The sequence below is a fragment of the Protopterus annectens genome, chromosome 1.part1, assembly GCF_019279795.1.
Source record: "Protopterus annectens isolate FY-2018-M chromosome 1.part1, PAN1.0, whole genome shotgun sequence".
Classification (NCBI taxonomy): Eukaryota; Metazoa; Chordata; order Ceratodontiformes; family Protopteridae; genus Protopterus; species Protopterus annectens.
Window position 1 is genome coordinate 867,976,132 of NC_056726.1, and position 144,179 is coordinate 868,120,310.

A 144,179-nucleotide genomic window follows, 5' to 3' on the forward strand; every position below is an offset into this window, starting at 1 on the left:
AAATGAATCATATATTAAGGGATGAATCAAAATATTCTAGTGTGTCGAAAAATTTGGTTAATATAGCCTACAAAAGGATAGATGGTGCCTTAGATGATATGGTTTATAAAGGGCTTATTGATGAAAAAACCTTAAGATATTTAAAGGTGGACAAACCGAGAGTACCCACAATTTTTGGAATTTTGAAGACCCATAAGAATGAGAATGACCCACTGTTGAGGCCGATAGTCTCAGCTGATGGGTCTAAGACACTACCCCTTGCTAAATATGTGGACAACAAACTTAAATATTTATGGGTTAAAAGGAAAGCTATTCTCTAAGATTCTTGGGATCTCTTGAGGGAAATAAATAAATTATACTAGGAAGACCTTTTATTTATTACTATAGATATTGTTGATTTATTTTCTAGTATCCCTTATTCTGAAGGGATGGAAATGTTTGAGGAAATTATTTTTGAGGATCATGAAATAAGTCATAATGAAAAATTATTATGTGTGGGTTTAATGGACATGGTTTTAAAGTGCAACTATATATATTTTTAAGGGTGAGTTTTACCAACAAACCCAGGGTGTAGCAATGGGGGCAGCATGTGCTCCCACTTATGCTAACCCTGTGTTAGCAAAATGGGAAGAAAAATATATACTAAACTCTGGGTTTGCAATACATTGGAGCCTCTACAGGAGGTTCTTGGATGACATAGATTTGTTTTGGACAGGAAGTAAGGAGAAGTTCGAAGAATTTATGATTTATATGAAAAACACTGCTAACTTCCTGGATTTTGCCTACACCCTTTCTAGTGAACATCTGCAGTACCTAGATGTTAAGGTATGTAAGGTTAATAAGTTTGAAACCAAGATATTCAGGAAACCTACCTTTTGTAATTTGTTCATTCATTATAAGAGTGCTCACCCCCCACACTGCAAAAAGAATATAGTTAAGGGTCAATTTCTTTGAAGTAGCCGGATGACAAGTTTGGATACTGACTACCAAAAAGAGTGTGTTACTAGAAAAAAATGTTTTTGGAAAGAAGTTATCCTTTGGAATTTATAAACAAAATTAAGGTTGAAGTAACAGTGGGTAGACAGACTAAATTTAAACTGATACAAGGATCTAAAGAATACTTCTATGGTGGAGAATCACAGAAAGAAAAATCAAATTTTAGGGAAGCTATAATATTAGAATATAATGCCCTTAATGAAATTACTAAAAAAAACTTTAATAGGGAATGGGATAGGTTTGCCTTACTTTCAGATTTGGATAAATTACCTTCTGACCCATTGAAGGTGGTTTATAAAAACTCTCAAAGTCTCAAGAATATTTTTGAAAATAGTGGCAACAATATCGTAAATAATAGAAAGAGATTAGGCACATATAAGTGTGGGCATTGTTCCCAATGTGGGAACATTATGAACAATAATAAAGTTTATATTGAGAGTAGGAATAGATGGGTCAATAGTATAGGTTATTATAACTGTGAAGCCAAAGGTATAGTGTATTTAGCTGTGTGCTTAGAGTTTAGATCCTTCTATGTCGGTAAGACTGAACGTATGTTAAAGAGAAGGATCTACCAGCATAAATATGATATAACAACTAAAAAGGAAACTAATGCTTTATACAACCACACAAAGATGTGTTTGAAAGCAGAATTTTCTTTTTTTGTGCTGGAACAGGTAAAGAATGAAATAAGGAGAGGCCTATGGGAGGAGAAAATTGAATTCAGAGAATTGTGGTCTCAAGTTACCCTGGAAGCAGGAAACCCTCCTGGGCTAAATGATTATGTTTCTATTTTAGATTTATTAAAACTACAATCTGCCAAGCTCGAAGTGTTTTGAGGCATAATATTACTTTCAGCCAGTAGATTTTTATTACAACATTTAATGTTAAGACATATTTTTTTAAAGTGGGGGAAAAATATGTATTAATAGGTTTTAAATTATTTATTTTTTCATGAGATGTAATGTATTACAATATATTTATTAACACTGAGTTATTAATTTGGGAAAATGTGCAATATTTTTAAACAAGTTTTTTTTTTAAGATGTGTTTTTTTTTAAAGGTATCAGCTAGACATTGAATTAATTTCATTGGGTAGTTTAAGAATTACGTTTTATTCCTATCGGTCTGTAATTAATTAATGGAGGTATATATTTTTCAATTTATGTTACACTGGTCATCTGATGAGGTCTCACAGTGGAGAGATGAAAATGCTTGTATTGTGAATTGCTTTAATGATATTTATTGTTTGTGGTTTCATACGTATTTGTGTGTACTGAATAAACTGGCTTAATTCAGCACCTCGTATTATCTTTGGCTCAGAGGTACCTTCTATGTGTGGATATTAGAAAAGTTGTTATACAACAGAATTTCTATTTAATAAAGTTTGTATACGTAACAAAATCTACACCATCAATGGGAAATTTAACTGTGAAACAGCAGGAGGAGTATATACTGCTTTATGCCAATGTTGCCAAAGCTACTACATTGGTAAAACTGAAAGAATGTTTAAGCAGAGAATTTATGAACACCAATACCAAATTAGTAGGGGTAATACCACAAATGATTTGGCTAGACACATTCTAGAATACCCCACACATAAATTCCAGTTTACAATATTACAACAAATACTTAGGAACATTAGAGGTGGACCCTGGGAATTAAAGCTTGAAGAACAGGAACTTGTTTGTCAAATTAAAACATATGCACATTTTCCACCAGGACTTAATGAATACTGCTCGATAAAATGTATTTTGAAATTAAAAGCCCTACAAAGGTGAAATTTGGTTGTATAACAACTTTTCTAATACTTGAATGAATTTATAAATATTTATTTATACATATCTATCCGTATATATTTATACAAATTTTATATTTCCATTTGTTTCAGTTGTTCAAGTTGTTATCCAGCATTTAACAGTATTTAGATTAATATATATACACAAGAAAATTAAGTAATAAGACTGATGTGTTGTGATTTTAAAATTGTTGCTGATTAAAAAAAAAGCATTTATATTTATTTACGTATACATTTTACCTTGTATAATACTGGCTCTTTAAATTTCTCAAGTTATGTTAATTGGTTTTATAATTAATTATCTCATCTTAATTGACAGTTTTATTTTAACTGAGGACTCATGGGGTTTCTTTGTCTGAAGAAGTTCATGTATTTCCTGAACGAAAGTGTTAACAATAAACTGGATTAAATTCCACAGCTTGCTGCCTATCTTTGTTTTTATTTTTGGTTACAAGTTTATTTTTTATTTTGTGTTTATACCATGGAACACATTGAAGACAGTCATCAAAAAGTGGAGAAAATACGGGACAACAGTACCGTTGCAAAGAACTGGACGTCCCTTCAAAATTGATGAAAAGACTAGACAAAAACTGGTCAGGGAGGCTGCCAAGAGACCTACAGAAACACTTAAGGAGCTGCAGGGATTTCTGGCAAGTACTTGTTGTGTACTACATGTGACAACAATCTCCCGTATCCTCCATATGTCTAGACAATGGGGTAGAGTTGCAAGACGGAAGCCTTTTCTTACACAGAAGATTATCCAGGTCCAGCTAAAATTTGCAAAACAATCAATCAAGTCTCCCAAAAAGATGTGGAAAATGTGTTATGGTCTGATGAGACCAACGTTGAACTTTTTGGCCACAATTCCAAAAGGTACGTTTGGGGAAAAAACAACACTTTGCAACACCAAAAGGACACAGTCCCCACTGTGAAGCATAGTGTTGGTGATATCATGCTTTGGGGTTGCATTTCTTTAGCTGGAACTGGGGCTTTAGTTAAGGTGGAGGGAATTATGAACAGTTCCAAATGCCAGTCACATTTGGCCTTAAACCTTCAGGTGTCTGCTAGAAAGCTGAAGATGAAGAGGAATTTCACCTTTCAACATGACAATGACCCAACCATACATCCAAATCAACAAAATAATGGCTTCACCTGAAGAAAATTACAGTTTTGGAATGGCCCAGCCAGAGCCCAGACCTAAATCCAGTAGGAAATCTATGGGGTGACGTGACTAGGGCTGTGCACAAGAGATGCCCTCACAATCTGACAGATTTGAAGTGCTTTTGCAAAGAAGAGTGGGCAAATATTGCCAAGTCAAGATGTGCCATGCTGGTAGACTCCTACCTAAGAAGACTGAATGCTGTTATTAAATCAAAAGGTGCTTCAACAAAGTATTAGTTTAAGGGTGTGGCTACACAACAAAATATTAGTTTAATGATGTGCACACTCAATAAATTATTAGTTTAAGGGTGTGCACACTTATGCAACAAGCGTATTGTATGTTTTTTTTTTTTTTTTACATTTTACCCTAACAGATTTGTTTGTTTTTCAATTGAATTGTACAGGTTATAGTTCACATTAAAGGTGGGAGAAGTTTTGAAATGATTTATTGTGGTCTCATTTTTTATATCACAAAAACCTTGCATTTTCACAGTGGTGTTTTAACTTTTTATATCCACTGTATGTTCCTGACCACTTCAAAAACACAAAATACACCTTTCACTAATTTCCACTCCTCTACCTGTCCAGCCATCTCTTTTTCTGCTAGAATCCAGTCAGTTTTACTTTACTATTGGAGATTTTACTTTACTATTGTTTTTTATCTCCAATAAAAGAAACTTGTTTCCCTTGTCCCATTCCTTATCATTCAGGTGTCATACTATGGTGACTTCCTTTCACTGTATGTTTGGAATTCCTTCTTATCAATCAGTGGTGTGAAAATCATTCCCAATGATCATCTTTCACTCCCAATTCCATAATGTGCTTAGCTCAGTGAAAAGTTTTAAGTCTATTCTATTTCAATAGTGTTCGGTATATAAAAAAATGCTAATACCATCCCCTTGCTTCTCTTTAGTGGAAAACATGTGGAATAATTTTATTTTCCCCCACATACCTCATTGCAACTGATCATCAGCTGCCATCAGCTCTTCTTATTCATTTGTTTTACTATAACTGCCTTCAGCTTCCCAACCTACCTTCATCCTGGGCCTGCATCTAGATTGAGCACACTGATGCAGCATTGTACACTTCTGGGGAATGTAACTCCAAACATAGCACAGCAGCTTTCTAAGCTCTGCAACAGCTGCCTTTGGGAGGCATATGAGAGCTTCTATACATGAGAAACCTCCAAGAGTAGAGCTTACCAGGTTCTTATTACTGCTATTGAAGCAAGCCTAGGCAACCTATCTCACCAAAGGATTGGTGTGCCAGCATCAACCACTCATTCCAATCCTTCCTTACTCTGTCCCTTTAGGGCCTGTGCCACTTGACGGACATGAGTCTTGTGAGGTGCAGTCATAACTTTATCCTTTTGCACCATAGGACCATATAGAAGTACACATCCTTTCTTTAATCATGGTCATTTCTTACTGCAGTTCCACTGGCAGCTTGAGTGTGTAAAGTCTGAAAAAAAGTAGATAAGGGATGAAACAGCAAAAAAAAAAAAAAAAAAAAAAAAAAACAACAACTTTCAAATTCACAGTGCTTTTCTTCATTCTAAAAAATGTTTTTATTGGTTGTAGAGGCAATACATCACAATTAATTATTAAATGTAGATAATATGTAATAAAATATTGATTGTATAAGAAAATGAAACACACAAAAGTTTATGGTTTATACATACTCACAAACTTTACTTATCTAACTACTTATACTATTTACAAAACATTCTTAGAATTATACAGGGGATTCAATAAAGCCTACATGGTTGTTTCTTACATTGTGTGAGTTGCAGTGCAATGTCCACATGGCTGTGGAAAGTTTCAGATTTAGTAAGCTCCGTGTGGAACCGCGCACCCCAAGCAAACCAGATAAACACTGAGTTCTGTTAATTATAGCATAAGAAGCTGAATCACATGCTAATCAACCAATTCAACATGGTGGAACTATTCAATAAGCTATAAAGCATCTTTGTAGACTCTGGTTTGTCCTACATATTCCAAAACAGCACAGAGTCTACATGGATGCTTTATAGACTCTATGCTGGTTTGTCCTGCATATTCCAAAACTTTTGGAATACAGCCATGGAAAGAAGTCTACATGGAGAGAACCATGTCAATTGCTACATTTACAAGGTAAGTGTTGAACCTGGAGTGTATTGTGTAATAAAAGGAATGAGTGGCATATCCTTGTATCACACTAATAGCACAACATATTCTTTTTTGTGCCATAAAAATTCACCTTTTCTCCCCCTACAAAAGAACAGTCTATCCCCGTTTGTCCCATAAAAGTGACTCACTTATGCCACCCCCCCCACAAAAGAGCAGGAAAATGACATAATTTGCTAACAAACTCTCTTTGAAATGCTAAAAGGAAAATTACACAATTTTCTAACAAACCCTTTTGAAATGCTAGAAGTTCTATCAAAGAAAATGTCCCTGAAGCATTTGTACATATTTATCACACAGCATTACATTTTCATGTATTGACAGTCATATATACAAACATGTTCATGCCATCAGTACACTTCTAACTAATACAGATGATAAAAGTATAAAAGCCTGTGCTTCAGATATTTCTTAAATACATTCCAGCATATGCAATATGTAGCTGGCCAAATGGAAGCATACCTTTTGAAGTACAGCACTTCACTTTACAGATATATCTTGAAGAAATAGCATTACATGCAGTCTTTCCAACATAAACATGTGTCCTCTCCATCATTTTGCATAGCTACATAGTTGCCTTTCTATGGTGTAGATTTTTGGCTGTCAGCACCATGAGGATGAAAATGGGATATGAACTCATTAGAATTGCTGAATCCCAAAAATATGGATCCATGTAGGGATGTAAACAAAGTGAAGCAACTCTCTAAGTGTTTGGTTTTAATTGATTGCAACTGTGGCTTATTAGTGTTTGGGAGAAGGAAAACACAAAAGCACTGCAGGCTGCCTTACTTCCAGTGGATGTGTCAGGTCACATCTACAAAGTGTTAGATGTAAGGCTGGAAATGTAAGTAAGGAGAACACAGGTCACAGGTTATGCTGCTTCACATCCAACCTGCCTTTAATTCTTGGCAACTGCATGTGATATTATTTCCACTTAATATCCTCACACATTTTAAGACCAATGATATAGAATGGCTTGCACACTGCATGCCTCAGATTACTGCTCAGATAAATGAAGAATGATCAATAAACACAGAAATATAAGGTATAGCTATATATTTGTAAGCTATAATTATTACAGGTTGCGTGATCACTAGGTGCATTACATCCAAAACTAATACATGTACAAATAACACTTGTATGGTTTGATAGTGTAGATGCTGTTGCAATTTGTTGTGTGCATATTTCTTTGCTACAAAGCTGTTTGGGTGGCAATGAGAGATAAGTCAACATAGGCATGTCCTGCACTGGAGTGAGAGTTCTAATCCAAACCTATGTATAAATATCCCATGTGTACTAACATTTTCTGGTGTATATGTCATAGATTGCTTTTCCTCATTTCAACTATTTCTCCCTTTTTTTAGGGGGGGGCACTGTTTGTGTGATGCACTGCTTAATGCAAATACAGCAACCAGCGAAAAAAAGAATGTAAGGTTTGGCTGTTCTTATCTTGTTTGCCTGAAGTGTGACAGTGCACAAACTGGACAACTGGCCAGATAAGACCCAGACAGTCAAAAACAGATATCAGATGCATTCAATTAATGGTATTATGATTCAATGTAACCCACTAAGTGATGTTGCATGGTTGTTAACAGCAAGACCTTAACAATGACTAGTAAAATAGAGAACACCATGTAACTAGTCCTGTGGCAGCAGGTGCAAATGTAGGGCTGGAGCACAGATGGTTCTAGGTTCTAGTACAGTGTATGCAGCTTTTGTATTACTCTTGTGACATTGCAGTTTTTAACAATGAACTGCAGCAAAGACAAGTGTTTTCTCAACCTTCTTGTGGCAACAGGTGTAAATCATACCTCTCAACTGTCCAGATTTTTGCAGAATGTCCTTATTTTTCTCTCATATTTTTGGTCTGTTCCTCAGAAAATTTGTGGTTTTCTGGCAAATCAGTAGGACAATCTGAGGACTGAAGTCACAAAATAACGACATACATTTGATTTTCAGCCTTCAAATAATTCAGAAAATGCATGTTAAAACAGACATTGTTACTCTAGCAACTTTCTAAGTTTGTAAGAGTAATATTTAAAATATGGCCCTATTTTTGGGCCTTTGTCCTCCCATTTTGTCGGGCTTTGTCCATATTTCTTGCACTAAGAGGTTGAATGGTATGGTGTAAGTACAGGACTGCCATACACATGGTCCTGGGTTTCAATACAATTTATTCTATACACTTTTACTGTTGTTATATTTCCCATTATAAATAAAATCCAATCCAAAAGCCACAGGACCCGGAGCTGATGTTAATATAGTATCTGATTTATTAATCCACGTACAAAAATAAAATAAATAAATAAACCAAGCGCTTTCACCCGGCTCCTGCCAGGCTTTATCAAGGAACATACATTTGCCAGCTGCATTTGAAAATCCTTATATAGTCATCACAATTGCAGAGTTAAACAGTTAATTAGTGGCAATCATTCAATTACTTAACCCCTAGTGCTCCTTTACATTTTTACTCAGCTTGTAAAAAATCCATCATCTTTGCATGAAACAATGTATGTTCCTTGATAAAGCCTGGCAGGAGCCGGGTGAAAGCGCTTGGCTTATTTATTTATTTTACTTTTGTACGTGGATTAATAAATCAGATACTATATTAACATTTCCCATTATAGTCAGTCTCACTTATAACAGTTAACATAGTGGAGATGATTTTAATTGTATGTATGAGGGCTGAGACAGGGCTATTGTATCAGTTTTTATGTATATATCTAAGTATTATCACTTTTATTACCATATGTATGACTGTGGGTATATGGTGCACTATATTCTTGAAAGTATATTTCTGCTGTCTGGACTGGCATGGCCTTCACATTTGCCTAACATACATACACAACTGCCTGTACATCCAATAACCTTGAAATTGCAACTGCAATTCTGTAATGCCTCACTGCTTGCCTCTGTTGTGCTTTGCCTACCATTGCAGAAATGTGATGATTGGAGGTATGCACTGCCAAGCACTTTGTTTGACCTATGGTAAGCAGAGCTCAAAAATTTCAAACAGTGTGTACACTCCCAGTAAATGCATTGAGTGGAATTTGTGGAAAAGCATCATTCTCCATTGCTCTAGATCCATGGCAGGCATGTCAGGCATTTGTGGGGAAGGTGTCAGGTTTAAGGCGCAGAGATGGGGTGTCAAGGACTCCAAGATTTCTATTGGACTCCTAGTTAATAACCACAGTGCCAGGCATCTGCAGGGGGACATTTCTTGTTCCCAGTATAAGTTGGAAGCTTGGGATAGTTTACCCCAGACTGTAACCAGTGCCACCGGTATCCCCTGCACTGTTGAACAATGTAGACATCACTAGAATGACCTCCAGAGGAGGAAGACAGATACCCTTGACCATTGGATTGGGGAATTTAGGTCTGTGGACATTCCACACCAGTGTAAGTATCAACTACAGAGAGTACTTGCATGACTTAAAAGCTGAATATAGGCCAAACTGTTAATCATAATGGTATTCTGTTCTGTTCTTTTTTTCTACAGCTGCACATGATCATGAGGTAAATGTGTAAACCCATGGGACTAGACTGGCGAGGATGAGGGTGGCATGTGGTAGGTATGCAGCAAGATAGTAGTGCTATTCTAGCATTAAAAGTTAAAGATAGATTTTTTGGTATTTTGTAGAGTTGTATCAAATTGAGCATGCTTATGTCAACTATAAGGCAAGAATGCATGCATTAGTCTGTAGCACAAATCAAGAGCACAATATTACACTTTAGTCAGAGGTCATGGGTTCAAGTACCAACCTTCTCAATTATACAATACCATTACTTCTGTAAATTATATTTAAATTAAATTAAAACCTCTATACCAGTGACATAAATGCCCTACTGTAAAGTGTAATTTGTACAATTGGAGCATGCATATGTGCAATATATGCACATGTCAAGTTGTACTTGCTACAGTCTGTAATATTGTGTGCATCTGTTAGGAGCTGATAGTCTTAAAATTAAGCGTTATCTGTTAGCAGTCAGTAGTCTTGAAAGTAAAAGATAAGTTAATATAATCAATCAATTCTATCAATGCATTGTATGTCATATATGAAGGTACTAAACTTGTCTCTTTTTGTTTTCTCTTGTCCCAACCCTTATCTTCTATTTTTTACTTTGTTTATATATCAGAATCTATATCTACATCTATATCTATATCTATATCTATATCTATAGCTATAGCTATAGCTATCTCTCTCTCTTTCTCTCTCTCTCTCTCTCTATATATATATATATATATATAGAGAAAGAGAGAGAGAGAGATATTGTGATAAACTGAGGGGCTGCCAGCCCAGCTAGATAGAATATTGTAAATAATTCTGTCACTGTAAATATTAATATGATTCACAGGCTTGTTTGACAAATGTAAGAAAACTGTGTTATGTGCTGAACTTCAAAAATGTAACCACAGTGTGCCCTGCTGCAGGAAAGCTGATAAGTATAGAATTTTACAATTGTGTGTGATCTCAAGCTTGGAGACATGATATCTGCAGCTAGAAGCTCCTTCTATTGTCCTAAGACAAAGATAATTACTAAGTTGCACATATAAAGTATCTTTTATTGCTGTAGCTTCCTGGCAGGTGCAAATTACAAAGAAATGTTAAATGTTAAGTTCTTTGAGCATGGGAAACTATAAGTGTCAAGAATGATGTAACATGAAATGACTCACCAGTAGTGTGTATTATCAATTTAAGAGCTAGCTCAGAAAGTAAGAATAGCATTTTGTAGTTTGTTCTGAAGCTGACAACAACTCACCAGCACTTGCTTTGCTCTGTAAGTAAGACCCATATCTTAGTATTTTTCTTAAAGATAGATAGGAATATAGCCAGATTAGTCTAGCTGTTTTCTATATTTATATCAGACTGTCCTACAATGTTGTTTTAAAGAATTTCCTGTGATCTCTGAGCACTCTAGTGTCACTGTGTTGAATTAATGAGTATTGTCATGTGATTTTATTATTTATTATTAAATATGTTTAAACCTTTCAACTGTGGCTGTTTTGTGTAGAGATATATAAGCTCTTACGGTTCTTGCATATATTTGGTGATATTCTATAAGCTACTCCAATAGCCTTGCTGTTAATCACACTTACTATTTGGATAATAAAATTGTACAGTAGAATTGGACACTCTTTGGTAAGGGCCTTTTATAGTAGCTTATAAGAGTAGTTGGTGGCAGTGATTACTACTTTATAGCCTGGGAAGAAGGGGTCATAGCTAGTGAACCTATGCCAGCTTTTCTCAGATGTGTCTGTGTGTTTGTAAATAAATCAAATCTCAAAGTGTATGTGTGTGTGTGTGTGTGTGTGTGTGTGTGTGTGTGTGTGTGTGTGTGTGTGTGTGTGTGTGTGTGTGTGTGTCTGTGTGTGTGTGAACTACTTGGGCAGGGAAATGAAGCACTGGTTGGACAGGGTACTGGAGGCTTTGGCTTGACTAGTCAGCTGAGATCTGTACCCTATAGCTGTGCCAGTGGGGAGTCTTATTGGGGATCTGGACAGAAAGGGAGACACCATCTCCAGACTAACTGTGATCTCTGTGTGCTCGTAAAGGAAATTGTACTTTACTGTGTGGGTACTTGTTATCCTCCCAATGTGGACACCCATCACTGGTACTAGTGGTGAAGATTGAGGCTCCTTGATTACTGGGCCAATGCACGGGCTTCACATACACACACACACATACACACACACACACACACACACACACACATATATATATATATATATATATTTTTTTTATGTGTCATCAAAATGTGTCCATGTCATCCATGTGTACCAGTTTACTAAATGCTCCACAACACAGCAAGCTAGGCCTGTCCTACAGGATCCACCTAGCTCCCTTCCACTGGCTCCAGCATTATTGCCCAGCATGTCTGAAGGCTAGCCTGGCAGCACAGTATCTGCTGCCCCTGATCTACCTGCACCCTCAGGTAGTCCTGCCCCAAAGGCTGTTTTAGTGGTTCTGTATTACACGATCGAAGAGACTTTTCTTTGAACGTGGAATATTCTAACCCAAAACATCGAAAACACTAAACAGTGAATGGCCACGTCTGCAAATTTTTTCCTAGGGAAAAAATTCAGTTGGCCATTCTCGCGATTGGCCCTTTTCCCCAATGTTGAATGATCTCGGAGTTGGAATATTTAGTTAGGGGGATGGGGGGCACAGCCCTCCACATCGGGGGTTGTAGGGGCGAAGTCCCCCACTTGATTAAGATTGTGAAGTTTGTGTTGTTTGTTTGCAACCTCATGAATTTTTTCCCTAGGAAAAAATTTGCGGATGTGGCCATTCGCGGTTTAGTGTTTTTGATGCTTTGGGTTTGAATATTACGCGTTCAAAGAAAAGTCTCCTCGATTGCGTAATATAGACCCGATTTAGTGGTACCCTTTGGGAGCTGTGGCAGAGGTGGTATTTTATCACCACAGATGAATAGCCAGGAATGGTGCATAAGGTTGTGCATCGCACTATGGGTACACTCCTATGCTGGCTGGAGAGGCTGCTGTCCCTCATTTTACATAATACTAGAAGGAGGAGACACATACATCGAGCATCCAGCCAGTGGTGGAGTGAGGTGACAATGAAGACAGGCCAGTGGGTGAGAACTCGATCCTCAGCATTACCAAACTTGATGATCATGGGTTTGGGATGTCTCCACCCTCAACCCAGTCATGATATCCCCCAACATTTTGTGTCCACCACTGTTCCTGTCTCTTGTCTTGCTTGTCTGGTCTGTCTGCAAATGTTTCCACACCAACCCAGCTTACCTTACCCCGACATTCCTACATCCCTTCCCCAACATCCCTCCCTCTCTTAAAAAAAATGTCACATACATTGCTCTCCATTTCGCACATGTGTCTTCTTGACACACTTGATTCAGTGCAATTGGCTATACAACATGAAGGTTCTCTCTGGAGGTGACAGTCCAAATTTAGTTAATTTTCACAGATATGTTCACTTTACACTGTTAATTAAATGGATAGCTATAGTTCTTTCCTACATCCCTCCTGTACATTCCTGCCCTGGTTTCCCTTTGATCTTCCCCCTGCTTGCTCCCCATTTCACCACTGTCCCATCTTCCCCATTTCTTTTTTCATTGCAGTATTGTGTGAAGGTGCACATTGTGTGCCAACACAAAGCAACAGCAATGCAACGGTAATGTGAAAGCAGTTAAAAGTATTACATAGAACTGTATTTGAATGCAGCACCATCTCGCCCCAAAAAGGAATGTATCATGTACTACCTAAAGTACTACCTAAAGTGCCTGCCCTATGCTTACTTAATTTCTTGCCTTATTTATCTCCAGGTACTTGGTCTCTGATCAGCCCTGGTACTGAAAGCCTTGCAGGGAAAAGAATAGCCCTAGCAGCACCCTACCTGAACTATCTCCACCCTGTCCCACGGACTTGAATAACAGACAAGGTTCACATAACATAATCTTTATTTGAATATATTAGTGTTCTGTGAGCCTAAATGGGTCTATAGCACTGTGCGATACCCTATTAGACTGATCCTAATTCTACGCCCGCTTCTACTAAACCTATTAAACTGTGTAAGAGAGGCAAACATTACAGGGTATTAAAATGGGCTAAAGTTAAAGAAACTAGATAGCAAATATATTACCTAAAATAATATTATTACAGAAATGTGGCTACCTCTGCATACCTACCTAAGGTAATATACTCAACCAGTGGTACCTCGTGGTTGGAATAAGCCCCGCTTTGCTCGCCCTCACTATGCTCGGGCTCGTTTCGCGCCCCACCCTGCCCCCAAATCTCACCCGTCCCTACTATTGCTAGATTTATACTCATCTAACCATATCTCTCTCTCTCATCCCTGACCTATCACTGTCAACCCTCAAGTCTAATCTCCTCCCCTCTCCCTAACCCCTCCTCTGGATCCCCAACTCACACTCTTGAAGCAATCCCAATTCCAACTTTCAGAATGAGATCCAAAATATCTCTTTCAGTGCCACTGATTGCCCTCTACCTCCTCAATATCTACGAATGTCAACCACATCTTGGCTTCCACCACCCTCGAAATCAAACCATCTCGGCTCTTACCCTAAACACAACGGCTCCACCCTTAAATTACCACAAACCTGTCCCTTTCACCAGTATCACGTCCCAACTAAATAGATCATGGTCTATCTCCCCTAAAACCAGATACTATTACAAAATACTTAATAAAGCCTTGAAAATATCTATAACTGTCCAACTTGGTCTAATGACGGATGGTGACATTCACCTTAATCCAGGACCCACCTCTCCAACAAACCCTCCACCCAACACTACCAACAACTTCTGTCCAAAGACTAGATCTAAAAACTCTCTCCTGATATGTCACCTAAATATCAGGAGTATTAACAACAAGGTCCATAACCTACATGCCCTCTTGGCAGTTTACTCACCTGAGGTACTGTGTCTCTCAGAAACCTGGGTGAAACCAAGTACGAAAAACAGTGAAATCATTCCACCAGGGTATAATATACTTCATCTAGACCATGCCACTAAGAAAGCAGGAGGTGTAGCTATCTTGTTTAAAAACTCGCTAGATTTCATCCTTGCTCCACAACAGCCCCCCCCCCAATTCAACAATGCTGAAGTGCTTCTCTGCAAATTTCAGCTTAACTCAATTAAATCCCTATACATTGCCTGCATATACATCCCACCAGGTGACAACACTAGTACCTTAGAAGACTTTCTACAATGGCAGTCATCTAACTATCCCCATGAAACTATGGTATTAGGAGATGTTAACATAGACTGTAACAACTGTTCCACTGAATCTCCTACCACCCATATGAATCTTTACGGTTATACCCAACTCATCTCTTCACCCACTAGGTTAAACAAGACTTACAACAAGAGCAGCATCCTAGACTGGATACTTGTCAAAAACCACCAAGACCAATATAATGTAGGCACCCTCCCAGATGACCTAAGCGACCACCTACTCTCCTTCATCATCAAACAAAAAGTAAATAATAACCACCAAATCCTCTATAAAACTATTAGGTCCCACAAAAATTTAACCTTACCGCCTTCCAGAATGAACTCAAAGCATGTAATTGAGCCATCCTAAAAAATCTTCCACTAGATGATGCTGTAGCATATTTTAACTCCAGATTCCTAGCTGTCCTAGACTCCCATGCTCCTAATCGCACCCTCCGAGTCAAAGCTAAGACAGCCTCCTGGCTCTCAAGGGCCACCAGAACTAAAATCTTGATAAGGAATAAAGCATGGGATAATTGGCGTACCACCAAAGACCCGCTCGACCATATTAAATTTAAACAGTTAAGGAATGATGCCAAGAAAGCCATACTGTTGGACAAAAAAAACCTATTACCAACACCTCCAGGACAAACATCCGAAGAAACCCCAAAAATTCTGAGCAGGCATTAACAAATTGCTCCACCCTGGCCAAATTACCACCCCCACCCCATCAGTATCCTATCTAAAAACTCCAGTGGAAACTGCTAACAGCTTCAATAACTTCTTTACCAAGATCATCCAGTCACTAGCTAGCCAACTACCCCCCAGCAACCCCTCTCAGTATTCATCCTCTACTACTACCCAACTACCCTTTAACTTTCAGCCGGTATCCACTTCAACCATCAAATCTCTACTCACTAAACTAAAGCCCACTACCTTAGCAGCAGATCTCCTTCCAGCAGAATACCTACAGAAAAGTGCAGTGGCCATTGTATACCCCATTTCGATAATCATAAACCGCTCTCTATCTGAAACCTATTGCCCCTCTCTCTGGAAGGTCTCTCATGTCATACCTCTTCATAAAGGAGGGAACTCAGTAGACCTCTCTAACTACAGGCCAATAGCCATTCTATCACCACTGGCCAAAATACTCGAGAAATGCGTCCATAAACAATTTTCCCACTACCTTACCCAAAACCAACTCCCAGCATGGCTTTAGATCTCACCATAGCACTACTTCTGCCCTCCTATCCTTCGCAAACACTATCAATACAAACAGAAACAATAACAAACTATCCTCTGCTCTCTTCCCAGATCTTTCTAAGGCCTTTGACATGGTCAATCATCAGCTACTCATCCTAGCTCTGAAACGCTTGTCACTTAACAATGACCCCATCAAATGGTTTCAGTCATATCTGACTGAGAGAAAACAAGCAGTATCATGGCAAAATACCCTATCCACACAACTACCTATTACTCTGGGAGTCCCACAAGTGTCCATACTAGGTCCCCTCCTCTTCTCTATCTTCATCAACGACCTACCCACTACCACCCCAAAGGCCACTTGTATTCAATATGCAGATGACTCCACTATAATCTGCACAGCTTCCACCTTAGGTGAACTTATCACACTAACCCAGAATACTTTCTCTGAGGTAGAAAAATGTTTTTTGGATTGTCAGCTTCTCTTAAACCCTCCAAAAACCAAACTCCTAATATTCTCCCCTAATAGTAAAACCACCTCACCATTTTTTTACTCTAACATCCAACAACGGCATAACTATCTCCCCAGATTTGCACACAAAACTTCTAGGGTTCACAGTAGATAATACACTAAAATATGACTACCATGTTAATCAAACTATCAAATCTGTTAACAAAAAATCGGGCTCCCTCTATAGGATCAAATCCTTTCTCACCCCATTAGCAAGAACTACCATTGCCTGATCCCACTTACTTTCCACCCTACTTTATGCTTCCCCTCTTTACACTAAACTAAACAATGCCTCTCTGTCCAAACTTGCTAGATGCTATCACCAAGTGGCCAGGTTTGCTACAGGAACACCCTATAGGACCCACCATTGTCTGAACCTATCTCAACTAGGATGGCTAGAATGGCCTAACCTGGTCCAATATAATCAACTCCTTATAGCCCATAAGGTTCTATACCATCCTGAATACGCCCCTGCCTTAAACAATATCATTAAGCCATATAGCAACCTAAGGTCCCTACGCTCTGGCAAAAAACTGCAGGTAAAAACGTCCAAGAGCAATAATGTGGCAGGGGACTCTCTATTTGCCAACTCAGTAGGTAAAATCTGGAACTCGCTACCTCCCATACTCACCCACCAACCCTCCCTCACCAAGTTCAAAACAATCCTCAAACTCCACCTCCAAAAACATTGGCTATGTCCCTGTTTCAATCCTGATTAGCTAATTATCTGAATTTGTGGTTTTCTCTTGCTAACTGTGCTTGATCTATTATAAAACATATGCCTAATATGTAAGTTTAGACAAACCTCTTGTCTGGAGCTTTGTACCATATTTATGAATGCATTTACTCTAATGTATGCTTGTATCTTACTGACTTGTGTATTATTACTTGTACTTACAACTTTCTCTACTCTGTCTTTATGTAACTGTACTTTCTGAAGCTTTTCTCCCCAGGCCTCTGCTGAAAATGGACTTATATCCAGTCAGACTATCCCGGTAAACAAATGTAAAATAAATAAATAAATAAATAAATCACTGTATTAACTGTATTAACACATGCTGCTCAAGAGTCAGCTAAGTAGCAAATGTAAAAGAGGACACTGCAGTTCCATCAAATATACTTCTACTTTAAGATTGTGTTATAGGGAGTAGTGGAGGAAAAGGGTAGTACTTGCAAATAAAAGAAAAACAAAAATATCATTTTAACTGAGGCTTCTCTATGATTCTGGCTCTCATGTCTAGAATCAAGGGTAGTAATATGCGAAAATTGCAAACTACTCTGTAGTGTATCCACCAGAACTTAGTCTAAAGTTCTTTTTTGATAAATAAAACACTATTATTCTCGCTATATTTTGTGCTGTTTAATATTTTGTCTGTTCTTCAATTTTCTTTTTATCCCACAATTCCACTGGAGTGGACCGGGTTACAAAAGTACATACGCAAATTTTATGTTAATCAGCTTCCATATTTTCGGTCAGTTGTCCCTAACAGGACAATAACTTACTTTTGTCCCTACTTTTCATGGGCCTTCATCCAGATTTTTGATGTTGCTAGGTTGAGAAGTATAACTTCAGTTGTAGTGCTTGCGGATGTACTTAGGTGAGGGTTCTATTCTCACTGCAGTCAACTGGGTGTATATGTGTTTGTGCACTTGCTTGACAGTAGAGAGAGCATTTTACAACAGCATGTGGGACATTGCATTTGCCATCTTCCTCTCAACAAATTCTGCTGATTAGCGGATGTTCAGTATACACATCAGGGCAGGGTCAGAGATGTCCTGTAGTCCAGGCACAAGTTACCTCATCCTTTCCGATTCAGATTTCAGTTACAGGGCTTTCAGTACATCCATGTACATCATAGCATGGTTTGTAGGACCTGCATGTTCTTAGTGTAAAACCCCCGTGGTCTGTCCAGCTGCTGCTGTAGGTGTCTAGTGAGGTACATGCAAAATGAAACATTATACTGTATTAGTGTTCAGATGAGGTTTGAGTACAGTGGTATTATATCCTCCTTAGATCTGGATACAATGGCCTGACTTCTGAGGTACATGATGTAGCCTTTCCATACCACTGTGGACACTTGGCCGAAGTTCAGATTGCAATCTACATGCTTTCCCAAACCTTGCACCACTGGTTTCAGCATAGGGGGGAGTGTTGTCAGTGGTGTATTTACCAAGAAATTCCACTTTGCATAAGGCACACATCCTGACACATTCTGTATTTATTAGTAAAATAGGTGGCTTTGGCACCAATCATTTGTGTTTGTTAGCCCCTTTTGTACTATAGTCACATCATTGGTGGACTCAGTCATTCCAACCAATATGCATGAATCAATAAACTTGGTAAGATACATGTATTCTGTACGCTGGACTGGTGCGAAATAGATTAAGGCCCAGCACAGATCCTTCGGGTGCACCAGTGGTAACAGCTGCAATGTTAGAGGTTAATTCACCAACTTTCACAGTATGTGGTCTGTCAATGAGGACATTGGTTAACCATCTAGTGATGTAAGTGTTAATTCCCAGCTGCTAGAGTTTGCCAATGATACCTGAGTAGGGGGAGTGTGTTCAAACCCTAGGATAGATCAAGATAGGCAGTATGCACTGTGTTACCTTCATTCAGGCCTATCACACAGAAACAATGGGATGTGACAACATCACAGATTACCTAGAGCATGAATTAGAACATACACCTACCTGGCATAGTGTGATACAAACTTCAACACACCCTCCAGATCGACTATGTTCCCATAGAAGAGTGTACATTGACATGTATCCATCTAAGTGGGCTGGGTACAGCACCTGATGCATGCATGTAGAGACACATTGTGACTCTCCTGATTTGTGAGGTAGGCCAACATGTCAGCATGGAACTTCTCTAAATGGACACTAGTAATATCCAGGCTGTGTGCAAAACATATGTTTGAGTTTTTGATGATATATGTATCCCTGTAACATCTGTCAGATGTCCTCAGATAGCATCATCCTATGGAATTTGAAAATGCCAAGGCGGTTGACATGAAGTCCACACTGAGGTATTCACTCCACAGTGACAGATGTGGCGATCAACATCTATTTCACCAAGTGGGTAGAACAGTGGATCACAAACTTGGCATATAAATATGCAGAAATATGTGAAGTGACCTATATCTTGTGTCCAGTGATCAAGTGTGCACATCAGGGCTGTCTGCTAGGCCCATTCCTGTCCATGACTGAAATTACAGGCATCAAGATTGCGATACAAATCCTGTGTCCCAACAGTTTTCTGGAGAATTACAGATTGTGGACAATCATTGACTCCAACTGTGATATTGGTATAAAAAAGACAGTATGAACACACATCAAATATTGCTGTCACAGTCATGACGGCACATGAGATGAAAAAGAAAGAAAGAAAAAAAACATGTGGGGATTTGTTTCATTATGCAAACAAATGCACAAACCAAAGACCATGTAGACATCACACCCTATCAGCAGACCAGTTGTTATGTGGCCTGTTCCCTGGGATATATGGTATGTGGAATGTCGACCAGCATGTGTCCAGTGTGGTGAGTACTCCCTTGTATGTAACACAACTACTGAGTATGTGCATGTCATCCACATGACAGCCAATAATACATTCATAGTTCACAACCTTCATCACACCAATACCTGAGTATAATCTGTCCTTCCTTATGTCCCTTCATGCACATCTTCCACCGATTTGTAACTGAAGTCTACCACCATTGTCTCTGTGAGCTGTCATACATCTGTTTGTGCATACCTAGGTATTAGCTTTGTTGCATAAACATTACTGTCTGATGGCATGGAACCCCTATCAAGGTGTAATACCACATGCATGTGTGATACCTGTTTCTGTGATGCACTCATGACATACATAGCTGTTTAATGACATTGATGGCATGGTTTTTATTTGTGACAGTGAGGATTGTGCCATATATATCTCTGCCATTCACACCAGTCAACTGACCTGTAGTGATCATAATGTCAAGTGTGTATTCTCACACTTGCACATGTTAGTGTCAGGAGAGTGTGCTTGATTACACTCATAAATTGCTGATATGTCCTAATACTTGTACAAGTCTGTTGGTACAGAACCGTCTATGCTGACTCAGAAATACATATGTTGTGTCAGAAATATGGGTATTACTGGTTGTATTATTCTGATATTGTCCATGATTGTGCTTGATGGTTTTACTGTTAGCCATGAGCCTGTATCTGTGCCCTACTTGTTGGAAGCCTCTGCTGACAATTCGGGCATATTCAGGCAAATCAGTTTGCACAGATTCACAATATGCATCCAACCCCAATTGTATTTAACATCAGTGATACATGACCTCTTCATTGTTCATGCCTGGATGCTTATATCACACAGGCATACTCAACTGTTAAGTCACCTTGTGTGATAGTCACATCACATACATTTGTCACTGTGCAGTCCCAACTGTGCCATGTGCAGATGTAATTATTGTTACTGCTGCAACTGTCTTACTTTTACATTTTATCATGTGTGGTACATTAGAATGTTTCACCTGTCCTCTTTCCTGGTGTTCATCCTAAACTTCAAATCTGTGTGTCCCTATTCAATAAACACACTTCCCATGACTGTTTCTTATAAATGGCAGTCCATGTACCCTTACAGATTATTGACACAACTTGTACACACTGCGTGGAATGGGATTCCACAATACCCTGTCCTGTCCTAAGCCTGCAGCATGTACATTAATGTATGAAATACTCTGGTGGTCCATGTGGCATTACTTGCCATCCCACTAGCATAGTATGCTGGAGTATACACACACACTGTCCTGTCCTTGCAAAATAATACATTAGTATATGAAAAACCATGGTGGTCCGTGTGGCATTCCACTGAATCCTTCTACCCCAGTATGCTGGAGAGCACACATACACTCTCCTGTCCTGTCCCTGCAACTTAATACATTAATATATGAAAACCCTGGTGGTCCATGTTTAATTCTGCACAATCCCACTCACCCAGGTTGCTATGCTGTAACTAAGTTTGATATCCTATTTTAATTTACACAGTTTGCTAGCTGCCATGAAACCCTGCTTGTTTACAATTGAAGGTGAGACGCGGTATGAATAATGAAGCACTGCTGCTCACCACGCAAATACGTAAACTCTGTGTAGGCTTTTAGCAAAGTCTAAATGGATTTTATTGAATCCCAGGGATAGACTTCTACAAGAATTGTATATATTTGCTGCAGAACATTTTATGATTAATAGCATTCAAATTACTCAGGTGGTTGCTCTGCGGGCATGCATGGATAAAGCCCTCACTCTGTCCCAGGTTGCCCAGCTTCGATTAGTGTCTTGGTTGACTGACAGAGTGGGAGGGCATGCCCATCCAGGGGGTGGTGGTAGTAAATGGCATCTCCAGATGACAATTCCACAACAATTCCTGGTAGAGGGAAGGAATGTCACCAGAGGAAGCATGCACAGTGGGGGACAGTGCGGCTTAGCAAAGTTGTGTTGGAGGTGGGGCGATAAGCTGCACCTGGCACATTGCATGCCTCCATGACTTATAGCACACTGGCACAGACAGGAGAGGGGAGTAACAGTATAGGCCAAAGTAAGATTCCCCTCAGATGAAATTTCAGACGTGGCAAGTTCCATTGCCCGTGATCTGTGATCAGCCCCAGGCATTATCAGAATAACTATGAGTAGAGCAAAATGGAGAGCAACTAACATTACCAAAAGCATAACTTCAAAAGGCTTTAATGATTAAAAATCACACTGGCATAAAACAATAAAACAGGATAAAATGGCATAAGCACTTTCACGTTGATATACAATATTACTTCATATCCATACATTAAGAAAAACACTTCTTCATTTAAACTATAAGACTCTAACTGGAAACTGGGAAGTAGTCCACACCTTCATTAGGCACCAAATAAGAGGCTCAAGTGTTCATCCAATGGGAGAAGTTAAAATAGGATAGTCCTTGCACTTATTCCTATAAAACAAAGGCATATACAAAAAGGAAAGACATAATTAACTCATAGCCAATAGCTTCAGCACATAAGAACAACAACCCAGACATACAACCTATCTGAGTAATGGATAATCACGTTTCAGCCAATAGTGATAGCCCATCAAGTCCTTGCCTGCAATTAAATAGGGTACTATTGGAGGTTGAAAATAAACACAACCAACCACAAAACATTTAGTCACAAGGACTTATCAGGTTGAAACATAGCAATCCAATTAGTCTAAGTAAAATCCATCTTGCATCTCTACCAATTGCAAAATGTCAAATGGTCCACTCCTTCTTCAGCCACAGAGTGAGTAGCTTGAATGCACATGCATTAAATTAAATTAGGAATGTAAAAGTACAATTGTCATTCAGTTCCATAAAAACAGATATATTCTTCAAGACAGTTATTGAAGCAAAACACTCACATCTAAGACTTGAAAACTTCAACCAGAAAATAGAGAGGGATAAGAATACCCGATGAAAAATTAAATTAATCTTTCACTTCCTAAATAATCTACGACTCTTCAAAGCTGGTTTAAGCAGAATGCTCACATTTAGTCCTGGGGGGCTTAACTGACTGCAACATGGCAATCCAATGAGTTTCAACTGATTCTGTCTTTTTGACAAGATTGTCCCCTCTAATGACTACTTTAATGAGTTGTAAAACCATTAATGTGAAAGTATGTCCTGTGTGCTGTGAAACAAGTGTTGTAAAATTCTTTCTTTCAGTTACCTGTTAGTCCTTCCAACAAAGAAGCTATGGCAGGTTCCAGATGATGCTAAATAGATAGTCCCCAGGATTCATGAAGCCTCCGTGTAAGAGTTATAGCTCTTACACGGAGGCTGCAGTTAAACGAAGTGATGTCAGCATGCTTTGCATATTCATGAGAGCATGCTGAATCACACCTAAGTCTAACACGGTCCGTGTAAGACAGTAGGGGGCGTGTCCGTAGGCCGAGCCCTGCAAGCGGACACGCCCCAGAAGTGTAAAAGTGCCCAAAGTAAACACCCACAACAGAGTCCACGGAAATGTGAATAAACACAACACAACACATGCCCCCACAGACTATAAACATAAAAGATATATAAATGAACATGTTATATATTTTTTTTAAATTGTAAAGATGTTTAACCGTGAGTGCGCTCGTTTGCGCGGGCGTGCCCGTAGTGCAGCTACAGTTAGCAGTCAGTGGGAAAGCATATAAGAACTAAATATGCAAAATAAGCCAGGAAGCAATAGCGTAGCGGTAGAGATGTTGGCTGAAAAGCAGGCATTCATGGCTCGAGCCCCCACAACACCAATTTTTCTTTTTTCAAAATAAGCAGGAAACAAGACCCTGACAAATATGTACACATAAAAGCCCAATATATGTAAAATGTAATGAAATTGCCCATTTATATTGAAGAAATGTGAGGTAACAAAAGAATAAAAAATGCCAGATGTGCCCATAGATGAGCTACAGTTTAACAGGGTGAGTGCATCTGCCCGTAGATGAGCAGTGGTTTAACTGGTGCAAAATGAGTGCCCGTAGCTGAGCAGTGGTTTAACATGCTAAATCTATGTGCCCCTAACTGAGCTGAGCGTAATATGCGTGCCGATAGCCAAATGAGGCATAAACCAGCGTACCCCGTTTGCGCGGAGCTGCGCACTGCGCAAACAAGCTAACCGATGGGCAACGTTGAGCAAGCTGTATCAAAACTGCCTTTACACAGACACACCCCTCAGCATGTCTAGACAGTCATGAAAAATAAAAAGCAGTGGCCAGGATACTATACACCATAGTCAAGGTACAGAACCACTAAGCCACGACAGCAGTACCTGTAAATGCAATAATAGCTACTATATAGGAATGAATACAAACTAGAGCATGACAATGCAGGTTTACTGAAGTTGATACAATTCCAAAATGGCCAATCACAGATATGTGCGGGAAAAACGGACTATATAAGCCCCATAGGCGGGAATACACAGCATAAACGATTGTAGAACAGACCTGCAGGCAGAATGTCAGGAGTAGGAGAGGGTAGTCGCTTTCGAGCACAGAGGTGGGGTGTTGAGGAGTCCAGGTACATGGCCTGGCTCCTAGTCCACAATCATGAGGCCCAACTCATGCATGGCCAGGTCCTCTGGGGAGCATACAGGGCTGAGGCGTGGGACCGGTTGGCTCATGATCTCACCAGTGCCACAGGGATTCCAAGGACTGGTGAGCAGGTCCGTCACCACCATGCGGACCTGAAGAGACGCAAGCAGGACCAACTGAACCTTTGGATCCAGGAGGCCCGGCAAACACCCAACGCCCCACTACTGAGTAAGTTACATTTAATTATGTATGTAAAAAATTAAACTAGCTGATATTATGGAGATGTGTATTCCAATATTACTTCATTTATATTACAGCTGCAGGTGTCCGTTCTGCAAACCGCAGAGCCTATGGCGATAGGCTGGTGCGGTTGCGCCACCAGGCAGGTCAGTAATCCACTACCAGTAACTGTAAAGAAATATAAAAGTATGACAGTCAGCAAAAGAGTGCAGTGTAGTCAGTAAGGAATAAAATCTGCAAGTAACAGTGTGAAAGTGTATGCAAGTATTGCTTGATTACAAGAGTTTTCAGCCTGTGAGTTTAACCTAAACATGAAACTGTCCAACATATATTCTGAAATAAAAATGCCCTGCCTGTAGAAAATAGTACACAACCTGCAGCAGGCTGAAAAGTATAGCTGCAGTAGATGATGAAATCACATGTGTGAAATATATCCCTGTGGAAATACTGAAACATGACAGAAGTGAGACTGCTGGAAAGGATTGTAATAACTACTGTTAAAACATGTCAATAAAGCCTAGAAGTACCATCCTGAATAGTAAAATGAAAGCAAGTGAGAGAGTGTGAGAAAGTGCCATGAATCCAGCAATACAGTAGTAATAACCCCTGAATAAAGTATACTGCAGTCAAGACAGAATGAAATGCATGTGAGATTCAAAACCTAACAGCAACATCTGTTCAAAGTGTTGCTGCATCTGGAATGTGTATCCCAAAATCAGGATATGTTGCTCTCAGTCTGCAATATGCAGATAGGATGTTTGTCTGATATACCAAACATCCACACTTGTCTACAGCTATATAAAGCAAATGTAGCCCTGATGTAGCTGAACAAAGCTAGATATGAATGTGTATGAAGAACCATAAAATGTATATTGATGTTGCATTAACAGTCCTATCACGAAGTTGAAATAGTTATCATATAGGAAACTGTAATTAGAACAGTAGTGTGTATATAACTGTAGCTATTAGAAATGTACAGCATATGTATTGCTATTCAAAGGTGTTAATATTACTTTCTTCACCCCACCCTATAACCACATATAACCCATTCCACGTGAAAATGGTATGTGCAATCACAATTAACACCCCTGGACGTTTGTCCTGTTGGGTCATATATATCTGCATGTCTGTTGATGCATCTGCCCTGTTCATACATCCACACCTGATGGCCTGTTGCCATCAATTAACCCTGCATGTTGTTGGACTGTGTATTTCTGTTCAAATTATGCATGTGTTATGCACGCTGTTCAATGGTGTGAATATCTGGGTGTTTGGTTAATGGGAATACTAATGCATGCTGTTACAACTAATTGTGAATGGTATTATATGTCACTAACCCAAACTGTCATGACATAATGCAAAACATAGTACGACAGGGAAGGCAGGTACCAGCGGACCCACCTCTCCCACCTCAGCTGGCGAGTGCACCTGGCACTAGTGCTGAGTCCAGACCCTCCTCCGGTGGCCCTGTGCCACCTGCGAGTGGAAGCGCTGCAGGGGATGGGGCTCGCCCCCCCTCTGCAAGTGTGGCCGGAGGAGATCCACCACTCACCCTCCATAGCGTCCGGACTGTGGTGCGTAGGGAGATTCGGGACTCTGTTCTCGAGCCCCTACGCCAGCTCGAGGCATGGGTGGTGCAACTAACGGGCATGCCTGTTGCCCTGCCTACACAGCCCCCAGCACAGCCCCATCCTGGGCAGTGAAGGAACAGTGGCAACTGCCTATGGGTGGGGATATCAGTTCCACTGTTGCCATCTGTGGGCTCATGGGCTCTGGATATCCAAACCTCTGTTCCCGTCAATTGTGTAACCCCCCCACACGTGTCATACACCGCCCCTGTATGCGTCTTGTTTGTCTTGTCTGTTTACCTACCCAATCTACCTCCCCAGCTGTACCGACTACCTTCACCTGACATACCACTCTCACCTGAAAAAAAAAAAAAAAAAAAAGGGCACTCTGTACCCACAAAAAAATTACGCCCCATACATTGCTGCCCATTCCGCACACATGTCTACTGGACATGGAACCTATCAATTCCAATTGGCTGTACAACAAGTATTATTGTTGTCCTGACACCTCTCTCAGTGGTGGAAGGTTTCAAATGTCACACCAAATTACATACATATGCACAGCTGTTGCTGATGAAGAAATGGGCAGCTATGGGCCTTACCTACATCCCTCCTGCACACCCCAAGCTTGTTTCCCTACTGTCCTACCCTCTTTGTGACCCCTTTTTCACCACTTTCCTGTCTCCCCATTTTTCTTTTCTTTCAAAGAAAATAGTGCGGGTGTGCGCAAGAGTAAGCACGTTTAAGCAGTTGTAAGCGGGTGTGCGCGAAGCTAACCGCCAGTGCGTATGCTTGAGCTCCACGCAAACCAGCGCTAGCCCGGTTACAACTGCTTAAAAGTGCCTTAGTCACTTTGATTGACAGGTCCTGTACTCAGTTCAAAAGCAAAATAAAATCCCACTGTGAGTCCCGAACCCAGGACCTTGGCAACTGTAGTCTGCATGACTTACCACGAAGCCATGACTCTTATACCAGAACATTGTGCTAAAGTAAATATATCATGTAATAGTAGGAATGAATGTAAAGGGAATATAGATGTGCAGTACACAAAGCATGACATTTAGAATTACTATCAAAACTAGTGGATTTCCATAATAGTAGTGTGTGAACAGAAACAGCCATGCTAGTTGGAAGCTAGTAGGTAATAATGTCACTATAGCACCTTGCAAGACACACACATACTAACAGCAGGATAAGCACTGCCTATACCCCACAACCTCTTACAGGAACACATCTGGACCAAGTAATAAAATATGTGGAGCAAAGGCCCAGAACCAGGGACACATTACAAATAATGTTACAACAAACGCAGACAGTTCAGAAAGTAACAGGGTCTGCACTTTGTGGGATGTTTGGAAGGGTATGCAGTCTGGAACTTGAATGTTTGTCACCATATTCTGACTTGAGCCCAGAGTGACTTGCCAGAAAAAGGTCTGCATGAGATATTGACCAAAATATGAGGCAGAAATGTGGACAACCTGCAAATATCTGTACGCATGACGGGTCTGACACCACCATATTTGAATAGTTAAGAGCCTAGACATAGCAACAGTGAATGACTTACAGGGATGCCCCACAGACCCCATGTGAAATGTACAAACAGTAGGCAGAAAGGTGTAACACATGCAATGGTAACTATGGAGTCCTGAAAGTATTCACCACTTGCATGGCAGAAAAAGTGTAGTAATACATATGCTCATGCTAACCCACAGTCACAACTGCAGCATACCAGACATTTTAATGGGTGTACCCCACTGATAGGTACCATTCCATGAGGCACATAACAGATGAACCTGAAAGTCTCTGGGGCCTGCTCAGCAGCATACTCAAATACCCTAATAGATGTCAAGGCCCACACCATGGCCAGACCACACTGCATGCTGTAACACCCTAGCAGATATAGCAAGCATTCCAAGGTGTGAATGTACATGGAAAATAGGAAAGCTACAGCAGCACACTACAGTCAAGACACCTAGCAGGCATACAAGTAGTGACTGTAAAGGGCAACTATTGAAGCCTTAGCAACAAAGTGCAAGCAAAAGTGAAAGGAAAGCACACACACACATTAATAGTAGTAGTAGTTGTAGGTGTCAGTGTACATACACAGTTAGTACAGGAAACTGGAGAAATGAATGGAGGAATGTTAATCTAAAGCACACCTGGAAATATGAGAGAGATACCAACCTTTACACTCACAGAACATTGTCCACAGCATAACAGCATGGTCCCTGCCCTTAAAATCTGAAAGGGCTACGCCTATCTCACATACCTTTTTATAGCACTGTTCTGAAATCACAGTGAGAACTGCAATCAGTACACAACTGGCTGCATGCAATTAGCAAATGCTGTCTAACAATTGGTGCAGAGGCCATCACATGGGCATATGCAGATACCTACAAAAGTATGCTGTACTCCATGTCCACACATGCAATACTTTCATTGCACCCTGAGAAGGACGTGAGAGACAGACAGAGAGAGAGAGAGAAAGAGAGAGAGACAGAGACTGAGAGAGAGACAGAGACAGAGAAAACTGCAATTAAGCAGACAGAAACAAATTGTTCAGCAACAGCTACCTGAAAGCTGACAACTGGGAAGTGGAGCAGCAGGACAGAGAACCAGACAGCAACACAAGCAGCTGTGACAAACACAGGTAATGTAAAGTAATACTATAAAGGTCTACATACTGTGAACCCTCCATATGTGTCATTGGTCTGTATCCATATGTATATGAAGATGTGTAAAGGGCAGGGGACATACAGCAACTATCAGTGAAGGCTGTACATACATTTGTATGTGAGAGCATCTATGTGCACATATCAGTGTTGTTTGATTGTAGGTTGTAGTGCCATGTACAAAGTAGGTTTCACAGTTATGTATGTTTAGCAGTATGTTAGTGTGTGTATACAGTATGGTAGACAAATATGTTGATATGCCTGTCTAACATATGGATACGTATGTATGTCAACATATGCATGTGTGTGTATATATATATATATATATATATATATATATATATATATATATATATATATATATGATATGCATATATGTATACATACATAGAGAGAGAGATGTAGGAATACATAGACAGATGTAGATAGAATATTGTACAAACATATATATGTAATGCACACATACAGATATAGATATATGTAGATACATATACACAGACAGACTGATCTGACTACCTACAGGTATGACAGTATATGACGACCTGCAACACAGCCTGTCCCACCCCTCTGTCACTCACACCCCTCTGTGCCCCCACATCTATAGCAATATATGTTCATCAATATATATATGTGTATATGTATACTGACATATATATATATATATATATATATATATATATATAGATATATCTATATACATATATATATATATATATATATACATATATATATATATATATATATATATATATATATATATATATATATATATATATATATATATATATATCTAGAGAGAGAGAGAGAGATGTATATAACTTCTGAGTGAGGCACATGTGTACAGATGTATTGCAACAGGTGCCTGGTGACAAAGGCATGGAGTGAACACCAGTGTCAAAACCGGAGTACCATACCACATTCCAGATCATCTACACCAGTAACCACCAGATATGTGATTGGCTGCCCACCACTGCATGTGTCAGGGGTGAACAGGGTCATAAATGTGTACAATAGTGGCCCCAATGATATTCACAGTGGCACACTATCCCTGGAATACCTGCACATGGTATGTGTCAGCGGACATGGTGAGTCAGCTATGGACATGTAGGTCGGTGTACCCCTCCACACCACATAATGGATGCCATGGTATGGACCTCACATGACAGCTACAGATATGGAGAAGGACACAGTGACATGTACAACACTGTGACAATGCACTCAAACACATTACCAATGCACAGTGACTGACAACACCACAGAGTACACATATGCTACCCACATAAAGGTTACCACTCCCGGATTTACATATGTAAGTCACACCCATGACAGATGTCCAACAACCATAGTAACACCTCACACCATCCACAACCTAAATGTCTGCTGTGTCGTCCGTGCCACTGCAATAGAGTGCACATGTGGAGGTAAGAGTTCCTACCCACAGATAAGACATACCCTGCAATAAACCACACAGTGTTAGGAAGCAAGACTCCCCATGAGTACATGTCACACATACCCCTGCTGAATGTTAGTCAGATAGGTAATATGCCATATGAGTCACCCTGTGTAACTGTGTGACAGCAGCAGGTACCATCACACCACATGTGTCACAATGGTGAGGGTAGCAGAACAGTACGCTGCTGTAGTCCCAGGGGCAATAGCATATTGTATAGTATTGTATTGTAATGTAATGTATTGTGTTGTATTGTATTGGTATGTTGAGGTGCCTCCTTCGTGGAGTGGAACCACTGCTGCTGTGCGCCAGTGTACAGGTACATATCCTGTAGTCAGGCTAGTGTTACATAGCACTTCTATATGTGTGTTTAGCTCCTGTCAGAGTTTATGTAGCATGCAACTGGGGATACCATCAGGTCCCATCCATGTTGTGTATTCTGCTGTCCTGCGGGTGTCTCTCACCTGGACATCTGTGATGACAGGGAGGTTACAGTCAGCTGGGATAACTATGCCTTATTTCGGGGGAGAGGGCGGGGTGACACCTGCACTGAACCTGTCTGCCACAATGTTGTCGATATCTGTGGTGTCAGTGAAATATTTGTTGTTGTGTACTACCTATGGGCATAGAGGATGGCTCCTGACCAGGTTGCTAACATAACTGAAGAAGGCCTTCTGGTTATCTGTAGTGTCACTCTTGATTTCCCTCTCAAAGTTGCCCATGTATTTTGTATGATGGAAAATAGATCCTTACTAGTGCTGCTCAGACATGCCCTCCCTTTATGGAATTATGCTCTGTCTTGCAGTAGCTTCCATCTTCTGTAATACAATCTGCCTATGGCTGGGGTCCACCAGGCAGGATGCTGTCCCTTTGTGGAGAGTGTCTTGGTCATATATGGGATTGCATGATCCATGCATTCTCGGAGATGTCTGTAGAAAGCAATTGTGTAGGGGTCAGCATTGTGGGTTGTATCTGCCACTGGCCCAGTGGGCTGAAAGGATACCATATCACTGTTACAAAGTGTAAAGTTTGTATCTGTAATGTTATGCACTATAGTCGTTTGTGCTGGTGGTGGAGGTGGGATATGTATATCCAGGGCAATCAGTGTGTGGTCAGCTCACAGTAGTTGACGATGTAGGCCATACAGTACCTAGATACAAACCCCAGAGTGAGGAGGTGCTCTTGACCTGAATCAGTGTTCTGACTGCTGGGGTTTGGTAGTATGTCGTATGGAGTCTGCCAGGTACTGTTGCACAGTTGCTGGCTGAGCACTGATACCTGGCCATCTACATGTGTATCCACCAATAGACAGACAGATGCTACATATGTGAGATATGTTGTATCATAACAGTCGAGTAGCATGTGTGCCAAATTCTGCTGACATATATTGCTGATACCAGGTTATTTTCTTTCTCAGGTACATGGCCCACCCGCGGAATCCCACCTACTCCACAGCTGAGGATGAGGAGATACACCAGGCCTGGTGTGGGATTATGCAATACTCTTTTCCCGCACCAGCAAGAATCAGCAGGAGAGGGCTGCACTGTGGCAAGACCTTGTCCGTCGGGTAAATGACATAGGCACGCATAATAGGACATATGAGCAGGTACGACATCACTGCAGTGATTTAATCAGACATGTCCGTCAGCGTGCGTCGGATATCCACAGGCAACAGGTCGCCACAGGTGGTGGGGTGGCTACACATCCCCCACTCACCAGACTGGAGGGACTACTCATGAGTGTAGTGGCTCCAGTCCGCCAGCAACAACAACAGCAGCAGACATGCATTATGATGGAGGCTGGAGCCACACAGCAGCAAGACAGTGAGCGTGCAGGTAATATGCCATATGTATAGTTGACTGTTGTGTACACTGGTAGTTAATGCATGTGTGAGGTGTGTCCTTGGTTTGTAGCTGTCACCATAGTATTTAATGTGCAAGTGTGATATCCTCAATATTAGCTGCTGACCTGTGAAAGGCGACTGTTGTACTCCTGACCTGTATCATACTCAGTAACAATGGCACAGTTGTGCCCACTGACATTAGTTTTTCACATCTGCAGGACCCTCTGGTATAACAGCAATGCAGCCTATTCATGCTGGTGAGTGTGTATTAACAATTCCTGTAATAGTGTTGATAGTAATAGTACTATTTGGCTCACTTAGTAGTGCTCTTTGTATGCATGTAGGTGTGTCTGTGTCTGTGTGTTGATATCACGCATACTGAGTACTGTACAATTGTGTGAAACTGTGTGCATGTGTGCACCTGTGCATGTATGCATGTGTGCATGTGTGCATGTGTGCACCTGTGCACCTTTGCATGTGTGCATGTGTGCATGAGTGCATGTGTGCATGTGTGCATGTGTGCATGTGTACACCTGTGCATGTGTGCATGTGTGCACCTGTGCATGTGTGCATGTGTGCATGTGTGCACCTGTGCATGTGTGCATGTGTGCATGTGTGCACCTGTGCATGTGTGCATCTGTGCATGTGTGCATCGCTGGTAATGTGTAGACATTGTAAACTGTGTTTCCTGTTTCCCTCCCACAGGTTCTGTTGCTGCTCTGGTGTCATGTAGCAGGGAACCTGAGTCAGGTGCCGTGGGTACTGATAATGATGACATCTGTGTAATGGCACAGGAAGGTATGCCAGGGTCCGCCATTGGTCAGCCGATTGACAGTACACAGCTGTCGACCCCATCAATGCGCACAGTTATCCTGCCAATACACCCTTTGTCACCAATGTCCCTAGGTGATGGACAGCATACAGTGGGCATTGACCAGGGTAATGTGGTATCTGTGGCACATGCCTCCCCACACAGCAGCCATGGGCATGGCCCAGAGATGGTACCACACAGACAGATGTCCAGGGGTTCTCGTGGGAGCATCCATGGGCGTACTGCCCCTGTCAGACGTGCCCACAGAGGTCTTACAACCTCAGCTATGTTTCAGACTGTCATGCAGGCACAGTCACGTATGGAATGGTACATCAGACAGGGTCTGAGGGAGCTGACAGCATATCGCACAGCCATGACTGACAGTATGCGTGACATTGCGGCTGCCAACCGTGATTTCACCGATGTCATAGACAGACGTTGTGGGGACATATTAGACTGGTTCCACAACTACATGTCCATGAGCCAGGGCGATGGTGGGCGGTTGAGGCATCGACGTGGCCGTATGCCAGCAACAGCAGCAGCTGGCAGTCATCACGGATGACAACAGGGCCGCGGCCGCCCCCGTAGTGCCAGCAGCAGCCCCAGCAATGCTGGGTCTGTGCTGTCATCAGACCGCCCCAGGAGACCATGTGCACGTGGCTCTGGCCAGGCCCGACAGGGATCTGTGTCCAGTCAACGAACACCTGCTTCTGATGACAGTACCCAGTCTGGGTTGGTACTGGATATGGTCCGTAGCACCCCTGCAAGGCACAGGTACCGTGTCCGTGGCCAGAGACACTGATCTGTATGACCTGGCAGGTACAGTCTGTGGCTGTCCACAAACACCAGTATATGGCAGCCATGAGGTGGAACTGTGTGCATCCATACACACATGCAAATTGACAAGACCTAGGACTACCGCATACACGCACACACTGCATCAACATTGCCCCACCTTCTACTGCTGTCCCTCACCAACACACATACACATACATGTCAATTGGTGGTATCGGTGGCTGACTCAGGCATACCAAGTTCACACCCTGTGCATATGATGAAACTGTGCCACCTCCTGCAATCTGTAACAACTGTGCAGGTACAGGTTAACATGTTGCTGATGCACAGGGTGACCACATAGATGTGTAGTAATAGTATCATGTTGTTAACAGTACTGTGTGCTGAATTAATTGTGGGTATATCACAGCATGCCTGATGCAGTAAGTCTGTGATTATCATGTCCTGTTGTCTACACCCATGGTAAGTGCCATAGTGTATCATCTGCACATGTTGGCATACTGGTGGTAATGATGCCAACAGAAGGCTACATACATAGGTAGCACAGGGGATAGGGTAATGAATGTAGTAATACACAATGATGGACATGTAAATTGCAAGTGGCATGTTGCCCACACTAGACTCTGCAATGCAGATGTTTGAGAATGTTGATATGTGTGCAGTACTACACGACTGGTACAGGATACACAGGAGCACCCTAGCACTGCATGCTCACATCTCATACCATGCTAGACAGCCCCAACACACATAACTAACTGTCACAGGAGGGAGAGTCCCCATATATGTCAGGGATACTGTGGTGGCAGGCCAGGGAGCATACATCCTACTAAGTATGGAACCACTGAGTGAAGGCTCAGTGTCTGTTATTTGACATGTGTATTACTGCAGGTATGAGCACATGGGTTTGTATACAGTTATTGTACATCCTGACAGTACATGGTCTGTACACTTGTATGCAATGAGACTGGACCCTAGCCATCTGACCAGTGTATTTCCATGTACATGTGCATAGTGCCTGCATATTTGCAGTGTTACCTACTGGAACTGGTACAGCTTGTTTGTTGTACAATGGACTACATGCAGCCCTGTTTACTGTAGCTTTGTTTGCATGCATGTTTGCTTGCAATTACCCTGGAATACTGATCACACCTGCAATGCATAGTTATAGAGCTTCTGTGGACTCCTAGTGCCATCTGCATAGCCTACTATATGTATGTCCATGTCCCACTTGACAGGATGTCACTGTTTGTCCTGTTCACATGTACATTGCCTGTGACACAGTGCATATGACTTACCTGGCATGTGTCCACGTGAGCAGTCATATATGCTACTGCTAACTAATCACAGGCACTACACCTTCACACATTCATCTTCTGTTGAACTACCTGCTTTGCTAGGGATGGCCTGCACCTGTCACCCCTGGGCTTTCAGATATTGGCAAAGGCTCTTGCTACCCCCATAGTGCCTATGTTAGGCAGGGCTCAAATGACAAACCCACCTTCATAGGTATCACAAGGGATAAGAAACTAAGAGCAATGCTACCCAACGCCAGAAGTCTAAACCTCCAGATGCATGCACCCAAAACACTCCTTGGCATGGAAAACATCGATATCTGTGCAGTAACAGATGCCTGGTTCAGGGCTACTGAGAGCACACCAGCACTACCAGGTTTAACCCGGTTGATTTCTTTGAAACAGTCACCAAGGCCATTGACGAGGGGAAGGTGGTTTACACAGCCTACCTGGACCTTGTAAAAGCCTTCACAACAATACCCCACTTTGGCATTCTAGGGAAGCTCACCAGCTTAAATATAAGCCCCTATGTCACTAGATGGATTGCACAGTGGCTCAAGGACAGAACCCACATGGTTAGCATTGCTGGAGCCATGCCAGACCCCACACCAGTTATGAGTTGTGTCCCACAAGGCTCAGTCCTGGGACCTCTCTTGTTTGGTATATATTTATTGGAGGTACAGGCCAACACGGACGGACTGTGGCTGTCCAAATATGCAGATGACTGCAAACTGGCCACCATAATCGATTCTCCAGCTGACACAAGCATCTTCCAAAGGGGCATCATAGCAACAGACAACTTGTGCCAGAGCCATGGCCTTCCGCTGAACAGTGTTTAGAAAGGGGAATGTGCATCCTGTAGTCTGTTCACCTAGTTGCCAAAAGGAACATTGTCCTCACACACTAACCCCCCTCAGCCAGAAACACACACTTGCCAATTGCAGGATTCAAACCCCTATCTGACTATATTATGACACTTGAGACAGATGCATTAGCAGAGCACGCTATTTGCATTACTAGAAGTTTTCCCTTCTCCTGCTATACTTATAGAGTGCTGACATCATCAGTGTTTAGAAAGGGGAATGTGCATCCTGTAGTCTGTTCACCTAGTTGCCAAAAGGGACATTTCCCTCACACGCACTAACCCCCTTCAGACAAACACACACACTTGCAAGTTTCAAACCCCTACCTAACTATGTTATGACACTTAAGACGGACGCATTAGCAGAGTGCGCTATTCGCCTTACTGGGAGTTTTCCCTTCTCCTGCTATACTTATAGAGTGCTGACATCATCAGTGTTTAGAAAGGGGAATGTGCATCCTGTAGTCTGTTCACCTAGTTGCCAAAAGGGACATTTCCCTCACACACACTACCCCCTCAGACAAACACTTGTCATTCGCAGGATTCAAACACCTACCTAACTATGTTATGACGCTTGAAACGGACACATTAGCAGAGCACGCTATTCGCATTATTGGGAGTTTTTGCTTCTCCTGCTATACTTATAGAGTGCTGACATCATCAGTGTTTAGAAAGGGGAATGTGCATCCTGTAGTCTGTTCACCTAGTTGCCAAAAGGGACATTTCCGTCACACAGACTACCCCCCTCAGACAAACACACACACTTGCCATTCGCCAGATTCCAACCCCTATCTAACTATGTTATGACACTTGAGAGGGATGCATTAGCAGAGCGCACTATTCGCATTACTGGGAGTTTTCTCTTCTCCTGCTGTACTTATAGAGTGCTGACATCATCAGTGTTTAGAAAGGGGAATGTGCATCCTGTAGTCTGTTCACCTAGTTGCCAAAAGGGACATTTCCCTCACACACACTAACCCCACTCAGACAAACACACACACTTGCCATTCGCAAGATTCAAACCCCTACCTAACTATGTTATGACACTTGAGACGGACGCATTAACAGAGCGCGCTATTCACATTACTGGGAGGTTGCTTTTTCTTCTGTTGTACTTATAGGGTGCTGACATCATCGGTGTTTAGAAAGGGAATGTGCATCCTGTAGTGTGTTTTCCTAGTTGCCAAAAGGGACATTTCTCTCCCACAGACTTACACACACACCAACCCCACTCACACACTGAGCATTTGAAACCCCTATCTAACTATGTTATGATACTTGAGACGGACGCATTAGCGGAGCGCGCTATTCGCATTACTGGGAAGTTTCTTTTCTCCTGCTGTACTTATAGGGTGCTGACATCATCTGTGTTTAGAAAGGGGAATGTGCATCCTGTGGGGAGGCAGACACCAAGCACACTCTGGCTAAGCTGTCATTCCCTAGGGCAAACAGCCTAGTGTTGACCTCTACACCCATATGTTTAATTGTCAAATGCACATTATTTGTTGCTGATAGACTGTTTGCACATCTTTATTGCCATAGCATTCCCTGCTTGTATGAACAACTTGTGCACCTGTGTAAGATGTTTGCATATGGGAGGGATCCACTATATCACGTATGTCTCTGTAGTCATTTAACTGTATGCACTGGGCAGACTGCTGTAATGTGGTTGGTTCCTGGAATAACACATAAAAATACCAGATATGTGTGTCCAACTGCTAAACTGAGATTTGGCCTAAGTGTGTGAGCATGACAGTTCAGCCTTCCCATGACATGTTGTCTGACATATGTCTCATTTATCAAAGTGTGTGAGCATGCCCAGTGTGAGCATTCCATATGTTGGACTCTGCAGCCCACCACATTTGTGGATGAGTGTGAACTTCAACAAATATCACCCGTTTATGGTTGTGTGTTGTGTGTCATGTTGTGTAGTTACTGTACAACTGCTTTGTGTGTGAACACAACAGGATTATACTGTGCCTGCAGTGTTTGCATGGGATACTTTGCATACAGTTGTCAACATCCTTTCACACTGACCTAACACTGTAGTACTGTATAGTGTACTGGTAGTACTTTGACTGTGGTGGACAGTATCCTGTGCTTTACTGCTATCACTGCTTTACATTTCGATAGTGGGCACAACAGCCTGGTTAGGGGCCAGTTGTGTACATCTGACCATGTTGCATTCTGTTCAGATATGAACTACTTAAACCAGGCTTGTCCAACATTGGTAGTGTATTCCACAACATAGGTGTACATTTGCAAACACTAGCAATGTGCCCTAGTCCATGTCTAATGCTAGTTGGAGAGTGTGTTTGTCCTTCAACACACATTGTAAGAGGAGTTTGCCATGACATATGTCATGGTTAGTATACTGTGCCTCTGTCTACCTGTGACATGACAGTGATACCCAGGATAAATCTACCATCTCCCATCCACTCATCAAGATTCCTATTGAGGAAGATTGATAAGTGACTCTATGGGTAGCCTGTACTGGGGGTTCACTCATGGGTGGGGGTGGCTTCTGTGTTATGGATCACGCAGTACAGCTTGTCCTATGTAAGTCAGTGCTGGGGTTCAGGTCTCTCATGTGCATAGCTCACTGCCATTCAGATTGTACAAGGTGCAGCATGTTTATTGATGCCAGCAACACAGGCAACACATGGCATCTGTGCAAGCTCTTTGATACTCCTGATGAGGTACTGTTGGGGACTTTACAGTTGATGGAGGTGTCTGCTGAGGTACATCCCACAGTGGCTATGGTAGTCAATTGTACCGCTGATGAAGGATGACTGCAGAGCCACAATGACCTCCCCTTATCTAGATCTGACAGCCTTCATGATTAGGTGGGTATGTGGTATGTTTCTGTAAACACTACAGCACATGTTTGTCCAATGCAGGATATCTATCACCTTGTGTCCCCAGGTCTCTCATTACATGTTAACTACATAATGGGTTAACACCTATGTGGTAATTGGTGGGCACTTACTGTATATCCACGGGGGTTGACTATACACGTTTCTGCAATTAGCTTGCTGACATGGCTTTGGCACCAGTTGTCTGTTTCTATGTGGCCCTTTTGTGGGATGCTTGTGTCAGCTGGTGGATCATATGTGGTGAGCAGTTTGTAGTCCTCTGCAAACATGTTCGGACACAGTCCTTCCATGTTTGCCTGTACCTATGGGACATACATACCAGACGAGGGAGATCCCAGGACAAAGCCTTGTGGGATGCCAGTTATATCTGGTTTGTAGTCTGACATGGCTGCAGCATGTCTGACCATGTCTGTTCTGTCCTTGGTCTGGTTTGCAACCCCCCTACTGACATGTGGGTTTATATTTAAGCTGGTGAGCTTATCTATAATGAACACGTAGGGTATTGTATAGAAGCCTTTGCAAGGTCCAGCTACACTGTGTGGACCACATTGCCCTCATCAATGACCTTAATGACTGTTTCAGTTGAGTCAAACATGTTTAGGGGCAGGATCTGCACTTGAGAAAGCCACACTGGGTTGGGTCCGGTGTCAGTAGGTCCCCAATATCTTTATGTCTGTGGTACATGCTGATCCTTTCCATAGCTGTGCAAACCGAGCTTCTCAGGATTCTGGGGTAGTAGTTTTCAGTATCCATTCAGGCAACACCTTTGTTGAGAAGGACCACTGTTGTTGTACACTGCTCTTTGGGTACATATTCTGTGGTAAGGCTGACATTGAGCAGTAGTGTGGTTTGGCATTCCATTCATCTTGGAGTCCATGTTGCACTAAGCCCAGGACACCATCTCATACCATTGCTGCTGTGTGTTTTGCTTTGTAGATGTTGGCTGTTACCTCAGCATCTGCAATATCAGGAGGCCAGCAGTCTGCTGGGATAGATATTCTGCATTCGGGGGGGGGGGGGGGTTTGCACTGCACCTGTCAGGATGTATGTTGGCAATATGTGTGTGTGTTTGTGATATTTGTGTGATTCAGGGCATATCTGTGAATTCCCAACATGGTTCCTACCATCAGTTGTGAAAGCCTTGGGATTATCCTTAGTGTCCTGTACAATTTGTATCTTCATAGGTTCATAAGTCCATACTAAGCTATCCACCCTAGGGCATTTGTTAGCCTAGCCAGAGTGTGTGTGGCTTTTGCCACCCCTTGCTATGTGAATATTATGGCCATTTATGATTTGCTTTGCTGTGCCTCTGTCTGGACATGACACAGTGAAGACCCCCAGTGTAACTCTACAATCATCCATCCACTTGGCAAGATTCCTGTTGAAGAGTGTCAGTGAGGGGCTCTGCCTAACATGGAGTGGGATTCTGGTCCAGGGTGTGGGGAGCCTCTGGATTATGTATCTGTCCCACCAGCACATCCTATTTCATTATTTGTTGAGGTTGACATCTCTCACTCTCACAGCTCCGATGGATTTGAGTTTTCTGGGGTGGAGCATGTCCATTACTCCTGTGTTGGGCATGGCCTCCTACAACAGGCATGCAATGCCTCTGTGTAGGCAGTATGTGACTGCATTCAGCTGGGCTGTCTACAGCCAGGCAGCATATGACATATATTTGAGACCCTTTATCCTCTTGATGAGGTACCTTTGAGGTCTTTCTAACTGGTGCAGGTGTCAGGTAAGGTACATCCCATATGAGGCATTGTACTAGATTATGGGTGTGATTAGAGAAAAGTATAGGGGCACAATGACCTCCATTTACGTAGATGTGAATCCTTTCCTGATACGGTGTCAAATGTAGACAGTCTTCCTAGCCACATTGGCAATGTGGGTGTCACATAACAGGTTACTGTCCACTTGTGTCCCTAGGTCCCTGGTTACTCCTTCCATACATAATGGTTTACCACCTATGTGGTAATTTGTGGTACCTTGTTTGGTATTTGGTGGGACATTCATACTGTCTAGTGTCTTCAGGACGGCTGGGTGGGGTTACTGTGTGTGAGAGTGCAGTCTGTAGCATGCTACAGACTGTACAGCAGTCTTGCCTACAGTTAGTTGCACATGGGTGGACTCCAATGCCTTGTGCATTGTCAGTTACCTGGACATATGGGTGTCTGTGCTGACTATGGATACTCACCCTCCTTTTATGTTTTGTTCCAGGTTTTGGGGCCATGACACATGATACGTGGTATAACCTGGTAGCGCTGGTGTGCTGTCAGGAGGCTTGCAGCAGGTTTCTGTCACTGCACAGACATCGATGTTCTCCATACTGGGGATGGCCTTGGGAGCATGCATATTGGGGTGTACACATCTGGCATTGGTGAGCATTTACCTTATGTTTCTTCCCACTTATGTTTTCTAGGGTGGTGGGTCAGTCTTTTCAGCCTTGCCTACAAAAGGCTCTATGGAGGTGGCAAAGGCCTTATCCAATATTCCAATATTCATACGCCCAGGGGTAACAGGTGCAGGCCATCCCAAGAACAGCTGCGTGGCTTGTCAAGCATGACATCCCAAGCAGACAGACATTGGATCCCCTTGGAATGACACCAGTAAGTGTGCCACTTGCTATGACTGATCATTCCGTGTTTGTACTGTGGCATTATTCTTGGTAAGGGTAGGATGCTGCAAACAGTGAGTGTCATATCGGCCTGGACTACATAATCAGATAGCTCATCTATGTCTCTTTTCATGTAGTCTAGGGCGGTGCATCTCAGGTCATTCACACCAGCATGGACTATGACTGCATCATATTTCTACTTGCTTTGGAGTGACCTGCATACTTCTGTTATGTGGCATATTGTGGCAGCCTACAGGCAGCTTACTGTACCCTTTCCCTTGTTCAGTCTGGTGTGCAGGACAGCAGTGTGTCTGACTATGGGATCACATATTACAACTGTATCAGGCATGTTGTTTCTCCTTCTGGCCCGTGACTGCTTGGCACACCAGCTTTGTGTACTATGTGTTGCATGTGCTATGTTTGGAGGTTGTTTGATTGGGTGTCTGCTTTAGAGGCCTCTGTTGGTGTGCTGTGTTTGTAGTTTGTGCCTCCGGGAATGTTTTTCTGTGTTTATGTGTTTGGTTTGCAGTTGTGATAGGTCTATGTGGGACTGTGTTTGTGGTGTGTGTGGTTACCTTCTCCTCCTGACTTGTTTTGGGAGTACTGAGTTGAGGGAGCTCAGCCTCCAGTTTGGATAGATGGTTGCATCTCTCACATATATTTGTATTTCTTGGGTGGAGTTGGGGGTTGTCTGTGTACTTGGGGCAGGTGTAACATTGCCTCAGGATTCACAGATTCCACTTGTTGTGGCTGGCCTTAGTGGATTGTATGTGTGGACAGATTTTATTGCCATACTACTGATCAGTGATTACTTCATTGTTTATGTTTGCTCTATCATGTAGTAGCTTCCTCATTCTCTTGCATGGTTTGGTTATGGCTGGTGTCCACCATGTCAGATTTGTGCGTGCATGGCATTGTGTCTTGTTTTAATTTAGGACTGCATAATCCAAGCATTCCTGGCAGTGTTCATGGAATGGCTGTATTACAGGTTCTGAGGTGTGGCCCATATTTTGCACCTGCACGGGACCTTTAATGGATTCCACATCAGTTTGGAGGAGTGCAAATATTGCTTAACACATGTTTTCCACTGTGGTTTTCTGGCCAGGGACTGTGGTCAGGATTTGTATATCCAGTCTGATTACTCTATGGTCTGGTTTTACCAGTGAGCAATACACTTCTGATCTTGCCATCCAGTACGCATGTTGCTGATTATCACATCCAGTATGCTTACCCCTCTTGTGGGAGTGGTACGTTGTTCCTGGGCCTTTTGGTTTATGGATTCTATGAACTTTTGTCCTACACTGTTGGAGCTAGTATAATGCTCCCAGTCTATGTCTGGGTATTTGCAGTCACCCAATATAATGTGGTTTGGAGGACTTGATATATTCATGTATTCCAGCATAGGCCGGGTGCAGTTCCTGGTGTTGGGACAGTAGTCTGTAGCAGGCTATAAACTGGGGGGCAGTTTTAGCCACTGTTACTTGAGCATGGCTAGTCCATGGTGCTTTTTGTTGTGGTACCAACATGGGGGTGTGGTTATCCTTGACAATTCTTGCTAGTCACCCTCCTTTTGTAGCTTGTTCCAAGTTTTGAGGCTGTACAGCACAGTATGAGGTGTAACCTGGTAGTGTTAGGGTGCTGTTGTGAGCCTTGGCTCAGTTTTCTGTTACAGTGCAGATATCAACATTCTCCATACTGGGTGAGTTTAGACTGCATGCATCTTGCTGTTTCAACTTATCCCTTATCTTATTCTTATCTCTTCTGATACCTATGGAGATAGGTTTGTGTTTTGAGCCTTACCTATTCAGGGCACACTGTGGGTGACAACAGCCTTTGCCAGTATCCATATGGCCTGCACTGATAGGTGCACGCCAGTCCTAGCAGGTGGTGCATCATGTCATGCTCAGCATGTCATCCCAGACTGGCACACATTGGATCCCCTTTGACTAACTGTGATACTTCAGTCAATTGTTGCACTTGATCATCTCATTGTCATGCTGTGGCATGATGCTTGGTAAGGGTAGGATGTTAGTCAGGGTCCTCAGGTGTGCATATAGTACATGGTGTTACATTACTTAACACATAGCATTCATGCCTCAGGTGGTGCTGCAGGGCTGTCTCTGTCGGATGCGCATATTACACTTCCCTGTACATGTTTGAGAGCAGGTTGTGTCATGTTAGGCATCCCTGTTACTATATGAGTGAGTCAGAGAGGGGTATCATTCCCAGGGTTCCTACTGAGCCAGTGTATGTGCTATGCATTGCCTCTTTGCCAAGGCCAGGGCATACTGGGCACGCCTCCTTCTGCCTACTGGGGCAGGCTCAGGTTGTTCCTCCTCCGAGTCACGCCTGCCTGTGATGGCCTTGGCAATGGTGGGGCTGTTTGGCCCAGCCCTATGCTGGTCCTGCTGCAGCTGTTTTCGCAAGATCATATTATGTAGCATAGCACATACCATGACAATTTGGGTACATGTAGTTGGTGTGTACTGCAAGGCTCCACCAGATGTGTCCAGACACTGGAACCGTGACTTGAGCAGCCCAAACACACGCTCTATTACATTACGTGTTTGTGCGTGTGCCTCATTATGGCATTCCTGTTCAGGTGTGTGTGCGTTTCTGATGGGTGTCATCAGCCACGGCTCCAGTGCATAACCTGCATCCCCCACTAGGTGTCCATGCGGGATGTCCCCATTGGCAAATGTCTGGTAGAGCTGCGTCAAATGCCAGATGTGGGAATCGTGGTAGCTCCCAGGACAGCCAGCACACACATTCATTATTATGCCCTGGGCATCACACATGACCTGGCAGTTGATAGAGGGGAAGCCCTTGCAGTTGATGCATGCCCTACCCCGCTCACCGGCTGGTGCTTTGATGCGTATGTGCGTGCAGTCTATTGCACCCAGTACCTCAGGGTATTCCGCTATTTGCTGGAAGAGACGCATATTGCTGGCCAATACCTCACGGGCATTGGGGAAATATACATGATCACCGACATGTGCTGACATGGCATCCTGGAACTGGTGCAGTACCCTGGAGGCTGATGCCTGTGATATCCCCATCATATCACCAGTTGGTCTCTGGAAGGCACCTGTTGCTAGTATTCTTAGGCCAACACATACCTTGGTTTCCACTTGGATGGGTTCCTCTGTTGGTTCTGTGTGTGAGGCGTGGCCTGCACAGCTCCACTATTTGCTGCAGGAGGTCTCTGTCCACTCTATAGCGCTCTACTATCTCCAGCTCATGTAAGCCGTGGTAGGTGACCCTGGGCCTGTACACTCTTCTCCGTCTCCTCACTGTGGGTTGTCTGGCACCATCTGCATTGTCACCCCCTCAGCAAGTCGCCTATGTCTCATTATGACAGCTATGGCAGCCCCTAACATTTCTGCTCTGAGTTCAGCTTTTTCAGTTTTCACTTCTGATAACTTAACTCCTGTCCTGCAGTGTCTCTTGAGAGAAACATTCTGCACTGCTGTTTGCAGAGTTTTAAGTGCTGGGCTGGGCTACTATTCTGCCTGTGTAATTGCCTGCATCTAATTGTTTTCACCTGCTAGCTCCAGCAGTATTCCCTGCTAGCTTCCTACTAAATCTGTTGCTTCCTTTTTCCTTTCTGTTTCCTCAGGGAGGAGCCGTGTGCAAACCAGCAGAAACACACTCACAGTGGCTTACACGTGCGCACACATACTTACACAGTTCAGAATCTGCTTATTCGGTTTAAAACACGTGCACGCCTGTGCAAACAGTGTTAAACATCTCCCAACACGCTCCCACATGCTCAGTCTGCCTTACACGCATGCACACTGCCTTACTCAGGCTGGCGCACACGCAAGATACACATCCAGCAAGAAACTTTGGTGTAGGCAACAGTGTACACCTTCCATTTCTTGACTTTCTCATGCTTACTTAGTGGCACACCTCTTTCCATGATATCTGTCTGACATCTGTCATGTAACTCTAACCTCCAATGAACTGCATTTCTTTCTACCATTCCCCCCTGTGATGTCACCTATCTCCTACTCTGTTCCTCCCCTTATGTAACTCTTACACTACTCAGAATGTGCTCATTTGCTATGTGACAGTGGAATTCAGTATCCTTACATTCATTTGCATCAGATTGCCTACTAATGCTTAGTTACATCTCTTAGACTCAGCTTCCCCCCTTAGCAACCACTACACGGTGGCCATGTTGGTTTTGGTCTGCTGGTCCCTGCATTGACATTCCATGTATTGCATAAAACCCACATTTGTGGGTTTAAAACCTTCGTTTTTATGTTCTATGCAGTGCAGCCTGTTTGCGCGGGGCTGCGCTGGGTTTAAACATCGCCGAAAAAATATATATATTTTTAATATATTTGCATCAGGTTACCTTGCCAATGGCCACATATTTGGCCATTGGCATGCTGCCTGACACATATGCACCCTTTATTTGGAGCTGACATGGCTCCATTGTTTTTGTAGAAACGCACTCAGTTGTCAACTGAGTACATTTCTGCAGCTAAAACGGCTCTTACACGGGCTGTTCTGGGCTTCCTGGATCGCTAATCACCCTCATTTGCATACTATTCGGCTGCAAGTGAGGTGATTAGCTTATCCACGCCCACTCAGTGTAAGAGCTGTTTTAGCTTGGCTCTTACACGGACTTTGGGCTGTTCCTGGATCGCGAAGGCTGCATGGAGTCTTACACTACTCTTAGACTCCGTGCAAGCCTTCGTGAATCCGGCCCAGTGTTTTTTGTTCTACAATCTGTGTAAAATTTAGGAGTGAAAACCTGTTTAGATATGGGATGAACAAATGAAGCATTCCTGGATATATATCTGCCAGCTTTACAAGAATAACAAGGGAAGGTGCCAACCTTGCCTCCTGTATTATTTTCTTTTTTCTTCCCTTAACGTAACTCCTTTTTCAAATTATTGCTGTTCTTAAAGCAAAAATGATTCTTACCCACTATCTCCTTGGTCTCCTGATCTGACGTTAAGATCTTCCAATTCTTTTTAATCACATTACAAATCTGATTAATGAACCTGACATATGTTAAGGTCACTTTCAAACCTAGTGGATTATTAATGTTATGGTTCATTTGCTGGGAATCATCCTTCTTATAGAAATTAGGTTTACCTTTGGTCTTTCTCAAGGTATTTACTTCCATCACTGCATTGCTTAATTCTCTTTCAGCATAACCCCTTGGCTTAAAGTTTCTCCTTAGAAGTTCAAATGCCTGTGTGTTACTCAAATCTAGATTATGCAATCTAGAGGTATGTAAAAACTGTCCTTTCAGTACATTCTTATATATGAAACCTGGATGCATGCTTGTACGATGTAAGATATTTTTCCATCAGTTCTTTTAAAATATACCCATGCTAATGGTGCTATCCACTTCTTTAGTAAGAGGCACATCCAGGAAATCAATCATAGTAGATGAATGGTTCATTGTGAATCAAAGAAAAGTGGTGGTATTTTCCAGGTACATCTTGAACTATATCACTTGCTCTATACCACCATCCCATAACATAAGAATATCATCCAAAAACTGCTTGTAGGATTGTACGTTATTGGAGTTCATGGTTATTCCGTTCAAACTCTTCTTCCCATTTTGCTAAAACAATATTGGCATAGCTGTTGGCAAATGGTGTGCCCATGGTAACATCCATTCTCTGCCAATAAATTTGATCTTGAAACACAAAAACATTGTTCAGTATTATGTCCAACAGCATACAAATGGTGTTGATGGTATTATTGTCAAAATCACTTCTAGTATGTAAAAATATGTTAATGCAGTCTATATCAACATTGTTTTTTATAACAGTAAAGAGAATCTGCATGTCTAGGGTCACCATCAAATACTCCATTGGTCTATTCTCAATGCATTGATAAAGGTATGTTAAGAAATGTTCTGTATCCCTTAGTACAGATGGTATATTCTTAAGAATAGGATTTGCATCAAGCACAATTTCCCCCAAGAACACACAGGGAACAGACCTGGGACTGGACTATCTGTCTCTACAGATTCAAAACAACACTAACTTTGGAACACTGTGTCCCAGTTCCAAGCAGCTGACACACCCATGGGCAGCTGATTCTCTCTCTCTCTCTCTCTCTCTCACTCACACACACACACACACACACACACACACACACACACACACACACACTCTCTCTCCTGGGAAAAACTGATACAGATTTACTAGCTGTACCCCTTCTGCTCAGACTATAAGGTAACCACTCTGCCACCAGTCAACTATTCTCAGGCTCTTACAAGGGTATCCAATTATACTGAGCAAAATTAATACTAACATAAATGTTAGAGTGTAACCAAAGATGCCTGACTTTTCAGAGTGGCCAAGGTTTCACTAAAATAAGCACAAGTACTCTAAAGATATTAAATGTATGCTCTAAAAGACCAGCCACAATGAAAAAATATAAAACATTTAATAATATAGTATAAATATAATAATAAATAATAGACTAGAAAACATGAGAATACTAAATATCCAAGTACAAAAAACATCAGTGTTTCAACCACAGGAAAAGTAAAAATAACACCATTGGACAGATTCAAACAGATGCAGAAAAACACTGCTTAACTAATCTTACTGTATTTCCTGACTGTCTAAAGAATAACTGTTCCCTAGCTGACTTTATTAATACAATTCAAGATTAGATGCTGAGATGCTTACTTCCACAAGACAAGGTGATGAGCCTCAAACTAACTGAACTGAACAACTAACTCAACTAACTGACTGTGATAGATTTTTATATCAGCTAACAAAGAAAACAAAACAAACTGCTGAGGAAGTTCCATACTCTCAGTGCTGGTTATGGAATGATATCACATTTGATCACCTGATTCTGGTACAATACACATTCAGAGCTTTGCTAAGATCTGTTGCAATATTTGAAAATTGTAGAACACTTTCAAAAATGCCTACTCCTCCCTTCCAGAATTCTTTAACAATACACATTTAATCAGTTATAACACTGTTGATACATGTTTAACACAAACATCTGTACTAGTCATTGTGATAGTCAAATGACACAAAACTATTTACACAACTCCAGCTAACTATGCTGGCATATGTTACACATGCACTGCCCCATTTCTCTGGCACAAATGGCAATACATCACATTGTCACAACTACCAAGAAAACCTTTCCTCTGAAATGTCCTTACTTCCTCCTCCTTAAACTTAAACTGCTGTAGCATTGCTACTTCCTCCCTCACCCGATGTTTGAGTCAACATCCTTTCTCAGTATATCAGATTATTTAACTCCCTCCCCTCTCACATTCCAGAAAAAACATTTAAACTGCTTCATCCCTCTACATTTAATTGTTTCATCTACCTCTTATTTTTAACCTGAAACTGCACCCTCAAAACTGGGCTATGAGAAATGTTAGAGGCTGCAGTTGACCTAATATGTTGTCATCAGGATGTCTGCAATCCCTTAGTCCTGCTTTAAGTTAAATACACCCATCAATGTTTTCTTCACATCCATGCTATCTATCACCAAATGCTATCTATCACCAGATGCTATCAATCACCAAACATCTGTATAGTCTGCCCTTCTGCCACCTTATTGATGTTCCATTCACATTCTCTTTACCGTCCAGGGTGCATCTTCCATACCTTCCACATAGCTTCCAAGTCTCTACTCTTTCCTCCTCTACAGTCATGTTTCTGTAATCCTAAGCTCCAACAGTCTATCACCCCACAATAATCATGCTGGAAAAACTATACATTCTTAATATAAGATTATATCGCGGTTCTCTCTTATACAGAGAATCATTCATGCCATCAAGTTATTACTTCAATTAGCATGCACATTAGATGCCTTTGAAAGTAGAAGGATGTGCTTATTATTCCATCTTTTTAATATATTTGTGAAAACCTCATGTTTCCCATACTAGTGAGCACATAACACCTTCCCTAGCAATAATATTGCCATGCTTCTCTCAAAGGTTTATACATTTTCATTCATTAGCAATACATACAGTAGCTCAGTATTACGCACATGCCCATTTCCTATCCCCGGTCACATCCACTGTTGAGCAATTACAATATGTTGGACAGTTTCCCAGTTTTTATGACCTCACTTTTGGATAAATACAAAACCAGTGTCCAAGTCTAGAATAATCCTTGGACCTCTAGCCAAACAGCAGTATTTTTGTCCCCACCATGAGTACAGGAAAGAAACTTCAGGTAATACTTGCTTTGGGCATATGCCTGTTCTTTATAAATTCCTCATATCACAAGCCAATTTTTGTCACTTGGGCTTTTCATAGCTAACTTAGAGAAATTATTAAGAGGTATGTATTCTTGATGATAACTTCTTCACTTAGTTCCTACTGCATCACATTTAGAATGCATAGCTTTTAAGCAGTTTGTTTCCTCAAATCATCTCTTAACAATGGTGCAAATCATGTCAGAATTTTTGTATCCACCAGTACCTCCACTTCCACCCTTCCACTCTTATCTTTAGTTAAAATGATGCCCCCCACCACAGGTTTCTTCAGCATCTTTTGGCATATTTCTCACTCAATGTCTTGAGCATCCTTTCCTCTCACCCAGTCTGGCCAATCCTTTCTATTACCCCAGGTCATACTTTGTCATCTTCTTTCTGTCTCTCCCAATGAAATCATCATGAAGGCTGCCCAGAGGACAGATATTGGTCCCTGTGTTTGCTTTTCCTCCTTGTTTTCTATGGTGAAATATCCCATATAATTTCCAGTTCTCCCCTCCCCTGTCACATTAGGCATTGTCCTCTCTCTTTTGTTTGGTGTTCCTCTTTCCTTTTTAGTAGCAGTATATTTGACATCAAGTACAGAGACACTCCCAAATCTTCAGCCTTCCTCCTTACATTATCAGCAACACTTATGTAGCCTTCAGATTATTTTACTGCCTGTGTCTGCTTTGCATTTCAAAAATATAAATTTCCATAATGCTACATAACATTCAAAATTAGCAGATACCCTATCCTGATTTCAACTTCTACCTATCTCCATAGCTACATAGCCTTAAAATTTGCAATCTGTTTTTGAATATTTCCTGAAGAATGTCCTTCACAACCCTCATTGTACCCTGGCCATCAATAAGCCATGAACATGCACTTCTATATTAACCGACCACATAGTACCATTGTGACTCTGCATTTTGAACTAGTGACACAAGCATTTCTGAAGTTTTTCCTACATAATGTGTCACACCAAGCAAGAAATCTAGCTTCCCTCATTCTTAAGGAACCTGCCTAAACTATTGCTGTAGAAAGGCCAACACCTCCCCAAGTTATATTCCCTCAAGCAACCTAGTAAAAAGAATATTGTCTCAAATAAATTTTCAAATCCTCTAATGGTCATATGAACTGTTGCACTCTGTCGTTGAACACATCTTCTCCTGTCACTGTACAAGGTCATCATCAATTCCATTTCTGCCCCATCTTACTTAAAAGCATTGACGTTCCTCTGTGTGCTACTCTGGTTTCCATTCAACTCAGCCAGGTTAACAGTGATGCCTTACAACATCAGTCACATGCACTGGATTGCTTGCCTTTACTGGATAATGTTTTACCAGTAATTGCCCTCTAATACAGTTACCACTAATGTTTAAATGCTTTCTCATTTATAATAATGGCCATCCTTATGGTGAACATGGTCCCAGACAGCAGAGACAGGTGATCAGGTAATCATATTTACTCGAATCAAGAACATCTCTCAGAGGGAAATATCTGGGTAAGTCTATGTGTTACTAATGAAACAGTATAAACACTTTCGAAATAACAATATAGGTAAGAAGATGATTACTAAAAGGATGTTTTATTAAGGCAATGTGATGTTTTATGTGATGGACCTGGAAATCATTTCTAGAGATATCTTTATGAGCCTGTTTATGTTTTCTATTAATAAAACAAAGTTAATAAATTAAATGGTTTTAAAAAACCAAGCAGTATTTTTGAAAATGCTGACAGTGTATACAAAGTTAGTGTGAGCTATAGAAATTATTTTGTTTTTATGTTAACAGACTGTTCTTTGTAAAAACACACTATGTTATATGAGAGGATATTGCTCTTTTTTTAAAGAGGAAAAGCCAGGATCTTCCCATCAAGCATTCAGCTAAGTGCAGCAAACCTTTTTACATGTGTAATCTGGAAACAGAGAAGATGCAAGATGATGTAATGGGTATTAAAGGAAAGTTCCACTGTTTAGAATCCAAATTGTGTGATATTATATCTGTTACTTAACAAAGTGATATGACTACCCACTTTCCAGATGAAGGTGGATTTTTTGAAGAAAAATCCTACATGAGTAACAAAGGCAAATGAACTGTTTGCAGCAGTGTCAGGACATATCTGATAAAACTTTCCTTAAATAAGAATCAGGTGATAATGCTTGGAATCCACTTTGCATTAAGAGCAGATAAAAAAGAAGGAAATGATCTATGGATACTACTTCTATAACACTCTGCACATTGCCACAACCACTGGTTCTATGACTACAGCAATGACTTCCATCACACTTCCCTCACCATCACTGCTGGTTATATGACTACAGCAGTGATTTCCATCACAGGTCCCTCAGCACCATCACTTGTTATATGACTACTACAGTGACTACCATTGCACTTCCCTCACCACCACAACCACTGGTTATATGACAACAGCAGTGACTTCCATCACACTTACCTCACTACCACCACCACTACTGGTTATATGACTACAGAAGTGATTTCCATTGCACTTTCCTCACCACCTCCACTAGTTATATGACTATAGCAGTGAGTACCATCGCACTTCCCTTACCACCACCAGTTGTTATATGACAACAGCAATGACTTCCATCATACTTCTCTCACCACCACCACCACCACTGGTTATATGACTACAGAAGCAATTTCCATCGCACTTCCCCCATGACCACCACCACTCATTATATGACTAGAGCAGTGAGTTCCATGGCACTTTCTTTTCCACCACCACTGGTTATATGACAGCAGCAGTGACTTCCATTGCACTTCCCTCACCACCACCACTGGTTATATTACTACAGCTGTGACTTTCATCACATTTCCTTCACTACCACCACTGATTATATATCTACGGCTGTGACTTCCATCATACTTCTCTCACCACTACCACTACTGGTTACATGACTACAGTAGTGACTACCATCGCACTTCCCTCACCACCACCATGGTTATAGTACTACAGCAGTGTCTTCCATCGCACTTCCCTCAACACAACCACGACTACATATATGACTACAGCAGTGACTTCCACTACATTTCACTCATCACCACCTCTGGTAATATATCTACAGCTGTGACTTCCATCAGACTTCCCTCACCACCACCACTAGTTATATATCTACAGCTATGACTACCATCGCACATCCCTCACCACCACCACTGGTTATATAAATACAGCAGTGATTTCCATTACACTTCCCTCTCTACTACCACTATTGGTTATATGACTACAGCATTGAGTTCCATTGCACTTTTCTTACAACCACCACTGGTTATATTACTACAGGAGAGACTTCCATCATACTTTCCTTACTACCACCACTGGTTATATGACTACAGCAGTGACCACCATTGCATTTACCTCACTACCACCATCAATGGTTATATGATCATAGTGACTTCCATCGCACTTCCCTCACCACCACTACTGGTTATATATCTACAGCAGTGACTTCCATCGCATTTACCTCACCACCACCACAAGTTATATTACTATAGCAGTGACTTCCATCACATTTACCTCACCACCAACACCACTGGTTATATAACTACAGCAGTGATTTCCATCACACTTTCCTAACCGCCACCACCACTGGATATAAGATTATAGCAGTGACTTTCATCGCACTTCCCTTACCACCACTACTGGTTATGTGACTACAGCAGGGAATTACATCACACTTCCATCAACACCACCACTGCTTATATATCTAAATCTCTGACTTACATCGCAACTCCCTCATCCCCACCACCACTAATTATATGACTACAGCAGTGATTTCCATTGCAATTCCCTCACCACCACAACAACTGTTTATATAACTACAGCAGTGTCTTCCATCACACTTCCTTCACCATCACCACCACTGGTTATATATGACTACAGAAGTGATTTACATCACACTTCCCTCACCAAGACCACCACTCATTATATGACTAGGCAGTGAGGTCCATCTCACTTCCCTCAACACCACCATTGGTTATATGACAACAGCAGTGACTTCTATTACACTTCCCTCACCACCACCACTAGTTATATTACTACAGCTGTGACTTCCATCACACTTCCCTCACCGATACCACTAGTTATATATCTACAGCTGTGACTTCCATCACACTTCCCTCACCGATACCACTAGTTATATATCTACAGCTGTGACTTACATTGCACTTCCCTCACCACCACCACTACCAGTGATATGACTACAGCACTAACTACCATCACACTTCCCTCACCACCACCATTATGGTTATATTACTACAGCAGTGTTTTCTCTTCCATCGCGCTTCCCTCACCACCACCACTACTGGTTATATGACAACATCAATGACTTCCATCTTACTTCTCTCACCACCACCACCACTGGTTATATGACTACAGAAGCAATTTCCATCACAATTCCCCCAGGACCACCACCACTCATTATATGACTAGAGCACTGAGTTCCATTGCACTTTCTTTTCCACCACCTCTGGTTATATGACAACAGCAGTGACTTCCATTGCACTTCCCTCACCACCACCACTGGTTATATTACTACAGTTGTGACTTTCATCACATTTCCTTCACTACCACCACTGATTATATATCTACAGCTGTGACTTCCATCATACTTCTCTCACCACTACCACTACTGGTTACATAACTACAGCAGTGACTACCATCGCACTTCCCTCTCCACCACCATGGTTATAGTACTACAGCAGTGTCTTCCATCGCACTTCCCTCACCACAGCCACTACTGCATATATGACTACAGCAGTAACTTCCACTACACTTCACTCATCACCACCTCTGGTAATATATCTACAGCTGTGACTTCCATCAGACTTCCCTCACCACCACCACTAGTTATATATCTACAGCTATGACTACCATCGCACATCCCTCACCACCACCACTGGTTATATAAATACAGCAGTGATTTTCATTACACTTCCCTCTCCACCACCACTACTGGTTATATGACTACAGCAGTGAGTTCCATTGCATTTTTCTTACCACAACCACTGGTTATATTACTACAGGAGAGACTTCCATCATACTTTCCTTACTACCACACTGGTTATATGACTACAGCAGTGACCACCATTGCATTTACCTCACCACCACCACCAATGGTTATATGATCATAGTGACTTCCATTGCACTTCCCTCACCACCACTACTGGTTATATATCTACAGCAGTGACTTCCATCACATTTACCTCACCACCACCATGGGTTATATTACTATAGCAGTGACTTCCATCACATTTCCCTCACCACCAACACCACTGGTTATATGACTACAGCAGTAATTTCCATCACACTTCCCTCACCACCACCACCACTGGATATAAGATTATAGCAGTGACTTTCATCGCACTTCCCTTACCACCACTACTGGTTATATGACTACAGCAGGGAATTACATCACACTTCCAGCAACACCACCACTGCTTATATATCTAAACCTCTGACTTACATCACAATTCCCTCAGCCCCACCACCACTAATTATATGACTACAGCAGTGATTTCCATTGCAATTCCCTCACCACCACAACAACTGTTTATATAACTACAGCAGTGACTTCCATCACACTTCCCTCACCACCACCACCACTGGTTATATGACTACAGAAGTGATTTACATCACACTTCCCTCACCAAGACCACCACTCATTATATGACTAGGTAGTGAGTTACATCACACTTCCCTCAACACCACCACTGGTTATATGACAACAGCAGTGACTTCTATTACACTTCCCTCACCACCACCACTGGTTATATGACTACAGCTGTGACTTCCATCACACTTCCCTCACCGATACCACTAGTTATATATCTACAGCTGTGACTTCCATTGCACTTCCCTCACCACCACCACTACCAGTGATATGACTATAGCACTGACTACCATCGCACTTCCCTCACCATCACCATGGTTCTATTACTACTGCAGTGTCTTCTCTTCCATCGCAATTCCCTCACCACCACCACTGGTTATATGACTACAGCAGTGGTTTCTATTACATGTCCCTCACCACCAACACAACTGGTTATATGATGACAGCAGTGAGTACCATCACACTTCCCTCACCATCACCACTGGTTATATGACTACAGCAGTGATTTCCATCACATGTCCTTCACCACCACGACTGCTTATATGACTGCAAAAGTGACTTCCATGGCACTTCCCTCACCACCACCACTGGTTATATGACTACAGCAGAGATTTCCATTGCACGCCCGTCACCACCACCACTGCTTATATGACTACAATAGTGACTTCCATGGTAGTTCCCTCACCACCACCACTGCTTATATGACTTCAATAGTGGCATTCATGGCACTTCACTCACCTCCACTGGTTATATGACTGCAAAAGTGACTACCATTACACTTCCCTCACCACCACCATGACTGGTTATATTACTACAGCAGTGACTTCCATCACATTTCCCACACCACCACTACTGGTTATATTACTATAGCAGTGACTTCCATCACATTTCATTCACTGCCAACACCACTGGTTATAGGACTACAGCAGTGATTTCCATCCCACTTCCCTCACCATGACCATCACTGGATATAAGATTATAGCAGTGACTTGCATTGCACTTCCCTTACCACTACCACTGGTTATATGACTACAGCAGAGAATTACATAACACTTCCATCAACATCACCACTGCTTATATATCTTCAGCTCTGACTTACATTGCACTTCCCTCATCCCCACCACCACTATGACTACAGCAGTGTTTATATAACTACAGCAGTGACTTCCATCACACTTCCCTCACCACCACCATCACTGGTTATTTGACTGCAGAAGTGATTTACATTGCACTTCCCTCACCACCACCACTGGTTATATAACTACAGCAGTGACGTCTATTACACTTCACTCACCACCACCACTGGTTATATTACTGCAGTTGTGACTTCCATCACACTTCCCTCACCGATACCACTAGTTATATATCTACAGCTGTGACTTCCATTGCACTTAACTCACTACCACCACTACCAGTTATATGACTACAACAGTGACTACCATTGCACTTCCTTCATCACCACCATGGTTATATTACTACAGCAGTGTCTTCTCTTCCATCACAATTCCCTCACTACCACCACTGGTTAAATATCTACAGCAGTGACTTCCATCACACTTCCCTCACCACCACCACTACTGGTTATATGATGACAGCAGTGACTACCATCACTCTTCCCTCACCACCACCACTACGGGTTATATGACGGCAGCAGTGACTACCATTACACTTCCCTAACCACCACCAATGGTTATATGACTACCGCTGTGACTACCATCATTCTTCCCTCACCATCACCACTGGTTATATGACTACAGCAGTGGTTTCCATTACACTTTCCTCACCACCACCACTACTGTTCATGTGATTATACCAGTGAGTTCTATTGCACTTCTCTTACCACCACCACTGGTTATATTACTATAGCAGAGAATTCCATCCTACTTTCCTTACCACCACCAGTGGTTATATGCCTACATCCCTGACCACCATTGCATTTACCTCACCACCACCACCACTTGTTATATGATTATAGTGACTTCCATTGCACTTCCCTCATTCCCTCACCACCACCATTCGTTGTATATCTACAGCTGTGACTTCCATCACACTTCCCTCACCACCACCACTGGTTATATTAATACAGCAGTGACTTCCATCACATTTCCATCACCATCACCATCACCACTGGTTATATGATTGCAGCAGTGATTTCTGTCACACTTCCCTCACCACCACCACCACTGGATATATGACTACAGAAGTGAATTACATCACACTTCCCTCACCACCAGCACCACCACCACTGGTTATATGATTATAACAATCACTTGCATCGGACTTCCCTTACCACCACCACTTGTTTTATGACTACAGCAGTGAATAGGTTCATGGGTAGGTTTATAGGTAGGTACTAGGCTATTGGCCCTAGGGCCTATGTAAGCCTAGCCAAACGGTACCCTGGATTTTGCCACCCAAGAAAATTATTTTAATGTGCTCCTGTCAAGCAGAGCCACAGAAGTGATCCTGGGGTGAATTTCCTATCTCCCATCCAATCATCAAGATTTTTCTTGAAGAGTGCTAATGAGGAGCTTTGTTTGATATAGATAGGTAGTTTATTCCAGAGTATGGGAAGTCTCTGGGACAGGAATCTATCCCTACAGCATGTTCTGTTTATTGTGGTGACAAGGTTTAGGTCCCTAGAGCGTGTACCTCAGAGGGATTGGGATTTGTTTAAGTGGAGCATGTCCAACAGCTCTGGGTTTGACATAGCTTTGTATGTTAGGCAAAGATCGCCTCTGAGTAGGTGATATGCGACAGAGTAAAGCTGGAGTTTTTTAAGATGGTCTATGTAGGGCATCTGTTTGAGGATGGTAATCCCCTTTGTGAGGCATTTCTGCGGCCTTTCTGGTTGTTGTAGATGTCTTGTGAGGTACATACCAAAAGGGGCGTTGTATTATATAATGGGTCTAATGAGTGATGAGTAGAGGGGAACAATGACCTCTTTTTTCCTGGATGAGAAACCTTTTGTGATGAGGTGTGCCATGTAGAAGGATTTCCTGACTACTGTGGCAATGTGATTATCAAAGGAGAGACTACTGTCCACCTGTGTCTCAAGGTCTCTTATCACATTTTCAGTGTTATGTAAACTATGTGATAGTTCATGGGTACAGTGTTTTTACCAAAAGAGATGACAATGCACTTTTTGACATTGACCTTGAGGCCATGGTTTTGACACCAGGCATCTGTCTCAGTGAGGCACTTATGTAGGATGTCCACATCATTAGGAGTTTTGATTATGGCTCCTAGTTTGCAGTCATCTGAAAACTTTGTTAGCCAAAGACCATCTGTGTTAGCCTGTACTTCAGAGAAGTAGATACCAAACAGGAGAGGACCCAGGACTGAACCCTGTGGTACTCCACTTGTCTCTGGGCTGAAGTTGGATTTAGAGTCTGCTACTTTCACAGTGTCGGTTCTGTCAGTGAGCCAGTTGGCAACCCATCTTGTGACATAGGGATTTATACCAGGTTTAGTGAGTTTATCTATAATTCCAGAGTGGGGGATGGTGTTGAAAGCCTTGGCAAGATCTAGATAGACTGTGTGAACGACCTTACCCTCATCTACGGCTTTGGTGACCGCTTCAATGAAGTCTATCAGGTTTATGAGACATGATCTGCCTTTTACAAACCCAAACTGGGTGGGGTCCAGAGTTTTGAGATTACCAATATCATTGTTTATAAGTTCCATGATGATACATTCCATAGCCTTGCAGACTAGACTCATCATGCTGATGGGGCGGTAGTTCCCAGGGTCCATGGTGGCTCCTCCTTTGTGGAGTGGGATAACCGTTGCTGTGTGCCATTCAGTGGGCACAAAGCCTGAGGTGAGGCTATGACTAAACATGATACTTAGGTGGGGTGCCAGTTTGTTCTGTAGTTCATGTAGAATGCAGCCTGGGATGTTGTCAGGTCCCATGGATTACCGGCTAGTCTAGCTGGAGATATTATTTTTCAGTAGAGAGGCCCGGGAGAAAAAGCTCCACACAGAATACAATACAAAGAAAAACATCATAGTGTTTGTAAGAAAGTTCAGAAAGACAAAAACCATGAGAGTACAGCCTAATAATTACTAAATGAGTTAAATTAGTTAGTCATACAGTTATAGTCCTTAAAAAAATACAAACATTACAAGTTTGTAAGAGTTATATAGATGATGATACTATATAAAATAATATGTACCACACACAGTCATAGTTAGTTGAATTGAATAAAGCTAAAAAATAAATTTAAAAGATATTGAATAAGGGCAGGAAGTGAGCGCAGAAGTGAAGAGAGAGGGAAGGATAGTGGAAAGGAGAAAGGATAAGAGAGGAAAGGGAGTAAGAAAGTCAACAAGCCAAGAAGTAAGAACAGAAGACAAAAGGAGAAGAAAGTAATAAAGAGAAAGTGAGCAGTGAGAAGTAAGAGGTAGTTCAAAGTAGAGTATAAGAAAAAGGAATAAGTTTCAGGTTTACTACAGGAGCACAGCCAGTGGTTTTGGTAGCAGTTTAATGTTTTGTTTAAAAAAGAGGCAATGATGTAAATGTTGTTATGTTGCTAGGTAATAAACCATTTTGTGGAAAAACTATTTGTGTAAAAGGAGTCACCAGCAGTGTTATTAGATTTTATAGAACTAGTCAATAGCTTAGAATAAGAGATAAGGAGTTTATAGAGGTTGTAGGGATTAAGAGTTGAGAGAGTAAAGGGGTGTTCTTGGAATTGGTACAGACTTTGGGGGCATGGATAAATTTGATTGGACAAGATAGGGTTTTGAAACTCTAGCCAGCCTAGTGGTTTTAGGTTGAGACAGACAGTTATATCTGGGATGATTCCTTCTTTGATTGTCGTATATATGTAAGATGTAGAGATTGGATGTAGAGAGAATTTAAAAAGAAGAGTTTGTAAGTTTACAAGGTGTGTGTTTGGAATTTAATTAGTTGGAGAGGCAGGAAGGGTAGTAATAGTGGAAGTTATCAGATGGAATGAGATATGTTGTAGAGACTTAGGAGTAAAAGCTGGGTTGGCAGGTATGGATTGTTAAGTAAAAGTATAGAATAACGCTGGATGCTGTGTTCTTGGCTTTGGAGAATGAGTTTTTAACTGTACAGCTATGATTACAGGAACTTTACATTCTTCCAGTATAGAGATGGGCCCATTAGGGGGTGAGAGAGGGGTAAAGTTAGCACTGAACCTATATGCCAGGATGTTGGCAATATCAGTTAGTTCTGTATATTTAGTGCCATTGTGCTGTAACTCAGAGCAGATCTGAGTGTTGCCATTGAGATTCTTGACATAGCTATATAATGCTTTGTGGTTGTCTTTCGAATCAGTGGCAATTTTGTTTTCATAACTAGCTTTGGAGGATTTTATGAGGGATCTCAGCTTCTTACTGAGGCTGACCACGGAGTTCCTCCAATCATGTGATTTTACTCTTTTTTTGCAACAGTTTCTTTCTTCTGTTGTAGAGTTTGTTTATGGCAGGAGACCACCAGATTGGTTTCCTTTTTTTTGGAGGATAGCATCTTGGTTCTGTTAGGAATTGCGCAATCTATGCACTCATGTCAGTGCTTATAAAGTGCATTTGTATATGATTCAGCAGTCGTACCTCTATTGTCCATCAGCATGGGTGTCATAAAGTCTGCCACTTCTGTCTTAAGAAGCGTGAAGTTGGCTTTGGAAAAATGTTTTATGGTGGTTTCCCTAATGGGGGATGGGGGCGGGATGTGGATGTCTAGGGTGATTAGCTTGTGGTCGTATCTGACCAACAAGGAACTGACCTCTGGTGTGAAAGACTGGTTGCCCATGTTGGTAATGACCAGGTCTAGAATATTGCTGCCCCTGGTGGGGATGTGGATAGGTTGATCCAAGGCATTGAAATTTATGAATTCCAGAAAACATTGAGCACAAGTGTTGGCACATGAGTAGTTTTCCCAGTTAATGGTGGGGTAGATGAAATCGCCCATTATTAGGGTGTTAGGTTGTACCCTAATATTTTCCAGTGTATTAAGAAATGAGGAGTGGGAATCCAAGGGCATGGTGGGGGATCTGTAGCAAGCTACAATTTGGATTCTGGTCATGCCCAGATTTAGTTGCACTTGGATAATCTCAGATGCATTATGCTGAGCAACTAGTCTGGAAGTGTGGATTTCCTTAATGAATATGGACACGCCTCCACCTTTAATGTTTCGGTCCAGCATAGGTGGCCGGAAGGTGTAGCATGAATTATAGCCTGGTAATTCAGGGGCGCTCTCTGGTACCTTTAACCATGGCTCTGTCACTGCAAAGAGGTCGATGGTCTCCATTTTTAGGAGTGCCTCGAGTGAGTGCATTTTGAGGTTTAGACTTCTAGCATTAAGTAGCATTACCCTCAGATTTTGCTTGCTTGTATCTGTTACAGTGGTGAATTTGTCATTTGAACCTTGTCTAAAAAGGCACTATAGGTGTGGCAAGAGCCTTAGCCAGTATCTGGAATCCCAAGGGCGACAGGTGCAGGCCATCTCTGGCAAAGCATCGTGGTTTGTTGATCATGTCATCCCAGGCAGACAGATACTGGATCCCCTTAGAATGACACCAGAAGCTTAGCCAATTGTTGAAGTCAATCGTTTTGTCCTTGTACTGTAGTATCATTCTGGGTGATGGCTGGATGCTACTCAGGGCTATGGACATAACTGCCTGAGCTACAAGATCAGACAGCTCCTCCATGTCTTTTTTCATGTAGTCCAGGGAGGTACATCTCAGATCATTCACACCAACATGGGCAATAACAGAGTCATATTTGTACGTGTTGTGGAGAGACTTGAGTGTGTGCATTATGTGGCAAATCCTGGCACCTGACAGGCAGCTGACAGTGACTTTCTCCTTGTTTAACCTGGTGAGTGGAACATCAGTATGCCTGACTGTAGATTCACCTATGACTAGAGTGTTGGGTACGTTGTTATACCTTATGGACTGTGGTTGAGTGGCACACTGAGTTTGTGGGCTATGTGTCATTTGGGTTGTGTTGGGGGGGTGGAGGTTGCTTGCGTTTCTGCTTTGGAGGTCCCGGTTGCTTGGGTAGATTTTTTATTGAGAGCTTCCGCAAATGTAGGTGTGTGTTTTGTGCTTCTATGTGTGTGTTTTGGTGGTGTAGGTTTTGAGGGACTATGTGATGAGTGTAGCGTGGTGCTAGTGTTTACCGTCTCCTCTTGACTGTCTAGTCCAGTCTTGGATGAAGAGAGCTTTGCTTCCAGTTTGGCTATATAAGTGCATCTCTTACAGGTTGTAGTGTTGGGTGGTAGGAGGAGAGGGTTGTCTGTGTACATGAGGCAATTTCTGCATAGCCCCAAGATGCCCAGATTCATCAGGTAGACAGGAGAAAACACCAGGAGTTGACTCTTAGACATGCCTGGATAGGTGCTTATTTATTAAGTACTAAAAACTGTTTTCCTCTAGACAAGTGAGGAAAGTTGAGTGCTGTAACAATTTGTAGCTTTTTTAGTGCTTACAATGAGTTCTGAACAAGTGCTGAGCTCAAAGAAACAGATTTGAGTGGTGAAACTAGAAAACTGGCTAGATCTAATAAACAAAATTAAGCTAGAAGGCTTCTCTCCAACACAGAAAGGCTTGGTGGCTCAGAAGCTTACAAACAGTACTGGATACAGCAAATCTGTATCTGGACTAGACGACTTACAGGAAAGGCAGGAAACAAGCTTAGAAAGTTGTTTTTGTAAAGTGTAAAGTGGGAAGGAGGAGCAGAAACTAAGTGGGTTAGCCTTCTCAAATGTTCTCCCTGGATTAGGTAGAATGAGACAATGACACTAGACTGGGAGGAGTGTCCCAGATCACATTTACAGTAGGGATGGGCAACTGCAAAGCCACCAAGTATAAAAGCAAGATACCAACAGGGAGGGAGTGTGGGAAACAACAAACAAACTCAACCAGATGCTTAACAATTTTAGAAAATTTCTAGTTAATACCTCACACACAGTTAAACTAGCTAGAAATGTATATGCAGACAATAAAAGTGCTATAAATAACTTGTAAAAATAAGCAAGAAAACAGGATACTTAATGGTATATATCACATATCAGCTTTCTTCCTCTGAGTAGCTCAATGTGAAATGGCAGAAACACTCACAAGTTAACTTCTTAAGTAACAAAGTTGAAACCTGAAACAATTAAAAAAAAAGCTTGAAAGAACCAATGAGGTGCTTACTCCAAGCCATAGTCCAGGCAACCCCAATCAGCCACTGACCATAAACATTTCATTCTCACTGAAATGCTATACTGGCTTTGGCTAAACTATGATGGCCTGCAACATGTGCTCAGACACACAGCCTCTAGTAACAAACAACTAAGCCCAAAACACAAGCCTGAATATGGACAATGCTAGACTACCCACACTACTTATATAGAAAAAACTGCAGAAATGAGAATGCTTTTAACTGCAAACAAGTTATATGATACACTCCTTAGCAGGAAATCAGAACAAACAAACCAACCAGATGCTTAACAATTGCAGAAAATTTTTAGTTAATACCTCACACACAGTGAAACTAGCTAGAAATGTATATGCAAACAATAAAAGTGCTATAAATAACTCATAAAAATAAGCAAGGAAACTGAATACTTAATGTTATATATCACAGATCCGCTTCCTTCCTCCTAGTAGCTCAGTGTGAAATTACATCACACTTCCCTCACCACCATCAATGCTTATATATCTACAACTCTGACTTACATCACACTTCCCTCATCCCCACCACCCCTAGTTATACGACTACAGCAGTGATTTATACTGCACTTCCATCACCACCACCACCATCACTGGTTATATGATTATAGCATTCACTTGCGTCTCACTTCCCTCACCACCACCACTTGCTATATATCTACAGCTGTGAATTCTATCACACTTCCCTCACCACCATAATCACTAGTTATATGACTACAGCAGTGATTTCTATTGTACGTCCCTCACACCACCACTATTGATTATATGACTATAGCAGTGACTTCCATCATACTTTCCTCACCAACACCACTGGATATATGCAGCAGTGACTTCCATCACACTTTGTAAAATAAAAGACAAAAGACTTCCTCTCGTTCAACAACTTTTATTACACATGTGCAGGAGCCTGTGGAAAATACCATGGGTGACACCCAGAACAAAGAAAGACTGTAGATTATATAGGCTGTTAATGCTGACTCAATAGAAAAGTAACACTGAACAAATGAGAATACTGGAAGCATAATTGACCAATAGGAACAGTATTTGTAGCTCTAAAGTAACAGGATATAATAACATATCTAGGCAGAGAAAGAAAATTGGATGTATTTCCATATACAGGCATGTTTACTACTTTCAACAGTCTCTCTTCTTAGTACATTTCCACTACGTGCAGACTGCCACACCTCTATGTACAATACATTTCAGGTTCATGCATTTTGTCACATACTCATACTTCCTAATACACCTTACATTTTCCTTCATACTTTAGAATCCCCCATTTGATGCTATGTAAGCATCACCATTTAGTTCTTCATACATTTTCTCAAATTCTATCATGTACATGTTATTCAGCTTTTCAATCTCATCATTGATACTACACTTTTCTTGGACATCATCAGTTATTGCAGGCATATAAAAGGCACTTTGGCATTTGTTTTGGAAGACATAAGCTTTGATATGCATGCTTTTATTAGAAACAATAGCGAAAAGACAAAAATAATTAATACTGGATTATTAAAATCAGTTTGAGTAAACCTCCATCCCATCTGGAGAAGAGGCTGGTTAACCAAGCCCACATGGAGTTATCGGCCTTTTCTGCTTCAGAGAGTTCAGAAACCTTCTGTATGAGTTCAAGATGTCTCTAAATTTCAAGCTGATTGTCAGGAATAAACAAACAGCACTCCTCTTGGATCAAAGCACAAGTACCACCTTTTATAGCAAGTACAAAATCAAGGGCCATGCGGTTTTGGAGGACCACAGCCCTCATGTCAGTCAGTTCATCAGTCCCTAGTTCTAAAGCCGAAAAGGTAGCATTGCTTAAAACTTAAAGAAGTTTAGAATAGGGTTGCCACCTTTTCAAATGGCCAAAGTGGGGTATTTTTGGTACAAACATCAGATTTTACAGGCTGACACATACCCACAGTCACTACAAAGGATAGAACTTAACGTTTTTGCCTAAATAAAAGCTTATTCTTGTAGCATTTTAGTTGCTTATTCTGTTTCTTATAACATTTAGGTATTTTAGATACAGAATAACTGTTTTATGCAACTATTACATAAAATATAGGAAATTATTTTGTCCTAAAATCTCTGGACATTTGCCATTTTTACAATTATTTGTCAGGACACAACTGTCCAAAGAGGGACTGTCCCTCACAAAGTGGGACAGGTGGTAACCCTAGTTTAGAAACTTTTCTCAGTTCCCAGATTGATTTTGCAGCTCTATAAGCAGGTATAATACCTTCTCAAGATATGACATCATCTACCAGATCCATGTGAGCTAGTCATTTGGTACTTGCATGGGCAAGGTCGTGATGATAAATCCATGATGCATCCACGTTTCCCACTGGGTTGGAGGGTGCCTTTATTTCTCGAGTATTTCTGATTTTTTCATGTGGTAAGACAGCCACATGTTGTATGGCTGGGATCAGATATCTTAAAAAACAACTTCCTAACCAGTTCTCTGGCAACCACTTAAATGCCTTTCGACCACAAATAAAATAACAGTCTTGCAATAGGGTTGTGAGATTTATAGCGCTATTGCTGTGTTTTAAGTTCATACTATGAAAGATTGCCCATAGTACCGTGGTGGTGGTGCTTGATCTGTTTAATGAAGCTTCCTGCAATATTTGGAGTACTGGCAAGAGTTGGACTCGGCATCCTGTCAAAGTGCGTAGCACACCTGTATAGTTGCACTGATACTGAATCATGTAATTGCAGGCACTCCATCTCATTTTTTGGGTCCAATAGTGTCACTTTGAGTAGTTGCATTGGAAACGCAGAATGCCATTGTGATACAGGGACAGTTGCAAGGCAACTGAATTTGCAGATGTAATATTAGCTGTATTGTTAAGCAAGTTTGTCCAAGTGTTGGTAACATTCAGTGGAGATGCAGTCCATGACAATTCTCTATGAACAGAGGGGATAGCAGTACAGATCCAGCAATTAGAGATATTGAATGTGGAAGCATAGGTGTATTTCAGTGCCTGGTAAGTGTTAAAAGGTGGGTGCCAGGCTGCTCACTTTTGGAGGGGTCCAGTAGTTGCTGTGAAGAGGAATGGCCAAAGCAGGAAGAGTAACACAATAAGGATGCTGATGAGAATGGCCATCCAGTAACAGTGAGAAAAAGCTCATTGCACTGGTGAGGCAGGAGGTGATACAGGAGATTCAAGGCAGAATAACTTTTTATCATCAGTCATCATCATGAAGAGTGGTAGTTTTACTTCTGGTACGAGCTGCAATGGGTTCAGGAACAGGAGCTAGTAAGCAGAAGAGGTTGCTGTGAGTCTAACGGTTTGACTTTTTTGACGTGTGACACATGTATCCACATAGGAGAGCCTTGAAGGCGGGCCACCGAAGAGGTGGTGAGGCGTACTAGAAATGGTCCTTTTTAATGAGGGTGGAGGGCTGTTTTTTGAGAAAAAGATTTAACATACACACAGTCCCTGGGTTGCAAAGAGGGCTCCAGGAAAGGATCTGGAGATTGCTGGGCTGCTGCAACTTGCTTATGGTATTGCTGTAAGACAGAAACAAGAGATTTACAGTAAAGCAAAACATTAACATCAAAATCATCGGTTGCAGAAAAGGGTGGAGGTGGAGTCATGGGAAGATGCATAGGGTGTCCCATTATTATTTTATGAGGGGAAAGACCCTTTGTCAGGTGAACCTGAGAGCAAATCAAAAGCAACACTAAAGGGAGGGCTTGTACCCATGAACTCATTTCTGAGGTAAGTTTTGCTAACCTGGTCTTTAATGTCTGATTCATTCATTCAATAATGCCAGAGGCTTGAGGTCTGTAAGGACAATAACATTTAAGTGTGATGGCTAACATAGAACACAGCGCCCTGGGTTAACTGAGCAGTAAAAGTTGTACCCTTGTCAGAGTAAATAGTACAGGGCACCTCAAATCTGGGGATAAAATCATAACATAGCTTTTTAGCTACAGAGGCAGCATCATTTTTGGCACATGGATACGCTTCTAACCAACCAGAGAAAACATCCACAACAGTTAATACATATTTAAAATGACTACAATGTGACAGTTCAATAGAATTCCATTGCAATGAACAAAAAGGCCCTTGAGGTTTCGCTATGGGCTGACGTTGGACTCTAGTCTCTTTTGCAATGTTATGTTGAAAACATACTGAACAAGTATTTACAAAATGGTGTACAGAAGCTGAGAGGGAGGGGGCAAACCAGTCTCAGAGAATCAATTTTAGTAAAGTTTGGATTCCAATGTGAGAAGGTATATGGTAAGCCTTTATGACAGAGAGATGTATAGATTTTGGGCAGACAAGTCTGCCATCAGGGTGTTGCCAAATGGAGTGTGCATTTTTAAAGCACTGAAACCTTTGCCAGGTCTCTCTTTCAGCCTCTGCAGCTTCACACTGTAAAGCTTTTAAAACATCATCTGTAAACAAAGAAGTCTGCATAGATTGTTGGTAAATAGGCTGTGTATCTTTCTCCTGAACAGTGACATTTAATGCAGCCTGTTTGGCAGCCCAATCAGCTAAGGCTTTGCCCTTTGTTTCAAAAGAGTCATCTGATTAGTGAGCTGCACATTTCACAAAAGCAATTTTTGAAGGCAAGAGTAAAGCCTTTTGTAAACTATCAACATAAGAAGCATGTTTTATAACCGTCCCGGAGGACGTCAGAAACCTCGCTCTTGCCATAAAGTTCTAAAATCATGGACAATGCCATAAGCATATCTAGAGTCTGTGTAAACAGTAACAGTTTTTCCTTCTGCTATTTTGCATGCATGCATTAATGCCAATAGTTCTGCAACTTGGGCCGTGGTACCTGGTGGTAGTTTACTGGGAGAAATTACTTAATGCGGGGGGCATAATGCCCATGCTGTTGTTAATTGACCAAATTCATCGGGTAAGCAGGATCCATCCACAAAAACGATGTAGTCAGGATTACTAAGTGGAGTATCAGCAAGATCAGTTCTAGGAGGAAGTACAGAGTTAACAGCACACAGTTGTGGGGTTCTCCTTCAGTATCTGTTGGAATTAAAGAGGATGGGTTGAGTGGAGGGCAGCAAACAACTTGTAATGTCGGGTTGCCAAGCAAGGTTATTTCATATTTAGTATGTCTGGCTGTTGAGAGATACTGAGTTCTAGTTTTTAAAAGAAGAGCTTGCACAGCATGCGGTACTGCTAGCATGGTTTGATGTCCTAATGTTAAGGGGCCTGCTATTTCTACTAACAAGGCTGCTGCTGCCACTGCCCCCAGGCAGGGAGGGTATCCTGCTGCTACTGGGTCTAGTTGAGTACTATAATAAGCCACCGGTCTATAACTTCCTGCTCGAGGCTGTGCCATGAGGCCTAGTGCAAACTATTTCAGTTCTGAACAAAATAGAAAGAATGGTTTATTGTAATTGAGCAGACCCAGAGTGGGCAGATTCATCAGGGTGGATTTAATAGCTTGTAATGCAGCTTCATGTTCACCGGACCAGGGCAGAGGATCAGTTATGTCTTTCTTTAACAAGGGCAAAAGTGGTCCTGAAAGTTCAGAGAAGTTGGGAACCTACTGTCAACAATATCCTGCCAGTCCCAGGAATCCTTGCAACTGATGTTGGGTGGTGGGCCTAGGGGCCCGTTGAATGGCTTCAATGTGTGAGGGCAAAACACGGCGAGAGCTGGCTGTAATAATGTGACCTAAGTACTGAACTTCGGGCTGGCAAAATTGCAATTTAGCCTTATTAACTTTAAATTCTCGCTGAGCCAGGAACCGAAGTACCAGTAGTGAGTCATCTAGACAAGCTTGCTTGGTCACAGAAGCGATAAGTATGTTGTCCACATAATGAACGAAGACTGAAGTGGTAGGTAATTTAAGATCTTGCAATTGTCGGAACATTTCTCTAGAGAAAAGTGTAGGGGATTCAACATACTCTTGTGGTAATCTTGTCCAAGTATACTGCTGCCCTTTATATGTGAAGACAAACAAATACTGGCTATCTACATGGACTGGTATAGAGAAGAAAGCAGAAGAAATATCTATTACTGTGAAGTACTCAGCAGCTGGGGGAATACAGCTAAGAATAGTGACAGGGTTAGGTACCACTGGGAAGGCCAGTAAAATGGCCTTATTAATTTGCCAGAGGTCTTGCACGAAACGATAGGCCTGTTTACCCAGTTTCTTAACCGAGAGAATTGGTGTATTGCATGGGCTTATTGTTCTATTAGAGAGGATATTACTGGCTGGATACCTTGTTCTGCCTCTTTAGAAAGAGTATATTGAGGCACAGAAGGTAACTGGGCACCGAGTTTTAAGGTTATCCAAACCGGAGTGGCGGATGTTAGTAAGCCGACATCGTTGTCGTTGGTTGTCTACAAAGATGCTGGCAGGGAGTCTAAAGGCTTTACCATTAATGGATCTGGAGTTGTCAGGAGTTGTAAGGGTGCTGAATCACCAAGAAGGCTGAGGGCTACATTGTGACTACTTGGGGGCACCTGCAAAAAGACACCATCTTCTGTACAAAAAATGACAGCCCCCAACTTACAGAGCAAATCTCTGCTTAGAAGGTTTAGTGGTGCTGACGGTCCTACAATGAAAGCATGTTTCCCTTGTAGGGGGCCCAAGGTGACAGGAGTTGGTACAGTTTCTTGATATCCTGTGGGCACTCCAGAGACTCCTACTCCTTTAGTAGATTTGTTTGAAAGAGTAATACCTGCTGCAGTGGATGTGATTAGCATGGATTTAGTAGCTCCGGTATCTGTATAAAAGGGGTGTCTACCATTTTTGAGGGTCAACGTTTGGTCCAGTTTGGTCTACTGGGAGCAAGGGGAAACAATTGCTGTTGAGACTGTTCAGGGGATCCCTATTGGGCTTGAGGCTGGCTCTGGCCTTCTAATCAATTGTGTGGGGTCCAGGGTGAATTCCACTGTTGTGAAAAAGTGTTGGCCTGTTGTGGTGCTCCTGATGCAAACGGATTATTTTGGGTGTGAGGTGGCAGCATTGGAGCAAGATATGGGCAGTTATTTCTCCAATGACCTGTTTGCCTACAGCTATAGCACTCAGATTGCTGCTGTTGCATCGACTGCTGGGGTGGCTGGGTTTGCTGGTGATTACCGGAATAACTTTGGTTGTGATTTTGACTGCCCTTACCCCTGCCTTGTGAATTTCTTCTCCTGCCCCTTCCTCTCGCTCTCTAGCCAAAAGCAGTGAAGATGTGAATTTGGGCATAAACATAAGTTAGTACTAAGCTAACTGCCCTTGCGAGCCATTTTAAGCCTAGCCAATTATCCCTTGTTTAATAGTTTATTTTGTAGTTCTTTTTGCTGCTGGGTTAACCGATCTGACAGGTATTGGGTTTGAATAACCAGTTCATGCAGGCCTAGGCTGGGCCAATTAAGACAGACCTCCTTTAGTTTATCTTTAAGCAGAGGTTTTAAGCAATCAACAAAGGCAGCAGACAGACCGCTAGCAACCGGGCCTTCTGTAGGCTCTGGGTAACCGGAATACACCTCAAAGGCTTCAGTTAACCAATTAAGGAAATCTTCGACAGACTCATCTTCTTTTTGTACTGCAGCTTTGCTTTTGGACCAGTTAGGAGTCGGTGGGACAATAATAGTAATGGTGTCTATTAGACATTGTTGTACTGTTTCAAATCCATTGTCTCCTTGTGTACCATGCTTGGGGAGGGGATTGGGAACGTTTGCATGATCCCATATTCTTTTAAACAAATCAGGAGTGACCGCATACTGAAGTATGGCTCGAACTTCTTCGATCGTAGGATTTTGAAGGCTTACATGACCTGCAAGTGCTCTTTGGAGTTTCACCGGATTGCTGCAAATCGAAGGCAGTGACTTTGTAATTGCTTGAAAGTCTACTGCAGATCACACCCGAGGCACAACTATAGTCACGGGACCCTGATTATCACAGCTGTGGGCGGGGTTAGGGATTTCCCTGAGTGGCATTAAATGATCGTCATCCTCCGAAGAGGAAGAGGGGGTGGAGTCCAGATTGAATTTGTCCAGAATGTAGTAACTGTCCTCGTCATCAATGACAATTGGATACTGGCCAGAAGGACCTTGGCGGTAGGAAAGATGACATCCTTTCCCCTTTTGCTGTTTAGACTTGGGTCTAAAATGCATTTAATGAGTAGTCTTTCTGTGTTGCAATTCATATTGTGGCCCCCCAGAAGCCCCAGATTGATGTGATGTAGAATCTGGGCTCCATCATTGTTGATCAGATTGTCGGCATTCCTGCTGATCTTCTGGCCGTTGCAGTGGTGAAGTGGCCTGTGAGCGTTGTTCCGGTGGGCCGTGTTGCTGTGGTGAAACAGCAGGTGGTGGCTCCTGCACATAAGCAGGTGGGGCGGTAGGTGGAGGAGGGAAACATATATTATCATCCTCAAAGTTTTCAATGACTTGTAATTTAGATAATTCTGCCACCGGATAAAGACCCTTAATAGCGGGGTCTTACAGAGGTTTACCATTAACAAAATCTAACTTTTTTGCCATATAGGCTATGCCCCGTAATTGGCGTTTAAGCCTTTCTTGATTATTCTTTAAACTAGAAACAATGGAATCTTTTTCCCTGTCTTTTGCCTCAGCCATCCAATCATTGAACGCTGCCAAACGCAACCCCGGGACTTTTCTCCCTTTCTTTTTCAACTTAATTTGTAAATTTGACAAAATATCTCTGTTAAAAGTTCCCTGTTTGGGGAACATGAGTTTACCATCATCTTTTGTGAGGAAGACCCACTGAGACAAATACAAACAACTGTCCTGGGACACACGAAAATACATATAACCTGCAGGAGTTCCTTTTTCTGACTCCTTTAAACTTCCCACACTCGCTCCCATGATCAGTAACAATCACTTTTATTTATCCTGTTTAATACAGAAAAGAAAACGATGGTCAACACCATAATATCCCACACTCATACGTGCATACTTATGTCACCAGAATTTTTTGATTAATCTCTCAATCACAAATCAGATTAGTACACAGAAATAGGAAAATCATGCCACTTACCTTTAGACTGAAAGAGAGGAAAACGTGATAAAATACATTCAGGGTGCCATGCGATCATTTTTTTTTCGTTCAGACAGGGCAATGGTGAAAATACTGTAAGAAAAGACAAAATCTTGTCATGGGCCGATAAATCAGCATATTCGCCAGCCCTGAGTGACCACAGCACTACCAGATCAGATCCGAGTTACGGCACCAAATTGTAAAATAAAAGACAAAAGACTTCCTTTCATTTAGTAACTTTTATTACACATGTGCAGGAGCCTCTGGAAAATACCAGGGTGACTCCCAGAACAAACAAAGACTGTAGCTTATATAGGCTGTCAATGCTGACTCAGTAAAAAAATAACACTGAACAAATGAGAATACTAGAAACATAATTGACCAATAGGAACAGTCCTTGTAGTTCCAAAGTAACAGGATGCAATCACATCTCTGGAAGAAAAAGAAAAAATCGGATGCATTTCCATATATATACATGTTTACTACTTTCAACAGTCTCTCTTCTTAGTACTTTTCCAATATGTGCAGACTGCCACACCTCTATGTACAATACATTTCAGGTTCATGCATTTTGTCACATACTCATACTTCCTAATACACTTTACATTTTCCTTCATACTTTAAAACTTCCTCACTACCACCACTTTTTATAGACCTAGAGTGTGACTTCCTTTGCACTTCCCTCGCCACCAACACCACTAGTTATATGCCTACATCAGTGATTTCTATTGCACTTCCCTCACCACCACCACTACTGGTTATATGATGATTGCAGTGACTTGCATCACACTTCCCTTACCAACACCACTGATTATCAGCAGTGAATTACATCACACTTCCCTCACCATCATCAAAGTGGGTATTTTGTGATGAAATTCAGGGAATTCTACCAAAAATGTTGTCTAAGACAAGAGCGAAACATTTATATTAATGTTATTAGAACTACCATTCCAGTTTAGGCATTTATTTGTGAGTTGAAGGGAATTATTGATATGGACAAATCAGGAGTCAAAGGAAAGAAAAATATCTTAGCTGGATTACATTGCTAGATGACACAATGACTGCAACTCTCTGTTGACACTGTGTTTATATATATATATATATATATATATATATATATATATATATATATATATATATATATATATAATTATCTATCCCTGGAAGCCTGGAAGAAAGGTTTTGATCTGCTATAGGGATATCCACATTGTAAAATCCCAACAACACTACATTGCTGAGAACATTGTATCACACAGGTGTCTTACTGAGTGATTTTATTTATTTTTTTATCTTTATTTATGATTGCAAAGTTGGCAGGGCTTATGGCAATAAATCAGGAATTCCACAAGAAAAAGATAATAGCTGTGCACTGTCTGAGGACTTCACAGCAGATTAGCAGAAAAAAATGCTTTTAGGAAATAATCATTTTTTTTTTTTTTATTTTATTTTATTTTTGATTTGCATATTGGGTAAATGAATTGGTCTATGGACCTTTTTCAGTTATGACATGGGCCATGTGACATCAACAACAATAACACCTATAGGCTTTATTTATTAGAATAACATTAATTGCAGAAGCACATTATTTGACTTAACACATTTATAAAATACATCCAGTTGTATAAAGGCATAAAAGAAAAAATATGGGAAGTATAAACACAAAGGTTTGAGAGTTAATTTATATGCAAGCATAATTGAAGAAGGGCAGAATATTTATGCAAAGGAGTTGACATTCTGCCTTTAGATTCTATTTATCGTGGAAAAAAATTAGTATTTTTACATAAATAAGGAATTACATACTGCAAGCATGTCTTAAAGGCATTCCAGTATGTAATAACACTATGGCAAGCAGAAATTGCATATCTTTTACTGTGAGAATTTATATCATTGTTTGAGTGAAAAAAATTAGGCTTTGTGAATATAGTAAAAGCCATAAATGGAAAACAGCTAACAACAGTATATTCCTTAGGGCAATGTAGTAGACAGATATTTCTGTAAGTGATTAGCGTTTCTTTCAATAGATTTCTTCAGTCACTTCTCACAAGCTGAGTGCTGTTTCTGATCTACTCCTTCCCTGTGAGGTGAAAACCAATCACAGATAATACAAGTTAAATTAACATCCCCAAAGAACATGGTAGATGGTGAAGTCACAGGCCTTTACTGCTTGAGTCCCTAGCACTATGCCCCAAGTGGTTGAGCATCCATTTCACTCCAGATGCTTTCTGTTAACACCCATAATGTGTTTGCGCTCCCTTGCACATGCCTAAGATTTGCAACATCACAATTTTGGGAGTACCAACTCTACATCCTCCTTGTAATTTTTTTTTTTTTATATAATGTGCGAACATCCTGTTCTACAGCAGCATTCAGCTGACAGGAAAATCAACATTCCTTCTCTTGAGTATTAGCCATTCATTCTCAGTGTCTTCCAACTGGGTCCTCTAGATCCCAAGGTCCTATTTGAACTAGGGTCATATGTATTATGGCCAAGCCTTCATCCCTTTGTACTATCGACCCAGGAGATGATGCTTGATTTTTTATGAGTATTTGTGATTTAAAAATGGAAGTTTTTGTTGAGATATAGGGAACCATAGAGAAATACATCCTTCAGATGAGACATTAAGCTGAGGCCCCATCTGCTTGAGTAGGTAGTATTTAAAGTAAATGCAAAATATCTCCATTTTGTATTGAAAGAAGAAGTTGTCTGGTGTAATGATCAAATATCCCCCTATTTGGTATGGTTACCTTCCCAAATCTCCCCTGAAAATAAACCATTGGCTTAGTGTGATAAACCCAGTTAACAAAGTGTTCAAGTTGTTGCTGAGAGAATTTTCATCAGTATTTTTGACTGAACAGGGTGTATGTCCTTATTCTGAGATATTAAGAATTCCTCACAGAGGAAACAAAATATGCTATTGAAGGCATATATTTTTGTTTCTTAGCCTGTTATTCTACTTGTATGGATTATTTCATCAGTGGAGTAGAAACCATGTGTTGATCTAAAAAAATTCTTCATAGGAAAAATAATTCCTGGCAGTTGGGGAGCACGGTGGCATTAAGACATTGCAGTTATTGTAAAAGAATATCGAGAAGAAGGAAATGGAAGTAAAGAGTATAATCACAATAGCTAGGAAGCATACAGGAGACAAGGACTGGCTAAGATGTTGGTACTGAATTACATTATGTGATTATACTTTGTACTGCAATGAGGGTCTTGCATTGATATAGCGAATTCCAAATTGGGAAAAACAAACAGTAATACAAACATTTTGCAGATTACCAAATGTCACTGTTATCTGCAGAGGCAATATATAATTTTATGTCAGAGAAAGAAAGCTGCTTCTAATATAGGAAATTCCACAAAGAAGGAAAAATAATAGTGTCTGCAGACCTGCAATTTTCCCTGCGAGCACCTGCAGAAGTAGTGAGGAACTAATGGTAACTATATATGTATTTAGTAGCATAGCAAGAATCCAGGATTTCAATATTGCATCCTATATTGTGTATTACTATGGCCGTCTGACAAACAACTGGAAAGCATTTAGAAGAAAATAAGCTGATCTTTGTCACAATGCAGCAATAAATATTTTATTTTTCTCAGGAGATATTAGTATGTATTATAATCAGTAGGGGTATAAAACGTGAACTATGCAGAGGACAGCTATTGTCAGGGAATACTGAGAAAGGAGTTAAAATGTCTCAGGAAAAATACTGCAACAACTGCTGTGGATGAGATATTTGCAGTGACCATCTATTTTGACCCTACATCTGTTGAGTCACTGGTAAATCAATTGATTCCGATTAGGAACATGATAAACAATACTTGCAAGGGAAGTCTGTTTTAGCCATGGTTCATGGTGAGTCTATGAATTCAGTGCAAAGTAGGTGTAATATTACCACTATCAGCAAACCAAGAACTGAGTGTTTTTTTTTTTTTGCTTTTCAGATTAGCAAATTTCCCATGCACCATAATTTATAAATACTAACTCAATATTTTTGCAAAAATGCAGAAAGGAATAAATCCACAGTTCTTTGAAAATGCTATTTATTATACACACATTGCCATCACTCACACAAATTGCATTCAGGCCATTGCCTTGCTTCCATCTGTGCATAACAGAGGCAACAGATGTGAGAACAAGAAGGACATCTCTTGTTCATGCAGACATACTGCAGAAAACAGGCACAGTAAGTTCCCAGAATGTGGAAGACATAGGTGACAAAGAAGACAGTCTAGTCTTACACGGAAGAGCCAGTCTAAGAGTAAGATGGCAGCGCGCCTTGCATATTAATAAGGGTGCACTGCCTCAACTCTAACGCTAATACAGAGCATGCATGAGTGCAGGGGGGTGTGTCGGACTGCCAAGTAGTCCAAAAATCCACACCCCTGCAAGTCTGACACTCGGGAAATGTCTACTTACATGAGCGAGTCTGCTCAAATGTGTACATACCCAACACTACACTCCCCACATTCTAAACCGCTGTACAATTATAAAATGTAAAAAATTTTTTTATTATTTCCGATATAGCTGCCCATATTTGCACGTGTTTTGCGTGAGTTTGCCCATTGTTTAGCTACAGTTAGCAGTTTAGACACCGGAGAGGATAATAAGAAACTTATATGCAAATTAAGTGAAATAGTAATAGAGTAGTGGTAGCTCCTTCACCCAAAGAGGAGGCATTCCAGTTCGAGTCCCACCACACCCCTTCTATTTTCTGTTGGAAATCTGTATATTAAAATAATTCCTGATATTTATCATTTAAATTTTTGTAAAAAGCATTGAAATGGCCTATGTAGTAGTGAACGGATTATATATATATATATATATATATATATATATATATATATATATATATGAAGGTGAAATGGTTATGCATACTGATGGATGCATAAGTAACGTATGTCAAGCAATGTGATGCCCTGGTAAGCAAAGTTTACCAGTATGAAGTATATTTAAATGTAATTGCTCGTAGCTGAGTAATGCGTTAATGAGCGCAATTGCTTTGCGCGTAGCTGCACATCGTGCCAAGTAGCGCAAACAGAATATGTTTGCACGGAGTTGCGCTCCGCGCTAACCAGCACAACGTCGGGCAACATTGAGCAATGTAGTGCAATGTAGAGCAATGTCGGGCAATGTCGAGCAATGTAGAGCAACGTCGGGCAAAGTTGAGCAAAGTCGGCTAAACACAGCCACACCTCCTAGATGGTCTGGCCAGTAGTAAAATAAAAAGCAATGACAGGGCTCAAACCTGGGATACTGTGCATCATAATCACAGTACTGAACCACTAAGCCATGACAGCATTTCACAACCATGCACTTTCAACACACACATACATATCAATGGAAGTTTACCCTTTGCTAAGCAGGTGTGCCTTCAGCTGAGTTTTTTCAAAACTGGCCAATTACAAATAAGTGTGGGAAATGAGGCATCTTTAAGCTCCATAGGCGGAAATACTTGCCATAACTGGTTGTAGCTCCCATCTGCAGGCAGCATGGCCGGTGCTGGAGAAGGGTCTCAATTTCGAGCCCAACGTTGGGGCATTGAGGAGTCAAAAGTAATGGTTTGGCTCCTTGCCCATAATCATGAGGATAGACTCCTGCAGGGCCAGTACCAGGACACCCAATACAAAGCGGAAGTCTGGAACCATCTAGCTCATGAACTCACCAGTGCCACAGGCGTCCCTCGGACTGGTGAGCAGGTCAGACACCACCACACAAACCTGAAGAGACACAAGGAGGATCAACTGGACCAGTGGATCCTGGAGGCCCGTGGGATGGAAAATGCCCCACTACTGAATAAGTAGCCATGGAATTAAGTATGTAAGAATTGCTATTCTAGTCTATACTATGGATAGGTATGTCTGAATATCACTTAATTTATTTCATAGCTGCAGGTGTCCGTGCTGCGAACCAGCAAGCCTATGCAGATAGGCTGCTAAGGCTGCACCACCAGGCAGGTTAGTAATTATTCTGCATGCACTGTTATATAAAATAAATGAGAGAGCCTGAAAAAAGTGTTTTAAACCAATAAATAAAGGTATAATAATTCTTTAATAATTATTCTGCATGTACTGTTATATAAGATAAATGAGAGAGCCTCTAGAAAAGGGTTTTAAGTCTTTAATAAAGGTATAATTTCTGGAGTGTGTCTGTGTCATTTTCTTTGATATGTTGTTGTACTCTTGCATTATAGAAATAGTACTGTTGTATTAAGCGCTGTTAACCCACACTTGGGTAGGCCCATATAAAGTGGATGAAGGGAGTGCCGGTAGCTTTTAAGCATACTTACAGTCTTCAAAAGTTAGTTCATGCCCAGCATGTACAGGTTAATCTGGCACATGAGTAGCTTGGTATTGCGTTCCCCAGAAATGTCAGTGTGCTGCCAGAAATGTAGGGAGCTGTTAACATATAACTGATAATTTCACCTGAACATATCTAGATAATTATAGGAAAGTAGAGCTGTCAGTGTACCATCTCAGCAGTAGTGTGTCTGAGCAACTCACAAAATATGTAGCAGTAACATCTGCATCTCGGACAGTTTGTATGTCAGATACAGCTCATGTATATAAAGATCTAGCAAAACCCATTACACAATTTAAGGACAATTGGGTAGTGTAATAATACATGTAGGGGACATATAACTGCAGTTAATAGGAATGTAGTGTAAACTAGAAGGATATATAAGTTGTTAATGGAGCTATCTTTTTCCACCCTACTGTATGTGCATAAAAAATGCAATTCCACACCTCAATGGGTATGTCTAATCTCAAAACATTTGTTGGGACATATGTCCTATTGGTTTATAAATATCTGCATTTATTTTGATGCATGTGCCCTGTTCAAATACCACAATATTGGTGGGCTGTTGTCATCAATTAAACCTGCATGCTGTTGTAATGTCCACTGCTGTTCTATATATGCATGTGTTATGCTTGCTGTTCAACTGTTGGAACTCTGGTGTGTTGAGTTAATGGGAATACTTATGCATGCTATTATAACTAATTGGGAATGCTGTTGACTGTTACTAACCCATATTTTTATTAAATCCTCCAAAACAAAGAACTTATGGGAAGGCCTGTCCCAGCGGACCCACCTGTCCCACCTCAGCTGGCGATGCCACCTGGCACCAGCAGGTCCGGTGCCCAGCCTGGGACCTCCTCCTCCGTTGGCCTGTGCCACCTTCAGGTGGAAGCACTGCAGGGGATGGGGCTCATTCCCCCATGCAAGCGTGGGTGGAGGATGGCCACCTATCACCCTCTGAATGGTCCGGGCTGTGGTGCGTAGAGAGATCACGCGTTCTCTCGCTAATCCTCTACGCCAGCTTGAGGCATGAGTGGCACGACTCACGGGTGAGCCTGCTCATCCTACGCAGCCCCCAGCACAGCCACACTCTGGGCTGTGAAAGTGCAGTGGTGACTGCCCATGGGTGGGGATCTCAGTTCCACTGTTGCCATCTGTGGGCTCATGGGCTTGCGATTTCCAAACATCCTTCCCCGTCAATGGTGTTCACCCACCACATGTATCATATTCCGCCCCTGCATGCGTCTTGTTCATCTTGTCTGTTTACCTCCCCAACCTACCTCCCCAAATATACCTACTTCCCCTACCCCACATTCCACTCTCACCTGAAAAAAAAAGGGCAATCTGCTCCCCAAAAAAAAAAAGTATGCCCCATGCATAGCTGCCCATTTTGCACACATGTCCACTGGACACATAAAATGTAATTTAATTGGCAGTACAACATACTTTGTTGTCCTCACCCCTCTCTCAGGGGTGTAAGGTTTCATATTTCCCTCCAAATGTATTGCATATGCACAGCTGTTGCTGTTAAAGAAATTGGCAGCTATGGACCTTCCCTACACCCATCCTGCACATCCCAAGCTGTTTTCCCTACTGTCTTTCCCTCTTTGTGCTCCTTTTTCACCACTTTCCTATCTCCCCATTTTCTTTTCTTTCAAAGAATGAGCGTGGGGGTTAGCGGGAGTAAGCACTTTTAAGCAGTAGTTAGTGGGTTTGCGCGAGTGTGCGCTTCTGTGCGCTTAGTTAAGCATTGTGCAAACCTGCACACAACTGCTTAAAAGTGCCTTAGTCACTCTGTATGTGAGGGCCCTTGTTCTGCTCAGCAGCAAAATAAAACACCACTGTCAGTCTTAAACCCGGGACCTTGCACACACTACACTGCAGGAAGTACCACTAAGCCACAATAGATATACAGAAAATTGCTGCTGAAATAAATATATCATGCATCAGAGTGACTGAATGTAAAGGAAAAATAGGAATGCCATAACACACAACTTGTTCTGTGGATCTTTACCAGCAGTTGTTGTGGAATTGCATTACATGACTGTGATAAGAGAAGCAGCCATTCTAGCAGGAAATAATGTTACAGCAGCACTTTACAACCCCCACACAATATTATAGCAGGACAAACACTGGTATATCTGATTAGAGCAGAGGCCATACCTCCCAACTGTGCCTAATTTTCAGGGATGTTCCTGATTATGAAACAAATTTTAGCTGTGTCCCTCTGAATCCCTCTGAAATGTACTGATGTTGGCCAGAAAGGTGGTGAATTACACTTAATGAATAATGACAATAAGTAAGAGTTAGACACTGCTTGCACTTCAAAAAAGGTGTATTAATCCATATGCTCTGGTTCTCTCAAAGTCTCAACTTAATGGCACTAATATTTTAAAGGTGTAAATCACTTTTACTTACTTTTCCCTGAGTCTGTTGAAATATGTACCTGAGTGTTTGAGAGGCCTGGCAGGGGTAGAAACACACAGGCATATCAGCTTTTCTGCTGTTACACACTGTGCAAATAGCTTTGGAAGGAGTTCCAGATGCATACCCTTATGTAGGAGTACCACACTGAAATACTAAAGGATGTAGCCATGTACTGGTAGCAACCAACTGTAACAATGCCATTGTTCCAGTGCTGAAAAGACCAGTGTGGTGCACAGACAAAGAATAACAGGCTAACCTCTGGCTACCATGTGGATAGGTCCACAGTTGGGAGCTATGCAGACAGACCACTTGCCTTGATAAACTAACAGGTACACAGCAACCCTTTAAGTCCAGCAAGATAAAATCCACACAATAATACATAATGCTCTCTGTATTTCTGCATCCCTACCCAAATGTAGAATATACCTGTGTGTTCAGGGTCTACCAAGGATGTAGGTAGGCATACTTAGTACTGAAATTTGTCCAGTTTTCTTTAGCAGCCTGTGCTAATGTCAACACTAAAAAAAGCACAAACTGTTCAGAAGTGAGTAAATTAATATTCACAGTATAGCAGTTCACAAACAATTCATGTGCCAAAGGAATACATCTCAATAACTAGTTTTGTATGGCAGTTAATTGTACAATTAGAAATGAAAGTACATACTCCCATGTATCTTGGGTTAGCATTTTGAGGGGTGAGTACAACTCTACACTGACAAGTGTGTACTGGAAGCAACAACATTCAAGTCTGAGTACAACATTTTTATTTATTTTATTTAACATTTGTTGACTGGGAAAGTCCGACTAGGTTCCACAGATCCTGTTTTCAGTGGAGGCCTGGGGAGAAATGCTCCAGAAGCATGTCTTTAGAAAGTGGGAGGAAACCGGAGTACCCGGAGGAAACACATGCGAACGCAGGGAGAACATGCAAACTCCACACAGAAGGCAACCCAGCCGAGAATCGAACCGGAGAACCTCTTGTTGTGAGGCAACAGCATTAAATGCTGCACCCCTGACTTCAGATTCTGGAACTATACCATCCTTCTGCCTTAAACAATGATGTCCACAGCAAATAAGCATGATCCCCATCTTACAAAGCTGAAAGGGCCACACCTACCTGAGCTAGCAATTTATAGCATTAGGTTGCTATGACAGTGATTACTGCAATTACCACACAGCAGGCCGCATGCAATTAGCAAATGGTGGCCACCAATTTTTTCAGAGGCCACCACATGCACATGTGCAAATACCTGTAAAAGCAGGCTGTAATTGCTGACAACAAACTCAACCACTCTATTGCAGAGACTGACAGTGAGGGAGACAGAGTGAGAGAGAGAGAGAGAGACAGTGAAAAGCAAAAGGATAAAGAAAAAGAAATAATACCAACTCATACAAAGGAAAGGTATGTAACAGATATGTATTTACTGGCATGTAGTAGATGTTTCTGAAGAGTATTCTACATAATGTGAACCATTCATATGTGGCAGCAGTATGTATCTATGCACAGATGTCCTGCTTAACTACTGCCATGGAAAATTCAGTGTGTACCTGTGGGCAGTGGGACATAACTGTGAAATGTGTAGCTCAGCATTAAATGTCAAACATCTGATCCATGTTATCTGTGTTCTGTACAGTAGTGTGGCCAATGGCTGTTTGGGGTATTAGCCCAAACATTTATATAAACATGGGTGAGACAGAGTAACACATGCATGATAGTCATATTAAAGTGTAGCTTAGCATTGGCAACTGCTGTACCAGGCTAGTATGCTAATCTAGCATTTGGAGCTATATATACTCCCTCTAATGTTACTGTGTGTTCACATCTGACACTTGTTCATGTTGCAGAAAGGCCCAGCAGTTCAGCTGTGAGGTCCAGGGACTTACAACAATGTGGTCCTTGTGTGTGTATGGCACACACATACGCAGATATATATATATATATATATATATATATATATATACGTCATATATATTAACATCTGTATATGTGCATAGAGCAAGGGACATATTGCAACTGTTTGGGAAGGGTGGACATATATATGTTGGTGAAGGTTGCTATGTGCATATTTGTATGTAGGTTTTAGTGTGTGACAAACAAGACAGCATACAGTGCTGGTATATGACATGTGGTGGTTAAACACTGTGGGTGTTTTGTTCAGTTTGCAATGTTGCAGCCAGTGAGGCCTGCTAAAGCTACCTGGGCTGTGAACACTTTCAATGCATTTCTCACAAGTCTGTGCAATATTATTACATTACTGTATACCTCACATCCTTTGTATAACTGATATTCCCACCATGAAAGGAGGACTGTATATGTGCCTATAGGTATATGTATATGTACAGCAATGGATGTGTATATGTATATATATATATATATATATATATATATATATATATATATATATACATATGTATACACACACACACACACACACACACACACACACACACACACTCATATATACTCATGCACGCCCACATCTACTTGTTGAAATAGATTCTATGTAAAGTTGACTGAGTGTGATGGTCAATGTGTTGGTGAATATGTCAAAGATGTGTATTTGTGGGATAGCTTAGTGGGAAACTGTTTCTGTCATGGTATTATGGGTCCTTGCTTTGATCCCAGCAAAATCTGTGTATGCTGTTGCTAGGCAGATAAAGCACTATGGCATACAGTCTGATGTAGTCCCTTGGTGTTAACTGGGGTGTGTCATTGGAGGCTAAAGAACTACATGTATGCTTATTGATTGGTACTGATGCTGAATCCAAATCCTGTATGTACTGTCGTACTACTTGAAGCTCTGGGCCTAAACAGCAAAGTATGGTGTATGTCCACATTGCTTGGAACCACTGTTTTGTGTGGTCCCTGTAGTCATCACAGATTACATTCCTCAAGCATAAGTTTTTGTAAGTACTGACACACAGTACTGTATGGTACACACGTAAAGCTTATCTGGTTTGCCATACCTTTGTGTCTTGTAATTATGTCTGATGTGTGTGTGGGTATGCCTGTAACATGTCCTCTGTCATATGCGTGTTCCAACACATAACTGTGTACCTAGCAACATTTATAGTTTACTACAGCAGTATGGCACCTATATTCACAATTGTGCACATATTTTGGCCATGAGTTTGCCATCAACAAGTTGTGTGGTTTAATGGTAATACTGTAACTGGACCTTACAAACATTGTGATGGATGACTTATTTCTTTATGCATTGGCTTTATCTATATCTGCTGTGGCTAGGTGGTGCATTGTGTTGCATACAGTGTGCCAGGTACTCTTGTATAGTCTTATATAGTGATTTTATTTTGTTGCTGTGCAGAACATGGTTTATTATATAGAGCGTGCCAGGCACTTTCAAGCAGTTGTGGAGTGAGCACTGATAAGTGGTAGTGAAAGTGTTTAATCTCAGTCAGCTAATAGGTTGCTATATATGGCAGTTCAGTGATATCTGTACTGTATAATGTTAAATGTGCCATATGACTTGCTCATACATATCTTTTCTTTATGTCTTCCAGGGATCATGGCACACCATAGAAATCCTAACTACAGTAGTGCTGAAGATGAGATTCTTACCAGCTGTATGATTCAGCACTACAGCCTACTATTCTCCAGAACCAGCCAAGACCAGCAGGAGCATACTGCAATGTGGCAAGATGTTGTCCGGAGGCTAAACGAGGTAGGCCTGCATAACCGGACATATGAGCAGGTATGCCACCACTGCAGTGATCTACTTAGACATGTCCGTCAGCATGCTTCTGATGTATGGAGACAACAGCTTGCAACAGGTGGTGGGGTTAACATCCATCCCCTCCTCACCAGAGTGGAGGAGCTGCTCCTGAGCCTGGTGGCACCTGCCCAACAACAGCAGCAGACATTTACCATGATTGAGGTTGGAGCCACCCAGCAAGAACACATGGAACATGCAGGTAACATGGCATATCTGTAGGCTACTGTTACCTCTATTGGTAGATCATGCATATGCGAGATGTGTACTGTGTAGTTAGAAGATGTGGAGCCTGTTGTTGTGCAATACTGATCATTTGGAACAATAATCTGTAGGCCTGTGAATGTAAACTGTTCTACTGTAAGATTGCAAACCCACAGTAGTAATGCCACAGTTGTCGCCACTGACAAACTGTCTCATATCTATGTAGGTCCCTCTGGTGTGACAGCAAGGCAGTGGACAGATGCTGGTGAGTGCGTTCTACATTTATTATTGCAAATAAAAAGTGCATGTCATAGTTAAGGTGAAGGCCATGTACACATGTAACACACCTACCCATAATGCATGCTGTGCATGTTTGCTGTGAGACCACACACATCTCACTAATGTGATTAGCTGCCTCAAACACGTGCAATACACAGACCATCTCAAACAAATGTGGCTACACTGTAGTGACCATTGGATAGGCAGAGTTGATACACAACATGCACATAACATACACAACTATGTCATACACAGAACATGTTAACATGCTACACATGAAGGATTCACAAACCCTCTGTAAAGTAACACTACAGTATCCCAAATGTCATCCACACAGTACACATAATATACCTGAGGAGTAGAGGCCTATCATGGGGCAGTGAAACACTCTGCAACACACAACACATTAATGTTAGGGAATTCTCCTTATTGGCCTCCTTACAAACTCATGTAACATCTGGTTGTGAAATGGTGAATGTAGCCATGGTAGTGCAGTTCTGGTACAGCATGATAGCTGCTGGTTTGGGACACATTTGTAGCCTTGAGTGACCACATGATGCTTCATGATGATGGCTTATGGTTCTACACCCCATCCAGTTATTGTAACCACTGTACTACACACTGCTTTCATTGCCATACACCTCAATGATGTGTGTGTGCAAACATATGCACCTGTAAACAATATGCATACCAATCACTATTTGCACAACTGACACATATATGTATTGTGATGCTATTGAGTGGCTAGGTCATATGGCACACATTGGGTATGTGTGATGTTTAAATTTGCAGTTGTGTTTTAGCATGACATGACACTGGCATGTCCACAATATGATCTACACTCACCATAACTACTGTACATTGGGTATGTGGACCAATGGTATTCCATTAGTTATGCATGCACCACTGATCTTGTGTGTATACACATCATGCATGAGCTAAAACTGTGTCCACGATTATTTGCTAAATACACAGAGGCTCTAATCAGAGTTGGATATCTATGTGACACACAGATACACATCCAGCCATGGTATGTAGACCTGTGAGTGATGGTGTACAGTACATTACAGAGTTTTGAATACTTGTACAGCAATGTTGTGTCCATGTATGCATTGCATTCCAGGGGGAGGCCAATCACCGAACAACAAAACACATGCATCAAAGCCATGTATACTGTTAGTAACAAGGACTGTCTCCACTTGCACTGCATGCTGTTGAGCAACACATGTCCTGCATGCTGACATGTGTGATATGACTGTTTTGCCTGTGATACTGTACTCTACCATCAACTGCTATTGAGTATGTTCTGAGATTGCTGGTGGTTGTGTGTGTGTCTGTGTGTCTGTGTGTGTGTCTGTCTGCTTTAGTGAGGAGTATTTGTGTGTGTGCATGTGTGCATTTATGTATGTGTGCATGTGTGCATGAGTGCATGTGTGCATGTGCATGTGTGCATGTGTGCATTTATGTATGTGTGCATGTGTGCATGAGTACACGTGTGCATGTGTGCATGGCATGTGTGCATGTGTGCATGTGCAAGTGTGCATGTGCGTGTGTGTGTGTATGTGTGTGTGCATGTGCATGTGTGCATGCACATGTGCATGTGCATGTGTGCATGTGGTCTGACATCATGTACAGGTCTTAAAGTGTGTTTCCTGTTTTCCTCTCACAGGTGCTGAGGTGGGGCTGGTTCAGTGCAGTAGGGAACCTGATGTCACTGACACAGATAGTGGTAATGAGGATAGGTGTGTTGAGGCACAGGCAGGTTTGTCAGGGTCTGTTGTTGGGCCACCAACTGACAGTACACAAGTCTCCACCCCATCCATGCACGCAGTCATACTGCCTGTACATCCATCATCACCAATGCCCTTAGCAGAGGGACAGTGTACAATCGGCACTGGCCAGGACAGTGTGGTATCTATGGCACATGCATCAGGACACAGCAGCCATAGCCAGATGTCTGGAATGGTACCACATAGGCAGATGCCCAGGGGTTCTCGTCAGAGCACTGCTGGTCATCATGCCCCTGGCAGATGTGCCACGACTCTTACAACCACATGCATGTTCCAGGCTGTCATGGAGGCACAGGCAAGTATGGAGCAGTACACCAGACAGAGATTAAGGGCACAGAGGGCTCATAACACCTCTGTAAATGACAGTATCCATGACCTAGCAGGTGCCATACGTAATTACACTGAGGTCATTGATAGATGTTGAGGTGAGACATTAGATATCCTCCACAATGTCATGTCCATGTGTCAGGACAGTGCAGGATGGTTGAGACATCGACATGGACATATGCCAGCAACATCATCAGTTGGCAGTCGCCGTGGACGTCCATCAAGTCATAGTCACTCCCGTAGTGCTAGTACCAGCCCCAGCAATGTTGAGGGGGCTATCCATAGACCATCCTAGAAGACCACGTGCACATGGCTCTGGCCGGTCCCAGCAGGGACCTGGATCCAGAGGACATATGTCAACCTCTGAGGATAATACCCAGTCTGGATTAGTACCTTATACTGTCTGTAGCACCCCTGCCAGGCACAGGTCCCGTATCCATGGCCAGAGATGGTGATCTGAAAAGCCTGCCAGGTACAGTCTGTAGCTGTCCCACAAATTCCCGTATATGGCAGCACATGGTGGAACTGTGTGCATGCAGACACACACACATAAACCAGACAGCTAGGGCAAACACATACCCGCACACATTACATCCACATTGGCCCATGACAGTACTGTTGGCCCTCACACACACACTCGCACACACATGTCAATTGTATGGCTCAATGTAGGTCTATGGCAAACCAACAACACACCCTCTGCATATGATGAAACCTGTGCCACCTCCTGTCATCTGTAACATTGATGCAGGAACAGGCTAACATGGTGCTGATGCACAGGGTGACTTTATTACAGTATAGCAATGTTTTAATGTGTAGCATGTTGTCAGCAGTAAAGTGTAATGATATCCTTGAAGGTGTAGCTGAGCAGGCATGATGCATTAAAGCTATAATTATCAATGTAGTATTGTTTACATCAATGTTTATTCCAATTGTGTATTGTCTGCCCATGTGCCACTTGGCTGATGTGTGTAATTTTGTCAGCATGTGTTATAGAGTGGACAGTAAGTGTGGGATGTGTGCAGCACAGTTTGCAGGTGTACATTTGTGAACATGGTTGAGGTGCACTGTCTGCATATACGTGCATATTGGACACATGGGCAGGGTGACATGCCCTGTATTAGACAGTGTTAACATTCCATAGTTTCTATTGGTGGCCAGTATGCATTGTTCTACACACATTTTGGAACGTGAGTTCACGTGTGTGTATGACACGGTTTGACACTGTGCTGTGGGTGATACTGTTGTTACTATCTGTCATTGGTTTGCGTTCTGGTAGTATACATAACCTCAACAGCCTGCCCATAAACAATTGTTAGATGATGGCTTGACAACTGACACACAGATGTAGGACACACAGTAACATTTGCAGCCTTTAAGTACTATTCTATGCCAGTAACAAGTGGTATTCACCTGCATTCAGTCCTGGGACCACTCCTGTTTGGCATATAGCTTTCTTAGGTACAAGCAAACACAGTAGGGATATGTCTGACCACGTTTGACAATGCATACTGTGGGCTATAATGCATTCTCCAGATGACACACACATCCTCCAAAAGGGTATAATACAGACATATACCTGGTGTCAAACCCATGCTGTAAAGCTATAAGCCAAATAAAGCATAGTCATCCACTTTTACAAAACATAGTATCCCCAGAGTACCACATAGGTAGTAGCCCCCAAAATGTGGAACAGGTACCGATGTATACATAGAGCCATGTATTAAGTCATCTCTCCTTTGATAATCATATTTCCAAAGGGTTTTGGAAATCCCTCTGTGGATCACATAAGCAATTAGGGGTCTGCATGCATATCCACAAAGGTTGTTGCACACCTATAATAAATAGCCATCTTTAACAGACTTTGCTGCTTTTGAGCAGGTTTCAAATGTACCTCAGGCATAAGCCCTCACTCACACTATTCAATAGAAACCGTAATGAGTGTATGTGAAACAGATGATGTAGGCCAGGGATCACTGCAGTGGCTAGGCTTGTCACAAGCATACAGATGTGACCTAAGGTCTGGAAAGCGGCAGCACACTCTGGCAAAGATAACAGATGCGTTCATGGAGAAAGCAGGGTTCCCACCTATGAAATAATTGATGTCACATGTATGTATATGTATTTGCCATGTGGCTACCTGACGTGTAAGGCACATACTGTTGTCATTGTGATATGTCATACAGTAGTAAAAGCAAACCCACACCACTTTGACATACACATGGAGCACACACACAATCAGCAAGTACAGGATTCAAACCCCTATTTAACTACGTTTTAATACTACAGCAGTATGCATTTACACAACACACTATACACATTATTGGGAGCTCTTGTTTCCACAGGTATATTTGTAGGATGGTGACATCATCAGACTTGACAAAGATGAGTATACCACTTTTAAGGTATTTTAATAGTCTCCAAAATGATTATCCTTCTCCAAGGAGACACACACAGTTGACAAGTGCAGGATATAAACCCCTGCCTAACTACTTTATGATACTAGAACAGTACGCATTTACACAACATGCTATACACATTACTAAAAGCGCCCTTTTCTACAGGTATACTTGTAGGATGGTGACATCATCAGACTTGAGAAAGATGAGTATACCACTTTTAAGGTGTTTCAGTAGTCTTCAAAAAGGTTGCTCTTCTCCAAGGAAATGCACACTCTTATCCAGTTGGCAAGTGCATGATTCAAACCACTACCTAACTACTTTATGATATTAAAGCAGCACACATTTACACAATGCACTATACACATTATGAGGAGTTCCTTTTTCCACAGGTATATTTGTAGGATTGTGACATCATCAGACTTGACAAAGATGAGTATACCACTTTTAAGGTGTTTCAGTAGTCTTCAAAAAGGTTTCTCCTCTCCAAGGAGACACACACACTCTCATACAGTTGGCAAGTGCAAGATTCAAACCCCTATCTAACTACTTTATGATACTAGAGCAGCACACTTTTACACAACACACTATACACATTACTGGGAGCTTTGTTTTCCACAGGTATATTTGTAGGATGGTGACATCATCAGACTTGACAAAGATGAGTATACCACTTTTAAGGTGTTTCAGTAGTCTTCAAAAAGGTTGCTCCTCTCCAAGGAGACACACACACACACTTGGCAAGTGCAGGATTCAAACCCCTACCTATTTTGTGATACTAAGACAACACGCATTTACACAACATGTTATACACATTACTGGGGGTTTCTTTTTCCACGGGTATATTTGTAGGATGGTGACATCATCAGACTTGACAAAGATAAGTATACCACTTTTAAGCTGTTTCAATAGTCTTCAAAAAGGTTGCTCCTTTCCAAGGAGACACACACTCTCATACAGTTGGCAAATGCAGGATTCAAACCCTACCTAACTACTTTATGATACTAAAGCAGTACACATTTACATGACATGCTATACACATTACTGAGAGTGCCCTTTTCCATAGGTATATTTGCAGGATGGTGACATCATCAGACTAGACATAGTGGGTTACATTAGATGACATTAGGTGGGCTACATAGAAGGAATCTCTAAACACTTTGGCAATGTGAACATCAATGGAGAGTTTACTATCTACCTGGGTCCCCAGGGCCATAATTACATTCCCTGTACATACTGGATTACCGCCTATGTGGTAATTTGTGTGCACTTTGTTTTATCCAAAGGGAATGACTATAAATTCTTTGGCATTCTGCTTGAGGGCATTGTTTTGACACCAGGTATCTGTCTCTGTAAGACCCTTCTGGAGGATGCCTGTGTCAGCCATAGAGTCGATTATGGACCACAATTAGCAGTCATCTGCAAACTTGTTCAGCCATACTCCTCCCTTGCTTGCCTGTACCCCTGAGCAGTATCTACTGAACAGGTGGGGTCCCAGGACCAAGACCTGTGGGATGCCATTTGTGACTGGTTTAGAGTCGGACATAGCACCCGCAACTCTGAACATGTGTATTTGATCTGTGAGCCAGTTGGCCACCCATTCTGTGACATAGCTGTTAATGGTCAAGCTGGTAAGCTTGTCCATGATGCCAGAGTGGGGAATGGTGTTGTAAGTCCTTAGTGAGGTCCAGGTGGGATGTGTGGACTACTTTCACCTCCATCTATGTCCTTGGTAACTGTTTCAAATAAGTCAACTAGGTTTAGGAGGCAGGATCTGCCTTTAACAAAGCCAAGTTGGGTAGAGTCCAGTGTCTGGAGGTCCCCCATATCTCTGTTTATGGGTTCCATGATAATTTGCTCCATAGCTTTGCAGACCTGGCTGTGTAGGCCTATAGGGCAATGGTTTCCTGGTTCTGTTGTGGCACCCCCTTTGTGGAGCTGGATGACTGTTGCTGTATGCCATTCTTTGGGTACATAACCTGTGGTAAGGTTGAGTCTGGACAGTGAATGTAGGTGAGGGTGTAGTTCCTTTTGGGGTTGGTGTAAGTCGCAGCCTGGGACACCATCCAGTCCCATTGATGATGTGTTCTTAGCTTTGGAGAGGGATGTTTTTACCTGCATATCCATGACGTCTGGAGCTCTGCATTCTTCTGGGATGGACACAGGCCCTTTTGGAGGTGATGGGGGGAGTTTGCACTGAACTTGTCCCCCAGGATGTGGGCAATGTAAGTTGGTTCTGTGTATTTTTTGCCATTTTGCAGTAGATGACAGCATATTTCAGAGTTACCACTTAAATGTTTGGTATAGCTAACGCAGGCTTTGTGATTGTTATTCTTACATTCTTTGGAAATTTGTCTTTAGAAACTGGCCTTGGATTATTTTATGAGCGATCATTGTTTCTTCCTAATAATGATCAGTGATGCCTTTCCTTTTGTGAAGTTTGCTCTACCATGTGTTCGTTTACTCCTTTTGTTGTATAGCTTATTTATGGGCGATGACCACCAGATTGGTTTCTTATTTTTGGAGGAGTGCATCTTGGTTTTATTTGGGATGTCTCGATCCATGCATCCCTGTAGATGCTCATAGAATGCACTTGTAAATGATTCAGCAGATTGTATAGCATTATCCTATAGCAAGGGGGCTTTGGAACTTTCAACTTTGGTCTTGGGAAATGTGCAGTTTGCTTTTGAAAATGTATTCACAGTGGTTTCCTTGACTGGGGGTGGGATGTGGATGTCTAGTGTGATTACTTTATGATCTGATATTACCAGCGAGGGGTTTATCGATGTTGTGGAACACTGGTACCCCATGTTGGTGATGATCAGGTCCAGTATGTTGTCACCTCTAGTGGGAGTGGTGACCAGCTGTTCCAGGGAGTTTGAGTTTTTAAACTGTAGGAAACATTGGGCAAAGGACGTTGTGCATGAGTATTTCCCCCACTCACTGTTTGGGTAGTTGTAATCTCCTCATATAATGGTGTTCGATAGGACCTTCATATTTTCCACTGTTCTCAGGAATACTGAGTGAGGTTCCTGAAACAAGGTAGGTGATCTGTAGCAGGCTACAATCTGATAAGCAGATTTGCCCAATGTTAGTTGCACTTGCATGGTCTCCAAGGCCTCATGCTGTGCCACTAACCTGAAGGTGTGGATATCCATAAGGTAAATGGATACACCCCTTCCTTTTGTATTTCACTCTGGGTTTTGGGGCCAAAGATCAGAGGGACTGTGAGTGTTTTACGTGGAGCATGTCCAACAGATCTGTGTTTGACATAGCTTTGTATGTTAGGCAGAGATCACCTCTGAGTAGTTGATATGTGAGAGAGTACAGCTGGAGCATTTTGAGATGGTCTGTGTATGGCATGTATTTCAGTCCACTAATGCTCTTTGTGAGGTATTTCTGCAGGCTTTCCAGTTGTTGTAGATGTCTTGTGAAGTACATAGCAAGTGGGGCATTGTACTCTATTATGGATCTAGTGAGTGATGAGTAGAGGGTAACAATGTCCTCTTCTATTCTGCACGAGACACCTTTTGTGATGAGGTGTGCCATGTATAAGGATTTCCTGACTACTGTGGGGATGTGATTATCACAGGTGTGTCCATTGTCCAGCTGTGACCCAAGGTCTATTTTCACACTTTCAGCGTTAAGTATACTACCGCCTATGTTGTAGTTCATGGCTACAGAGTTTTTACCAAAGGGGATGACAATGCACTTATTGGTACTGAGCTTGACGCCATGGCTTTGACATCAGGCATCTGTCTCAGTGAGGCCCTTTTGTAGGGTGTCCACATCTTTAGTATTTACAATTATGGCTCCTAGTTTGGAGTCATCTGGAAACTTCATTAGCCACAGACCTTCCATGTTAAAGTTTACTTCAGGGATGTACATACAAAACTGGACAGGACCCAGGACTGAACCCTGGGGTACTGCACTTGTCACTGGTCCAAAGTCATACTTGGAGTCTGCTACTTTCACAGTGTGTGTTCTGTCAATGAGCCAGTTGGCAACCCATCTTGTGACATAGCAATTTATACCTAGTTTAGTGGGTTTATCTATAATTCCAGAGTGGGGGATGGTGTTGAAAGCCGTGGCAAGATCTACATAGGCTGTGCGAACCACCTTACCCTTGTCTACGGTTCTGGTGACTGCTTCAATGTCATCTATCAGGTTTAGGAGGCATGATCTGCATTTCACAAACCCAACATGGTTGTGGTCCAGAGTTTGGTGATTACCAATGTCTTTCTTTATAAGTTTTCTGATTATACATTCCATAGCCTTGCAGAGCAGGCTCATCAGGCTAATAGGGGGCTAGTTCCTGGGGTCTGTAGTGTCTCCACCCTTGTGTAGTGGGATAACCATCGCTGTGCACCATTCAGCAGGCACAAAGCCTGAGGTGAGGCTATGACTGAACATGGTACTTTGGTGTGGTGCCTGTTCATTCTGTAGTTTGTGTAGAACATAGCCTGGGAAGTTATCTGGTCCCATGCATGCTGTGATACTGGTTTGGAGAGTGTTTTTTACCTGTGCAGCTGTGATGACAGCAACTTTGCAGTCTTCCATTATAGAGATGTGCTCTTTCATGGGTGAGAGGGGGGTAAAGTTAGCACTGATCCTATCTGCCATGATGTTGGCAATATCAGTTGGGTCTGTATATTTAGTGCCATTGAGCTGTAACTCAGAGCAGATCTGAGTGCTGCCATGACATGGACCTGTCTGTTGGGCAGAGATCTCCTGAGTAGACAGTATGCAACAGAGTACAGATTGAGTTAAATGCAGTCTTGTTGCATGGGGTAACTGTTTGAGGCCAGTAATCCTCTTGTTGAGGTACTTCAGTGGTCTTTCTTGCTGCTGCAGGTGCCTAGTCAGATTCATCGCAAGTGTGTTGTGGTACTCTCTGACAGTTCTGATGACTGATGAGTAGAGGGAACCTCCTTTGACCTACATGCAAAGACCTTGGCAGTTTGTGGGAACACATAGCATGACTGCCTGACCACTTTGTGAATGTGTTTCTGGAAGTAGAGATGACTATCCACATGTGTCCATAGATCCCTTATTATCACCTCCATATTTAGGGTATTGGCACCTCTGTGGTATTTGTACGACTGTAGCTCGAGGCCATAATTTTGACACCACATCTGTCTGACTGAGACCCTGTTTAGGGATGTCTCTGTTGTCCCAAACATCGATTGTGACACCTTTTTTGCAGTCATCCACAAACTTTGCTAAACATAACCCTCGTGTGTTTGACTGTATTTCTGAAAAGTATACACCAGACAGGAGGCATGCCAGGACTGAGCCATGGGGGACAGCAGTTGTTACCAACTTGAACAGGAGACCACAGTTCTTACCTTGTGTGATCTATCTGTGCCCCAGTTGGCAATCCATCAGATGACTTACATATTTATGCACAGGTTGTTGATTTTGTGGATTCGACATGTGTCTGTGATGTTGGAAAAGGGCTTTTCAAGGTCTATGTGGGACGTGTGTAGCTCATTTCATTGATGTATGTCCTGGGTAACTGCCTTGAAAACTGTCTAGCAGGTTTAGGAACCATGATCTGTCCCTGACCAAACCAAAATGGGTAAGGTTGGGTGTTTGTAGGCTCCCAATAGCTCTGTTTATGAGTTCCAACATGATGGACTCCATGGTCTTGCAGATCAGGCTTAATAGGCTTATAAGACAATAGTTCTCATGGTCTGTTGTGCACCAACACTTGTGGAGTGTGCCAAACGTTGCTGTAACACATTCAACAGTTTCATATCCTGTACAGACTGAGAGGCTCAACAGACTGTTCAGGTGCAGGGTCTGTTTGTTCTGGAGTTCACTTATGACACAGCTAGGGAAACAATGTAATCCCATAGACGCCGTGTTTTCAGGTTTGGAAGGAGCTGTTTACCCATTCTATATGTGATATCTGTGCTTTCACAATCTCTAGGTATGATGATAGGGCCTTTTGTCAGTGAGAGGGGGTTATGTATGCATGAGCCTCTCTGACAGGATGTTGGCAATGTCAGTCAATTACAGTTTGCACTGACTCAGGACATATATGAGTGTACATTGCTATTTATGATATAGCGGAAGGAAGCGTCATGGTTCTCTATGGACTCCTTTACAGATTATTTTACCAGAACATGGATTGAATAATGTTTGGAGTGCACATTGTTTATTCATGATGCTGATTGCAGGTTTATCGATCTTATCTGCTTTTTCACTTTCTGTGAACAACTTAAATACTTGTGGTACATAGTTTGATTATGACAGGGTTCCAATATATTATATGTGTCTGTTTATAACTGTGTGCACAAGGCAGGATTGGTGAATAGTGACAGGTTCCTGGGGTAAAACATATGCAACTGCCAGATATGTGTGGCCTGCTGCTGTACTCCGACATGGCCTAAGTGTGTGAGCATGCCCAGTATGACCTATCAGTATGTTGCTGACTGACATTTGCTAAATTTGTTTAAGTGTGTGAGCATGCCCAGTAAGGACATATATACTATATGTGTGTGAAAAATCAAGTTGGTTTCTACTTCAGGGCTCAGCTTTGTGTTGTACATCGACAGGAAGCACGCTGTGCCTGCAGGGCTTCCATGAGTCACTTTGCATCGACTTATCAACATTTCTACATACAGTGGGGACAGCTATTATTTGTACATTTCTACCCGGGGGGCACACCTGATTGTTACTGTGGGTGCACATAGGATGAGGAGTTGGAGTTCACCTGACCCTTATACACATTTGCTAAGCCTGCACTGCTAAGTCAGGTACTCCATTTCAGTCTGTACTGTTCCCTATCATACTGGCTTGAGGCATACTACTGTACTACAGATCTTAGCTTCCAATTTCACATATATTAGTTTGTGACTTCATAGCCTACCCAACCCACATCACACTGCCTGGCCTGCTGTTATCTGTCTGCATAGGCAATTGTGCTTAAATATGCTAAATAGTGGTAAAATGTGCTTAGCACTGCTTTATATTGCTTAAAATAGGGCAATCATGCCTCAGGTGGTGCTGCAGGGCTGCCTATGTTGGATGCACATAGTACACTCCCTATACATGTTTGAAAACAGGTAGTGTCAAGTTAGGCATCTTTTTTATTGTATGTGTGAGTCAGAGAGAGGTGTCCTTTCCAGAGATCCTACTGAGTCAGAGTATGTGCTATGCGTTGCCTCTTTGCCAAGGCCAGGGCATACTGGGCACCCCTCCTTCTGCCTACTGGGCCAGGCTCAGGTTGTTCCTTCTCCGAGTCATGCTGTGCCTGTGCAGGCCTTGGCAATGATGGAGGGCTGTTTGGCCCTGCCCAATGCTGTTCCTGCTGTAGCTGTTTTCGCAGGATCATATTGTGTAGCATGGCACATACCATGACAATTTGGGTACATGTAGTTGGTGAGTACTGCAAGGCTCCACCAGATGTGTCCAGGCACCGGAACTGTGACTTGAGCATTCCAAACACATGCTCAATAATGTTTCTTGTTTGTGCGTGTGCCTCATTATGGAGTTATTGTTCAGGTGTGTGTGCATTTCTGATGGGTGTCATCAGCCACGGCTCCAGTGCATATCCAGCATCCCCCACTAGGTGACAGTCAAAGATGTCCCCATTGGCAAATCTCTGGTACAGCTGCGTCAGATGCCAGATGTGGGAATCGTGATAGCTTCTAGGGCAGCCAGCACACACATTCATTATTATGCCCTGGGCATCACACATGACCTGACAGTTGATGGAGGGGAAGCCCTTGCGGTTGAAGTATACCCTACCCCGCTCACCAGGTGGTGATTTGATGTGTATGTGCGTGCAGTCTATTGCACCCACTACCTCAGGGTATTCTGCTATTTGGTGGAAAAGACGCATATTGCTGGCCAATGCCTCACTGGAATTGGGGAAATATACGTGCTCACTGACATGTGCTGACATGGCATCCAGGAACTGGTGCAGTATCCTGAATGCTGATGCCTGTGAAACCCCCATCATATAACAAGTTGGTCTCTGGAAGGTACCTGTAGCTAGTATTCATAGGCCAACACATAACTTAGTATCCACTGGGATGGGTTCTCCTCTGTTGGTTCTGTGTGTGAGGCGTGGCCAGCACAGCTCAACAATTTGCTGCATGAGGTATCAGTCCACTCTATAGTCCTCCACTTTCTCCAGCTCATGTAGCCCCTGGTAGGTTACCCTGGGTCTGTAAACTCTTCTCTGTCTCCTCACTGTGGGTTGCTCAGCAGCATTCACAAGATCACCACCCTCAGCACGTTGCACATGTTGGTTTATGATAGCAATGGCAGTCCCTAACATTTTGTCTGACTTAAGCTTTTTAAGTTTTCACTCTTTGTATATTGCAGTGTTGCAGAGTTCTTGGGAAAAAAACAGGGTAGACTGCTGTTTGCAGAGTTTAAAGTGTTGGGTTGGGCTGGGCTAGTCTACTGCCTGTGTAATTGGCTGATTCTGATATATTTCACCTGGCAGCTCTGTTAGTTCTCCTTGGTTAACTTCCTACTACTTCTTTTCCTTCCATTTTCCCTTTCTGTTTCCACAAGGGGCAGCGCCGTGCAAACAAGCGCACACGCTGCACACGCGCGCACATGCTGTGTGCCCGTTTGCAAGAAATTTCAGATATATCCACAGCGTACACCTTTGGTTTCTTCTTTTCAGCTAGGACAACTGTAGACATGCCTCTTGCAATCCTGAGCAACTCAGGGCAAACACAAGCCACTGTGCTCCAATCAGCTTACAGTCTTTCAGACATACCCCCTCATGATGTCACCTATCTTCTACTCTACTACTCCCCTACTCCTACACTTACACTCTAGGGACATGGCTCACATACCGGGGAAAATTGGGATTCACTATCCTTATCCTCATTTGCATAGGATTGCCTACTAATGCTTGGTTACATCTCTAGCACTGAGTTTCCCCCCTTAGCAACCACTACTCAGTGGCCATGTTGTTTTCAGCCTGCCATTCATCTGCATGGCAGAACAAGCTTTTTAGTGAAAATGCCCATTTGTGGCTATTTTTCACTTTTTTTCATTTTATTTAAGGTGCAGCACATTTGCGCGCCGCTGCGCTACTCCTAAATATTGGCGATCGGGGAAAAAAAAACTGGATTTTAAGGATTTACAACATTTGCAAATGCCAATGGCCTTATATTTGGCCATTGGCATGCTTCCTCAACTAGATGCATCCTTTATTTGGAGCTGTCATAGCTCCGTTTAGCTATTTGCATAACTGTACTCCGTTACCAACGGAGTACATTTCTGAAAATAACACTACTCTTCCACGGACAGGTTAGTGTTTCCTGGATGGCAAATTTACCTCATTTGCATAGCTTTTAGCAGCAAATGAGGTAATTTGCATGCCATAACACTGTCCATGCAAGAGTAGCTTTAGAAGCTCTCATGCACGCCCCTGCCGGCTATTGCTGAATTGCTCGGCAGACATATTGCCTGTCTGCCGTCTTACACTACTCTTACACGCCGTGCAAGCCTTCGTGAATCCGGCCCACTGTCTAACAAGTGTGCTGTATTATACAAAGAATGTAATTTAATACAATTGGGAAGGTGAATCAAAGAACACATGCATGATTGCATAGTGCTAAATATGTTTGCAAGGGTCCTGTGATTTGAAAACAGCCCAAAGATAAACTTATCAACCACTGGCCATATGCATTTTATTTGAATGTTGGTTTCAATGCTGTTTCAATGAATGTGTGTTTCAAGGGTGGATAAGTTTTAATGCTAAGTCTGTTTTCATTGTGAGACTGTATTGCTTTGTTTAGCAGATATCTGTCAGTGTTTGTGCTATAAAATTGAAAATAAAAGTTTTAAATGAAATCTAATTAATTATTGCAGAAGTAAAGCATAAAGAAGTATGCATGTTACAGTGTTTATGGTAAATGGGGAGAAATATCCAAGTAATGGGCAGTGAAATGGCTGCAACAGGGGAGGGCTGTGTATGAGGGGCCCCATTTTACCATAATGTTGTGAGGGGGGTGGGGCAGCAAACCAAAGAAAGCCCCAGGTGGCACAAACTCTAGTTTCACCACTACACTGATGCCAGGCAATGCTCACAACTTTTACTTACCCATGTAATGGCTGTGTACTGATTGGATCAGACAGAGTCAGCCCTAAACTAAAACTGTTGCAACTGCTGGATTTACAAGATAAGTATTGAACCTGGAGTGTATTGTGTAATAATATGAATGACTGGCATATCCTTGCATGTTGTTACTTGGTAGTGTAAGCAAGTAAACAGTGGGAGATATGCGCAGAAATCACCTTATCATGTGACAGCAGAGACGTTTTTGACTTATGTGTGTCCATTATTAAGTAGTAGGCCTCAAGCATGAAAGATTGTTCAGTCATACCTCTCAAAAGTAGTGATGATCACTGCATGTTCTCAATATAACACTATATGTTTGTACTTGGAAATCATTAAAAAGAGAAGTTAGAAAGTAATGATACACATTTCAGTTTGAGACTTCACCACCCTCACAACATCATTAACAACAAAGATTGACACATTTTTGATGCTATCAACTGTCTAACTTTCTAAGACCAATATAAATCAAAGATACAATTACCAATTCAACATTACAAATGCATATATACTAAGCACCAAGGCAGCTATGCACTCTGAACATCAGACACAAAGCTTATGTATCCCTGAATCCAAAAGCCAGAAAACAGGACTATGGCACAGTTATCATTACTTGCACGGAGTGTTGTGTTGGGGGGCAGGAAGCCTAGGCTGAAACAAAAGGTTGGTGAGTGTTTGTAAGAAAGAGCAGCAGGCATACATTTGGATAAAGTAACAAATGGCCAGCAAACCATGTGACCATTGTGTGTGTGTGTCTGTATGGATCCTCCAGGTAAAATTGGTGTGTGTCTGCATGAACACAGCTGAGCTCTGTGCTAGCTGTATGTCTTGATATGTTGGATAGGTGTGATCTATGCATGGTAGAGGTGGCAGTACATTGTTGTCATACCTGGCCTTGAGAACTTGGTCTGATGGGAGTTGCACTGGCACAGCCATGCCCATGGTCAGATGCACTACTGCTCCTTGAATGTGACTGATGTCTGTTGGATGAGCTCCTCTCACAAAGATTCCCAAGACCATGACCCCATGGCCTGCCATGTCTGGGTCTTGACAGCCAGCCACTGATGGAGTAGAGAAAGTACTGCCACTAGGGAACCATGATAGTCCACAGCCACATTGTCTAACAGCAGATGATGTGGCTAACCTATACTTTTGAGGATGATGACCCCCCTCCCAGCAGACATTCCATCACAGATACTGCCCATTCCAGTATGTCATTCATCTGATCCATTGAATCGGCAACATGGTGGAGGCAGTCACACATGTCAGCCTGTGCCACACCTACAACCCTAAGCATTTCTCTGGAGGACCTATGGTAATGTGCCTGTGACTATGCCTCTATGATGACCCTAAACATATGTTGTGGCAAGGGAAGAGATACCTGGATCAGGTGGAGGATGGACACCAGGCCTTCTCCAAGCACCCCATAACAACCCTCCTGCATGGCACCTCACCCACACTTTGGCTATGGCCAGACTCAACAGGGACTTTAGCCACACTAGCCACACTTCCCTGATCAATGTCCTCTCTCTCCACCTGTCCAATATCTGTGGGCTCACTGGAATGGGTAGACAGAGGCCTACTGGCTATGTCCAGTGGCATTTAAGGGATAGCTGTATGTCAGCCTAGTGTCAGATTCAAACTCTGCACCCTCTGAATGTGCCTCTGTTTGGCCACCATTATCATCAGAGTCTGCTGATACTATAATAGCAGGTGATAGAAGTACCTCACTTCCATTGTCAGAATCACCTGTGATAATAAGCAACAAACACAGAAAAAATGAATACCTACACTACTATAGTACAATATATGTTAACAAAATAACAGTGGTGCCACTATTAGATAGTACAACAATACATACAACAGTCTAACCTCAACATTACACATTAAAATATTTCTTTGAACTGGTTATCAGTGCTGACAAAAAATGTTTGGCTTACCATGTGCAGATGATGGTATGCTCCCTATGCCAAATGGTCCTGGATGAAGTTAAGCAAAAGATAAGGACATCATCACAATTAACAGTAGCAGAGGGGGTAAAACATTTGCCCTTTGTATGCCCATTAACTATACTTTCAACAAGAACTTGGATGACAAGCCCAACATAAGCCCCATGTGTAACCAGTCAAAATGTGTTGATAACTGTACCAGTCTTCAACCTCCCAACCAATTTCTTGTTAAACAGGACTAACATATTGATGTAAATATTTTGCTATACAACAGTACACAACAGCTGAGATATAAAAGCCTACCTGGACACTCCTCCTGAGACATACTTGCTGTCCCTGAAATAGTAGCACCAATGTCAAGGACATGGTGTTCTGCACTTTCCTGGGAGGTGTCTGGATCCCTGACAGTGGCTAGCAGCCCTTCAGTTGCTGTTAGTGGTGGCTCTGTAGCAGCACCCCTGGTATGCATATGATCATAGGCCACTGCAGCTGCTCTCCTCTGTGCAGATGAGATCATGTCAGTGGCTCTATGGTACAGCTGATCATATGTCATGTTGTGCCCATCTACTGTATTGACATCTGCAACTATCTGCTGCCAAATTTGCATTCTTTCTGACATATCTCAATGTCCAATCTCAAGCAGAAAGGCACCATGTCACCTAGGAGCTTCCATAATGACTTGATTTTCAGGGTCACTGAAGGGTAGTTTTTAGGGATTGAGATGCCTGGGTGCCATAGTCCTTGGTGTCCTAAAACATAACTGTTCCCAGATAAGCAGAAAAGGTAGTATTTCAGTGTTATCCACTGGAGAAACATAAAACAGTCTAGAAATTTGAAATATGAACAACAGGCTGGATTCCAAAAAAAGGGAGAATAACACTAGCAACATATCCTTGTTTGTGCCACAACAGAAATGCAACTTTGCTCTCCCACACCAAAAGAACAGGCAAATGACACATTTTGCTAACACACCATCACTGAAATGCTAAAAGTGCTATCAAATGAATTGTCCCTGAAACATGTCTACATATTTCACACAGATCATTTCATTTTAAGGTATTGCCAATCATGTATATCTAAGAAATACCCTGACACACATGCTCATGCCATCAGTACACTTCTAACTAATACACACAGATAAAAAGTGTAGCATATCCAATTAAAAAAATATATATAAAATATTAAGCAGATTTTTATGAATTACATTTCAGCGTATGCAGTATATAGCTGAAAAATCCAAGCATACCTTATCAAGTTCAGCAAACTTCTGTGCAGATATATCCCAAAGTATTGGCCTCTTTTCTATGTTTTCCACATAAATAAGTCTCCTCACCTTCAGGTTTCCTAGATACATGGTTGCCTTTTTATGGTATAGATTCAGGGCTGTTAGCATGGTGAAGATACAAATGAGATGTGAACTCATTAGAATTGCTGAATATCAAATACGTGTCTCTGTGTAGAAGATGTAAACGTAATATAGGCACTACATCAGTGTTTGTTGCTAATGGATTGCAACAGTGAATGATTGCTAGCAGGTAGAATAAAAACACAACAGCAATGCAGACTGCCCTACCTCCAGTGGGTGTGTCAGGTTAGACTTACAAAATATATAGAAGTCATTTTATCAAGGTTGGAAATCTAAGTAAGTAGCACAAAATTCACAGGTCTTGTTCATTAACATCCAACTCCCCTTCATTTGTTGACAACTGTACATTATTGCCATGTAATATTCTCATACATTTTAAGGACAAGGGTATATAATGCCTTACATACTGCATGTCTCAGATTACTTGTCAGATAAGATAAGATAAGAATGTCAGCAAACACAGAGAGGTAAGACAGAGCTGCATTTCTGCAATCAATAGTCATAAATGGTTGCGTGAGCACTCAGTGCACTACATCCAAAATTAATACATGTACAAATAACTGTTAAATGGTTTGTTAGTAGTGTGGATGATGTTGCAGTTGGTTGTATATAGAATGATTTCAGTTCCTTCCTGCAAAGCTATTTGTGTGGCAAAGAGGGATAAAACACCCTTACTATGTCCTGAAGGTTTATTGGAGTGAGAGTTCAAATCCAGACCTATGTAGAAATATCTCATATGTGCTAATAGGCGTTGTGTAGTGTTTATTTTCATAGATTGCTTTTCTTCATTTGAACTACATTTCCCTTTTATTTAAGTTTCAGTTCCCTGCTGCAAAGCTGTTTGTCTGGCAAAGAGGGATAAGGAACCCTTATGTGTTCTAAAGGTTCATTGGAGTGAGAGTTCAAATCCAGACTTATGTAGAAATGTGTCATGTACTAACAAACATTTTGTAGTGTTAATTTCATAGATTGTTTTTTTTTTCATTTAACTGCTTTTCCCTTTTATTTATTTTTTTAATGCTAATGTTTACAAGGTGACAGCTTAGCACAAACAAGGGAAATGTAGAAAAATCAATGTCAGGTTTGGCTGTGCTTATCTTGTTTGTGCAATGCTTAGCGATGCACAGACTGGACTACTGGACCACACAGGAAGCAAACAGAACACCTGCAGATCAACTGCAGACAGGGTGTCTGTAAAAGTGCAGATGTCAAAAATAATACATTATTATGATGTTTGCTTTCCATCATGCAACTGCACTTAGCGGCATTGCAAGACATTGTATGGTGGGTAGCAAGGTTTCCCAACACCTGTAGACAGGACTCAGAAAGCCAATAACTGAAAATGTATACATCCAATTAATTCTGTTGGGCACTGTGCAAACATGCTAAAATACATTGCATGGCTGTTAATTCAGAAAACTTAAGAAGCTGAGCTTTACTGGAAAGGCTCACCCATATTTTGCTGCAGTCTGCTGTGAGGGAAAGGTTAGTTTGCTTTTTACTTGTTGTGTTTTGTATTACTTTATTGCCTTTTTCTATTTTGTATACTGTGATTTGTATTCTTTATACTGTGTTTTACTTATATTCTGCTTTTATTTGTATACTAAAACTTGAAAAGAGACCACAATTCTGTCTCTTGTGAGTCAGACAGAAATTAGAAGAGATGAATTAAGGAGTCACACATAAGTTACAACAGGTCAGCTAAGGTTAATCATCTGTGAACTGAGAGGGTGGAGCTAGGAACTAAATCTTTTATTTAAGGGGTAAAATAAAACATTTCTGAGCTTTACTGGAAAGGCTCGCCCAAATTCTGCAATGGTTTGCTGTGAGGGAACAGTTGGTTTGCTTTTCATTTGTTGTGTTTTGTATTACTTTATTGCCTTTTTCTATTTTGTATACTGTGATTTGTTTTCTTTACACTGTGTTTTACTTGTATTCTGCTTTTAACTGCATACTAAAACTTAAAAAGAGACCACAGTTATGTCTCTTGTGAGCCAGACAGAAATTTTCCCACCCTCCCACCCAGTTACTGTTATGTTCTTAAACACCACTGTCTTTCTAGTTGCCTGCCCCTTATGTTAATTTCACCATATATTTAATTTCCTCTTTGCTTCTACTGGCTGGTGTGAGCAAGCACAAAATTATCATTTTGTGAAATCACTCCCCTTCAACTATTTAAATTTATTGGCCATCCTACTGTATTCCATAGTGCCAGAATACAAAAGTGACCACCCCCTTTCAATCTATCTTGCTGTTTTAAAAATAGTGATTCTCCACTAAAACTTAACTTTCAGACCGGTAAAACGTAAGTTACCTAGTTTCACATCTAACTTCTCTAGTGCACACTGCAGTGTTTAGGGTAAACCATTTTTTTCATCTTACCTTTAAGCATCTATTGCAAGACCACCAGTTATTGTAGAGCCCACATTCTCCCTCTCAGTAGTCATCTTTGGATTAGTGTTTCTGTTTTCTCCTGATGAGAGATGGAGTGCAGTTACATTATTTCCTTGAGACTGATGATCACCAGAAAGCTTAATAACTGCTTTATAGGTGACAGCTTAGAATCTGTGCTTATATTCTGATCTTGGTGAGAGTAGGAGCAGAGTGCATTGATTCCTGACTCTTTCTGGTTGGAGAGTGAGTGTCTATGCTTAATATACCTGATTGGTCTGGTTGCTATTCAAGGCATCTACCAGAAAAAGGCTACAAGCCTGCAGACCCTTGCATCATCTGGGACAAGACTGTGGATTACCAAACAGGCTGTGGCTTGTTTCTCTTCTTGGGATTGGTGCTAAAGCTAGCTAGTTTTAGCTAGAACTAGCCAATTTTTTAGTTTCAGCTCTCAAAATTGTTTCTTTGTGCTCAGCATTTGCTCAGAACTCATTGTAAGCACTAAATAAACTACAAATTACTACAGCACTCAACTTTCCGCACTTGTCAAGAGGAAAACAATTCTTACTACTTAAATTAATAAGCACCTATCCAGGCATGTCCATGGGTCAGCTACTGGTGTTTTCTCCTGCCCACCTGAGGAATCTGGGCATCTTGGGGCAATGTAGCAATTGCCTTATGTACACTGACAACCATCTCCTCTTACCAACCAACACTACAACCTGTGAGAGATGCACTTATATAGCCAAACTGGAAGCCAAACTCTCTCCAGCCAAGACTGGACTAGACAGTCAAGAGGAGAAGGTTAACACCTGCACCACATCACACTTAACACATAGTCCTTCAAAACCCACATTACCAAAATCCACACATAGAAACATAAAGCACACACCCACATTCACGGAGGCTCTCAATAAAAATCTGCCCAAGCAATAGAGACCTCTCAAGCTGAAATGCAGACAACCACCCCCCCCAACACTTAGCCCACAAAATCAGTGTGCCACTCAACCTCAGCCCATAAGGCAAAACAACATACCCAACACACTAGTAATAGGTGACTCTACAGTCAGGCATACTGATGTCCCACTCACCAAGATAAACAAGGAGAAAGTTGCTATCAGCTGCCTGTCGGGTGCCAGGATATGCCAAATAATGCATGCACTCAGGTCACTCCACAAAAAATACAAATATGACTATGTCATTGTCCATGTTCGTGTGAATGACCTGAGATGTACCTCCCTGGGCTAAACGAAAAGAGACATGGAGGAGCTCTCAGATGTTGTAGCCCAGGCAGGTATGACCCTAGCCCTGAGTAGCATCCTGCCATTGCCCAGAATGATACCACAGTACAAGGACAAAATGATTGACTTCAACAATTGGCTAAGCTTCTGGTGTCATTCTAAGGGTATCCAGTATCAGTCTACCTGGAATGAAATGGTCGACAGACCATGATGCTTTGCCAGAGATGGCCTGCACCTGTCACCCCTGGCATTCCGGATACTGGCTAAGGCTCTTGCCACCCCATAGTGCCTTTTTTAGGCAAGGTTCAAATGCTAAATTCACCACTGTAACATGTACAAGCAAGAAAACTCTGAGGGTAATGTGACTCAATGCTAGAATTCTAAACCTCAAAATGCATTTACTCGAGGCACTCCTTAAAATGGAGAACATCGACATCTGTGCAGTGACAGAGACCTGGTTCAAGGCTCCAGAGAGCACCCCTGCATTACCAGGCTATAATTCATACCACACCTTTCGGCCACCTAACCTGGACCAAAACACAAAAGGCGGAGGTGTGTCCATATTCATTAAGGATATTCACACCTCTAGGCTAGTTGCTCAACATAATGCATTAAAAATTATCCAAGTGCAACTAACACTGGGCAAGACTGGAATACAGGTTGTAGCTTATTACAGATCCCCCACGAAGCCCCAGGACTCCCACTCTTCATTTCTTAAGATACTGGAAAATATTAAGGTACAACCCAATAACTTAATTATGGGTGATTTCAGCTACCCCTCCATCAACTGGAAAAACTACTCATGTACCAACTCATTCGCTCAACAGTATCTGGAATTCATAAATTCCAACACCTTGGATCAGCTTGTCCACACCCCACCAGGGGCAGCAATATCCTGGACCTGGTTATTACCAATATGGGTAACCGATGTTCCATGCCAGAGCTCAACTCCTTGCTGGTCGGATCCAACCACAAGCTAATCACCCTAGACAACCATATCCCACCCCCCATTAAGGAAGCCACCATCAAAAACTACTCCAAAGTCAACTTCATGCTTCTTAAGACAGAAGTGGCAAACTTCATGACACCCATGCAGATGGAAAATAGAGGTACGACTGCTAAATCTTACACAAATGCACTGTATAAGCACATACTTGAGTGCATGGATCATGCCATCTCCAACAGAACCAAGATGCTATACTCCCACAAAAGGAAGCCAATATGGTGGTCCACTGATATAAACAAACTCTACAACAGAAGGAAGAAACTGTTGCAAAAAAAGAGTAAAATCCCAAGAATGGAATAACTCTCTAGTCATTCTCAGCAAGAAGCTGAGATCCCTCATAAAATCCTCCAAAGTCAGTTATGAAAATAAAATTGCCACTGATTCTAAAGACAACCACAAGGCATTCTACAGCTATGTAAAGAATCTCAATGGCAACACTAAGATTTGCTCTGAGCTACAGCACAGTGGCATTAAATATACAGAACCAACCGATATTGCCAACATCTTGCCAGATAGGTTCAGTGCTAACTTTACCCCCCTTCTCACCCTCCAAAGGGCCCATCTTAATACTGGAACAATGCAAAGCCCCTGTAATCACAGATGAATAAGTAAAGACCACACTCTCTAAAGCCAAGAACACAGCATCCATGGGACCAGACAACATCCCAGGCTACATTACTGCATGAACGACAGAACGAACTGGCACCCCAACTAAGTACCATGTTCAGTCATAGTCTCACCTCAGGCTATGTGGCTACTGAATGGCGGACAGCAATGGTTATCCCACTTCACAAAGGGGGTGACACCATGGACCCTGGAAACTACCGCCCCATTAGTCTGACGAGCCTGGTCTGCAAGGCCATGGAACATATCATCTTGGAGCTTATAAACAAAGACATAGGTAACCTCCAAACTCTGGACCCCACTCAGTTTGGATTTGTAAAAGGTAGCTCATGTCTACTAAACCTGATTGACTTCTTTGAAACAGTCACTAGAGCCATAGACAAGGGCAAGGTAGTGTACACAGCCTAGCTTGACCTCACCAAGGCTTTTGATACTATCCCCCACTCTGGAATTATAGATAAACTTACTAAACTGGGCATAAATCCCTATGTCACAAGATGAGTGTCCAACTGGGTCACCAGCAAAACCCACACAGTAAAAGTAGCCGACTCCAAGTCCGACTTCAGACCATTGATGAGTGGAGTACCACAGGGTTCGGTCCTGGGTCCTCTCCTGTTCAGCATTTACTTCGCTGAAGTGCAGGCCAACACAGAAGGTCTTTGGCTAACAAAGTTCACAGATCACTGCAAACTGGGAACCATAATAGAATCACCTAATGATGTAGACATTCTAGAAAAGGGCCTCCCGGAGACAGATGCTTGGTGTCAAATCATGGCCTCACGCTCAATGCCAAGAAGTGCATTGTCATCCCCTTTAGGAAAAACTCACTACCCATGAACTACCACATAGGCGGTAGCTCACTAAACACTGAAATTGTGATAAGAAACCTCGAGATACAGGTGGACAGTAGTGTCTCCTTTGATAACCACATCACCACAGTAGTCAGGAAATCCTTATATGTGGCACATCTCATCACAAGAGGGTTCTCCTCTAGAAAAAAGGAGGTCATTGTTCCTCTCTACTCATCCCTCATCGGACCCATTATAGATTACAATGCCCGATTTGGCATGTATCTCACAAGACACCTACAACAATTGTAAAGGCTACAGAAATACCTCACTAAGAGGATTACCATCCTCAAATAGATGCCATATGCAGACTGTCTCAAAAAATACAGCTCTACTCCATCGCATACCATCTACTCAGAGGCAATCTCTGCCTGACATACAAAGCTATGACAAACCCAGAGCTGTTGGACATGCTACACTTAAAGAAATCCTAATCTCTCCAAACCACATGCTCCAGGGACCTAACCCTTGTCACCAGAATAAACAGAACATGCTGGAGGGATAGATTCCTGTCCCAGAGACTTCCCATACTCTGGAACAAACTACCCATTCATGTCAATCAAAGTTCCTCATTGGCCCTCTTTAAGTAAAGCCTTGACTACTGGATGGAAAATAGAAAATTCACCCTGGGGATCACTTCTGTGGCACTGCTTGACATGGGTGGTGAAAGCCAGGGAACCTTTTTGGCTATGCTTATATACGCCCCAGCACTGACAGCATAGTACCTATCTATGAAACTATGAACCTATGAGTAGGAAATTATGGAAATGTCATATAACTAATCCTGTGGCAACAGGTATAAGTGTAGGACTTTAAGTACAATTGGCTCAGGGTTCTAATACAGAGTATGCAACCTATTTTTACTGTTGTGATAGTGCAGTTTATAGCAATGAACTGAAAAATTGACAAGTGTGATTTCAACATTCTCGTGGCAACAGGCCTAATTTAGGACTGTCATACATGTGGTCCTTGGTTCCAATACAGGATATTCCATGCATTTCTACTGTTGTTTCACTTTCCATTACATTCACTCTCACTTATAATACTTTAGATAGTGGAGCTGATATGAATTATATGTATGAGGGATAAGACACCATTACTGTGTTTTCAGATGTACTGTATGACTGAGGGTATACTGTCTACTATATTTCTGTAAGTATAATTGTTCTATCAGTTGTATATAATCTCTTCCTTTCCGAGTAGGGTTTAGAGAGAAGAGCTGATTCCTGCATAGAAACTGCATAAAAGCAGAGAGCTAGGCATTTAGGAGGAGCAAAATGTTCACAGTCTAAATTTAATATGAGTCGTTCTTACGAGGAGGTTACAGTATTGTACAACCATTTCAAAGATGAAGGTGTTTTACCTTTTCTTTCTTTTCTTCGCTAAATGTTGAGAAGCGTGCAGGTACACTACCATATGCTTAAGTTGTATCGGATTCGCGAGGTACCAAGGGGGTGACACTTGATGACAAAACAGGAAGTTGTACCTTTTTTAGAATCCTACTGTACATCTTTGCCAACTTTGGTTCCAAGGTACTCATGCCCATTCAGAAGAGTTCATTTCCTTTTTTAAATCAAGTTTAACTCTAGAGTTTAGCAAGGTCGAGCACTCCCATTATGCAAAAGAAGGTAAGAGAAATCTGTAGAATTGCTTTGTGAACTAAGCTAATGGAAGTGTAATTTTGCAACAAGAGGGTTTCATCACTCTCGGGCTTTTCCAAAGTGTTTAATAAAAACTGCTTTTGCCTCTTGAGGTGAGTCTATCACAAATTTAGTTTCATTGTTGAAGAACGTTAGAGTGTTTGGATATCACATTTAGAACTTGATTTTTCGATTGATCAGTTCAGCACAGTATAGTGAGAGACTTTGGTGCTTTTCCTTAATAGCTAGTGGAAGGTCTTGGGTCAAAGTGATTCTGTGGTCATTCCAGTAACCTTGTTTTTGTTTTTTGGCAGCAATCAAAATTCTTTGGGTATCTTGAAAGTCCAATATCTTGATGTAAACTTGCTTACTTACTTAGTCTCTGAACTTAAAGAAGTAGAAAAAAATTATCTGAAGAACCAAAGTTCTCACTTAGAGAAACTAACCAATAAGACACAAAAAGAGCTATTCGAACTACACCAACACAGTTACTCACTTAAATAACTCAAATCCATAGCCAAATACTCTGAGTGGGCTCAAGTTTTGTTTAGAACCCTAGCGAGAATAATTGAGAACAAACAAGATGCCTCTAGGATAAGTTTAGTTCAATACCAAGATAAAATCTTCAACTCGGATGTGCAAATTATAGAATTATTCCAACAGATATACAAAGAGATCTATGGGACAAATATGCAACAAACTCCTAGCAATGTGATTGAAGACTTCCTAAATAATCTCATATTTCCTAAATTAAATGATAGCCAGGTAGAGCTTCTTAATGCCCCATTGAGCCAGCCAGAAATAATGGACGTCATCGGTAAACTACAGCCTGGCAAGGCTCCGGGCCCAGACGGGTATACCACAGACTTCTATAAAACGTTCACCTTAAAATTGTCTTCTATTCTTCTAAAAGTATATAACTATATTAAACTCAAAGGCATAACCGATCTCTATATTAATAACTCCAAAATAATCTTTATCCTCAAAAATAGCTTAGACAAATCTAACCCGCATAATTATAGACCAATTTCCCTTATCAATGTTGATATTAAAATTCTATCCTCTCTTCATGCTGAAAGACTCAAAAGGTCATGCCCTCCATACTGTCCCCAGAACAATCTGGATTCATGTGCAATAGGCACACATGGGACAACACGTTAACTTTAGATTCTCTGATCTAACTCACTAAGTATGATAGAAACCCAGGATATGCACTTATATTAGATGTTTGTAAAGCTTTTGATAGAGTTAACTGGAATTTCTTATTTACGTCCTTATCCCAATTCAATATTCCCAAAGAAGTTATTAACCAGATTAAAAACCCTATACAATAACTCACATACATATCTGTATATTAACAAAACACTATCAAACCCTATAAAAATTTCTAATGGTACAAGGCAAGGTTGTCCATTCTCTCCTTACTTATTTAATTTATACATTGAGCCTTTTTTTCTTTACATCTCGCAAAAAAACTTTCCACTCAGTTCCTAAAATATTAAACACTAAAGTAAGTCTTTCTGCCTTCACAGATGATCTAAACATCTACTTTGAGTACCCTAATACAGACTTAGGGAAGACAGTTGCTTCAATTAACAAATTCTCGAGGCTTTCAAACTACAGAATAAATTAAAAGAAATCTCATATATTTCCATTTACCCTTTAAATCACAAAGAGAACTACTTCCCAGACTCCCCTTATAAAATAGTTTATTCTTTCAAATATTTAGGAATTCTTTATGAGCACAACCATGCATCCATGCTCCAGAACAACTTGCTCAAAACATAGTCCTTTATCACTCAAGGTCTCTGTAGATGGCAACAGCTTAAACTTTCCATGTTGTCTAAAGCAGCAATCATTAGAATGAATATCCTACCACGACTACTTTATTACTTTAATGCATCAAATTCTGTTGTACCTAACAAATTCTTCCATAAAATTAATAAGGAACTTGCCAAATTTGTCTGGTTTCCCAAATCGGTCAGAATAAGCTACCTGAAATTGACCTATACTAAAGAAAAAGCAGGACTGAGGTTACCTGATCTATAGCTCTATTACAAAATCATTCATGCTAACAGAATTACTCTAATCTTGAATTTCTGTGCTAATGAAGAGTCTTGGTCTCCATCCTGGGTTAAAATCTGGCACCAACATTTGGTCAGTTTCAATATAAACCCTAACGCCCTCCCTTTCATAGCCCCATTTAATCTTAGCAATATCAAAATAATACCTTAAAACAGAAAATAAAAACCTTTCAGGACTTTTTAAAATCTATAAAAGTAGACAAAGCCTTACCTTTTCTTCAGCCCATCCACCTGAACCCTAAGATCAAAATTAACAACAAGTGGCTAAATCTCACTGATTATCCATTAATTAAAGACTGTAAAGTCTGGGATATACACAAACATAGGGGTAAAATGATATGTGAATTACAAGATGCACTTGAAGAACAACTATACTATTATTCTACTGCAGATTAGGGAGATCATTTCAACACTAATCAATGACATGCCTACCAATGAAAAATATATATCTGGACTAGCTGAAGTCTTTCAAAGTCTATGTAGCAAGAAAAAAAAATGCTATCCAATACCTGCAATCTGATCATCTCTAAGAAGCATGAATCCTCACTCCTATACTCTGGGACCAACGTGATAGGGAACTCACAGAAGAGCAGAAATTTAAATCTATTGGATCCCACTATTAAGCTGTCTCTATTCAAAAAACTTGTCTATACACAATTAATGATTAATAATAATACTTATTATACTCCATCTATTCTGAACAAGTTTGACTCCAAAGTCTCCCCATCCTGCCCATGCTGTTCTTTTCCCCCTACACTGACCTTCTGCATGTCTTATGGTTCTGTAAATACTCCCACAATATTTGGTGCTACCTAAAGGTATATTTGGAAAAAATGGGTTATCAAAAATCTACCCTTTCCTGGGAGCTTGCTGACCTTCATATTTCAGATCTCAAGCTCTCCAAGTTGAAATATATTTTAATCACTCTCTGTTCAGTAATCAACCTAGAATAACCAAACACTGGTTAGATCGCACCAAGCTCTCCTGGGAAGGATTTAGGAATAGGGCAACCAAATATATATCCTCTCAGTAACTAATTATAAGAAATACAGCCAAGCGAGCTTAATACCAGAAATTCTGGGGACTTCTCTTTGACCGCATTCTTTGAGATTAGATAATGGTTAGAAACAGTGGAACAAGATATCTGGTGTTTAGGTCTCAGTTAGGCCCTAGTAAACTGTTAAGCAATTATTATCTTATCTCTCAAGTATGTCTTGATATTTTCTCATGTACATTGTGTTAATGGATCAATACAATGTTTCTTGTTTTTTCTCTTTCTCTCATCTTAGTAGCATTTTCTGTAGATTTTGTATATTGTGTTTAGGGACAGTATTAGTAGGTGTTAGCTGCTGTTTGTCTTACATGTGTAACTATTTCTGATGCTCTTAATTGTAAATAGTACCGTGCCTGTATTTGTTGCACAAAAACAATAAAAAACTGTTATTTGGGAAAAAAAAAAGAAATTTAAATATAGGCAAGACTGGTATGCATGATGTTCTTCTGTTCTTTTCTGTTCTTTCCACAGATAATGCCAACATAGAGTTCAGCAGACAGGCTCATATTGCTTGGCTGGAGAGACCGAGGGAAGCAAGTGGTATGTATGCAGCAAAACAGAAGTATTATTGTAGCTTTAAAAGCTAAAGATTGACTTTTGGGATTTTTTACATAGTTGTAGCAAACTGAGCATGCATATCCTAATTTTAACAGAAAGTATACATGCAGCAGTCTGTAGTACAAAGCAATTTTAAGAGTCAAATATAAGACTAAAGTCACAGGTTCTGGGTTTAAATACCATGAGTAACAAATATGCAGTACTGGATTTCTTTAATAAAATATTTACATTAAATTAAACTCTAAACAAGTGGCATAAATGCCCTGCTTGTATCTGTAATCTATATAACTGGAACATGTGCATGTGCAATATATGCACATTTCACAGATTACTTTCAACAATCTGTATTTATAGTGTGTATTTGTTAGGATGTATACTTAAATGTAATACTTCAGATAAAATAGTTGTATACTACTGTTAATGCATTACAAGTCCCATATGATGGTACTAATTTTATCTCTTTTTTTCTCCCACACCAAGCCTTATCTTTTTTTATTATTTCATATCATCTGTCATCAAAATGTCTCCATGTCATCCACTTGTACCAAATCACTAAATGCTAAACAGCACAGTGAGGTAGGCCAGCCCCCAAGGATCAGCCTGCCCCTACTCCACCAGTTCCAGCACCAATGACTAGCACATCTGGGAGCCAAACTGGCAGCACTACCTCTACCAGCCCTGCATTACCTGCACCCCCAGGTAGTACTGCCTGGCATCTGGTGCAGTGGTATCCTCAAACAGCAGTGGCAGATGTGGAGATTTCATCACCCACAGGGATATGGCATGGTTGGTGTGCAAGATCATGCACTACACCATTGGTGAATGCCTATGCCAGATGGAGAGGCTGCCCTCCCTCATAGTTTGTAGGAGGAAAAGATATCAAGCACTTCAGCCACCAATGGAGTAAGGGGACAGTGATGACTGTCCAGCTGATATATCTCCATGTTTGATGGGCATGAACCTGGGGTGTCCCCTCCCTCACCCCAATCATGGTGTTCCCCAACCTTTTGTGTCCCTCACCATCCCTGTTTCTTTTCTTGTTTGTTTTGTTTGTTTGCATTTGCTTCCTCACATACCCAACTTACCTGGCCCAGAAATACCTACGTCCATTACCTAGCATTCCTCTCTTACTGAATTAAAAAAAGAAAAATGAGCACCTGTCCCACAAAAAAGTATCATCCCATACATACCTCTCCATTTCACACAAGTGTCTTCATGACACACTTGATTCAGTCTAATTGTCTATAAAACATGATTACGTTGTTGTCACCCTTCTCTCTGGAGGTGACAGTCAAAATTCAACTAATCTTATGGTCATATTATCATTTTTTTTACTGTTGAAGAAATGGATAGTTATGGTTCTTACCACCCACCCTCCTGCACATTCCTGTATTGCTTTCCCTTTGTTATTTCCCCTGTTAGGTCCCCATTTCATCACTTTCCCATCTACCCCATGTTAACACCTATAATCTGATCCAAAAATAGAATAGCATGCAACACACATTAGTATCTGAAAAAGCAATGGATCACTTCACTTTTTGGCCTCTGTATAGTACATTCAGCATATATTACTGTGTGTTGGCATAGCACAGTGGGCTTAATTGGCATTGTGGGAGTTAACTGCAGAATTACAGAGCCACTCACCATCACTTGGTATTGGTGTGTAATGCCAAAACACAATAAATACATGGTGAATATATTATACAGAATAATGTCATTGCATTATCATTATTTATTTAAAAGTATTAGATACACCTGAATTCAAACCCAGTATTATGTGGGCTCAAAAAGAAACATGCCAATGCATTTACATCTACTGCCACAGAGTCAGCTAAGCAGCAGGTGTGTTTCATACACTCAATACTAACTCTCAGAATTTTAGTAATGAAGCACACATTTGAGCACTGCTTACTACGTGCAAGCAGGGAAAAATAATGCAGATGTATATCTCACATGAGGATACACTGCCAACCATTGCTCAAACCTGCTGCTTGCTGCTGCTCAATGTCAAGGCAAATTTAACATGCATTATTGCTGTTTACTGTCCATTTTACTCTTTATGCCATGAACCTACATGTGGAAACTTAACAAACTGAACAATATGTCACATATTTACAATGCAGCCATGGGTTGCTTACCCCCATGCACCATCTACAATACTTTTTCACAAATATATCAGCTACATTACATACATTAATATCAAATGTGTGATATGCAATGCATGTCAATCTGGTAACATGCAGAACTAGAACTATCTTCACAGATGAACACGACAACACATGGATCAACTGGCCCTGGGAACTATTGACCCATACATCTAACCAGTCTTATCTGCAAGGCTATGTAAAGATTCATCATGGACCTTATCCACAGGGACATAGGTAAACTTCAACACTCTTGAACTGACCCATATTGGTTTTGTCAAGGGTAGATCTGTTTATTAAACCTAGTGGACTTCTTTGATAATGTCACCAAAGCCCTGGATGAGGGAAAGCAGAACATGACACCTATGATGATTTAGCCAAGCCCTTTGACACAATCCCCATTCAGGTATCATAGAGAAACCCTCCCATCTGGGGAACAACCCATACATTACTAGGTGGGCAGCCAACTGGCTCACCAACAGAATGCAATTTGTCAAAGTTGGGGAGTTCACCTCCACCAGTAGACCAGTTATCAGTGGAGTACCACAAGGAACTGTGCTGGCCTTCTACAGTTTGGAAACTATTTCTATGAAGTCCATGTGAAGGTAGATGGCCTGTGTGCCAAACTCATGGACTGAAACGCAAAGTAGCCCTGCTAATTATGTCATATATAGCACCCCTCTAAGCTCTAAGTCAGTGGGTGTGAGACTTGAGAACAGAGACTGATAGCAATCTAAACTTCAATCGCTATGTGTCCATAGTGGTAAGATACGCATTCTACATTGCTCACCTCATAACTTTGGGCATTGGATCTAACACCAGGCAAGTCATAGCTCTGCTGTACTCAGCCCTTATCAGACCACTCATTAAGTACAATGCTTCCTTCTCTATCGAACTCACCAGACACCTGCAACTAATGGAGAGCCAACAGAGGTTTCTGACCAAGAGAATCCAGGACCTCCATAACATGACATATATGGAAAGACTAAAACTCCTATCACTGTACTCAGTATCATACAGGTCGCTGAAAGGCGACCTGTGCCTGGCCTAAAGAACAGTCTAGAACCCTGCCCTAATGTAAATGTTGGACATTTGCAAATCAACTGGGGCAAGAATAACTTGCTCCGGGGATCTCAGTTTACCATGTGACATAAACAGAACATGCTGGAGAGACAGAAATATCTCCCAGCAGTTGATGCTCCTCTGTATTAGGTTCTCACATGATGTGAAGCAGTTCTCCACAGTGACCATATTCAAGTGCAAATTTGAGAACTGGATAGGTGATTATAAATTCACCCCAGGGGTGGCACCTATGTCCCTCATTGACAGAGCTAGTAGGTAGTGATCAAAAAATTACTCTGCTAACAATTGACAGCTAACTATGCTCAATAAGGGTTCTTGGGTTTTTACATGGCTAGGCTTGGAAAGGCCCTAGGGACAATAGCCCAGTAACCACCTAGGAATGTATGACGCTATGAACCTATGCAGGCCTCCCATTATCTTTTCTCCTGCATCCACTGCTGATGTCATACACTATAAGTTGTCCTGCAGCCTTGTAAAACTCAGACCTGTCCTGTGGCACTTGTGTAAAGTACTGAGATCTGTAGTCTGTGTACTTATATAGGTAGGGATTCTGTTCTCAAGTCAAGTGTGTGTGTGTGTGTGTGTGTGTGTGTGTGTGTGTGTGTGTGTGTGTGTGTGTGTGTGTGTGTGTGTGTGTGTGTGTGTATGTGTGTGTGTGTGTGTGTGTGTGCGTGTGTGCATGTGTGCGAGTGTGTGTGTGTGTGTGTGTGTGTGTGTGTGTGTGTGTGTGTGTGTGTGTGTGTGTCTATATGTGTGTGTCTAGACAGAACAGCAGAAGTGCATTTCCTACAGTTACCAGTCCAATACCATGGACTGACAGTATTTTGATACTTGCACATGCCTATACATCCATTTCATGGAGGTCTCCCAAAATCTTCTCTCCAGCATGTCCTGCTGATGTCATACACTATAAGTTGATCTGCAGTCTTATAAAAGTCAGACTTGTGCCATGGCAATTGCATAAAGTACTGAGTTCTGTAATCTGTGTACTTAGATAAGTGTGTGTGCGTGTGTGTGTGTGTGTGTGTGTGTGTGTGTGTGTGTGTGTGTGTGTGTGTGTGTGTGTGTGTGTGTGCGTGCACTTGCTTGACATTACAGAGAGCCTTTACACCAGTATGTGGGACAATGTTATTGCCATATTCTCCTCACCAGACACTGCCGATGTCATCAGCTATATGTGATTTGTGGATCTGCCCTATTCCCACTAGGGCAGGGTCAGAGCCTGTCCTGAAGGCCAGGCAGAAGTCACCTCATCCTATACAATAGATTACAGTGGCATGGATTTCAGTCTATCCACATACATCATGTCATGTTTTGTACACACTGTGTTTTCTTGGTGAGTAACCCCTGTGGTCTCTCCAGCTGCTGCATATGTCTGGTGAGGTACATGAAAAAGATAGCATTATACTCTATATTAGTGTTCTGATGAGGTTCAAATACAGTGCTGTAATATAATCCTGAGATAGGACTTTGATACCATGATGTATGATGTGCACAACATAGCCTTTCAATACCAGTCTGGACACTTGGTGGTAAAAGTTCAGATTGCTATGTATGTGTGTTCCCAGTGCTTACATCACTGAGCTTCAGCATAGCAGGACTGTTGTCAATGTTGTAATTAGCAGGGCATTCCGCTTTCTAGAATGACATAATAAAGATACATTTTTGCATTTATTTGTAGACTGTGTGACTTTGTCACCAATCATTTGTTTGTGTTAGTCTCTCCTGTAGTACGTTATCATCATAGATGGACTCAGTGATTGGAACAATTATGAAAGAATTAGCAAATGCAATAAGCCAAAGGCTGTATACTTAAGCCTGAACTGTTGATAAATAGATTCCAAACAGTAAAGGGCCAAGCACAGATCGCTGGGGTACACCAAAGCTGACAGCTCTACTGGTACAGGTTGATTCATTATCTTTCACAGTATGTGTTTTGCCAGTGAGTCAGTTGTCTACCAATCTAGTGATATATGGTTTAATCCCCAGCTGGGAAAATTTCTCAATTATATCTCATGGAGAATTGCATTCAAACCCTAGGCCAGCTGAGGATAACCAGTTTGCAATGTCCTACCTTCATCCAGGCCTGTCACACAGAATCAATGGGCTGTGACAACATCACAGACTACCTATCAGGTGACTCATCACATACATCTTCCTGACAAAGTTGAATACACACTTCAACACACACCCTCCACACAGACTATGTTCCTATAGAAGGGTGCGCATTAACATGCATACATCTGAGTTGCGGGGGCAGCACTCAATGCATGTATGTATAGATACATCCTGACTCTCTTTATCTGTGAGTTAGACCAACATGCCATCATGGACCTTTTCTAAATGGACACTAGTGATATCCTGACTGGAGGAACCCACTTGTGTGAGTTGTTAATGCTAAATCATGTCTGTTATATCTGTTAGACATCCTCAAAATGGTCTGTGAGGGCATGCATAATGACAACACTATCATCCTTTTGAACTTGACATGCCCAAGCATGTGACACAAATTCATACTGAAGTATTCATTCAACACGGTCAGATGTGGCCATATGCATCTATACCACCAAGTGGGTAGACCACTGTATCACATGCATGACATCTAAATATGTTGAAATGTGTGACTTGACTTATATCTCAGGTCCAGTGATCAGGTCCGTACATCAGGGCTGTCTGCTAGGCCTTTTCCTGTCCATTATTTAAGTGACAGACATCATAGATGACATACACATCCTGTGTCCAAACAGTTCTGAAGTGCTACAGACTGTGGGCAATCATTGACTCCAACTGTGATATTAGTATAATACAGACAGTATCAACACACATGGAAGATTGCTGCCATAGCCATGACAACACCTGAAATTACACAAAACATGGGGGGATTTATTATATCAGAAAAACAAATACATAACCATAGTATAATGTAGGAATCACACTCTATAATCATACCAATAGGTATGTGACCTTTGTTCTGGGGTAGATGGCAAATTGAATATCCACCAGCATATGGTCATAGTGCTGACAACACCCTTGTATGTAACACAACTACTGAGTATGTGAAGGACATACACATCAAAGGCCATAATACCTCCAAAGTTCAAAGTCTTCATCACACCAAAAACTGAGTACAATGTACCCTTCTTCATGTACCTCCCTAGAGATCTTCCAGTGATGTGTAACTAAAGTGTACCACTTTTGTCACAGTGTGCTGTCACACATCTTATCAGCCATACCTAGGTATTTTTATTTCTAGCATAAATACTACTGTCCGATGGTGTGGAACCCCCTTCAAGTTGTTACACCAGATGCATGTAGGCTACCTGTTCCAGTGATGCACATAGTACATACATAACTATCTGACAACATTAATGGCATTGGTAACATTCATGACAGTGTGGACTGTGCTATATATATCTATGCCATGAACACCAGTCAACTAGCCTGTATTGATCATAATGTCACATACAGGTATACCAAGGCCCTCCTAACACCTCCAGCAAATGTTATGGTGCCAGGACAGTGTATCTGATTACCTGTATAGAGTGTGGACATGCCATAATACTTGTACAAGTGTGTTTTTTGCAGAATCATCTCTGATCACTCTAAATCACATATGTTATGTCAGAGACATGGGATTACTGTTGGATATTATTCTGATATTGTCCATGATTGTACATAAGTACCTCTCAACTGTCCAGATTCTCACAAAAATGTCCAGATTTTTGCCTTATATATACATTTATTTATTTATCTAACATTTGTTTACTGGGGAAGTCCAACTTGGAACAAAGCTAATTTTCAGTGGAGGCTTGGGGAGAAATGTTCCAGATGCATGTCTTTGTAAAATGTGAGGAAACAGGAGTACCCAAAGAAAACCCACAGGGATGCAGGGAAGACATGCAGACTCCACACAGAAGTCACTCCAGCTGAGAATCGAACCAGAGAGCCACTTGTCATAAGGTGACAATGCTACTGCTGCACCACTGCTATCTATATATAATCACTACTAAACTCGAATACTTACAATACCGAAGACCAGAAACCCGAGACCAGATAAGCGAAAGATGAAAAGACTGGAAGACCAGAAGCGAGAAATTTAAAACGCTGAAAACTGCACTAAACATACACCACACACATACACATACAAACATCTTCACCCAAAACACACACAAACCTACACTACACTGCACCCCCCCTACTTAAATAATCTAACTACAAGGTCGCACTATACAGATAAACACACGAAAACACCACCACACACCTACATTCCCCGCACACACACACACACACATCACAGTCATAACACACACTTACACACACACTAAAGCCCCTAACCAACACAACCAAACATAGATACTTACCTAACCTCCTGACATCTCCGTACTTTGCGATTTTGAAATTCTCGTTTCTGATCTTCCGGTGTTCTCGTCTTTCAGGTATCTGATCTCGGGATTCCAGTCTTTGGTATTGTAAGTATTCAGGATTTAGTAGTGATCCTATATATATATATATATATATATATATATATATATATATATATATATATATATATATGTGTGTGTGTGTGTGTGTGTGTGTGTGTGTGTGTGTGTATGTATATATATATATATATATATATATGTATATATATATATATATATATATATATATATATATATATATATATATAAAAACTTTTTTTTTTTTTCGGTGTGTTCCTTATCAAGTTTGTGGATGTTCGTCGTCTCCCATTGCTGCAGTCCTGACAAATGGGTACTCCGCTGCCCACCATCGGCCCGAATACCAAAGGAAGAACCGCTGGAGTCCGCGAGCCTGAGACTGGCAGTAAGTACTTGTCAGTACAAATGCATGACCGACGCGCCATAACCTCAGTCTTTCTTGCCGCATGGTCCTCAGCAGAAGCAGTTTTGCAAGTGCCGCTCGGGCGCTCTGGAACTGTCGGTTTTAGATTCAGACCGGATACCAAGTTGGCTAAGTACCCTGTTGGGAACATTTTTGTCTTTTCTTGCCTCAGTATTGCCGGATGTCAGAAAAAGTTAATAACTGTATTTTGTGGGAAACAGATTCCTCATAGGGATTACCATTCACTCTGCATTCCTTGTTTAGGGCCTGAGCACGACATTGTTGGGTGCTACTTTACTGTGCTAGGCTGGTGTGACTGGTTCTTCTAAGAAGCGCAAAGATAAGTCTTTGCGGTCCAAACAGGATGAGGCGGTTCTGTGGAACCACTGACTGCTTCAGTGGCTCCTTCTGACAGTTTACCAGTGTGTCTAGGGGAGCCTTTTTTACTGCAGGAAGTGGCTTCTCCTGTGTTAGGCCAGGCTGAGGGTGCTTCTTTGTTGTCAGTGGCTTCCTCCCCTCATAGGGTAGTTAGACCTCCTCCTTCTCAAGGCAAAGGCCATTCTAAATCTAAGTCTATCCCTGCTGGTGCTAATCCCCAGGGTCCAGCTCCTAGGAAGCACATGTTAAAGATGGCTGAAGATTTGATTACTTTAATTAGGGTCCATGCCCCTGTGAAGAGGCCCAGGATAGACACAGAGTTGGAGGGTCTGGTTCAGTCTTCCAATGTATCAGATTCCTCTGTGGAAGAGCTTCAGGATTTACCTCCCTATTCTGATTCGGAGGCTGAGACGTCCCCCTCAAGGCCCCTCCAGAAGATTTTTCTTTCTCTGAAACTTTGCATTCCATGAGGGAACATTTCCAGTGGGATGGCCAGCATTATTCTGATTCTCGTAAAAGGCTGAGAGAATTCTTGTTTTTACCTCAGCACAGGCCTTTGGCTATTCCTCCTGTACTGGATGTTGTTCAGGATGTATTTTCTGAGGCTGCCCTTAACCCAGATTCTCTGCCCCTTGCCCCAGTTAAACCAGATAGATACTACAGGGTTCCGGAAGCGCACAAGTACTTGTATAAGAGTCCTAGGGCTGATCCAGAAACTATTTCTCAAGGCCCCAAAGGTGTTAAGGCTTCTGGTTGAAATCCGGTTCCTCTGGACAAGGATGCCAGGGCCCTGGATAGGTGGGGTAAAAAACTGTATACCTCTTCTACTTTGGCTATGAGAGCTTTAAATTGTCAATTTCATATGCTCAGGTATCAGAATTATTTGCTAAGTCAATTGAAATGTAAAGTGGATGCTTTGTCTGAAGGTGTTGACTGTAAGGAGCTTCAGGATTTAGTGCATGCTTCAGACCAGGATGGTAAGCATTCTTTGCAATGTGGTTTTGATGCTTTACAAGCTTCTTCCAGGGTGGCTGCTACTAGTTCTGTTGTTCGCAGACATGCCTGGCTTAGAGATCAGTCCTATGCTCCTTTGCAATCTGATGTTCTTTTGGCCTCCAGTGGAATCAGTTTTGAAAAATGGAGGAAAAGCTAAGTCTATGCAGGGACTTCTTACAGGTTCAGCCCCTAAGTTCAGTAGGAATTGGCCTGCTAGGGGATGGTCTTTCCCTCTTCGCATTTTCATCCTAGGGGCAGGTCGAGGCGTGGTAGAGGTAGGGCTTCCTCTCAGGGCCCTGTTACTTCTACGCCTTTGAATTCTTTTACCCTTCTGCTGGGGTGGGCAGGGTCAGTCCTAAGCAGTCCCAATGACCTGTGTCTTCAGCTGCCGGACTCTGCTTTGCTGGCAGCTCCTAGGAGGAAAACTGGGTCTTTTCAAAGGAATTGGCATTTGGTTACCCAGGACAAATGGGTATTGGACATTATAACTCGAGGCTACAAGTTTTATTTTCACACATTCCTCCTTTCAAAAGTATGCCGGATGTGCCTCATCAGCAAAGACTGGAAGCGCAGGCACAGATTTTTTCTCTGCTCCAGTTGGGAGCAATACAGGCAGTTCCTTCTGTGGACAGAGGCACGGGGTTTATTCCCGTCTTTCTTAGTGCCAAAGAAGGGAAATACTTGGAGGCCCATTCTGGATTTATCCATTCTAAACACCTTTCTGGAAATTCCGAAATTCAAGATGTTGACACTGCAGCAGCTGTTGCCTATGCTAGGCGGAGATCACTGGATGGTGACTTTGGATCTCAAGGAGGCCTATCTGCACATTGCTATCAGGCCCAGTTGCAGGAAATTCCTGAGGTTTCGACTGGGAATTTGCATTATCAGTTCTCTGCATTGCCCTTTGGCTTATCTACTGCAGGGTATTCACAAAGAATATTCACAAAGTCCTGGCTCCAGTAATAGCTTTTCTAATTCAAATTTATCCTTATCTGGACGATTGTTTGATACTGGCTCAGGGCAAGCACGAACTTCTTCGACATCTGCAGTATGTGATGACAGTTTTCAGATGCCTAGGTATTCTGTGAACGTAAATAAAGTCCAGTCTAGTACCCTCACAAGAGATGTGTTTTCTGGGTGTGAGACTGAATACAGCTACTCAGATGGCATCTCGGACAAACAAAGAAATCTTCACCTATACTTCCAACAGCTATCCGAATGTCCAGGCTGACTGCAAGGACAGTCCTTCAAGCCTTGGGGTTCATGGCATCTTGCATTCTAGTACTTCCCAATGCCAAACTGCATATGAGGAAGCTACAGTGGTATCTCAAAAGCATTTGGACTCGACACAGCCACGATTTGGATACTGTCATTTCTACCTTGCATTCAGAAAGAATTTGTGTGGTGGGCTCAGGAATGTCACATAAACAAGGGACTCTCTGTGACCCAACCGGAGGCAAGTCAGATATTAACGACAGATGCCTCGGAGTCAGCCTGGGGAGCTCATTTCAAAGGAAAATGGATTCAAGACCTTTGGCCCCGAGCTGCTTCACTTGCATATCAACATGAAGGAGATGCTGACAGTTCAATTTGCATTGAAAGCATTCAAGGATCTACTTCGACCAGGACTGGTGTTGAAACAGACAACACAACTGTCATGTGGTACATCAACAAGCAGGGGAACTGGAACTCCCTCTTTGCAGACAATCAATGCTGTTATGGGAAACTACTTTGGATCTGCACATCACTCTTCGAGCACAGTTTCTGCCAGGAGCACAAAATTCGTTAGCAGATGTTCTGAGCAGACAGATGGTGGATCCTCACGAATGGAAGTTGGACCCTCAGGTATTTCGTCAGTTGACCATGGCTTGGGGAACTCCAGACATAGATCTGTTCGCTTCTCCTCTGAATTCCCAACTACCTCTGTTTTGCACAAGGCTGTTTCATCCAAAGCCTGGAAAATAGATGCACTATCCTTCAGTTGGAGCAACCTTCACGTGTATGCCTTTCCTCCTCTGCCTCTTCTTCCAAAAGTCCTGTTGAAAGTCAGGAGGGACAAACCTTGCATGATCCTTATAGGATTGGATTGGCCAACATACAACATTGGTACCTCTGGGAGGAGCTAATTCACGGGACACCTTGGCCATTACCACACAGTTCTCACTTATTGTCTCAAGAAAACAATCATTTTCTCTCAATGGGTGCATCCCATACACCTGACAGACAGACTCATTCAGTTTTTTTTAGATGAGAGCCTTCAGCTCCCTCAACAAGTTTGTTTATGCTGATAAATGGAAGAGATTTTTCTTTGGAGTTCAGCTAAAGGCCTTGATGTCACGCTGCCTAATTTGAGTTGTACTTTGCAATATTTGACTATGTTACTGGACAAGGGTTTGTCCTTCTCTTGCTGCTGCAAGCTGCTCTTTCTGCTCACTATGATGGTGATGATCCTCTTTATTTTCATCCTTAAACAGTTTCTTAGAGGGCAGGGCATATAATACCCACCCCGAAGGGCTCCTACTCCTGCCTGGGATCTTAATTTTGTTTTGGAAAAGCTGACTCTGCCTCCTTTTGAACCTACAGCTACGGCTGAATTGAAGTTGTGTCCTGGAAGACTGCTTTTTATTGGCTGGGTAGTTTCTAATGTGGCATTGAACCAATCTATACATTTGCCTACTTTTTATAACCCCCCCAAAAAAATGAAGGGAAAGAGTTGTTCTCTTGGATGTGTGCATAGGTTACGGTATTATTTGTTTTCAGAACAATGAGTTCGGAGATCTCAACAGTTATTTGTGCTGTGTGGCTTCAAGTGAAAGCTCAAACAAAAAAATTTCCAAGTGGATCTACCTCATTGTATGCTTTTTGTTACTCTCATCATGTAAGGGAGGTTCAGTTGGGATCAGGCCTCATTCTACTATAGCTACTAAAGACATTCTAGAGGCAGCTACTTGGAGTTCTGTACATACCTTTACAAAGCATTATCATTTGCCTCTTTATTCTAGATCTAGGCTGCAGTCTTACAGGGCATGTCTGCAGCTCCTCCTGCTATTTAGTTGGCAGCCCCCCTTTTCCGTTGCTCTGGGGATTCTACCCATTTGTCAGAACTGCAGCAATGGCATAGTACAGTTTTGTACCTATCATAAATGTAGATGTTCGAGGATTCCATTGCTGCAGTCCTATTTTCCCCTCCCTCCCCCTTTTTCTTTTTAGATTGGGGTTTTTTTTGGGTGGTTCTTTTTGCATTCTGACGCCTGAGGCAAGAAAGACTGAGGTTATGAGAGTACCCATTTGTCAGGACTGCAGCAATGGAGATCCTTGAACATCTACATTTATGGTAGGTACAAAACTGTACTTTTTCTGCCCTGTCACTGGGATGATCTCAGGACTGATGTGACTCAGTAATTGCATACATTTTAGTTTCATATGTCAAGTCCTTCAGAAAATGTGTCAAAACAAATCCTTTGTTATTCTAGCACATTTCTAAAGAGCAAATATGTCAAATCTGTCCCTATTTCTGCGTGATTGTCCCCTATTATGTTGAGCTTTGTCCAGATGTCTTGCGCTAAGAGATTGACAGCTATGACAACTATTATCTGTTAAGCCATGGTGATCATTGTGGCAATCACACAAAACCACAAACCTTTGCTCTGACTTAAACAGGATTGCTATGCATGTTGGCTTATATGGCACCATTATTATTTATATTTAAATGTGGTGTTTGTCATGAATATGCAATGAGCATTGCTGTTCACTGTGCATCACCGCACACACATGTAAACTCCATGTAAGCTTCACATGCAGCCTACATGGAGCTTATTGAATCTCATGGATTATCTATTTAGTTGAATGTTTAAAGAAAAGAGTAAAGGAATGGCTGATACAATAAAAACAGCAGGTGCACAATTTTCTATGAAACAGTAATCTGTTTTAGGGATACATTTTAATAAAAAAGAAAATAAGGGATACGATATAATAATAAAGGAAATAAAAGATATGGGTATATTATGGCAAATGTACAGATTAGCATATAAAAAGTGTATATGATTAATGTTAATAGGAAAGATTTAGCAATTGTCATGATTCCTAGGGGATATGAAAAAATTTTACTAGAAATATTTTTCTGTTTTAAATGGGGAACAAGATAAAATCTTATTAAAAGAGATGATTTGTATATGAATAAGGAAGAAAGGTGATTAGGTATGATAAATCCAACAGTTTATGCTGCTTCATTAAATTTATATAAGGCACTGAAATAGATAAATGAGAGAAAATGTGAAATTAGTGACAAATGTATTGAAGTAAAAGTATAAGGAATTTGGGGAAAATATATGAAATAAAAGAACAAAGTAATGTTTAATGAAGAAATAGTGAATTATTGATAAAAAATAAGCACGTGGAAATCAAAGACTGATTATGTGGAAGAAGATATAAAAATATGGTATAATATTACAGGAAAATATTATTCTATTAATCCATGGGAAAATGTTTCAGAAGTAAAGAATAAAGCAATTAAAGAAAAAAACAAGTGGTGTAATTATAATGTTGAATGCCAATATGTTTTGTGCATATTGGGAATTAAGAAATTACTCATTAAGGCAAATGTGCCTTATAAAAAGAAAATAAAAAATATGGTTGCATTATGGAGAAGAAGAAATAACAGAACATGTTTTCAAAAACCGAGAGTTAGAAAGCTGTGGAATAAGTTATGCATAGATTTTTTGAAAATATCAAAAATTATTATGATATAAATATTGACATTATTGAATACGGATATTGTGAAAATATAAACAAAAAACTGAAAATAGATTTAGATAAATAAGTATTTTATGTAATTTAGGTATTATAGAATGATGAAATTAATTACATCATGTTTAATAGAAACTGGATATTTTCACTAATATTAAATAAAATCAGATTATGGTTATGGAAAAAGCAGTGGATGTTGATTTTAATGTGTAAAATGTGAAAATAATGATTTAAAATGAATGTATACATTTGTAATGTGTATAGCAAGTGTGCTACCTATTGCACCACAGATGCAAGTCATATAAAAGATTAGAGTAGAAAACATTGCAGACGTACCACCATAGACACGATGAAATATGTGATTTAATAAAATTCTTAAAAGACAAAACAAACGAAGAGAACATAGGATTAACGCTTTCGGTAAAACCTTCTTCAGATCCTTTGAAGGTTTTACCGAAAGCACTTATGGTGGTATGTCTGCATTGTTTTCTACTTTGGTTATTTTTGGCAAGACTACCTTCAGCAGCGTGTATTTATTTTTTGTTTCATATAACAGATTAGATGGTGGAAGTCTGAAAATGAGACTGAGCTTTTTATGTCCATAGGCATCCCAGACATTACTATTGATTTTGTTACTTCTATTACATCCCTAGACACTTTTTCATGAGTGGGTCCTTTAAACTATAAACACCAGACCCCTTCTAGACTTCTTTCTGGCATTATCTACTGGCTAATTTTAAAGGCAATGCTGTAGTTTGAAAATTGTAAGAAACTCTACCCCATTGTTTTCTTGGTTTGATCCGTCCAAATGACACCAATACGTGTTTTCTACCTCTTGAAACTGTTAGAGTGTTATCATGGAGCTTGGCTATGTTCTGACTATGAGTGCTCTCATGGAAGCATCTTATTCATTATACTGATTCTTCCTGATAAGGAATTCATGTTTCTGTAATACTTTCTATTAATACTAAGAGGTTCCTTTGAGGGTATCTCCAACTGTCTTATTGATTTTCAATCATATGTGTATTTGGTCCTGTTTCTCCACACTTACAAACAGACTTCTCATTCCTCAATTATTTATAACAGCACTCCCATTTCTTCCAGTAACAGTGTAGCAATATCAACTGTCACATTTCATCACTTTTTAGAAGCACTAATCTTAGGTTCCTAGGCATACACTATGCCATAATAATGCAGCCATCCAAATAGAAAATGAACCACTCATTGCTAAGTAGCTGTTTCATTACTTCTGTCAATACCTGTATTACCTTTTTCTTTAGTTTCCTAGAGTAGAAGATGAATATGCTTTTTTGCACCCGAAACATCTTTGCCTCTGGGGGTGATATACAGTGTGCTTACGCAGATTCTTAACTTTAATTTGTTCCCCAAATAAATATAAGTTGGTGAAAAATGTACACCTCATAGATCTTATCAATCTATACCACCCCATCGCAGGAATGCCCCTCTGTTCCTTCAGCTAATCAGGGACATCAAATTATCAGTTGGTGTACATCTTTTGCAAATTCTCCTCATTGTCCCTTTATAACGTATAGAAGAACAGACCCTGGCATTATACTCAGAATTTTAATATGACTGTTAATTAGGAAATTGGCTAACAAATAATGTATCTGTTAAATGACTGCTAAGGGAAACACAGATAATATATCCCATCTCTTTGAATCAGAATCCCCTTAACTATCCCAGTTGCATTTAGTTATTTCTGTTATACTTCCTTTACTGATATATCTAAATATTTGTAGAAGTAAATAGGATAGCTGTCAAACCTACTTGCTTTTCTCTCCATTTCATGTTCTTGGTTATTAGATGAGACTATTGGATCATAACCAATCTATTTAGAGGTCTTAGTCTATTATCACTACATTGATTACACCATGTAAAGTCAAACTGAATAAACCATAATGAGTTCATAATGTTAGCAGAGTTCATTGCCATCTCCCAGGTTTGATTTCTAGAATTCTTAATTTAACGATTCTGACTTTGTGTTTTAAATTTGCTGGATAAGTACTCTATCATGGTTTCTCACTACATTCTAAAACACTCCTTTCCATAGACATACTGTACTTCCATTTTGTTCCTTGCTACCATGTTCCTTTCTGGATCAAATCTTAATTCATCCATTGTTAAAATATTCCTACCTCCCCAGTCTTATGAAAAGTTCTATTGGACTTCCTGATTTCACTCAGCTTTTCCCTCCTTGGTCCATTTTTACCTTCCTTCTACATTCATTGTCTTTGCTGTTATAATAGTTTAATTCTTTATCACCAGTATTTCCTCAGTGCTTTTTGAATATTTTCAAAACCATGAGCAACGATTTCTACCAAAGTACTTGCTTCTCCTTTTTCTGGCTTTGTAGTTGGTACATCTCCACCCAGATGTAGATCCCTGCAGTCCTTCCATATAGCAAGCAGAGGACTGATGCTAATTGTACAGAATAACTTTATATTTATTTTTGGACTTCCCCATTAATATGTGTCTACCAGTCTACTCCCTAATGATGGAATAGCATATGCCAGCCTATTATGACTACAAGTGAATTTCTTAATATCCCCATAATGATTGCTTCACTGATCATCCCAGCTGCCCCGTCTGCAATAGTACAAGACAACTTTCCTTCATTTTGTTCTTATAGCCTATTCTACCATACAGTTGGTCTGTTTGGGCAGCCTCTGCTATGTTATAGTCCACAAATAAAATCTCTGTCTTCACATCCTTCCCAATCTCATCCTACACCACTTCAGTGAAGCTGGTGTAAAAATCTCCATCATCCTTATCTAGCATGGTCATGTTGCCTTATCTCATTGTGTTCAAAGAGTTTAAAAAGAAATACTGAGTCAGGTTTCACTAACTTCCATATCATCAAGCCAGAGCAAGTGAAAACCAGACTGATAAAACTGAGGGATGAGCTTTTAGCAAGGATCTTTCAGGGAGGGGGCAGCAAGCCCAATGTTTCCTGCTCTTTGCATTTGATTAGAGAGACTTTAATGTGTTGGGTTTGATAATCAAGGACTCATAGAAACCCTGCTTGATGACACACACTGCATCCTTTCCCACATAACCTTAACCATACCTTATTTTCTTATACCATTATCACTTGCTTTAATCTCTTCTACAAAATATGGTGGACTCTTTTTAAGCTAAAGATCTATCCCTATGTTACTCCTATTAATTTGTGCTTTCTGGAAACAGATGGAATTTTCCGGAAAATAAGCTTTCCAAAAATATAATCTTTTATTCGGTTTCTTGCAATATGATAATGCCTCCTTATTCTCCATTTGAATGGAGGTATGCACCACCCACTTTCAATGTTGTATCATTACCTACTATGTAATTGCTCTTCCTAGTTAAACTTTCTCACTGTTAATTGCAAAGGCATTATCTTTTCTTTGCAGTCTGCATCCCATTAGCTTTGGAATGCCACATCACCAAACCTAACCATTGGTACTTTGGAGCACATTACTTTCTGATTAGTTTTCACCATTACCTGATGAATCAAAAATATATGAATAATTGTGATTCTTAGAGTTCCTTTATTTCCTGAATTTTTATGAATCATTCCTAACCATCTATTCTCAGTCTCCCTCTGTAATCACTTTAATCACCATTCAGCCTCCTTACTATTAATCCAACAGTTCTCTCATGTGCTTTGTTCTCTGTCTGCTTGCCTGTTATTCATTCTCTTACTAAGAGGGAGGTGATCAGTATGTTACATTTTAATTTCTACCACAGTCCTGGTCCCTGTTTTGTAGGAGAAGAGAGGTATATACTTATTTTATAAGTCTCTATACTGCTACACATGATTGGAAACAATATGTTTCCAATAATCCACTGAATATCTTGCTCCCCTCTTCTTCATATACCTTCAAAGCATCTACATAATTACTCTAGACATTCTGTCGTTCTGTCCTCCTATGTCCCATGAAGTGATCAGAATTGTGTGGTATTACCTCAGAGACATCACCTCACCTAGGAAAAGACAATGTTGCATTTATTGAAAAACTCCAGGCAGTCTATAACCAGCCCTTTGCAGTTCATCTGAGCCACTGATTTATTGCATAGCCCTTAATCCTTAACTCTATATTTCCCCATTTTCCCTTCTTCCAAACTGCTTTTATCTTGCCCTTGGATCTGTTAAACTTTTCATGCATTTCAGCATCCAGGATGTTTCATCGTCATTGCAAACCTAATCCAAAAATGTATCAATTCAAATGTTAGATTGTTCTGGACTCCTAATAATAATGGTGCAGTCTGGAGTCTTTGCCCATTTCTTACATGTTGATTCATATATTTTGAAGATTAAATGTGCTTTATTCTGTATAACACTCACGTTGCCTTACAGATGCAGTTCTCCATTTATTTGATAAGGTGGATATTTATCTCTCCTTCCCAGATTTGCAACAGGTCAGAACACACATTGACTATGAAGGTGAATGGAAATGCTTGTTATGATCCACCTTTAGTGGTAGCTTGTTCAACTTTATTGCCCAACAATGAAATTCAAAGCAATCCATCCCTAATTTTCAAATTCTATTGTCTGCCTTTACTGCATTTTTGTTAAATACTTTGGCTAGAACATAACCTTTTGCCCTTTGCCTACCCTGATCTGAAGGGGATCCTCTCATCTTTACTTGCTATAGCAAGCCTGGCATGAAGATAATGTCAGGGGTTCTCCAGTAGTTTATTTTCATCACAAACTTGAAAAATGACTACTTTTCTGTAACTAGGTAATACATAAAGTGCTATTCTGTTATTTGTCCTTGTTGATTTCATTATCCGTGAACTGTTTCATCACTTTAGCTGTTTGTAATTTGATATAAATGAGAGTCAGTGCATGACAATGAGGTATACCTGCCCGTTTTTCCTACCCACACAAAGAATATAATAAATTTCACTGGACAATGGAGAGCTGACTCTTTTTGCTTTATTGTTAATTTTTAATACATTTCTTAATTCTGCTTTTGGAAAACTTTGAAGAATGGAAAGAGTTTATTTATTCAGTCTCCTAAAACAATGTTTGATAGAGCAGTCCTTGTCAAAGACTTATTTAACTAAATTTACACCCCATTTATATGCTGTTTTTTTTCTTAATTACTAGCCCATTTTAATTTCCTATTGTGTTTTTCTAGCTTATTTATATTTTTTCATCTGCAATATTTTTGTACACTGGCAATGTTTCAAAACATAATTTTTTCAGTCCATATGTTTTTAACTGCTTCCCCTACATTTGCCTGAGTTTCAAGTAGCTGAAGATTCATCTATATAAAAGGAAGCAGTCAAAGCTTCAGATCTTTGGAACACAGTCAAAATACATTTTGCAGGAGTGATGCCCATATATTCTCTATCTGTGAGAGTTTTGCCCTTTTGACCACTGAATTAGATATAGTAAATCCACAGCCACAAAAATAATTGAGAGAAAAAAAGACTGCATACACAGTTACCAGCTACCTGGGGTTTAAAGACAACCTACACCAGCAGTGATTTTCATTTGGAAACACAGACTGGCCACTTGAACATCTGTAATTTATAACTGAGAGTGGAAATCTTGTACAATTTATGCTTGACAAATACTAAGATACCATCTGCTACTTAGTTCTAGAACTACATATGCAATTGTTCCACTGCAAAGCAAATAAAGCATGAAAAACAGGCTATGAGAAACTACTTTCTTACTATTTTCCTAATGGGAAGAGTTTCTAAAAGTATATACTGGAGGGCAATATCTTAGAATGACAAAATAACTGCCCATCATAAGTACACTAAGTCATATGTATGTAATATTTTGTATTATATGATCTTCAAAAACGCAGCACGCTGATTGGAGATAGTTAGCAATAACTGTAGGTAATGCTAAATTTACCCACGGTTGGCGTTGGTTATTCCCTCGGCCGGTCTCTGGGAAACCAAAACCAATAACCGAAGGTAGCATTAACCCACACCCAGGCATGGGTTATTGCTATATTATATGATGACTGGCCATTAACATTCAAAAATGAGCATGCTGATTGTTCAGCCCAATCAGCGCTCATATTGTAAATCGAGCATATACCAACAGCAAAATTCCGGCCACTAAAGTATCATAGAGCAGCTAGGCTTTTTTTATTTATTTCTATCTGTTAGACAAGCATTAGTCTGAATAAAATACTCTGAAACTAAAAAGCATGTCAATATTTAGTAAATTTGTTTCTCATAAAATGTGTTTTTTTTCTGACAAATCACTGAGGAACCAAGTCACTAAATGACAGGCATTTCAGTTTCAGACTTTCTTTCCTTCAGAGAATGCAGACATATTCACAGTTTTTCAAATAAAAGATCAAGAGGTACATATGAGACCATAGAAAATACTAGGAAAATCAGGTGTGTACTGCAAACTAAAACATACTTGACTTTCCTTGTATTTTCCCATCTCTGTCATACCTGTAAACTATCAGGACGTTACAGTTTTTTCTTCTTTCAAAAAATAGCAACATAGATTGTCCTTTCTCCACTGCTTGCTTGCTAAAGTAGTGATTACTGTGTAAGCCTGGGAACACAAGTCCCATATGCATCCACAATACATCATCAAAGGGCAGAATCAGGAAACAACGCAGAAGAACACCACAATGCCATTATACAAAGACATTACTTAAGAAAAGTAAGTCATTTTTTGGGAAATTATGTCATTGTATAATAGCAATACTTGATTCTTGGGTGTGGTATATTGAAAATTTAACCACGGTTGGCTTTATTTAATCAGTTGGGCTTCACCCTCGTGATTAAACCACACCAACCATGGGTAAATCTTCAGTATACCACACCCACTTGTCAGTTATTGCTATAGTATATATGGACTGCCATTGTTAGACACAAGCTGGCAAAAAAGAAATACTGATCTGTATTATTAATCTGCTAAAAAATGTAATATGGAGCCATGTGTAGGTATTAGCTTACTTGGGAGGAAATAGGCTTCACTGTTATTGGCTCAAGCCAGACAATGCTTTGCAAAACAGATGTGAAACCCTAAAATGCATAAAGAAAAATCTAAATGGAAACTAAGTGCAACCTCAAAATTCCATGAGAATTTTTCTGTTCTAACTAAGGTAAAAGAACTCTGACAAAAGTTGAAACAGTGAAGGTGTGGTTACCTTGTAGTCTCATATTGCAAATATGCTTCAATTCACAAAATAAAATTGAATTGGATCATAGGAGGTTACTAGGCTAATGGCCCTAGGGCCCTTACAAGCCTAGCCAGGAGTTTATCCCCAGAAAGAAACGTTGTGTCCAAAAAAAAATATATCTTAAATAGCCACAGAACCCCATCTATGACACAAGAAAGCCACAACACTCATCAACAGGATCTAGAATCTTTCAGTAGTAAAACCAATTCCATTCTCCTAGGTGATCTAAACTAGCCAACTATAGACTTGGAAATCTATGCCACCACTAGTGCACAAGATTCCTGGACTTCGTTAGTACAAATCCCCTGGAAAGTTGTAAGATACTGATTGTGATTTTCCTGAAACATCTTAATCTATAGCTTTTGATTATCAAATAGTTTTGAACTCCATAGACAGTAAATGTTTTCATTTTCAAATATTTACTGCCATATCATTACCATTGGAACTATTACATATCATGAGATATACATTTTTGTTTTTTGGGTTTTTTTTACTCTGTTTCCTGATAATTTTTGCTCCCTCATTTAGCCAGTTGTACCATTCATTCTCTAGGACAGTTTTGAGGGTCAGCTGAGAGGGCCATCATTCAAGTAACCAATAGGGATGGTCTACATTTTTTTTATCCTACTACATTATGCAAGTGCAGATACAACTACCTCCAGGTGACTGTGCAATGGACTGACTACACTGAATGGCCCTCACCCAGGTTTGTGAGGGAGTTCCTGGCAAGAATACCTGCCACCTGCTGCAAGGTACTGCAGGTAGCCCTCTCTAGTCTCCACCAAGGATGATCATGCCTGTTCAAGTGCCCTTCCCCCAAGCAAATAAAACATGCTGATAAAAGTAAGCAGGGATCCTGCCCTTCACCCCTCTTTCATCACTGCAAGTTACTCAAGCCCCCATTTTAACCCATGCTGCCCAGATCTTACCCAGGGATCCTTTTGTTCTATGCTACAGTGACAGATATTACAAATATTGCTGCAGTCTACCTTGTTTAAAAGTGTTAGGTTTGTCAGCTGATAACTGCCCTGAAGTATATGTATTATTTTGTAATATGCTTCTTTTCTTTCAAATTCTCATTTATTTATTTAGAGGGAAAATCCATCTAAGGAAAAGCCCCTTTTAAGTGGAGGCCCAGGGATGAAAGCTCCAAACTACATACATGCAGGTCTACCTGACAACGTTGAAAGCTGACAACGCCAACGATGAGAACACCGACACCAGAAGATCAAAAACTGAGATGACCGACGGATGAAAACCCCGACGCTGAGAACACCGACATGTGAAAAGGCTGTGTAAGTATGCGGTAGTGACGGACGTTAGGGTTAGGGTGCGAGTAAGGTAAGTGTGCAATATTGATGAACTCTAGGGATAGGGGTGGGTTAAGTGAGTTAGGGTTAGGGCGCGGGTTAGGTGAGTGTGCGATAGTGACAGTCTTTAGGGTAAGGGGTGGGTTAAGTGAGTTAGGGTTAGGGCGCGGGTTATGTGAGTGTGCGATAGTGACAGTCTTTAGTGTTAGGGGTGGGTTAAGTGAGTTAGGGTTAGGGCGCGGGTTAGGTGAGTGCGATAGTGACAGTCTTTAGGGTTAGGGGCGGGTTAAGTGAGTTAGGTTAGCGGGTTAGGTGAGTGTGCAATAGTGACGGACCTTAGGGTTAGGGTTTGGGTTAAGGTTATAGATAGTTGTGTATGTAAGGTTTAGTGTGGGTTTGTAAGGATTTTGGTGTGCTTGTGTTGTGTGTGTGCTTTTGGACAGGATTTGTTTTGTTTGTTGATTGTCGGATTGTAGTGTCGGGCATGTGAGGTTTCGTGTTTGTGAACTTTCGGTTATGTGGTGTCGGTGATTTCGTTGTCGGTGTTGTAGTGCGTCGGTGTTGTCAGGTAGACCCATACATGCATATATACATACATACAATAAAAACATACATACATTCAATGAAAACAATGTTTTACATAGATATAATAAATGAGAATGTTGTATTATTACAGATATTTACATGGTTGAGATCTTAACCTATAAAAATTCAAGTAGATTGTATCAAGAAGGTCAGAAACTGTGTTATAGTATAGAACACGTACAATGTATAGAAGGATATAGTAGTGAGTGGAGAAGGTAAAAAAGGGGTGTCACTGGAGAAAAATAATATGTATTGTGGAGCTATTAATTGAAATGGGCAAGGAAAAGGGGAAGGTTGGGTAAAGAGCAGGGGGAGAAAAACGATTCCTTTTTTGCAGTAACATTAATGCTGGTAATATGCAACATCAGCAACTTTCTACCTTAAATGAGAAATTGAAACGTTTTGAGAAAGACCTAATGGTTTTTAAAAAACTCCAGCTTGAAAATGCTTACTTGAACAAAAATATTGAAATGAAGCAGGTATCCTGTGGACTAAGGATGTGGAGGTACACAAATGGGGTGAAAGAGAATAATTAATTTCTACATGAAGTACATTTGTTATTCGATAGAGTGGGGTTTGATTAAATGGCATTAATGGTTAAATACAATCAAGTTAAAATGGAAAAAATCACAAGGGATCTTGATGAATTTGCTCAGTCTATTAAGGCTGATCGTGATTTTAATTTAAGTCAAAACCAGAGCTCATATTATAACTTCCACATCCAGGTTAATAGTGTTTGTAACACCATCTTTGTTCGTAAATAAAACAAACTTAAAAGGGATCTTAATGAGTCCCAACATGATCGGGTATACCCTTTTTCCAGGGGGCATGATCAACAGGCACATTTTGATGAGACTGACAAAGAAAAGGAAGTGACGCAAGATGCTGCGAGTTTTCAAAAAGGGCGCAATCAGCGTTAGCAGTCAGCGACAAGCATGGAGAATGAGCTTAGGCATTCAGATCGATTGCGGGACAAAGTGGCCCCTTCAACTTCATCTTTTTCTGGGAAAGGTCGCCAGCAATTTGGAACTCAGGGAGCAAGGCCCAAAGTTTCCAGGACAAGAAACACTTAGCTGTGGCTGAGACACCGACCACCTTAACCAAATTTGACTGTGTGGAACAAGTAAGTCGTCTTGCTGGCTCCCTTGATTTTGATGTTTCTGATCATTTTAAAGATGACAGTGCCATACACAAGACTGAGGCTAGTTTCTTGGTTTTAGACCAACAACATGATGGTCACTTGATTCATGTGCCAAGGCCTGAAGGGTCTCCTTTGGTATGTACTATTGACAATTCATTGTATAATGAATATTTTATTATGGACAGTGGTACAGACTCAGGTTCGCTGATGGATTTAACTTTTTATTCTGCATGCGGTGACTGTAGTTTGTAAAGTAAAAATGTTGCAAACGTTAGTATAAATGAATGTATATCTCCTGTGATAACTACTGCTGTGAATAATGAAAATCAGGTCAATGAATTCATGTTGTCCCACAGCCAAGATAGTAATGATGGTGAGGCCATATTGGATATTTTAGTACAATGTCTTGACAACCAGCAACAATACACTAATGGGATTGGGCCCGACATAGTCACCAATTGTCAGGGGGACTTTAAAATTTACAATTACTTGAAGTTGACTGTTAGTAAAAAACATGCTGATTTTTTGGCGAAAGGATTCACCTTTGTTCCATGCAGGGTTGGAAACTTGGTAGAATCCATTATTGATCTGAAGAGATACACCAGAAAATTAAATTTAAAAGTATGGTTCAACCAAGAGATTAAGGTGGAAGGTCCACCTAGGAACAAGTGTAAGAAACCTAGTACCTTTAACCCTCCCTTGAATAAAACAGTTGAATTATTCGAAATAATGTATGAAAAGGAAATAAGGAAAAGTTATACTTGTAACGATAAGTTTGATTATTCTAACTTGACTGAGGAAGAAAAACAGCTTATGTTTGAACTGATTAAGGAACATATGGTCAGGTTTATGAAACCTGCTTAGGGTAATGGAGTGGTGATTATGGACAGGGGAGATTATTTAGATGGCATGAATGATATTTTGCTTGATGACGCCTATGAGGAAAGTTCTCTAAATGAGATTAAGGTGGCATACAAGAAGATAGATTTGGTTCTCGATGATATGGTTTATCAAGCCCAAACTGACATAAATTATTATCCTAGGGTGCCAAATATTTTTGGCATCCCAAAAAACCACAAAGGGCTTGTTAATCGGCACATCAGGCCCATTGTGGATGGTAAAAGGCCCAAAACACATTTTATTGCCAAATACTTAGACCATAAAATACAGAAGAGCCTTGGTTTTTTTGACTACATCAGTAAAGACTCCTGGCAATTTATGGACAAGTTAAATGGCATTGAATTAATGCTGAACATGATTACGGTTACTGTTGATGTGGTGAATTTGTTCACTGTAATTCCCCATAATGTAGGTATTAATTGGTTAGAACAACAACTCTATAAAACCAACATTTTCACTCAAGATGAAATTAATAAATTAAGTACACTCATGAAGCTAGTTTTGAAAAATAACTACATTTGGTTTGAAGGGCAGTATTACAAACAAGTGAAAGGTGTGGCAATGGGTCAGCTTGTGCCCCCATTTTTGCTAATCTTATTATGTCTTACTGGGAGCAGGAGTTTTTGATAAATAGTCAGTACAGTTCCAACATTGTGCATTATACATGTTTTCTGGATGATTTGTTCCTCATTTGGAAAGGTAAGAAGATAGTCTGATTGAGTTCCTTGTATACATTAATGGAACCGTTGAATTTTTCAAATTCACCCATGCATATAGTAGGAACACAATTGTTTATTTAGACGTTGAATTAGTGATTGATTGGTATAAAATGAGTTTGTACACTAGGATTCACGGAAAGTCTACATTTTCTAATTCTTACCTGGATTATGTGAGCTGGCACCCACATCATCAAAAAAGGGCAGTTGTTAAAGGCCAATTGGTGCGGGCAGCCGGAATGGTAATTTCTGATGCAGACTTTTTGGTTGAATTAGAATTTATTATACATATGTCCAAACAAAGGGGGTACCCTGACTGTCTTTTGGAGGATCTCAGCCATGAGGTAATTCACAAACAGAAACAAGGTTTTTACAGACCCATTTTGGGTCATGCCTTTATAGGTAGTGGTAGGTTTAATTCTGAAAAGGATTTTACAGCTGAACCTTTATTTTAACATATAATGGGATGGCTAACACTATTATTGATGTAATAAATGTCAATTGGGAGATTTTTCAATTTTATGTTAATTTAGGGTCGAAAGTTGGTAAAAGCCCGAGACGTGTTTAGGAGGGACAAATCCATAAAGAACATACTGGAAGGTATAGGACATGAGAGTAGGATCAATAGAAAAGTTGGTCATTTTTAATGTAATTCCTGTTCCTTTTGCCCATTTATAATGGAGACTGAGGGTCAAATTAGGGCAAATGGGAAGATACTCAACATTAGAGGCCATTACAATTGTAATAGTAGTAATGTTATATATATGGCCAAGTGTAAAGAATGTCCTAGTTTTTATATTGGCAAAACCTGTAGGAAATTTAAAGTAAGAATATGTTAACATCTGGGTGATATAAGACATTGTAGGGCCACTAGTGCAATATTTAGGCATATTAAGGAAAATCAGACACATCATTTTAAATTTTTGGTTTTGCAGCAGTTAGTGAAGGATGAACAAGGGTCCATCTTAGATGTACATTTGGACCTGATGGAATTGAGATGACAGTTGTTTCTAAACGCCTCTCATTACCCAGATATTAATGAGACCATAAGTATTGCTAGTGTTTTAAAACTTGATCAAATTTCAGGTTAGTGTAGGTGACATGTCCATTAGCAAATGGTATTTTTAATTAATTGTAATTAATTCACCACTGTTTTTAGACTGACAAATAGGTTGTTTATATGCATTCAGTATTTATAAAATATGTTATAAATGATTCATTAATTTTTATTTATAATGGTGTGCATATTGCTTTTAATCTTGATTTTAAATGTTAACTAATTATGGGGGTATTTAGTTGGTTAGGTTACTGTGGAACATTGTTCTGAGGAAGTCTCTGTAGTGGAGAAGAAAGCGCTTAACATTAATAAAGTTTGGTGTTCTTCTTGGATTGTTCGCATCCTGCTGGCTTTAAATCTTCAATATACCACACCCAGTTGTCAGTTATTGCTATAGTATATATGGACTGCCATTGTTAGACACAAACTGGCAAAAAAAATACTGATCTGTACTATTAATCTGTTAAAAAATGCAATATGCAGCCACGTGCAGATATTAGCTTACTAAGGAGGAAATAGGTTTCACTGTTACTAGCTCAAGCCAGACAATGCTTTGCAAAACAGATGTGAAACCCTAAAATGCATAAAGAAAAATCTCAATGAAAACTAAGTGCAACCTCAAAATTCCAAGAGAATTTTTCTGTTCTAACTAAGGTAAAAGAACTGTGACAAAAGTTGAAACAGGGAAGGTGTGGTTACCTTGTAGTCTCATATTGCAAATATGCTTCAATTCACAAAATAAAATTGAATAGGATCATAGGAGATTACTAGGCTAATGGCCTTAGGGCCCTTACAAGCCTAGCCAAGAGTTTATCCCCAGAAAGAAACCTCATGTCCAAAAAAAAAAAAACATATCTTAGATAGCCATAGAACCCCATCTTTGACAGAAGAAAGCCGCAACACTCATCAACAGGATCTAGAATCTTTCAGTAGTAAAACCAATTCCATTCTCCTAGATGATCTAAACTAGCCAACTATAGACTTGGAAATCTATGCCACCACTAGTGCACATGATTCCTGGACTTTGTTAATACAAATCCCCTGGAAAGTTGTAAGATACTGATTGCGATTTTCCTGAAAGATCTTAATCTATAGCTTTTGATTATCAAATAGTTTTGGACTCCATAGACAGTAAATGTTTTAATTTTCAAATATTTACTTCCATTTTATTACCATTGGATTTATTACATATCACGAGATATACATTTTTGCTCTTTTTTTACCCTGTTTCCTGATAATTCTTGCTCCCTCATTTGGCCAGTTGTCCCATTCATTCCCTATGACAGTTTTGAGAGTCAGCTGAGAGGGCCATCATTCAAGTAACCATTAGGGATAGTCTAAATTTTTGTTGTCTTACTACATTATTCAAGTGCAGATACAACTACCTCCAGGTGACTGTGCAATGGACTGACTACACTGAATGGCCCTCACCCAACTTTGTGAGGGAGTTCCTGGCAAGAATACCTGCCACCTGCTGCAAAGTACTGCAGGTAACCCTCCCTGGTCTCCACCAAGGATGATCATGCCTGTTCAAGTGCCCTTCCTCCAAACAAATAAAACCATGCTGAGAAAAGTAAACAGGGATCCTGCCCTTCACCCCTCTTTCATCACTGCAAGTTACTCAGGCCCCCCAATTTAACCCATGTTACCCAGGTCATACCCAAGGATCCTTTTCTCTATGCTACAGAGACAGATATTACAAATATTGCTGCAGTCTACCTTGTTTAAAAGTGTTAGGTTTGTCAGCTAACTGCCCTGAAGCATATGTATTATTTTGAAATATGCTTCTTTTCTTTCAAATTCTCATTTTTTTATTTATTTATTTAGAGGGAAAGTCCATCTAAGGAAAAGCCCCTTTTAAGTGGAAGCCCAGGGATGAAAGCTCCAAAATACATACATGCATATATACATACAATAAAAGCATACATACATTCAATGAAAACAATCCCCCGGATTCACGAAACCTCCGTGTAAGACTAAATAAGTCTTACTCGGAAACTGCAGTTGAACAGTCTGATGTCAGCATACCATGCATATTCATGAGGGCACACTGACTCCACTCCAAGTCTAACACGGACCATGCAGGAAGGCAGGGGGTGTGTCTGACTGCTGAGCAGTCCTAAT